This window comes from Mercenaria mercenaria, chromosome 7, assembly GCF_021730395.1.
Source record: "Mercenaria mercenaria strain notata chromosome 7, MADL_Memer_1, whole genome shotgun sequence".
NCBI lineage: Eukaryota > Metazoa > Mollusca > Bivalvia > Venerida > Veneridae > Mercenaria > Mercenaria mercenaria.
The window spans coordinates 77,031,962-77,140,120 of record NC_069367.1 but is presented as its reverse complement, the minus strand read 5'-3'; the positions used below and the strand labels follow the sequence as shown (position 1 = coordinate 77,140,120).

General features: G+C 35.7%; 2 protein-coding genes across 4 annotated transcripts; one reads left to right on the top strand and one right to left on the bottom strand.

The window, feature by feature from the left end:
* Positions 1-7,828: 7,828 nt before the first annotated feature.
* LOC123553871 (F-box/SPRY domain-containing protein 1-like) lies at positions 7,829-8,842 on the bottom strand. Its single transcript, XM_053549047.1, has one exon. It carries the CDS (start codon positions 8,840-8,842, stop codon positions 8,240-8,242), a length of 603 nt encoding a protein of 200 aa, XP_053405022.1. The 3' UTR covers positions 7,829-8,239.
* Positions 8,843-31,663: 22,821 nt separating this feature from the next.
* On the top strand, positions 31,664-107,585 carry LOC123555212 (mitochondrial intermediate peptidase-like). 3 transcript variants are annotated; one of them, XM_053548700.1, is made up of 20 exons: positions 31,664-31,786; positions 43,687-43,865; positions 44,525-44,698; positions 52,206-52,294; positions 52,697-52,844; positions 59,194-59,312; positions 60,626-60,689; positions 62,794-62,950; positions 63,212-63,260; positions 66,395-66,473; positions 69,266-69,318; positions 70,052-70,199; positions 73,246-73,323; positions 74,916-75,120; positions 93,393-93,463; positions 95,550-95,648; positions 98,011-98,154; positions 98,561-98,682; positions 102,693-102,766; positions 104,262-107,585. In XM_053548700.1, exons 2-20 carry the CDS (start codon positions 43,713-43,715, stop codon positions 104,345-104,347), a joined length of 2,112 nt encoding a protein of 703 aa, XP_053404675.1. In that variant the 5' UTR covers positions 31,664-31,786; positions 43,687-43,712; the 3' UTR covers positions 104,348-107,585. The 3 variants fall into 3 exon arrangements, with proteins under 3 accessions (XP_053404675.1, XP_053404676.1, XP_053404674.1); XM_053548701.1 differs by having other exon boundaries at positions 31,738-31,834; XM_053548699.1 differs by lacking the exon at positions 31,664-31,786 and adding an exon at positions 34,372-34,526.
* The last annotated feature ends 574 nt before the right edge of the window (positions 107,586-108,159 follow it).

Here is a 108,159-nt window from a genome sequence, read left to right as displayed (position 1 = left end):
GGGCAAATAATTATTGCAAAAAGCGGATGGAGTTATGTTGTTGCTGTACAGGGTCAGCCATAAAGGGAACAATGTTAAAATTTCAAGAAATAGCTTTGATATTTTAAAGAAAAAAAGTTCCCCTAAACATAAAATTTAAAAACCAAGAAATTGTTTTTTTCTAATAAAAAGGGGCCATAAATCTTGAAAAAAAGCGGGATGGAGTTATTTTTCTTGCTGTACAGGGTGCTTATGATGGGAAAAAGTGTTGAAATTTTTAAAAGCAATAGTTTTGATGTTTAGGATAAAGCTGACCAAACAAAAAATTTAACCCAAGAAAACTGATTTTCAAAGCCAAAAGGGGGCAAAATTCTTGCAAAAGCAAGTTTGATTTTTTTCTCATGCGGGTCTGCAGATGGTAAACAAGTTTTCCCAAAGTTTAAAAGAAATAGCTTTGATAGTTTAAGAAAAGTTGCCCCTAAACAAAAAACTTAACCAAGAAATCTGTATTTTTTAAGTAAAAAAGGGGCCAAAATCTGAAAAAAGTAAGATGGAGTTTTTTTCTTGCTATCAGGGTAGTTATGTTGGTAAAACAACTATTAAATTTTTTAAGAAAGCTTTGAAGTCAGGAAAAAAGCTGACCTAAACATAAAATTAACCAGGAAAACCCCGACCCCGAAAAACCGCTCAGTGTACAAAATCATATTTTTTTTCAAAAATCAGTGGCAAAAATCGGTAAATTTAGAAAAGGGATTTAAAGGCAGACTCTGAATTTCTCACCACTGAGTTCAACCCCCGTTTTTTTGTCAATGAAGCTATCTAGCGGCTTGTGCAAGAGGGACAGTTCGACCCAAGTCATCCACCATGCACAGAAAAAGGCATTATGGGTCTTCCTCCACCATTTAAAATTTGGAAACTCATCATAGCACCTGACCTTTACAATGACACTACAGATCAAGTTTGAGGAGACCACACAGGTTCAGAGAAAATTTTAAAGGTTTTTTTTTTTTTTTTTGCTTTTTCCCCCTTTTTGTTTATACCCCCCCCCCATTAAAACTTTTTAGAGGGGCCCTTAAATGAATTTTTAGACCAAGTTTTATAAAGTTTAAAGAATGGTTCATGCAAAGTTGCCCTAAAGAGTTTTTTTTTATATTTTATGATCAGTGGCCCTTCAAGAACCATTTAAAACAAATTAAAAGAGGACTTTGTCGGGGATACCACACCCTTGGGGTGTAATTCTGATCAGTAGTTTTAAAAAGGTTTATGTACTTGTGGACTAGGGGCTATCACCTAATACCAAATAGAAACTTGCCCCCCGGGGGCTGAAAAAGTCAAGAAAATGTGTATAAATTTAACCTTTACATTAAATTTTTAATTAAAATTGGAAAAAGACCAGCCCTAGTGTTGTAATTATCGGGCTAGCTAGACTTGTCCCCTGGTGATCAAAAATATGACTATGACCCCTTCAATATCTGAAAAAAGAATTAGTTTAATTGTATATTCCGGGCTAAAACCCAACAGGTCCGAGACCCCAAGGGCCCCCAAATTTTAAAGAGGGCACCCATTCTCAAGCTGGGTGTTCTCCCATATTTTTTCGTACGACAATTTAAACCAATTTTAATACCCGAGTTACACTAAAAGATTTCTAATTCTAAAGAATATTCGGAAAAACAAATTTGAAATGATGTGCTTTCATTTCATAAAAATGCTAAACCCTTAAATGCATTCATTGTTCTCTTGCTTCAAAAATTACAACATTGTATCAACTTTTTACAAAATAAAGATCAAAAGGTTGCTGAAAAAAACCCAAAACAAAAAAAGAAATAAATACTTTTAAGACCGCATTTGGTTGGTACTTTTTATCCTTTAAAAACTAGGGGCCCCCAATTTTTGGGAGGGACACCAAATTTCTACAGGTGGGGGGAGCCCTCTGGGACACAACGAAAAAAGTTAGTTTAAAACCCTATATTTAGTAAAATTTATTTAATACCATACCTAAAAATTCATAATTTTTTCTCAATGCAAAAGTTTGTCTCACAGTTAAAAATTTCCACTATTTTTTCCCCCAACCCAAAAAAAGATATTTTTAAAAAAATTTTTACATTACTTTGTACTTTAAATATTAAAAGAGTTTCAAAGGACAGAACACTTTAATTTGCCCAAAATGTCAACAATAAAAATTGAAAAAGATAAAAAATGAAAACACAACAGACTATAGACATAGTACAAAAAAAACAACTATTTTTCAGTCACAAAATTATGAAGAAAAGATTTCCCAAACACAACTGACATGTTTGAAAAGGGAAAAAACTTGGGGAAAAAGCGCGGGGCCGGGGGACTGGCACTGCATTTCTTTTATCACTCACTTTTGCAAAATTTTCATAAAATTCAAAGAATCAAAGCTTTAACACGAAATGTTCCGTTGATGCATTCAAAAACTGCATAAAAACAAAATTATTTGGTCCCCCTTGGGACTTTTGTCGTAAAACCTAAATGATAATTGTCAAAAGGACCTCCCATCAAATGTGATTTTAGCCAAAGCATTCTCTAGTTATTTGGCAAAAAATTCTATTTTTTGGGATAAATGTGATTTTGACCTTTGCCCTAAAAATCAATGGGGGGTCTTTTGGGGTCATGATAAACCCCCCATTAAGTTTCATGATCCATCCCCAAGTTTTCTAAAGTTAGTCGGGAAACTTTTAATTTCCTGGTTACGTGGCTTGCCCTTTGACCTCAAAATCAATAGGGTATCGCGGGTCTGATTAACCCCCGATAAGTTTCATGATTAGGCCAAAGAGTTCTAAGTTTTACCCGAAAAGGGTTAACTTTTCCCGGGCCACGTGACCTTGCCCTTTGACCTCAAAATCAATAGGGATTTGCCGGTCATGATTAAACCCCCTATCAATTTTCCGTGACCCTGGCCCAAGACTTTAAAATTATCAGGCGGTTTAACTTTTCCCGGGTCATGGATCTTGACCTATGCCCTAAAAATCAAAGGGATCATCGCGGTCTATAAAACCCCCCCTATAAATTTTGTGATTTATGTCCAAGATTTTTACCGTTATCATCTAAAAAATGGTTTAACTTTTTCTGGGTCCGGCCTTTGCCCACTACCTAAAAATCAATAGGGGTTTTGCTGGTCATGATCAACCCCCCTATGAATTTCGGATTCTAGCCCAAGATTTTACCGTTACATCTGAAATGTTTAAACTTTTTGGGTCACGTGCCCTTTGACAAAACCCCAAAAAATCAATGGGGTCATCTGCTGGTATGATCAACCCCCCTAAATTTCTGTTCTAGTCCAAGAGTTCTACTTTTTTCTTGGGAAAAAGGTTTAAGTTGGGTCACTGTGCCCTTGCCTTAGCCTCGCCTAAAAATCATTGGGGGTAATGCGGTCTGCCCAAAAACCCCCAATATGTTTGGATCCTGGGCCCCAAATTTTAATTTAACGTCAAAAACCTTTAAAAACGTTCCGGGCAGGCCTTAAACCCAAAATCAAAAGGGGTCATTGCAGTCTGCCCAAACCTCCTACCAATTTTCGTGATCCTGGGCTCAAGGGTTTTTTGGAGTTTCCCGGAAACGGTTTAAACTTTTTCCGGGTCACTGGACCTTTTGACCTTTGACCCTGTCCCTCAAAATTTAAATATGCAATGGTCCCAAAATTAAAAATTTCCAAGATTTTGTCACTACCCGTACAAACCGTTCCGAATAAGTGCCCAATTCCTCATGAATCAGAGGGGGGGACAAAATTTCAGACACAAATTTTTCAAACCCCAGAGAAATATAACCCCCCGAGGATCGATCAAGACCCCCGGATCCCGAAAATCCTTTTAGCTAAGCAGGAGGGTTTTAAACAAAAAGTTAAAAGGATTATGAATCATTTCATATCAAAGCCCCCAATATTTGGAACAGCACCGATAAAGTAAAAAGGTTGAAATTTTGTGCGTTCAAAGTACAACTTTTTTTACTAAAACTTTTTTTAAAGGGAAATGTTGCGTCCCTAACCCCGATGCCCAGCCTGGTTTGCTCGGTTTTCCGAAGGGGAGCAAGCCTCAGGGGATTTTCAGTGCTGTAATTGATTTTTTAATGAAAAATTATGATTTTTTATAGTTTTAAATGTTTTTTACTTAAAATTCAATACTAAATTTATTTTTTTAGTCGATTAAAATCAAAATATCTGTTTGTTTAAAAATCGGTTGAAATCTATTTTTGAAATGAAAAACATTAATTCCGAACGTCCATATGCTATTTTGTAAAAAGTGATGTTTTTTCTAACGGCCCCGAAACTTTAATTATTAAAACAAATTTAATATATATTTGAAGAATGGAAAACTTAAAAAACTTCATTCATTAATATTGAATAAATTTATTTCAAAAAAAGGTTAATTAGAATGCTTAACACTGTTTTTTTTTAAAATTTTTAAATCCGCTGCCCCTTTTGAAATTGTGTCATTTAAAACAGTTATTCATTAAAAAAAATTTGAAAAATAAAATTATAAAATTTATTAAAAATACTTCAAATGTTTTAATTTTTTAAAAACCCGTGGAAAGTTTTAAAAAGCAGGGTAGGCGCCGGGTTTCCGGGGGCCTAGGGCTTCCTTTTTTTTTAAAAGGGATTTACGTACAGCTAAGGGGGTACCTTCATTTGAACCCCGTCGCGCGTTCCCAAAAGCTGTTTTTTACTGTCCGCCGGAGGGTGTCATACAGATATTTCGGGGTTTTGGAATGGTCATTGCCCGGGGGCCGAAAGCGCGCGTTGCAATGGACGGGAGTGTTTGGGCCGGGTGGTCGGCCGCAGGAAACCTGGTGTTTTATTAATATTTTTTAAAGTATTTTCATTTTTAAATTAAAATATAAAAGCTTAAATTGTCTATGCTATATAATAATTATTTAGAAAGTATACCCGTCCCATCTTGAACAGTGGTTTTTTTAAAAGTAATGCAGTATCACATTTTTTGTATTTTCGTAAAATTAAATAGAGTTGCAATTCTTTGTTTGTTCCAAAAGTTTTTTTTATTTTCAGGGCCTCAAGCGTTAAATCTTTATCCTATTGTTTATTTCAAAAACGGTTGTTGAGTTAATTTTTTCTACGCATTTTTTCCAAAACGTTACAAATTATGTTTTACTAACACCGTTTTTACTCTTTTAAATTTTTTACTGTACCCAATACCTCTTTTGTTTGCTTGTTTGCGTTTTCAGATGTTTAGAAATTTTTGGTAGTTCTTTCCTGTTCTGTTGCTATAACAAAATAATTTTTTTTATTTGTTGTAAAAGTTTAATAAAATAATTATATTTATTTGTTGACAATTTTTGTTACAACCTTTTTAAAAAAAAATATTTAAAATTTTTAAAACTTTTTACTTGAGTCTTTGATTTATTATTTTTTATTTTTATTAATAATATTTAAACAAACTTTTTTGATATATGAGATTAGGTACAACTTTCGTTTTCGGAAAATTGATTTTTTTGTAAAATTTTAATTTCTTTTTCTGTAAACAATAGAAAAAAGTTGCATTTTTTTTCTAATTACGGTAAAGTAACGGGGGCGAATTTGGTGTTTGAGAAAAAGCAAATTAAATTTTTATTAAATACAAATGACATGTCTTTATTTTAACCCTCTTGCTCATTTATTAAAAATTTAACAGCATAAATGCCCTATGGGACCGGAAAAAGACTCCTTTAAAAAGGGGTTTAGTGTTGTTTTGTTTTTCTCTGGGCCTTTAGGTTTCTGGAGTATCTTGTTGTGTTTATTTTTTCTTGGTCTTTCGGGTGCCCCGAGTCGATCCCTTGTCTATAATACTGACGTGAATTGAAATTCCGTATATGGGGGTTTTGATGGGGTGGTAAGGTTTGGGGAAGAATCTCACATTTCATTACCCTCGAGTTTTTTTAGTTTTTCATGTTATGGTTCAGTGTACTTAAAGGTTTATTTTTGCTATGGTTTTTTTGCAAATGGGGTTGAATCTGCTTTTTGTGCTCTGGTTCCAAGAAAATTTTTTACCTATTATCTTTACAAATATACAAAACCGTCTTTAATAAATTTAAAAATGGGGATTACCCCTGTAAAAAAATTCAAACATCTGTAAAATACCATTTTATAAAAACAAAACACAAAAAACAACGATTTTTTAAAATTTATGATAATTATTTTACACTTCATTCAATTTCAAATACCTTTGTATGGTTGAAAAATAAAAATCAAAACTGAATGAGAAGTCTTTTGGATGTCGATAGGGACCCAAAAATTTCAAAAATTTTCAAAGACAGGTACAAAAATAGATTGAAAACGCATTAGGTAATATTTTAAATCAAAGTTGTAATCTTTGACGTAACTTATCTCTGACGTAATTGTATCCCATTATTTGTCTCGACGTTTATATACTCGAGTAAAATGTTTCTTCGACGTTATGTTTTTCGACCCATTTTTTTCCTGTCGGGGCGTTACTGTCGTGGGCACCAGTTGTATTCCGTCGTTTTTGTTTCCTGCTTGCTTGTTTGGCCTTGCCATATTTTCTCTAATTTTAAAGGTATAAAAATTAAAATTTTTTTCAGTGTTCCCTTTTTCTCAGTTTGTCATTTGGTCTCATCTCCCCGTTCGTCAAAGGCCCCAAAAATTGTGTACTAATAGCGTAATAAAAATGGCCCCAAAAATGGAAGGGACAGAACAATTCGGGAACACGTTAGGTAAGTGTATTAAAAGAAAAATGTTAAAAAAAACCCTTTTCAAAGTATTTCAGGGAAAACTAATAGACACAAAACTTGCATATCTTTGCCCAAAAGAAAAAAAACAACATTCAGAATGTTTGTCAATACTTGAAAACCAACTTTTCACCAAAAATAGCTTTTACATAATTCCTTAAAAAAAATTTCTAAATTTAGCAGCTGAAAACACAAAATATATTAAAAAATTATTAATTTGAACCTTAAAACTTTGGGGGCCTTTATTTAAAAAATTCAAAGAAACTATGTACATGTTTTTGTTTGATTCACTTGAAACCCGTGACTTTTAAAAAATACAGCAGGTTTTTGAACCAAAAAGAAGTTGTTACCAAAAAAAATTTGTTTCAAAACAGAACGTTCTTTATTTAAAATAACTTTTTGTCGTTAATGCAAATAAATTCATTTGAAAAAAAAAACTAGCAACTTACCTCATTTAATCTTTTAAATTTATGTAAAAACTAACAAAGATAAAAGTTAAGTGTAAACAATATAAATTTAGGTTTTTGTTGTATAAAAACACTAAGGAACGAAAAAAATATAAAAAGTACAAATGTAAAAACTTTTTTTTGACAAAAGGGTGTACGCAAAATAAATAAAAATCAGTAGTAAATACGAAAACAATAGCTCAAATCCGAAGTAAAATTTGTGAAAAAATAAAAACTGTCATAAAATTAGGGTTCTAAAGTTTTCTGAGATTCGCTTTTGAGATGTACATCTTTTTGGGGACCGTTGGATCGGGGATTTAAAATTTCTTACATGCATTGGTGTCTTGCTGTTCTAATATTAGTTAACAGTTGGGAAAAAAAGAAAACAAAATTTTATTCACTAGAAAAAAAAAAAAAATTTTAGGCTAGTAAATTTTTTTATTTTTCATTACGATTATGGGAGTTTTTATTTTAAAAAACGGCGTAAAGTTCAAAATTTGACGTGTTCGGCAATTATATAAAAAAAACTTTTGAAGTTATCAACGTGCACAATTTGATACAATTTGTGTAAAACATCTTTTACACAATTGTTTACAATTTGGATATAATTTATTGAAAAAGATATAATCGTCAATGGCAATAAACTAAAATCAAAACATTAAAAATATCGGACGTAGATAACAAGGCCTGATAAAGGTAGACGAGTAAACTGAATAAATGATATACATTGTATATTTATAATAAATATATTATAGATGATAAATTTAACAATTAAGTGCTTCAATAAACTGTTAAAACAATAATGTTAAAATAAAACGTTGATCGCGATGGTCCCTTGTGCGTGAACACTGCGAATCCTCGCGGCCGTCCATCGCGAACAGCTGTGTTCATGATCGCGAGGGCCGACGGGTGTCCGGCCATCGCAACTGAACACCCGAAACATTTTTTACCCTCAAGGGTCGAAGGGTTTTTGAAGGTGCCGCGCTAGCTGTACTGTAGGTATTAAAAATTTGTTAAAGGGAACTTATGTAAAATTGTATTTAAATTTATACTTCTTATTTAAATATTTTGGTAATGCTACACTACATTTCTTATTTAAATATTTTGGCTTCCATCTACTTATCACTCATTTCATGTTTCGGTACCTGATACTTAGGTGCATTGTTCAACAATGGGAAATTTCCTTGGGAATCTCCATTGTGAAGTAAGTGATTATCAACTAAATTCCATCCCCAGGATTGATCATCTGTTCCAAGCAATGCTGAATATCCATGAACCTGCATATTTGCAGTTTTTGTTGCAAGTCCTATAACAGCTATAGTTCCGAGGGGACCCTCCCACACAACTTCCCAACAGTGTCGACCTTGTTTAAAACCTAGTTTTCCTCTGCAACCGTCAGTGCTTTGAGCAACTGGGTTACGATGTAGTGTAAATCCATTTGGTTTTATGTAAATGTTTCGAGAGCAATCATTTGGATTCCACGCATGGTAAAATGCACGCAGTTTCGCTTTGTAAGTTGGACAATTTGTTAAAATATCAGATTTCAAGGCCTCCTCCGCTAATTTTCGTACACAATGAAGTCTCCACACGTCGTTGTTTTCATCGTTTAGAAACTTGTACCACGATTTACAGACTAAAGAGCAATTTCGAAGGTCATTTATGTCTAAATATGAAAATAAATTTTCTAACGCAGAACACGGAAGGCTTTCAGCGGCCATTTTGTGAATTCAACTTGTGGACTGGTTTATAAGAATTTTCGGTGGAGTCATACTATTTACCACTAAGGACCGCTAAAGACCGCTAAGGAGGCACGACCATTTAGGAGGCACTTATTTAGTAAGGATTATTATTATATACCTCAAACAATAAGAGGTTAATACACGGCTTGGTTGTGCCTTCTTGCCACAATATCACACCTAGTGTCATAATGCCCGAGAGCCATATTGAAACTAGGTGTACCATTATGGATTGTGGGATTGGTGGAGGAAAGACGTGAAAATTTGTGCTCTGAGAAAGATTGTGGTTTTAGCTTAAATTTTTATGTTTTTATAACTTTCATGTTTTAATTTGATTAACAAAACAATTTTAGAGGTGTGGTAAGACAATAATATTTGCGTATGAAGTGCAACGTACTGTAGAAAAGGCTTCAAAGCCTTGTCTTTGGGTCTGACTGAAACATGTGCGATGGACGCCATACTGGATTTTTTATTGAAAAACTTGTGAATTTATGTCTTATTTAGTTAGAATAGACATCAAGGCCTCACAGACGTGTTGCACTTGTATATCTATCTAATAAAGGGAAGTTATTAACATCCTCCACATATTATTTGACGAAAAATAGTGATTTTTGAAAGCATCCTTTGTCCGACTCTGAATGGAGCAATGAACTGTAGTGCATTAATTTCAGAAACATCTCCATCATTTACGATTGTGTCATCAGTTGACAGTGTATTTCAAGGCAATAGACTTTTTAGTGTGGTTTTCTAAGAACCATTTCCAACAAGTACCATTGTGTCATCAGCTGACAGTGTATTTTAAGGCAATAGACATTTTAGTGTTGTGTTCTGAGAACCATTTCCAACAAGTACCATTGTGCTATCAGCTGACAGTGTATATTAAGGCATTAGACTTCTTGGGGTGGTTATTTGTGAACCATTTTCTTCAGATATCATTGTGTAATCAGCTAACAGTGTATTTTAAGACATTAGACTCTTTGGGTGAGAGGCATCTCCATTATTTACCAGGCATTGTGTTATCAGCTGACAGAGTATTTTAAGGCACTAGACTTTTAATGGAACACTTTGGCTATGTTTTATATCAGAATTTGATTTAACTTTTATAAATTTTTATCAGATATAACTTTTAAAGGATGGAACAATCGATCAAACTTTTTTTTTTGTTTTAACCAGTACTTTATACGTGTAAGCTTTTATCTGTGTTTAGCTGGTATTTCGCTATATTGTTAATTTTAGTACCTCGCGCTACTGATATTTGTACTGCATATGGCCCTTCAGCCAGTGAGGTCTAATCGTACCCATTCCTCAAGGCAAATGAACTTCACTTCAGCAAAAGACTATAATCTTCACATAGATAAATCCTTAGCGAAAAAATTGGAAGCTGCTAAACGGTCTACAAAATTAGAAATTGGTTACACAAACGGTGGAATTATTGTGACTGCTGACGCGGCGACATTTGAAATAATAAAAGAAGCTGTATTATTTTATTATGACTTGCCTGAACAAAATTCGTCTATTAACAAATCTACAGATATATCGGGGAAAATGTAGTTCAATACACGATAAGATCTGCAGAAAACCTTACATTAAACTGGTACACAACTACATCCAGAATGCTAGTAAATGGGAAAAATATTGAAAATTTTCTTACGAAAGATTTGCCACAAATACAGAAAATTACGAATACAGCTCATGTAAATCGTGAACCTATAGATACGAAACTGTTAAACTCCTATTTCATTGAACAGATAGAAAACTTACATACTTCCCAGTCTAGAAAAAAGTTTGCGAGCGTTAAACTTGTCGAACCAGAGGATGAAGTCACATGTAGGGGTTCATACTGTACAACGGGAAACCACTGGATACATTACAATTGCGAGAGACTCTCTGCTCAGGAGATTAGAGATGCCGAGAAATCTAACCCGGAAAACCCCATACACCTGTAAAATCTGTGCACAAAAACAATCTAGTAATTTAATTCTATCAATATGTTACGGTTCAAAGTCAGGTCCTTCACCAGCAAAAGCAATTTTGATAGAGGAAATAAATTCAATAAACGAAACCTGTACTGATAACCTGTGTAATGTATGTGACAAGCAATTAGATTTAGAAAAAAACTCAATACCGTGTGAAATTTGTAACTAAGCTGTCATGTTAACTGTATGAACACTGCTAGGGATCAAAACACATGTTTGTCATGCAGTGCTACTCAAGACTAAGTTAAACAAAATAAGGCTGTGCCAAAGCAAGTATTTCATATTTCTGAGAGAAAACTACATGTAGAATCAGGATGCCAAACAGAACCGATACCTGAAAGCAGCAAAATTGCATTCTTTGAAACAAAAAGAAATAAGACTTAGAAAACTTGAAGAAGAACTGAAACATAAAGAGAAAGTTTATTCTGAGTTTCAGAGAGATAGAATAAAACTAGAAACTCACTGCAAGCAATTAGAAGCTCGAAATGTAGAACTTGAACAAACCTTAAAGACATTAACAAAAAGAATAGACTCTCTTGAAAATAATGTGCAAAATAGTGTTCTTCCTTCTGCAATTTTCACTGTTTGCCTTGTTCTCGGTGCTTCCGGGTGATCTACTTTTCAGATTTTATTCACAGCTAACACTTCTCCTTTACATGCAACCTTAATAGTTGACGAGGCGATGAGAAATAGCAAGGATGAAAACCTTCCTATAAACCTAGTATTTTTAGATGCGAAAAGTGCATTTGACGTCGTCGATCATTCCCATCTATTACGACGAGTTTACCACTCGGGGTGCAAGATAAACACTGGTCTTTGATCCATAGTATACATACAAACTCACAAAGTGCTGTTAAATGGTCAACACAACCGTCAGATCCTTTTGACGTACATCCCGAAGTTCGTCAAGGTGGGATCCTCTTCACAGATCTGTACAAGTTGTATATTAATCCTCTCATAGACAGAATCCAGGAAACTAACCTAGGATTAAAGATAGGTAACATCCCCTGTAACGCAAGTGCCTGTGCTGACGACGTCACTTTGAATGTTGCGGATAGTGTAGAAACCCAATTCTAGTTAGTATGGCAGAAGATTTCTCCAACCTGGAACGTTACACTTTACCACCAACGAAAACTGAACTACTTAGTGTTACCTCTACTGTAAAACATGTGGGCTCAGAGCAATCCACAGATACCTGCCTTATTTACAATAAAGAAAAATTAAATTCAACAGTCATTACACATCTGGGACTCAAACGCTCTACTAATTTAGTCAATACAGTAACAGAGACAGTTGAAAATAATATAAGAAAAGCCAGAAAAACTGTGTACTGTCTAATGGCCAGTGGATTCCATGGAGAGAATGGAGAGAATAGCGTGGATCCAACGACAGCCCTCCATTTTATGAAAACATATATATCACCGGTCCGTCTTTATGGCTTGGAATTGATAATACCCACAGGCAAATTACTAGATCAACTGGAATTATTTCACAAAAAAAAATTGTTGAAACAGATACTCTCGGTACCGCAAAACACAGCAGACGCAGCGATATCCTTAGTGGCTTTCTTCCGGTACAAGCTCAAATACACAAGAAAGTATTTACATTGGGTGAGGGGGGGGGGGAGGATCCTGAGGTTAGACAACCCTACTCCAAGTTTTAAATGGAAAAACAGACTACCAATGTGATTAACAAATACTGGCAGACTGAAATTTTAAATCTGTGTCAATACTATACATAATCTGAAAACCTAAATACAGATGTTTACCAAACTGGAAAGATTCACCCTCTATTGAATATACCAATAAAGTCAGTTAAAGACATTACGCGTTATCCAGAGAAATTAAAACTAGTCACCGGAACGTACATTCTCTAGTCCAACAGAGCAGCCTTTAATCAAAATGTGCTTAACCCGACATGTAAATTGTGTGAGTCTGATAAAGAAACGCTTGAACATTTTTACTAGAGGGCCTAGCACTGGCAAACAGAAGAAACCCGATAATCAGTGACTTTGATTATGAATTCTCAAATTTAAGTTATCCACAGTTAGTTAATTTTTCCTCAGTTGAAAAATTGAAGCTGATCTTAGATCCTACCCACATTCTGTCATGGAATAACAAGAAAATAACATGTGTTAAGTCCCTTGTAGAACTTGAATTCCATAGTAAAAGACTACTGCTTTCCTGCATTCTGATAGATATAGACTGCTTAATAGTACATGCAACATAAAGTGAAAAAAAAAAAACAAAGAAAAATATCAAACAGGGAATGCCACGCACCAAAAACGTAGCCTCCTCAAAACGAAACCCCCAGCACGCAGACGCGTGCACCACACACACACACACACACACACACACACACACAAAGTCAACACATAAGGACAAAACGAACAACACACACGTATACAAAGCCAACACATAAGACGAAACGAACATACAAAGGAACACAGTGGGGCACCGCCTTGGAACGGTCAGTGGCAAAAACACCACTGGGGAGCTTAAACCGGTTTATGGTGCACCTAACCTCACTCTTACCCCCACCATGTTCCAAAGACATGGGACAGTGTAAATAAAAGTAATCCCCTCCAGGTGAATCTCTTACACACGTAATGGAAACAAAAAGGCATGGCATGTAAAACACAAAAATGCTCGTGTATAAATATATAAAAAACAAACCTTAAGAACCAACAAGTTTAGTAAAAAAGTAAAATAGGGTTATGGAAGCTGCATAGTGCTTATTAGCTCATGACAGTGGACAAGTGTATGAAGTTTCAATCCATTCCCATTAGTGGGTACTGAGATACCAGCTTACATATAAGAATTTAACCCAAAAACTCCTAAGTTCAAAAAGGGGCATAATTTTGTAAAATGCAAAGTTGAGTTATTGACCCTTTGCACTGCATGTCATATCATGACAGTGAACTAGTGTGTGAAGTTTCAATCCTTTCCCATTAGTGGATACTGAGATACCAGCTTACATACAAAAACTTAACCAAAAATTTCTATGCTGAAAAAGGGGCATAATTTTGTAAAAAAGCAAAATAAAGTTATGGGACCTGCTTTGTGCATGTCAGATCATGACAGTGAACAAGTGTGTTAAGTTTCAATCCATTCCCATTAGTGAGTACTGAGCTACCAGCTTACATACAAAACTTAAACCAAAAAATTTAGTCGAAAAAGGGGCATAATTTTGTAAAAAAGCAAAATAGAGTTATGGAACCTGTGCAATGTAAGTCAGTTTATCACAGTAAATAAGTGTGTGAAGTTTCAATCCATTCCCACAAGTGGTTACTGAGATACCAGCTTACATACAAAACCTTAACCAAAAATTTTTAAGTCAAAAAAGGGGCATAATTTTGTAAAAAAGCAAATCAGAGTTATAGAACCTGTGCAATGTAAGTCAGTTTATCACAGTGAATAAGTGTGTGAAGTTTCAATCCTTTCCCACAAGTAGTTGCTGAGATACCAGCTTACATACAAAAACTTAACCAAATCGGGACGCGGACGCGGACGCCGACGCGGACGCCGACGCATGGGCGAGTCCAATAGCTCTACTATTCTATGAATAGTCCAGCTAAAAACGTATGTACTCAATGCCTTTTCAGAAGACAGAGCAACAAGAGAAACACCCTTAAGGGCCCGACGAAACAGGCCAGAAGACAAATATCAAAACAGTTCAGTCTTGGTAGGATTTAAAAACTGCTTATCATAGAGTCCTCCCCCTCTTCCGTCAGACGCAATCAAAGAGGGAAGCGTAGTGTCCAACTGTAAACGGGTTGAACACTAAACATGTGGTATGTCTGAAAACAGTTGGGTCGTAACCTCTTTTAATAAAACGTTTGATAATCTTTCCAAATACATTTGGAAAATTACCGTGACCCAAGATCTTACGAAGTTTGTAAACCACATCCCCATAAAAAACGGGTTTAGAAATACCTTCTCGCAGCCTGGGTGTCTAACGAGAAGTATATTTGTTCAGTGAGTTTGTTTATAGATTTGATTAGTCATTGCTGCGTAAATAGTGTACATATATTCGGTGGTGGATTATTCGATTCAATTCTACTGTGGTGTGGATTACAAACCGATGCAGAACTGCGGTTCTCCAATTCTAGAGGGAAGGATATACAATACAGAATACAGATATCATGTTATTTGACCCTATGTACCACCTTCAGTAGGGATTAATCGGGAGTTCTGGTATTTGGAAGATGATCATTGGAATGTATCAAGATCTCACCAACTTGATTTGGGTGGGATTAAACAGAATTGACATGCATACACTTGATAATTTGCAAAAGGGAAGGGCTTATTGTTATGTTCCGTTTACCTTCAGAGTAGAGGCATTAATGGGAATGTTCTTGAGTTTTGCGAATGTATTGATCAATTGCGCGACATCTGTATCAAGTATTCTCCGACAAACTTTGTATTTTTTGGGGGGGGGGGGGGGGGGGGGGGGGGTGCGATTTAAACAAATCTTGGAACACTGACACGAACACTAGACCTGAGGAATTAATTCAAGTACGTAAGAACATTTTGATGTTTCTTAATGTATCCGATCATCATCGTGTCAAAATGACCATTCTGAGTAAGATTGAATCGCGAAATCCCACGTCTGAAAAGCCAACAGAGTAAACTGGAACAAAGTGAATCTGCAGTTGTACAGTACAATGGTAAACGAACTCATGGACCGGCACTTGGGGCTACTCGATACAGACAACACAAACATTAATCTAGTTTTACATCAGTTCTGTGAAATTCTGAACGAGGCAGCATTGGCAGCTAGTAAACCAAAAAAGAACCTTAAATCAATAAAATCTGTAAAAAAGATAAGAATGATAGCAGACTCTGTTTGATTGAGTCTGTTCTTGAGAGGTAATGAAAAGTGCAACACCTCTCACGCCCCCTAGCACCGGCTTAAGCGGAACTCTATTAAACATATGTTGAATGGACTCCATGATTCCAAAGGACCAGAAAATATAAAATCTGTAAAAAAGATCCTTTGGAAGCAAAGAATGCAACCAAGAAGAATAATACAGACTCGGTTTGATTGAATATGTCCATGAGAGGTAATGAAATGTGCAACACCTCTCACGCCCCCTAGCACCGGCTTAAGCGGAACTCTATTAAACATATGTTGAATGGACTCCATGATTCCAAAGGACCAGAAAATATAACAACACTGAATCCAAGTACGGGGAGACTTTTTACAGCCGCCGCCACATGGCACTTAAAGATTGGTGTTGTGATAGTTGATAAAATCAAGTCCAAAGTTAAAATTATGGAATCAAGAAATTAAGGAGAACTTGGAAAAAAACAAAAGAAGCTTTTTTCTTGGAGAAGCGCGGGAAAACCGGGCATAGATAATGCATTGTATGGAAAAAGAAATCTTACTTAGAAGCTATTTCGCGCATCTTGTAGGCTGACAATAGCAAAACGTGATTTTGAATTAAAACGGAAAATTGTAGAAGTTTGACTTTACGACTCTTAAGTACTTTCATAAACTGGTCAAGTGCCAACAACAGAAAGGAAACACATTTATTTCTGATCTACAAGTCAATGGGAACTGCTTTGAGGGTGATTCCAACATTTTAGAGGTTTTAAAGCAACATTTTGAACACCTAGCCACCGAAAGTAGTATCGAGCTCTTTGGTGAATCATAACACAACCAAGTGAATTCTGAAATTAAACATATTCAAAATCTTGTGAAAAATAAAGGTGTGAAACCAGTGTCGCTCGATGAATTAAATACGGCAATGAAAAGTATAAATACGGGTAAATCACCAGACATACATAATATTTGAATCGTACATATCCTGAATTGTTCACCGAGTGTACTGAACTTCCTGTTGAAGATCATCAACTTAGTTTTTGCTGGTGGTGAGTTTCCAGACTACCTGAAGGTTGGAATTGTGTCTCCTATCTTCAAGAATAAGACTTCCGAATGTTGCTACAAACTATCGAAGCATTACGGTTCTTCCAGCGATCGGTAAAATTATCGAAGCTATTATTCGAGAAGGAATTGCTCCAATGATAGAACAGTCACAGAATAGTGTACAAAGGGGTTCACCCGCAAGACTTCCCCAATAAACTCTGCCTTGCTCATTGAAGAAATATATAGAGAATGTAAAGACTTAAATTCTTCATTGAATCTTATATTTCTCGATGCCAAGGCTGCATTTGATGTAGTGGATCACAAGCACATGCTTCGCAGACTTTATCACATTGATATAGATGACAGTCACTGGTCCTTAATCAGTAGTTTCCAGAAAGGAGCTCTGAGCTCAGTTAAGTAGCGTAAACAAAATTCAAATAAGTTCATTGTAAACCAAGGTGTAAGACAGGGAGGTATGCTTAGTACCGATCTATATAAAATATAAGTAAACCGTTTACTTGACGAACTTCAAGAAACGCGGATCGGAGCAAGAATCGGTAATGTTAAATGTGCCGCTAGTGCCTGTGCGGATGATATTTGTCTATGTGCTGTGAATGACCATGAAGCTCAAACCCTTCTAGACATGTCGGCTGACTTCGCCAATATGGAAAAATATCTCCTTCTGCCTTCAAAAAGTGTCCACATCAGAGTAAACAATAAACGTAAAAAGTATTGGTGGAAAATTTGAAATGAACAGTAAAACGATTCCGTTAGTGACCAGAACCCCTCATCTGGGTATAATTAGATCAGACATTATCAGTTCAAACCAAAAGGAAAATGTAGATGAAAATATTAAGAAAGCTAGGAGAGCAGCATATAGTTTATTTGGAAGTGGTATTAAGGGTCAATTAGGTCTCAATATACTTGCCATCGTGCATCTGTACAAATCATATGTTAGAACCGTTTTACTTAATGGGATGGAGCTTCTGCTACCAACACAGTCATTAGTTTCAAATCTTGAAGCAGTTCAGAGAAAATTCGTGAAAGAGTTTTCACAACCAACCGACAGCACAGCTAACACTGCGATATATACGATAACTGGTCTTTTACCTATAGAAGCTCAGATTCATACACGAGCACTAACTCCCTTGAATAATATGTTTCATCAAAAAGAAGATAGTATTGACAGAAAAATTCTGAAGAGGCAGTTGGAAACTAGATCAATAAAAAGTAATGGTTCAGTGATATACAGATAATCCTTGGTCTGCTGTGTGACATCGTTGAGGATAACCATTCTAAATTTAGGTGGAAAACTCGTGTGAATAGACTAGTACGCCAATTCTGGAGCGAAAGATCTCTACACTTTATGAAGTTTGAGGTGTTTAAACCAGGAACCTTGATGCCAGTGTTTTCATGTGAATTCTTTGCTCGTGAATCGGCACGTACGGCTAACTACCGGTACATACATGCTTCAAACTACTCGTAAAAACTTTAATCAGTACAATATAGACACTACTTGTCAACTTTGTGGTAATTTGCCAGAGACTGCAACACACTTTGTTTTGGAGTGTATATCATTAAATAGTGTGAGAAGCGGTTCTACCTAGTATTGAACTGCGGTGGTATGAACTGACTACCCACATATTTCAAGAACATCCGACGGAAGTACGAGCTCAGATCATCATTAACATGGTTGGCTCGAGGTGGAGAGTAGCAGACTTCTATTCAACCTCGAAAAGGCACGCCAGCCAATGCTCAGTGTTGTATCCCAGCAGAAGCCCTCCTGGCCAAAGAACAATTAACATTAGTCTGTTTTCTTCTAAGAAGTTTTCAGTAGACTATAATCCTAAGTATAAGGTTGTGTGCATATATACGTAAATAACAGTGTTTAGTATAAAAACTGCTTTGTTATTATTCGTGGTGAAGGGATCTACAGTATTCGCGATATTCTTGGTGTTTGGATTTACATTCGTGTTATTCTACGCCCATGTGATGGTTCTCCTAGGAAGGAGGGAAGATACAAGAAACATGGCTAGAGGGCATATAGTCCAACTCGTGATTCATTTCATTTCAGTCTGATACTGTGGACGGACCGTTAGGGGAGGTAACTAGAGTCACGGAATTACGGCTTTATTGTTACTAATATGTTTGTTTGTTTGTTTTGGGTTTAACGCCATTTTTCAACAGTATTTCAGTCATGTAACGGCGGGCAGTTAACCTAACCAGTGTTCCTGGATTCTGTACCAGTACAAACCTGTTCTCCGCAAGTAACTGTCAACTTCCCCACATGAATGATCAGAGGTGGAGGACTAATGATTTCAGACACAATGTCGTTTATCAAATAGTCACGGAGAACATAAGCCCTGCCCGAGGATCGAACTCGCGACCCCGCGATCCGTAGACCAACGCTCTTACCTACTGAGCTAAGCGGGCGGGCCTGTTACTAATATGGGTGCCTAATTATAATTTTCACTAAGGACCGCAAAGGAGTCACAAACAGGCCATTAAGAACATGTTCTGTTTTGAACATAAAACTCTGGACTATTAATAACTTTCTATATCTTAATACACCAACTTTTATCAAGCCTGATATAGTTACTTATGACTTGTTGGCTTGACTGATTAGGTCTCATGAACCAATATGCATTTATCACATAAAAACTCCAAAATGTACAGTGTCATTAACATGAAGATAAAGGCAATGAAAATTGATAATTTAACCATATATTTTAATATCAGATGTATCTACATAAAATCTGGAAAGTAGAGCTCTCGGAAGCACCGAGAACAAGGCAAACAGTGAAAATTGCAGACTCGGTTTGTTTGAGTGTGTTCATGAGCAGTAATGGAAAATGCAACACTGCCCACGCCCCCTAGCACCGGCTTAAGCAGTATTCAATCTTCAAATCTAAATGAGTTGAAATCAATGATCCCGAAGGACCAGAAAATATAACAACACTGAGATGAGATATATAAGTCAAATAGAAACAAAGAAAAATATCCAACAGGGAATGCCACGCACCAAAAACGTAGCCTCCTCAAAACGAAACCCCCAGCACGCAGACGCGTGCACCACACACACATGCACACACACACACCCAAAGCCAACACATAAGGACAAAACGAACAACACACACGTATACAAAGCCAACACATAAGACGAAACGATCAAACAAAGGAACACAGTGGGGCACCGCCTTGGAACGGTCAGTGGCAAAAACACCACTGGGGAGCTTAAACCGGTTTATGGTGCACCTAACCTCACTCTTACCCCCATCATGTTCCAAAGACATGGGACAGTGTAAATAAAAGTAATCCCCTCCAGGTGAATCTCTTACACACGTAATGGAAACAAAAAGGCATGGCATGTGAAACACAAAAATGCTCGTGTATACATATATAAAAAACAAACCTTAAGAACCAAAAACGTATGTACTCAATGCCTTTTCAGAAGACAGAGCAACAAGAGAAACACCCTTAAGGGCCCGACGAAACAGGTCAGAAGACAAATATCAAAACAGTTCAGTCCTGGTAGGATTTAAAAACTGCTAATCATAGAGTCCTCTACCTCTTCCGTCAGACGCAATCAAAGAGGGAAGCGTAGTGTCCAACTGTAAACGGGTTGAACACTAAACATGCGGTATGTCTCAAAACAATTGGGTCGTAACCTCTTTTAATAAAACGTTTGATAATCTTTCCAAATACATTTGGAAAATTACCGTGACCCAAGATCTTACGAAGTTTGTAAACCACATCCCCATAAAAACGGGTTTAGAAATACCTTCTCGCAGAAGTGTCTTTAAATTACTATTGAATTTTAAAACTAAATCAGAATTACGATAATAAAATTTAGCAAAATATTTACGCAATTTGTAATAACGGTAGCCTTGCTGAAGAAGTTTACCTGTAATATATTGATTACGTTCATTGAAATGCTTGACATGACTACACGCTCTGGCAAACCGAATTAATTGAGAAATATATACCCCATAAGATGTAGCCTGAGCTACATCCCCATCCAAATGGGGAAAATTTACAATACTAAAATTAAAATCATCCCTCTTGTCATAAATTTTGGTATGTATAAAATTGTCATAAATAGAGAGATGTAAATCTAAAAATGAAGCATCAGTATCAGAATTGTTAGTTTTAATTAACTGAAGCTCCCTAGGATAAATAGTAAACCATATTTTAAATAAAGCACAATGAAAATGAAATTAAATTAAGGGATACACTTCCTGGATATATTTCTACTCAAAACATACACTAAAGGTATTATTTCAGTAAGACTCAATGTTGTTTTTTCTGGTAATTTGAGATGATAGAGTACATTCATTTTACTATATTACAGTTCCGATTAAGCTGGTGTTAGGGGGCGTGAGGGGTGTTGCACATTTCATTACCTGTACATGTTTTACCCTATCCTAAGGTATAGTATAAGAACCATAGTCGTGAACGGGAGAAAATACCATGTATGTCTTTACCAACGACTTTCTGTAAGCTAGCTGGAAGGCTACCTCACATGAAGGATTCAACGCCCTGTCAATCGTCGTTTAACTACAACCATAAATTTGCAATGTTCCATTTTTGGCCTTTTAGGATGAAAGAAAACACTGCAAAAAGACAAAGTTGCATAACTAGTGAAGAATGCTTGACTCAAGGAAGTGCATCCACACAAGGCCACACAAATAGTTTCCTGGTAATATATCTATCTGTTAACGCATGCAGTCCTTCCTCCAGACAGTTAAACGACTTTAGAACATGTTACCATTCATCGCTACGACAGTGCTGACATTTTAGGCATACACCCAGTACTTTACTGAAAGATGAAGATGAAACTATATGCACATACACTTGCCGACTGTTAGAATAGAAAACGTGGACACTCGGTGAAAGTTTTTTTAAATGTATATACAAATGAACTTCTTTTTGAAATGTTCGTAGGGCTTATGTTTGCCAAATTGGCAAGGTTCTCTCTGGTGAAAGCAGATTGAAACTGATGGTTCTTGATTTCGACTATACTACGACCATTGCAATGGAGGAAATCAACATCGTTTAAAAAAGGCAAAATACTAAAAGATGTTTTTTTCTTGCTTTTGATGAAAATAACATTTGAAAACAATCCTTATATTTCCTTTCCTCAACAGTTTCATAAAATATCCCAGATTCTAGTGCCAGCCAGTGTTGTAGAGTATTTTCACAACCTTTACCCTACATTGCCCCATCCGTTTTCTAAAACTCTGAAAAGAAACACAGAGATTAAACAGAATTCGGTAACTTTTATTCCTTTTTTTCTCATATTTTTCTATCCAATATCTCATACAGCATGATGGTGTTTTTCAATTCAAAACATTCTCAGCTCTTTTACATACACTTTGCTTAGTATTTATATTCTAAATCCCTACTAAATCACTGTAGTTAACAAAGACATTTACGTAACACATAATAGGAGTTTTGCAGTATACAACAAAAAGGAGCAAGAACCACGCGATTTCTGGGAGTAAAGAATGAATGAAAATATATACTCAGCAACTGTTTAACTCTACACTTTATTTTGTTATGTTGAAATGTTCCAAGAAGTACACAATACTAAATGATCAGTTCAAATCTATCAATATTTTGAAAAAAAAAGTCCATTATGTAGAAAAACATATATGATGAGTAAAGTTATACGTCCGTTTTATTATGATACATGTAACAAGTAGTGTTATAAACATAATAAAAACATATGTTCCTTCAACTTTATCAGATACATGTTTGGTAAATTTATCATTACACAACAATTTAATATTTACAAAATGTTGATAGTGAACTTCCTTTGAAGAAGTCAGTGGTTGCAGAGATTAACCAGTAAGATAGCGGATGATAATGGCGTGATTGCCTAGTTAGGGGGTGAGATAATCTTCCATGGGGATTGCAACCACAAAAACTTCATTCACACCAGTGGCTGTTACTTGATACTGTAAAGTTAAATGTTAGCAGTGAATAAAAGAGAGGAATGTGATTGCATACAAGTGTCATTCTAAAACTCACTTCTTTATAAATCATGAAATTCACAATTCTAAAGTTACTAAACTCAAAGTGAACCTAATACATGTACAAAGATTTAATTCCCTATACTATAAATTAATCAATAAGCAACAACAGAACAAATACAAACCATTGGAAATACATTTTCTGACCACTGGTAAAACACACCTTCCCAACAAAGACTAAAATGGCTGACTGACCAGTATTTTCAAAAAGGTCACATGTCAATTGAAAATCACCAAACCGCGGTAAAACAGGTAACTCTTGACAGGTTAGAGATACAAGGTGGGCAAGGTTGACGGAGTTGTCACCCTTATAAGATCTAAGTTTTAATAGAAAACTGACCCTGTTACATACTTCCCTGGTCTGATAAATGACGTCTCGTCATTTGTCTTACAAGTCTCAGGACTGTCTATACCTAAGTCTACAAGTATATAACTACACTACTCTAGTTTCTAACTCATAGCTTGTATGAGAAATACTCTTCCAACTACTTTATGCAAAACATGCTTCTCTATTTGCTTTACTTGTAATTTCTACTCCCCTTATTTGAAATGCGACCTCGCATTTAGATATAACACAACATCGTTTTGTATTTAAAATTTCATAAAATACAGTTTTATTAAAATATCACACTTCATAATTCAATGTTTGTCATTTCACAACAGCTTGTATCAGTCGATGCGTGTCTACCTGATTTAATATTCCAGATCCCATAAGGACATTCATGGCTAGGATCTTTGAATCGTATGGTCTTGGTATCATAGAGTACATATGATAATCTTCAAGCTTCGCTGGTAGTTTCTTGTCTCTACCTGAGCGTCTGGGGGCTGGTTTAGGGGGTGGCTGTGGATCTGGTCTTACTTCAGTACTTTTCACTTGACGTGGCCACAGAGGTCTAAATTAAATTAAATTGGTTTCTGTTTAAATTTCATTGTGGATGTATTTTTTACTTTTCTGGTAGAAAAAGTGTGAAAGGAGGTTGTAGTTGGTGAAGTGAAACTCAAGTTTAGATTGAGTACGTAGTACTTCCAGGTCACAGTAGTGTGATTTTGGTGTGACTTTACAGTAAGCAAACATGACCCCTACTTTTCTCTTCATTTTATGTCAATTGTTTCATAACTTTTTAAACTGAGGTAAGGATTCTAAGGATTTTTCTATTTCGTTCTCTGAAATAGGTCTAGCTCTCTTTTCGGTAGCTCATTAAAAATGTCAGTTTTATATAGAATATATAGGGAATACTATTTAGGCGTGTGTGACCTAAACAGCTATTTACTGTGTTGTAACCTATATAGCGAATACTACTGAGTGGATGGATTAGCTCAGTGGTTTGCATGTTGGCTTTCCAATCCAGAGGTCCGGGGTTCGATCCTCGACAGATGCCTCGGGATTTTTCAGAAACGCTTTTCAGTGTTTCCCACTCAACTAGAGGTGTACTGATCAGAAGCCCAGGCAATCCTTGCATGTATCGGTGCTATACATCGGGTACGTTAAAGAACCAAGGGGTATATTCAAAAAGAGCTAGGGTCTGGTACCCGGATTCCCTTGTATCTGTATATATGTCTCTTCAACTAGTCTGCACCTAGTCTAGATACTAGTTCTAATCCTAGTCGGTACTCCCGAACTTAATATCAATTAAGATTATGACTGGAAGGCGCTTGTCAGAGAAATAAAGATAAAGATAGAGTACAAAGGTTAAAATATAAAAATAATAAGTTAAGAAATGACCGTCACCAGCCTCTGGGTAAAGATATTGAGGCTAGGACTAGACTGAATATGACCAAAAGGTAAAGGTAAAGGAAAATTTTATTTACCGTCGCTTTGTGAAGCAATGAACATAAGCTCTGTAGAGCTTTTTGAGCGACCCTATTTTAAGAACATTTAAAACCAATTGTTCCTTACCCCCAGCAATTTGCTGGTACCCATTCACAGCTAGGTAGACTGAGGCAATCGTGATAAAGTGCCTTGCCCAAGGGCACACCGCTATGGGAGTAGCCAGGAATCGAACCCGGGGCTTTTACCTCTGAAGGAAAGCGTCTTAGCCCGTATTGGCCCTCTATCAATGCGTCCACACAACCAGGGAGATTTGTTCCAGTAACGTATACTTTCAGGAAAGAAGGAGTTCAGGTGATACTGAGTTTGAGACTGGGGTATGAGGAAGTTCCAATTTTTATTGTGTATGAGGTGATCGTGGTCAACATATAAACAAGCTGGTGATGACTTTTATACAGGAATATGAGAGAGTTATTGACACTTCAGTGTTCTAGAGTGTTTCAGAGGTGGTTGTTTATCATTTGGGTTTCGCTGCTGGTGAAATCATAATTATTACAAATATGCCTGGCCGCAGCTCTCTGGACACTTTCAATCTTATAGGCAAGATGTTTCTGCCAGGGGTGCCAAACAACTGAGCAGTACTCAACTTGTGGTCTAATGTATGTAGTATAAACAGCTTCTTTGACCTTTTTGTTTGATGTTTCTTTTGATAAATCTGAGTGAATTGTTAGCGTTTTGCTGTGATGTTGTTTATGTGCTGGGTCCAGTTTAAATGCTTAGAAATGGTCACCCCTAGATATTTAGCAGAGTCAGTGGTTTTAAGTGTGGTGTTGTGCAGTGTGAAAGGGAAAATAATAGGCCTTTTCTTCCCGGTGATCCTTAGGACCTCACATTTATCAGGATTAAACTCCATAGCCCGGTCTCGTTCCCAGCTTTCAAGTTTATGTAGGTCAAGCATACTATGGTGTCGTCTGCAAATAGTCGGGCCTTACTTTTAATGAATTCAGGTAAAAAAAACAACAAAGACAAATATCAAACAGGGAATGGTACGCACCAAAAACACAACCTCCACAAAACGAAACACACAGCACGCAGACGTGCACACACACGCACGCACGCACGCACGCACGCACGAACACACACACACACACACACAAAGCCAACACACGAGGACAAAACGAACAAACAAAGGAACACATTGGGGCACCGCCTTGGAAGTCATATTATTAATAGGTAAAGGAAAATGCGAGGACCAATAACAGAACCCTGTGGAACACTCGATAGAACAGAAAGTACTTTATATATTGCATACTATATATAGTTCATACGTGCCTATACAACGGGCGGAAATTGCCTGTATTAAAAATTATGGGACCAAAATGGGGTACGCCTAAAGTGCACAATGGAGGAAACGTGCGCAATGGTGCGCAATGGAGGTAAAGTGCGCAATGGAACCACTTTTTTTAGTAACGATATAATATTTATCCTAAGAATATGTCATTGGAATAGTGATTAAATGATATAAAGGAAACACAAACTTCAGATATCTGTTATATTTTTACACATTTTTTTTTAGATTTCTGTTAAGTTTAAATCTATCTAAATTTTGTTGGAAACATATATACTTACACGTTAATTTAATACATTTGAAACTATATATATATAGAAGATATAAATCATGTTAGAAATATACAAACAAAAGCATATAAATTATGTTAAAAATATACAAAGACGTAAATATAAAATATAATACATTTGAAACTAATTACTACAACGCACAAAGTTATAAAACGGTTTATATCAAATTTCTCTAATAACATATTTAAAAGAAACAATGCGGTGAAAACATATTAACACATGTAGATTTTATTAGGTTTTTTATACATGTAGGTGTCAGTGTTAGAAAATATATACAAACACGCAGCTCTAAGTATTTTTCAAACGTGATAACAAATTATAGATAAGGTTTTCTGTATCAAATTCTTCTGAAACTCAAACGAGAGAATTGAAATAAAATATATATATTATGTTAAAAACAACTAAAAACTGAATTAAAATATATGAATTATGTTTTAAAAAAATAAATAAAAAAGTCTATTGCGCACTTTACCTTCGTTACGCACCATTGAGGTGTGATTTAATCAGTTTGCATATGTGTGATATTACTGATAATCCAATTATACACCTTAATCAGTCGGCAGCTTATTTTAGATAGGACAATAAAACGGTTATTAAAATTCGTTATGAGCATAATTATGATGTAGCTATCATTTCATTTCAATAGCATTTACCTAAAGTAAAAACAGTTTTCAAACGATAGCTGGGATTATCTTTCTAAACAATTACCCAATTTATTATTATCGCTCCTAAAAAATTGAGTCCATTGTGCACTTTATCTCCATTGCGTGTGCACTATATCTCCATTGCGCACCATTGACTTAGCACAAATATCTGCTGTTTGTGTCAGTCAGCAGTTTATTTTAGATAAGGCAATAAAAGGGTTTTCAAAATTCATTATGATCATAATCATGATGTAGCTATCATTTTATTGCAAAAACATTTACTGAGAATAAATAAAGTCAAACGATTTTAAACAATAGCTGGGGTTATCTTTCTAAATATTTATCCAGTTATCGCTCCTAAAATATTGAGTCAATTGTGCACTTTATCTCCATTGCGCGCCATTGACTTAGCACAAATATCTGCTGTCTGTGTGCCATTTTCATTCCTTAGCATTTTAACATCATCTCCAATAATTTTAGTTGACAAGTTTACCAAATAATGGTTTCTAAAAAATTAAATAATATGTCCATTGTGCGCCTTATCTTCATTACGTACCATTGAGGCGTGATTTAATCAGTTGGCATAGGTGTGATATTCTGATAAATCAATTAAATACCTTAATCAGTCGGTAGTTTATTTCAAATATGACAATTAAAGTTGGTTTTTTTTTTGTTATTTCCGTTTAAGGGAATTTTGATACTAAACTGCTTTTATGACTTTCAGCATGCTGTAATTATAAGTTACAAATTCACGTGTTTTAGGTCTTATACGGGGAGTAGACACTCCGTATAAATCAATACATTTCTCTGTATTATGTTGTCGTCCATACCTGTAAATATCGACCAGTCGTTAGCGATCGATATTTTGTTTTCGCCACTATCGATTAGCGTGTAATTAGCATATTACCTCATGTTCATCATGGAGCTATAACACTTTTTGTTCAAAGGGTTTACCAGGCACATGTTAAGTGGCGATAATTAGATGATCAGAGATTGATCTAAAGCGATTCTGAAGGAAAAACAGCATGTGACTGCATGTGGTGATAGGCTTAATTATTATGAATTAACTCGAGCTCACTTCCCTGAAGAAATATTTTACCACGTTACTTCAATTCTTTATCAAAGGACCGATTTGTGTTGGATTTGAATAAATAAAATGGAAAAAGACAGAAAACTGACACCTTTCTTAATCTTGTAGAGCCATAATTATGATTATTGTTTATAATGTCAGATTTTTACATACAGAAACAAACATTCTTCTTGAACGCAGAGAATGTTTCAAACGAAATTGTTGTTTAAACTCCAAAAATTAGTTTAATTAATTTAATCTTAAAACTGATATGTGAAAAATACAATGTATTTAAATTAAAATAACAATGAAATTTTAAAAAAAAAGCCGACAACGAAGTTACATTTAGGGCGCTTTTGTTTGTAACAAACTCAGTTCGGTTTCAAACCGGTTTGCCAAACTTTCGATTTGTTTTGTAAAACTGGTTTTGATCTTGAAATGGTTTGTGTCATTTGTTTTCAAAAACCGCTAACCGGTTTGTCAAACCGACCAAACTGCCCCCGGAGGCGGTTTGTTCGGTTTGTTGTATCTGAAATTTATTGCAGTTCGGGAAAAAAGACGGACCGTGTGGACCAAAATGGAAACGGGTAAAGAAAAAAATTAAGAATTGGTTCATTTCTGGTGAAAACCCGTGGTAATCTTTATGCTCAGCCGAATTCATTTGTCAATATTTCTAAAAACACTCTCTTTGATTGGCATACATCGTTTTCATCAGTTTCTCTAACCATCGAAATATTCCATTCATTTCGTTCCAAGATTATTCGACCTCCAACAGTCCAAAATCCAATTGCTGTTATAGAATAAAGTTTTGATTTATAGTAAATGTGTCTGTTTCTGAAGGATAACATACATATGCAATATTTTGTATTTTTAAAAATAAATGTCTCTGTTGCTAAGCAAGGGATCACTTCTTGTAGTGTAAAGAAACACACTTACTTTTGTAAGAATTCTAGGTTCAGGTCCTAGCAAGAAGCTCTATGCACATTGACATAACTTTATATGCACATAAACATCATTAGTATATAAATACATATGCAAAGCAGTTCTCTAGCCTGATTAAAAGATGCAGTTTTAAATTTTAAGAGCAAAATGAGGTTTTTTTTATTTTCATGCATACAACTATTCATATCAATGAGCATTTCATTTTCCAACTAAATTTTCATTTTTTTTATCCCTGACAAGATATTAATTGAAAATAAATTGACTGACAGCTCTAGGACCTGTTAACTTATGCAGAAAAATGACCGAAAAACACTGCAAAGTCATAAATACTTGTGGGGGGCTAATTTTCATGGATTTCATAGTTGTGTAATTAATTTCTAACAAGCTCATAAATACCATCGTTTTTATCTTAAAAAGTTGAATTCCATAAATTTGTGTCCCCATGAAATAGCCATTTCAATATAGACAAAGCAGTCTACAACAAAAATAAAATGACTATTAAGTCTGTAAAAAGAGCTGATCCTTGTTGTCAAATGTTGTACAATTTATTACAATGCTAACTTCGGAAACAAGCTTGCACAATGCATTGTCTCATTAGTGCCTTGATGATGGTGACTTTCCCCTTGTAACTCACAGGTTCTGTTGGTTGTTCTGACTGAGCTCCTAGCTTAGCCAGTTTGTCTGCCTCTTCATTGCCTGCAAGTCCACAATGGGATGGAATCCACTGAAGTGCTACTTTGCAGGTTACACTCATGCTCTGCATTCTCCTGGCTAGCTGCGGAGCTTTCTTGCTGATCAGAGCTTCCATGACAGACAGTGCATCTGTAAGAAAGACGACTGAGGAGCTTTCTTCTGCCGAGTCTTCAATCATTAAGACGGTCTTCATGAGTGCTTCAGTCTCTGCCATGTAATTGCTGCAGTTTTTCCTGTGGCTGCGTGTAGTGTAGAGAAATTTCAATTCACCGAAATACATATAATTATATACATAAGTATCAATTATGTTTAATAATGTATATCCATGGTTTCTGGTCACCCTTAATACAGAGTATTAAGTATTATCTGATCAAGTCAGGGGTGTCATTGGATGCCATCCAAATCATTGTTGCCAGATTTTGGATGTACAGTGTGTCATCAGAAAAAAATGTCAGAGATTAAATATGTCAACCATTTTTTGAAGAGTCTTAATTAATATTTATTTAAACAAGTTTTTGTGAGGTAAGATACACTCGCTGGCCTAAAATACAACTGGTTACTTAAATCAGTCCAGCACCAGAGTCAGAGTATATGTGCTTTGCTTGAACCTTGAGTAGTATAACATCATCTATTTTTGCACATTAACTACATCACAACTGTCAAACTTTGCTGAGTGTGTCTAAAACAAGGAAACAGCAATGATTTCAATTTAGGAGTTACCCTGTTACAAAACACTTAATCTCTAATTTTCATCAAATTGAAATAAAAAAAAGTCTGCTGGATAGTGGATACAGTTAAATGATTACATCTCAGTCTTTGTCTTTGTGGCCGGATGGTTAGGGTAGTTGATTTTAAATTATTTGTCCTTCACTGCTGTGTGTTCGAAACCTTGCTCAGGGTGTAGAATTCATTCATGTGTGGATTTTTAAGTAATCCAGCTGACTTAAAGGTCAGGGGCTTAACCTAGCTGCCCGCCCATGCCTTAAACAATGCATTGAAAGTTGATATATGACCTATAATTCTGTCAGTCTGACATTAAACTTAACAAAAACAAACATTTGTATTCACTCAGTTGGTCTAATGGCTTATGTTGTTGAGTGCAAAAGGCAGTGACTCAACTGTCTATGCCATAATTAGCCTTGCTATATACACATGTTAAATAGTGTCGGCACATGAGGGGTAGTAATAGTAGTGCATGTTATTTAATATGTTTGGCTCTTAGATACAAAATCTGTCATTTATCTCCATTTAGAATAGATTTAATCACCAGTTTTTCTAGATTCGTCATTTTGTTCATACAAACCGCCTGTTTGTTCAAGAACTCATTTAAACAGAAACCAGTTTAAGTTTATCATTATTTTTTATCCAAACCAAAACCTAAAACCCAAACCGGATTTTTGCAAACAAAAGCGCCCTTAGTATTCCGAACTTTTAGATCAAACTGCAGAAAATCATCTAGGTTTAACACGCATTTAAATGGTGAAGAACAAAGCAATATCATAAACAAATATTTTCAGGCAACAGTTTACAGTTTCGACTTGCTATTTTCATTAAAATATGTCCTAATTTTATTGTTCTAAATACTCTGAATCAACAAGGCAAATATCATGTAAAAACGACATCTTTCTCCCAGGGTAAGACAAGCCTAGATTTAGCTATTTTCACAGGGCGAAAAGTAACATTAATGTAGATATTTTCTATTTAAAAACAGATGCAGGCAATAATTTCATGGCAGAACTTTTGCTTTCAACAAAAAATTCAACAAATGCTTTCCCAGATTTTCACTGAAAGGACGAGTTAAACTGTAAGGCGTAAGTGTGTGTGTGTGCAGAATAACCTACGGCAAACGCTTCGATTGGACGACAGCATAAGATAAGATAAATGCCGCATTCCAGTCCCCGTATCAGTTGTTCCAGGTTTGTATATATCATGTTTCTAACATAATTTATATCATTTTTTATAAATACGTTTAAACTGAATAGAAATATAAAAAAAATACAATGTAAAAGTATCTGATGTTTGTGTTTCCTTTTTATCTATGATCATTTAATTGCCATTCCAATGACATTTTCTTTAAACAGATAATTTTCCTGAAAAAAAAATGGTTCCATTGCGCACTTGACTTTACCTCCATTGCGCACCATTGCGCACTTTAGGCGTACCGACCAAAATGGGATACAGTCTAAGATTCCACCAAATCCCGTTCTTAACGAGAAATGAAATCCAAAATGTCAGCCTCCATAGTCACAACTGACTGATATTTTGACAAGTATCTTTCCCCTTTTCCGAGGTTTGACATTAACTGTTTCCTTTCATATTTTAGAGCAAGTTTTACTAGGTTAATAATCTACATATTTTTCTATCATATCAATGATAAAAGAATTTGGTTGGAAACGACATTTGACCTTTGGCTTAGCCGAAGTTATAGCACTAGCAAATTGGGTCAATTCGTTTCATTTTTGCGGCGTACGGCGTTTCGCCGCGTGCAACCGGCTAGGAGTTCGTTTGGCTTCCCGGCACTGCCCAGGTCTATCCAGCATGTGCCTGTCTTGCGAGATAGGCAAAGTGGCAAATCATATATTTTCGCGATATTAAAATCGGGTAAACATTTGTAAATTGGAAGTGTGTAGCCGTCCAGTAACCGGACGCCTAGCCTGCGTTCTAGTCGTCCGGTTACCTCAGGGGATTTTCTAGTCTTCCGGTAATTGATTTCCTAATGAATAAGACATGATATTATATAGTTTTAATGTTATTTACTTGAGATATTCATACTTATCTATAAACAAAAGTTTGTGTAAATACATACAATAAACATTTACGATAAATCACTGCATTATTCAGCTGATAAAATGGAAGTTTGCCGGTCTCAATAATGGCGAAATCGATGTGACGTCACTTATTAAAATCAGTTCATCTTTAGGCTTTTATAGGATTGAAATTTTTAAATTTTAATAACTTTTTAACTGGATTTTCAAAATTAAAACAGTTTTGAAAAACTTTCAATTTTCATGTTTTAGTATTCAAATATTTTTTTAATGAATTAATGTTTAACCCTTTACTCCATAGATACTCCTTTTAACGCATCTATACATTACTCCATAGATACTCCTTTTAACGCATCTATGCATTACTCCATAGATACTCCTTTTATCGCATTCTACTACACTGATAGTTTAAATGCAAAATACCAATAAAATATATTGGCAATGAAGCCCACAAAAGCATATTTGTGAAGTTTAAACTGTTAATAAAAGATCAGTTTCAGAAAAACTTGTGGTTATAATTGTAATTTATTGATAATTATCACTTTTAATTCAGGTGGCATTTTCTGAAAATCACACTGACTTTATATATATTAGGACAGCTATTGATGGATGGAAAAGTACATAGGTGACCCAAAAACAAGTTATTATTTGCATTCTATCATTCAACTATGGCAAATTATGTAAAAGTGAGACATAAGATTGGTGTAATAAAAGGTGTGGTTACCATAACAACCATTAAAATCCATAGATCACTTGTCAACATTATGGAATTTATGCTAATTGACCTGGACCCCTTGGAAGTGTGTTTATTGTGCACAGCTGTCAAAACAAAGCAATTAGGATGTTGTTTGCATCATTATTTATGATGTGGATCAACAAATTTTATAGAAAGTGTCTTTGATCAGTGCTTCTTATCAAAACATTATGTAATTAATTAATTTTATGATCTATGAAGTTCTGTAAGTTTGGTAGGGGTGTAGATTTTAATGATTAATTAAATGGGTTTGCTAATTTTGAAAATCACTTAATATAGACCTTTCTAGTCTTTCATTTACCTTCAATTAATAAAATTGTGCATTTGTAACAGTAAAAATATTTCTTTTCTGTTGTATCACATGCATGAAACAGCTAAATTATAATAATATTCTAAGGTCTTAAGTTTGTAGCTTTCTATTGTGAAAAATATTGATCACAAAATTATGAAAAATATACCATCAGAAAGGAAATTTAATTCTAAAAATAAATTATGTTGAACACTAAATGGTTAAAACAAGTATTCATAGACTAATTTTGATCTGAGTAACACAGGTATAAATTTTGCATTTTTCTCCAATAACCTGTATGGAGATAGTGTACAGATAATGCTACTGAGTGTATTGGGTATCAATAATCAATACTATTGTATCTGTATGGAGTAAAGGGTTAAAATGACATCTAATTTCAAAAGCGGCAGCATGATGTTCAAAACTTTTAAGAAAAACAGTAGTTAAGCGTTCATGATTAATCCATTTTAATTTGAAATAATCATAGTCAAAATTAATTAATACATTACCTTTTTGTAAGCTTTCCATTCTTCAAAAAATATATATAAATTTTTGTTTTAAAAATTAAAGTTTAGACCATTAGAAAAAACATCACTTTACAAATTAGCATATGGACGTTTGGCGATCAATGTTTTATCATTTCTAAAAATAGAACAGATTTGTAAACAAACACGATCTCTTGCGTTTAATCGACTGAAAAATCAGAAAAGTATTGATATTTTAAGTAAATAACATTTAAAACTGTATAAAATCATTACTTATTCATTAAGATATCAATTACCGGACGACTAGAAAAATCCCCTGAGGATTTGCTAGCCGTCCGGTAACCGGACGACTAGAACGCAGGCTAGTTGTCCAGTTACCGAACGGCTAGACACTTCCTTGTAAATTTGGGTTAGTACCAGTAGATGTAGAAACATACTGCAAGAATTATTTGCTAACTTATTTGGAACATGCCACAAGAGAAAATCATAATAAATTTCCAATTTATTTTTTTTGTATTTGCAGCTCAAGTGGCCTGCGTATGCTGAAACGTTCGTTTATCAATAAACTGGCGAGATTTTTTTCTTGCCTCCCACGTGACTGGCGTGCCCCGGGTTGAGTGAAACAAATTGGCCCAATAACTGTAGGAAAGATAACCTTTCAGTGTTTCCCACCCAGCTAGAGGTGTACTGATCAGAAATGCTAGGCAATCCTTGCATGTATCGGTGCTATACATCGGGTACGTTATCCTAGGAAATATTGAGATAATTTTTTCATATGGGCAATTGGGTTAAAAAATAGTCAAAATAATTTGATGTTCAGGTAGTTTTATATTTGTGACGGGGCAATCTAAACGTCAAGACTTTGTAGGACCAAAATAATTCAGGATAAATCACAGTACACAGTCATGTAAAGTTATTGGTTTTTTCGCTTGCGCATATTGGGGTGTAGACACGGTAAACTGTAATCGTGTACAGTACATACATAGGTTTAAATCACCAGAACATTCGTAATTTCGGATATTATTTGATAATTTTTACATAAATCAATGAGGAATCGAATCCCCTTTTGATACATGTAACTTTTATTAGTCCAAATTTGACGCAATAAGATAATCTTTATTTAGCGTAGGTTATAACTAACATGCAAACATGTAAACATTAGCTAAATCAAGCTATTTTCCAATATAACATGATTATCCTATAACAATACAAACAAACAATCTAAAAGGATAAGAAAAGCTAAGATGCATAAAATTAATAATAAAAAGTTAGCATTAAAGCACATACAGGCTGGTTCATTATAAGAAAAAATACGAAAATAGCAAACTGCAAAAAATAACGAAAGTCATGATGACCCTGGATCGCTCACCTGAGTAATATGAGCTACATGTTTCAAATGTCAAACTGATGCTAAAATATTAGGAAGATAGATCAATAGGTCACATTCATGTTTTAAGTTTTAAGATTGATGTGCAAAACTGTACATGTCATCCAAATTTCAAGGCTGTATCTTAAAAAACAAAAGTAGGTCAAGGTCAGAGTCAGGTGACCTCTAATTACTTGGGGTCATCAGGTAATTATATTTAAACAGTGTAGGAAATATGATCAAATAATTTTCAAAGTATTTTTTCCTATATAACTCATATATCAAGTGACCCCGGGGCAGGGCCTCTTTTCACCCCAGTGGCATTATTTGAACAGTCTTGTAAGAGATCCACTAGGCAACGCTACATACCCATGTGATCCTACAATATAATGAGTTATTTTTCTTTATGGGCAATATCTCCACTCACGTCAAACACTGGAATGACCTGGAATAGATCTAGTGGAAGAAATTTCCAATGAAATTGTCATTGATGTCAATTTGGGTTTAAATGCTGATTTTTTTTCGAATATGAAATAAATTCAAATAAAACTTACACAATTAACGTTTACCGTGCCTACACGCAATTATGTGCAAGCGATAAAACCAATAACTTTACATTACTGTGTTTTAATCCTTCGAAGTTATAACGTTTAAATTGCCTGTCATATCGTAGGAGGACCTGTTTCAGTGACTGACCTGTTTCAGTGACCTTCTGAAAATCTGCTGCCATTACCAAGTGCAATATTTTAGGCAAATAATTATAGTAGGGTTGTTAACAGTAACATTTCAGCTTTCGATATGCTCAAAGAAAATGTTGTGCTGACAATGACAGTTTGGTGGCATTGTTATTTCCATGATAACCCCAATTATGAGACATTTTTCTTATTACTTTCTTATGCTCTCAAATTCTGATCTAGCTCTGGTTATAAGGAACATTTTGATTTATTTCTGTTTTGATGCAAATGTCATCTAGTTTTCTGTCTGATTTTTATGCAGATAGAACAGTCCAACAATTACTTTTAGGAAATACACAGCTTTGAAATCCATGATTCAGTGTATGAAATTTGGATTTGAATCCACTAGCCCGTTCGGGCTGCCAGACAGGAAATTTTCCAAGCCTGACACCAATTTCACTAGCCCAAACTTAAAACACCATAAAATATCTAATTTTTACACCATAAAACATTTTGATTTACCGACATATGTGCATGTTTAAAGGAATAAAAAAGACATATGTTTGCCATGTTTTCAAACAATTTTAACTCTGAATACTCCAGTCCAGTCCATATCATCATCTTTGGAGTCCTCATCATCAGACACGTCACTCCATGAGTCTGGGTCTTTGCAAAATCTAACCACATGCAAAGCGAAATTCAAGTCGCCCGATTTTTTAGGATCCGCACTCACTAATTACCGCTACTAGGGACTGTTGACAATTTGCAAGATGTCAGAATAAGTGCCTAATACACATACACACGCATGCCACTAGCACTATTTAAGCTCTGCCTACTTCAGGTTGTGAGATTTTCGCGAGAAGTGTAGAAGTGAATCAGATTAACCGTTACACAAGAGGTGATTGTATTCAGCCACTTAGCGACGCAGTTACGTCTTTGACACTTTGCGTCTGATTGTCAACATGTGCTAGTGCAAAAAACAACGTTTTATAGAGAAATTGTTGATTAACCATGCGATTAATTGGAATTGTAGACACAATTATTTGGTATCCATGGTAAAAGAACAACAGGGATATAAACTACCTATTTTTATTTAGGGGCCTAGACTGTCAAAAATAAATGTTTAATATTAGGTATATGGGCATTTTCTCCAACAATTTAGGGCCCCAGCCCAAAATCTAGGGGCCATGGGCTACTGGGCCCCTGCTAATTTATATCCCTGAAGAACGTAAATTATTAACTATGTATAATTGACTTTCACCGGTGAATTGATTTGAATATGTATTTTCTAGGTCAATAATTCAATAAGCGTTCCTAAGTCTGGATGATGCATGATGCATTCTTGAACAATATGCGTATATTAATTGAGATTGTATGAAATCACGATGTTACACAGGTTTAATTTAATGGCATGTTTTTTTAATCACGTCAGGAAAAAACGGTAGCCTGGTCGGGCTTGTATCTGTGGAAAATTGGTAGCCCAAGCTGAAATTTGGTAGCCACAGGCTATCGGACTACAGCTAATTCCGAACACTGATGATTGGCTTTATTATATCTACCAGAAATTAGAGCCAATCTGAAAAATGACAACCAACTTTCACTTCTGATACTGTTGACATGAGGTGGCCAGTGTTTCCATATTTTATCAAATGATATAAACAGCATCTTGTTGAATAATACAACACATTATGTTTGAATATTACCAACAAATGTGCTTGTTTGTTGTTCAGTTTGTGAAAGTTAACATTGACAAAATGCCAATTACTGGCTACCTTGACTAATTTAGAAATAAGGTAGGGGTCAGTGAAACAGGTCCCACAGAAAATCTGTAAGGAGATCAGGGTTGGTTGTGATAAACAGTACCAAATATTTTTGCTGAAAGATTTTCTATTCTATTTTACATCATATGAATTGGGGGAAGGCTACACTATAGTAATTCATAAATGAGACTACCGCAGTTCTTCTCCAAGAATTTATCTAATTCTGCAAGTGGTATTCTTAGGGTCACTGAAACTGGTACCTAGAGGATAAAACAAAACAATCTGAACGTCAAATTATTTTGATTAATGTACCTCAGGCCTGGCTGCCCAACAAACCGGATGCTCTTAAGTCTCTCAGCAGGTCTACCTCTGGCCTGAACTGTAGAACAAATCAGCTGCTCTCTACGCAGAACAAACCAGGTGCTCTCTCAGCAGTTTACTTTGGGCCTGGAGTGCAGGAGAAACCTGATACTCTGTTGGCAGGTCTACGCCAGGCCTGGACTGCAGAACAAATCAGATGCTCTCTCAGCAGGTCTACGTCAGGCCTGGACTGCAGAACAAATCAGATGATCTCTCAGCAGGTCTACGCCAGGCCTGGACTGCAGAACAAATCAGATGCTCTCTCAGCAGGTCTACGCCAGGCCTGGACTGCAGAACAAATCAGATGCTCTTTCAGCAGGTCTACGCCAGGCCTGGACTGCAGAACAAATCAGATGCTCTCTCAGCAGGTCTACGCCAGACCTGGACTGCAGAACAAATCAGATGCTCTCTCAGCAGGTCTGCCTCAGGCCTGGACTGCAGAACAAATCAGATGCTCTCTCAGCAGGTCTACGCCAGGCCTGGACTGCAGAACAAATCAGATGCTCTCTCAGCAGGTCTACGCCAGGCCTGGACTGTGGGTCAAACCAGATGTTTTCTCAGCAGGTCTATGCCAGGCCTGGACTGCAGAACAAATCAGATACTCTCTCAGCAGGTCTATGCCAGGCCTGGGCTGCAGAACAAATCAGATGCTCTCTCAGCAGGTCTACCCCAGGCTTGGACTGCAGAACAGATCAGATACTCTCTCAGCAGGTCTACGCCAGGCCTGGACTGCAGAACAAATCAGATGCTCTCTCAGCAGGTCTGCGCCAGGCCTGGACTGCAGAACAAATCAGATACTCTCTCAGCAGGTCTACGCCAGGCCTGGACTGCAGAACAAATCAGATACTCTATCAGCAGGTCTACGCCAGGCCTGGACTGCAGAACAAATCAGACGCTGTCTCAGCAGGTCTACCTCAGGCCTGGACTGCAGAACAAACTGGATGCTCTCTCAGCAGGTCTACCTCAGGCCTGGACTGCAGAACAAATCAGATGCTCTCTCAGCAGGTCTACACCAGGCCTGGACTACAGAACAAATCAGATGCTCTCTCAGCAGGTCTACCTCAGGCCTGGACTGCAGAACAAACTGGATGCTCTCTTAGCAGGTCTGGACTGTGGGTCAAACCAGATGCTTTCTCAGCAGGTCTACCTTGGGCTTGGACTGCAGATCAAATCAGATGCAAAACAAACTGGATGCTCTCTCAACAACTTTGACTTGGGCCTGCACTGTAGATTTTCTTGCTTTCCCTCTTATGCTCAATGCCCAAAACTCTTTGATGCCTTAAACGATTCTCAAATATCAGATTTACAGAGGTTGTGTATTTCATATAGGACTTAAAAGTTCAGTTATGGAGCAAATTGGAGCTTGATTTATCAAACATGCCATATTTCACTATGTTTACAGAAGTTTATCAGATTTTTACGGATATTACAATTACAGTGTTGTGTAGGTTGAAGGTTCAATGATTGCAACTGACTGTATCATTTCACTTTTCCCTCATTGATAATAATTGTAAAAACAACAAAAAACCCATTTGGACTAAGTTGAAATCCGAGTATTTTGCTTTTTAAACTATCCATTATATTCATGTTATTGTACCATTTCAATCGATAAAGTTACAATGAATACAAGGACAATACCAGGCCGTGACACTAACTTTTTTCAGTGGTGTCCCAGAGGGCCTCCTACTTGTATAATTTGGTGTCCCTCACCTATATATGGGATCCCTTCAGTTTGAAAGGATGAAAATGTACTCAACCAAAAATCATATTTATTTCTTTTCTTGTTTGGAATTAAATTCAACAACAGTATATATAGGTCATTGCTGAATTTAATTTGAAGCAAAAAGGCCATGACACTAACTTTTTTCAGTGGTGTCCTAGAGGGCCCCCAACTTGTAGAATTTGGTGTCCCTCACCAATATATGGGATCCCTCCAGTTTGAAAGGATGAAAATGTACTCAACCAAAAATCATATTTATTTCTTTTCTTGTTTCGAATTAAATTCAACAACAGTATATATAGGTTGTTGCTGAATTTAATTTGAAGCAAGAACAGATATAAATAAGATTTAAGATTTAGCAGGGTTTTTTTTAGTTGAAAGCAACATCGGTTTCATATGTTTTGGTTGAATATTCTGTTAGAATTAGGAAATCTTTGAATGTAACTTGGTCTTTAATGTGACTATTACATTGTCATTATTGAAAATAGGTATCCTGGGGGAACACTAGCTTTGAATAATGGGTGACTGTGTCCCTAGCTAGACTTTGGGGTCCTCAGTATCCCGGGACACTGTTAGTGTCGAGGCCTGGATACTGGGCCTGTTTTTTAGACATGATTACTATGTGTCTTGTTATGTTGACATTTCAAAGATAGAGTCAGAGCGCGCGCTTTGTGTTTGTGTCATAGTGTTGTCAGAGTGCACGCTTTGTGTGTGTGTCATAGTGTTGTCAGAGCCCGCGCTTTGTGTTCGTGTCATAGTGTTGTCAGAGTGCGCGCTTTGTGTGTGTGTGTCATAGTGTTGTCAGAGCGCGCACTTTGTGTGTGTGTCATAGTGTTGTCAGAGCGCGCGCTTTGTGTGTGTGTGTGTCATAGTGTTGGGCGGATCAATCATTTGACATAAAGATAAAGAAAAAAGCATACATTCAACTCTTTCAAGCGACAAGGGGAATATTGTAAAAAACTAGTGGATGGGGCGGGGTTGACCTGTCAGGATTACTCCAAAAATCCGCTTTTGTGACGTAAACATAAACTATCGATTTCAAAAAATGTGAAGGGGCAATTTGATCTACATACTGTAGTAAAGCTTTTCATTGACATGCATTTTCATTCATTTTGATGCTCTCAGTGGCCAAAGAAGGTCATGTCCTAAATAGATTAGTAGTTGCACCACATTTGACATGATTTTCCTTTATGTTATGGCAATGACAGTCTGATAACAGTCTAATCATTTTTATGCCCCCGAAGGGAGGCATATAGTTTTTGAACCGTCTGTCTGTCTGTTGGTCTGTCGGTCTGTCGGTCTGTCCGCAATTTTCGTGTCCGGTCCATATCTTTGTCATCGATGGATGGATTTTCAAATAACTTGGCATGAATGTGTACCACAGTAAGACGACGTGTCCTGCGCAAGACCCAGGTTCGTAGCTCAAAGGTCAAGGTCACACTTAGATGTTAAAGGATAGTGCATTGCTGGGCGCGTCCGGTCCATATCTTTGTCATCGATGGATGGATTTTCAAATAACTTGGCATGAATGTGTACCACAATAAGACCACGTGTCACACGCAAGACCCAGGTCCGTAGCTCAAAGGTCAAGGTCACACTTAGACGTTAAAGATCATTTTTCATGATAGTGCATTGATGGGCATGTCCGGTCCATATCTTTGTCATTCATGCATGGATTTTAAAATAACTATGCATGAATGTGTGACACAGTAAGACGATGTGTCGCGCGCAAGACCCAGCTCCGTAGGTCAAAGGTCCTAAACTCTAACATCGGCCATAACTATTCATTCAAAGTGCCATCGGGGGCATGTGTCATCCTACGGAGACAGCTCTTGTTCTGTCCAAAACTTCTTCTGCATTTTTTCTCCATGCATGCAGATGTTGTGGTAATGTTTGTTGAGAAGGTGTGTAATGAGGACACCATGCATGCCAATGTTGTGGTAATGTTTGTTGAGAAGGTGCTTAATGTTTGTGGAGAAGGTGTGTAATGATTGTTGAGAAGGTGTGTAATGTTTGTTGAGAAGGTGTGTAATGTTTGTTGAGATTGTCTGTTATGCTTGTTGAGAAGGTGTGTAATGTTTGTTGAGCAGGTGTGTAATGTTTGTGGAGAAGGTGTGTAATGTTTGTGGAGAAGGTGTGTAATGTTTGTTGAGCAGGTGTGTAATGTTTGTGGAGAAGGTATGTAATGTTTGTTGAGAAGGTGTGTAATGTTTGTGGAGAAGGTGTGTAATGTTTGTTGAGCAGGTGTGTAATGTTTGTTGAGCAGGTGTGTAATGTTTGTTGAGAAGTTGTGTAATGTTTGTTGTGTAATGTTTGTTGAGAAGGTGTGTAATGTTTGTGGAGAAAGTGTGTAATGTTTGTTGAGAAGGTGTGTAATGTTTGTTGAGAAGTTGTGTAATGTTTGTTGTGTAATGTTTGTTGAGAAGGTGTGTAATGTTTGTGGAGAAAGTGTGTAATGTTTGTTGAGAAGGTGTGTAATGTTTGTTGAGAAGGTGTGTAATGTTTGTTGAGAAGGTGTGTAAGGTTTGTTGAGCAGGTGTGTAATGTTTGTTGAGAAGGTGTGTAATGTTTGTTGAGCAGGTGTGTAATGTTTGTTGAGAAGGTGTGTAATGTTTGTGGAGAAGGTGTGTAATGTTTGTTGAGCAGGTGTGTAATGTTTGTGGAGAAGGTATGTAATGTTTGTTGAGCAGGTGTGTAATGTTTGTGGAGAAGGTGTGTAATGTTTGTTGAGCAGGTGTGTAATGTTTGTGGAGAAGGTATGTAATGTTTGTTGAGAAGGTGTGTAATGTTTGTTAAGATTGTCTGTTATGCTTGTTGAGAAGGTGTGTAATGTTTGTTGAGCAGGTGTGTAATGTTTGTGGAGAAGGTGTGTAATGTTTGTGGAGAAGGTGTGTAATGTTTGTTGAGCAGGTGTGTAATGTTTGTGGAGAAGGTATGTAATGTTTGTTGAGAAGGTGTGTAATGTTTGTGGAGAAGGTGTGTAATGTTTGTTGAGCAGGTGTGTAATGTTTGTTGAGCAGGTGTGTAATGTTTGTTGAGAAGGTGTGTAATGTTTGTTGAGCAGGTGTGTAATGTTTGTTGAGAAGTTGTGTAATGTTTGTTGTGTAATGTTTGTTGAGAAGGTGTGTAATGTTTGTGGAGAAAGTGTGTAATGTTTGTTGAGAAGGTGTGTAATGTTTGTTGAGAAGTTGTGTAATGTTTGTTGTGTAATGTTTGTTGAGAAGGTGTGTAATGTTTGTGGAGAAAGTGTGTAATGTTTGTTGAGAAGGTGTGTAATGTTTGTTGAGAAGGTGTGTAATGTTTGTTGAGAAGGTGTGTAAGGTTTGTTGAGCAGGTGTGTAATGTTTGTGGAGAAGGTGTGTAATGTTTGTTGAGAAGGTGTGTAATGTTTGTTGAGAAAGTGTGTAATATTTGTTGAGCAGGTGTGTAATGTTTGTTGAGCAGGTGTGTAATGTTTGTTGTGTAATGTTTGTGGAGAAGGTGTGTAATGTTTGTTGAGCAGGTGTGTAATTTTTGTTGAGCAGGTGTGTAATGTTTGTTGAGCAGGTGTGTAATGATTGTTGAGAAGGTGTGTAATGTTTGTTGAGCAGGTGTGTAATGTTTGTTGAGAAGGTGTGTAATGTCTGTGGAGAAGGTATGTAATGTTTGTTGAGCAGGTGTGTAATGTTTGTGGAGAAGGTGTGTAATGTTTGTGGAGAAGGTGTGTAATGTTTGTTGAGAAGGTGTGTAATTTTTGTTGAGCAGGTGTGTAATGTTTGTTGAGAAGGTGTGTAATGTTTGTTGAGCAGGTGTGTAATGTTTGTGGAGAAGGTATGTAATGTTTGTTGAGCAGGTGTGTAATGTTTGTGGAGAAGGTGTGTAATGTTTGTGGAGAAGGTGTGTAATGTTTGTTGAGCAGGTGTGTAATGTTTGTGGAGAAGGTATGTAATGTTTGTGGAGAAGGTGTGTAATGTTTGTGGAGAAGGTGTGTAATGAGGATCTACAGATCTCTGTTAAACTTTACAACTTTCTTTTCAGATAACTCTTCACCAACGTGAGCAAAGATGAAGCTCCAGATATCAAGATTGTTATTGAAACGGGTACTGTATCTACATGTGCGTCGATGTTTAAACAACACAGTGTCGCCATTGACAGCTGACTTTAATTCCAAACCCAGCAAGAAATTCAATTTAATCGGATTTAGAGAGGCAAATGTTGTAAGTATAATTATGTTATATCATTAAGGCTGATCTTCATGTTTGTATCATTTGTTTCGTGAAATCGATCATGTTATGTGAACGCCTGTGGTGGGCCAGCAGGCAGCGTCCTCTAATTTGTCTGCTCTCTTGCTTGGGCAGTTCTTATCCAGTGTTCACCAAACTTTGTCACAAATGTTTATGGGCAAAATATATTTGCCAGGTTCGATAACCAGATTGATTGTCCAAGAGGCTTTGGAGTTTAGGTTCTTGAGTTACTAAGAATTGCCAAAATTGACAGCATCCTTGCTGTCACTTGAGTAGTCCTCATCCAGTGTTCATGAAACTTGATCACACTGTTTATGATCATAATATCTAGTTCAAGATAAATAACCAGCCAGATTGTAAATGAGTCTGTTGAGTTATGGCCTTTGAATTACTAAAAATTGCGAAAACTCAGTGGCCGCTCTTTAACTTGAGCATATCCAGTCTTCGCCAGTTACTAAGCCAACCATCAGTTTCTCATTGATTTTGGCTCCTGTCCCCTATTGACTTCTTGCCTATTACTACCATGCTTTCGGGAAGACATGCGCTTTTCTACAAAAGTATCTTCTAGTTTTAAATGGTGTAAGGCATACAGAGTTGACAGAAATTCAAATGTCCATGTTTTTTTCTTGAAGGGACTTTTCAAGATTCCAGAATTGACAGGTCCAGAGGGATTTCAGATTCTAGAAGAAAAATGTAAACAGGAAGTGGCAAGCCTTGTGAATGAAGCTTGTGACCCCCACAGAAAGAGAAAAATGGTCACAATCTTTGATGAAATGTCTGACAGTATTTGTAGGGTTGCAGACATGGTAAGGTCTTAGTCATTTTATTGGTAATAAATATTATATCAGTATTTATGTTTAACCTTGTTAAGTGCTCCTGATGAGTACTCCCTGGATTTCATACCAGTCTGAGTCATGGAAAGTGGTAGTGGAGTTTGCTGTCAAATTCTGCTCTCACCAGTACAGGAGTCTTGGAAAGTGGTGGTGTTTGCTGTCAAACTCTACTCACGCCAGTACAGGAGCCTTGGAGGGTGATTATGGAGACTATTGTCAAATTTGGACCTCAATCACCAGTTCTTAAAGTAGTTCTGCACGTTTGGATCAATTTTTTTTCTACAATATAGAATTTGATTAAACCCTGTTTTTTTCAAAACTTGAAAATATACTTAGAACATTCAGCAAATAAAATAAATAGGGTCTTGTGCGTGATTATTTGCTAGACTGATTTGAAAAATTTTGACCTCACATAAGTTTTCGTAATGGGACTGTATGGGAATATCACAATGTTCATAACATTTTCGTAAATAGATATTTTTCAACATTTTCTTAAATAGATATTTTTCTGCAATGTAGAACTTCTCATGGCCTTAAATAGAAATATGGCCTATATTATGGTAAAATAAAATGTCACAGGTCCTTGTGCTTATTTTTGAGATATTTGCCCATGATTAAAAGTGATTTGCACATTTCAAGCTGGTTTTAAGATATTTATTTGAATTATTTAACATTTCAGATGTTTTAATTTCATATTTTAACTTTAAAAAGATACATGTAGATATGTTGCCATTGTAATTAATTTACTCACAGAATGCCATTAATTATGTCTCCTACACCACTGTGTGGTGGGAGACATTTTGATTTACTCCTGTGTGTCCATCCATCTGTCACAAATCTTTTTTTTTTTTTTTTTTTTCCAGCCACCTAAAGGTGACCCATTTATTCTCCCCGTGAATAGGTGAAGTAGGGGTCGGGGAATCATTCCCTACTGCACCTTACAATTATATATATACATATAATACAGTTATATATGCTCATTATGCAAATAATATATAATATATTTTAATCATTGATCATATATTCTAATCATTGGTCGTTGTATGGTTCACGGATTTGAAAGTTTGAAAGATAATTCCATATCATATGCATGGAGAGAATTAAAATTCCATTAATTGTAGTAATGTAGTTTGGCGGCTGAAGTAATGAAGAATAGAAGCCCAAAAAAAAAGAAAGAGAAGAAGCAATCTGTGTCTGTGTGGTCACCTGTTTGCTCTGATGAATAATAGTAAAATTTTGTAATGTCTTATGATAATTGTCATGGTCTGGTTATGTTTGAGGCAAGTTATCCTGTATATACCCACATGCCTGCAAGATTGGCTTCAAATATTTCTCAAAGGTGTCTAGTCTATTAGTTTTTTTGGCAATATGTTCATATGCAGTACAAGAACATCTTATCCTATTTTTAAATGCTTTAATAGACAGAGGTATGCCTAATCTTTTTGAAGAGAAGATATAATGTTTTGTTTCTAGAATTAGGATTAAAGTTCCAATAATATTATATCATTTACCAATATTAAATATATATAATTCTTCCGAAAGGTTCAACTGGATATCTTTAGAGTGGAGCATTGATTTTATTTGTTCAAGGAATTTTTTAGTTTCTGGGCCACTCCAAAGCATATGAATAATTGTCTCATCTACTGTTAGGTTGCATGATGTACATAATGGACTATCAATAATTTTGATCTTATATAAATATGATTTAGTGGATAAAATTCTGTGGTTTATTCTATACTGAAACCATTGTAATAATGAGCTTACTGGGAGATTAAAGTGGGAATGATAGATCTCTTTCCAAGTTTCATTTTCTATATTGTAAGTGTTGTCCCATTTACCTTTAGATGTTGGTACATAATTATTTTTATTAAGAATATTGTAAAAATCACTACATCCTTTTGTGCTTTTAAAAAATAAATTTATTATGGGTGGTCTTATAGGATATGTTAGTTTTGTAACTCCAGTTATCTTCGGAATTTTTGATTTATATGAAGTTAATGATGCTTTAAATCCGATGTATTGTAAAAAGTTTAACTTTATGTTAAGTTTTTCTTCTAATTCTTCTAATTCTTTTAGTGTGTATATGACTCCATTTTGATTTATAATGTCATTTACATAAAATAAACCATTTTTTATACCAAAATTGGGAATTAATTTGGTTTCCACCAGTTTTAATATTTTTGTTATATAATAAAGGACTTGATAGAAAGTCAAAGTCTCCTTGAGGCACATATGCTTGTAATAATTTTGAGTAAGACCTGAGTACGTCCCTCCAGAAATTATTGGAAAGTGTGTCTATAGTTGCTTCACAATAACTTTGGCCAAAAATAAGTAATTTATTAAAATTAAACATATTATCCACAAGGAGTTTCCATTTGCTATTTTCTTTAAGTAATCTTCTAAGCATCTGTCACAAGTCTTATCCACACCTTTTAAGTCGAACATTTCTTATCCGATCTTCACCAAACTTGAACAAAATGTGTTTGCCAATAAGTCCTCGGCCAATTTCAATAACAAGCCAAATCGGTCCAGGCACTTTGGAATTATGGCCCTTGAATTACTGAAAGTGGCTCTGTATACAGATGCCAGTATCCACACTCTAAGTCATTGGTGCATGGTTGACTCGGATACTTAACTATTCAGATGATTAGGCAGTTGTGGGAGACATGCGCTTTTCTAAAAAGCAGCTCTAGTTTGTAAAATGATTTTCATTTCTATATGCCAAATCCAGGCTTTATTCTACATTATCCGGGTAAATGACGTTACGCTTCACTTCTGGTTTATGAAACATGCAGAACTACCTTTAGCTTTGGAAAGTGATTGTAGAGATTGCTATAAATTTTGCACCAGGTCTTTAAACTGCAGCCTCTTTTTCTAGTCTGACATGGTACCACTGTGCCTTCGTATGAAAATGATAATTATATTTAGAAGAAATTAAGTTAACTTCGTGATATGTTTTGGGTGTCTGCTCAATAACTTGAGATCCTGTAGTACTCATTGAGCAGTAATTTGTAAGTATTTCTTTGTGAGAGCAGAATAAGTGAGTTGTACTTTATGAAGGTTACTCATTGAGCAGAATTCATTCAGTAGTAAACATTTCTCTGATCAGTGTTGAGTGAGTTGTACTGTGATCAATACTCATTTGTTAGTAGTCTTCAGTGTGTGTCATTTACCTTAACCCTGCTAAATTTATAAAATGGACTGGTCCATCTTTCAATTTGGGCAGCAACTCTTATTCAAAGGGGTGTTCATCAAAAAACTACTGACGGAATAGGGAACAGTGCAGACCATGATCAGCTTACACAGATGTGCAGGCTGTTCTTGGTCTGCACTGGTAATAAACTTAAAAGGCAAAATCACCTGCCGCCAGCAGGCTAAAGGTTAGAACATTCCATGTTGCAGGTTTTGATGAAAATTCACAAAATAAGGAAACATGTTTAGAAAGCAAATATTGTTTATGAGTCGAGTCAGCAGAAGATGGAAGTGTATCATATTTTCTGGTTTAGCCTCAATCATCCATTATTATGTGGTCAAGTGGACATGTGTTCAGCTGATTGTCATTTATCTCAGATTATCTACCACCCTAAATGTTGTCATTTATCTCAGATTATCTACCACCTGAAATGTTGTCATTTATCTCAGATTATCTACCACCCTAAATGTTGTCATTTATCTCAGATTATCTACCACCTGAAATGTTGTCATTTATCTCAGATTATCTACCACCCTAAATGTTGTCATTTATCTCAGATTATCTACCACCCTAAATGTTGTCATTTATCTCAGATTATCTACCACCCTAAATGTTGTCATTTATCTCAGATTATCTACCACCTGAAATGTTGTCATTTATCTCAGATTATCTACCACCTGAAATGTTGTCATTTATCTAAGATTATCTACCACCCTAAATGTTTTCATTTATCTCAGGTTATCTACCACCCTAAATGTTGTCATTTATCTCAGACTATCTACCACCCTAAATGTTGTCATTTATCTCAGGTTATCTACCACCCTAAATGTTGTCATTTATCTCAGATTATCTACCACCTGAAATGTTGTCATTTATCTAAGATTATCTACCACCCTAAATGTTGTCATTTATCTCAGGTTATCTACCACCCCAAATGTTGTCATTTATCTCAGACTATCTACCACCCTAAATGTTGTCATTTATCTCAGACTATCTACCACCCTAAATGTTGTCATTTATCTCAGATTATCTACAACCCTAAATGTTGTCATTTATCTCAGATTATCTACCACCTGAAATGTTGTCATTTATCTCAGATTATCTACCACCCCAAATGTTGTCATTTATCTCAGATTATCTACCACCCCAAATGTTGTCATTTATCTCAGGTTATCTACCACCCCAAATGTTGTCATTTATCTCAGATTATCTACCACCCGAAATGTTGTCATTTTCTCAGATTATCTACAACTCTAAATGTTGTCATTTATCTCAGATTATCTACCACCTGAAATGTTGTCATTTATCTCAGATTATCTACCACCCTAAATGTTGTCATTTATCTCAGACTATCTACCACCCTAAATGTTGTCATTTATCCTAAATGTTGTCATTTATCTCAGGTTATCTACCACCCTAAATGTTGTCATTTATCTCAGGTTATCTACCACCCTAAATGTTGTCATTTATCTCAGACTATCTACCACCCCAAATGTTGTCATTTATCTCAGACTATCTACCACCCCAAATGTTGTCATTTATCTCAGACTATCTACCACCCCAAATGTTATCATTTATCTCAGATTATCTACCACCCTAAATGTTGTCATTTATCTCAGATTATCTACCACCCCAAATGTTGTCATTTATCTCAGGTTATCTACCACCCCAAATGTTGTCATTTATCTCAGATTATCTACCACCCCAAATGTTGTCATTTATCTCAGACTGTCTACCACCCCAAATGTTGTCATTTATCTCAGACTATCTACCACCCCAAATGTTGTCATTTATCTCAGACTATCTACCACCCCAAATGTTGTCATTTATCTCAGACTATCTACCACCCTAAATGTTGTCATTTATCTCAGACTATCTACCACCTGAAATGTTGTCATTTATCTCAGATTATCTACCACCTGAAATGTTGTCATTTATTTCAGGTTATCTACCACCCTAAATGTTGTCATTTATCTCAGACTATCTACCACCCCAAATGTTGTCATTTATCTCAGATTATCTACCACCTGAAATGTTGTCATTTATCTCAGATTATTACCACCTGAAATGTTGTCATTTATCTCAGATTATCTACCACCCTAAATGTTGTCATTTATCTCAGACTATCTACCACCCCAAATGTTGTCATTTATCTCAGATTATCTACCACCTGAAATGTTGTCATTTATCTCAGATTATCTACCACCCTAAATGTTGTCATTTATCTCAGATTATCTACCACCTGAAATGTTGTCATTTTCTCAGATTATCTACCACCCTAAATGTTGTCATTTATCTCAGATTATCTACCACCCTAAATGTTGTCATTTATCTCAGATTATCTACCACCCTAAATGTTGTCATTTATCTCAGATTATTACCACCCTAAATGTTGTCATTTATCTCAGACTATCTACCACCTGAAATGTTGTCATTTTCTCAGATTATCTACCACCCTAAATGTTGTCATTTATCTCAGACTATCTACCACCCCAAATGTTGTCATTTATCTCAGACTATCTACCACCTGAAATGTTGTCATTTATCTCAGACTATCTACCACCCCAAATGTTGTCATTTATCTCAGACTATCTACCACCTGAAATGTTGTCATTTATCTCAGATTATCTACCACCTGAAATGTTGTCATTTTCTCAGATTATCTACCACCCTAAATGTTGTCATTTATCTCAGATTATTACCACCCTAAATGTTGTCATTTATCTCAGATTATCTACCACCCTAAATGTTGTCATTTATCTCAGATTATCTACCACCTGAAATGTTGTCATTTTCTCAGATTATCTACCACCCTAAATGTTGTAATTTATCTCAGATTATTACCACCCTAAATGTTGTCATTTATCTCAGATTATCTACCACCCTAAATGTTGTCATTTATCTCAGATTATCTACCACCTGAAATGTTGTCATTTATCTCAGATTATTACCACCCTAAATGTTGTCATTTATCTCAGATTATCTACCACCCTAAATGTTGTCATTTATCTCAGATTATCTACCACCCTAAATGTTGTCATTTATCTCAGATTAACTACCACCTGAAATGTTGTCATTTATCTCAGATTATCTACCACCTGAAATGTTGTCATTTATCTCAGGTTATCTACCACCCTAAATGTTGTCATTTATCTCAGATTATCTACCACCTGAAATGTTGTCATTTATCTCAGATTATTACCACCTGAAATGTTGTCATTTATCTCAGATTATCTACCACCCTAAATGTTGTCATTTATCTCAGACTATCTACCACCCCAAATGTTGTCATTTATCTCAGATTATCTACCACCCTAAATGTTGTCATTTATCTCAGATTATCTACCACCTGAAATGTTGTCATTTTCTCAGATTATCTACCACCCTAAATGTTGTCATTTGTCTCAGATTATCTACCACCCTAAATGTTGTCATTTATCTCAGATTATCTACCACCCTAAATGTTGTCATTTATCTCAGATTATCTACCACCTGAAATGTTGTCATTTTCTCAGATTATCTACCACCCTAAATGTTGTCATTTATCTCAGATTATCTACCACCCCAAATGTTGTCATTTATCTCAGATTATTACCACCCTAAATGTTGTCATTTATCTCAGACTATCTACCACCTGAAATGTTGTCATTTTCTCAGATTATCTACCACCCTAAATGTTGTCATTTATCTCAGACTATCTACCACCCCAAATGTTGTCATTTATCTCAGACTATCTACCACCTGAAATGTTGTCATTTATCTCAGACTATCTACCACCCCAAATGTTGTCATTTATCTCAGACTATCTACCACCTGAAATGTTGTCATTTATCTCAGATTATCTACCACCTGAAATGTTGTCATTTTCTCAGATTATCAACCACCCTAAATGTTGTCATTTATCTCAGATTATCTACCACCCTAAATGTTGTCATTTATCTCAGATTATCTACCACCCCAAATGTTGTCATTTATCTCAGATTATCTACCACCCTAAATGTTGTCATTTATCTCAGATTATCTACCACCTGAAATGTTGTCATTTATCTCAGATTATCTACCACCCCAAATGTTGTCATTTATCTCAGATTATCTACCACCCTAAATGTTGTCATTTATCTCAGATTATCTACCACCTGAAATGTTGTCATTTATCTCAGATTATTACCACCCTAAATGTTTACAATTAGAATTATTAGCTGTTCCTCTTTTGCTATCAGGACAAATAATTAATGGGGAAAAAATTTACAATTACATTATACACTGTCAAGTTTATATTGGTTACAGATGGAATTTTTGAGGATATCTCATCCAGATGCTGAATATAGAGATGCAGCAGAAAAGACGTGCCTAACAATGTCAAAACTTGTCGAGAAGTAAGTATTTTTCCATCATACTGTAAATCAGTGATAACATGGTAAAGAGTGCCTACTTATACAGACTACATGACCCTTAAGATAATTCTGCATGTTTGATAAACCACAATTAATGGCGTAACTTTATTTAACCAGAAAATTTCTGATTTAAACATTTACGGTGTATCTTGATCTTTAAATACAGAGCATCTGCAAATTGACTGCCCTAATGAAATAATGTGAGAAGGGGCACCTAGAGCCTTCCTCCAAAATCAAAAGCTGTAAAAGTCGCCATATATGTACATGTGAACCTAAACCTAATAAAAACAAGAAAGAAAGTTGTTGGTTGATACATTGTTACATAATGTTCAATCAAAGAAGTCTTTCTTGGTCCTACTGTAATTGCCATGCAATATTTTTCAGACTGAATACAAATCTAGCCATCTATAAAGCCTTAAAGTCTGTAGTGCAAAATGGGGATGTTCAAGAATTGACTGACGTGGATAAACGAGTGGCCAATTTATTCTTGTTTGATTTTGAACAGAGTGGAATACACTTGGATGAAAGTGTGGTAAATTTCATATTTCAGATTATTTTGTTTCCAGCATTCTTACTTTATAATGGTCTCAGAACAGTTTAGCAATTTTATTATATGCATATTCAGTAAAAAATACAGATGATATTTCACATATGAACTGATAGAAATGACAATACCGTGTGGTTATGGTAGCAGAATCACTTGCCCCTCACTGATGTAGGATTGAATTGTTTTTTATAATGTAAAATTCTTTCATGTGAGGAAGCCATCCAGCTGGCTTACAGAAGGTTGTTTGTTCTACCCAGGTGCCCACCCATAATAAAATAATTCCCGGAGGGGCACCTGAGTTCTTCCTCTGCCATCAAGAAGTTGAAAGTCACCATATAACATAATAATTATCAGCATGATATTTAACTAAACAAAACAACATAAATACAATAGTTTACTAATGTTCTACCAGGCAGATTTATTCTAAATATTGCAGACTTGGGAAAATATCTGATTTTACTGTAGATATTATATCATACCAAATTTATAAAGCACCCTATTCATGATAAACAAGTTCAAAGGTGCTTTATATACAAATGGTATTCACACATTCTACAATTTACATTGTTTTAGAAGTAATAACTTGGTGTAAAAGTACCAACATTGGTGTTTTATTATATACTGCAGTGTTGTGTTATTCTCTCCAGATGTTTGAACAAATAGATACAAATATATGTCTAGTATTTATATGAAAATGCAGTCAGCAACACCCATTATCTCATTAATACACATGTGATGACAGTGGTGTGAGGGATTAGCCCGTTTCAGCATCATTTAATTAGCGCCACGGTTAACATAGACTTAGAGCATTATGTCTATAATGAAACTTTATAGGGGAGAAAATGGTGAATAAATTTTTGAAATTGGCCCACATTAAAGGCGTATGCTAGAATTCCCTGTATATGAGATGGGCGAAAATTTTCCCAATAACAGAATTTCTTTAAACTTTGCATATTGCAGGACAATCATCTAAGAAACAAAAATATGCAATAAAAATCATAGGTCACGGTATCGAAAAAGAGTTATCTGCCCTTGAAAACGCCATTTTTGGGGGAAATGCGGTTTTCAAGCGTCCGTCCGTACGTCACACTTCATTTCCGAGCAATAACTGGAGAACCATTTGACCTAGAACCTTCAAACTTCATAGGGTTGTAGGGCTGCTGGAGTAGACGACCCCTATTGTTTTTGGGGTCACTCCGTCAAAGGTCAAGGTCACAGGGGCCTGAACATTGAAAACCATTTCCGATCAATAACTAGAGAACCACTTGACCCAGAATGTTGAAACTTCATAGGATGATTGGTCATGCAGAGTAGATGACCCCTATTGATTTTGGGGTCACTCCGTCAAAGGTCAAGGTCACAGGGGCCTGAACATTGAAAACCATTTCCGATCAATAACTAGAGAACCACTTGACCCAGAATGTTGAAACTTCATAGGATGATTGGTCATGAAGAGTAGATGACCCCTATTGATTTTGGGGTCACTCCGTCAAAGGTCAAGGTCACAGGGGCCTGAACATTGAAAACCATTTCCGATCAATAACTAGAGAACCACTTGACCCAGAATGTTGAAACTTCATAGGATGATTGGTCATGAAGAGTAGATGACCCCTATTGATTTTGGGGGTCACTCCGTCAAAGGTCAAGGTCACAGGGGCCTGAACATTGAAAACCATTTCCGATCAATAACTAGAGAACCACTTGACCCAGAATGTTGAAACTTCATAGGATGATTGGTCATAAAGAGTAATTGACCCCTATTGATTTTGGGGTCACTCCATCAAAGGTCAAGGTCACAGGGGCCTGAACATGGAAAACCATTTCCGATAAATAACTAGAGAACCACTTGACCCAGAATGTTGAAACTTCATAGGATGATTGTACATGCAAAGTAGATGACCCCTATTGATTTTGGGGTCACTCCATTAAAGGTCAAGGTCACAGGGGCCTGAACATGGAAAACCATTTCCGATAAATAACTAGAGAACCACTTGACCCAGAATGTTGAAACTTCATAGGATGATTGTACATGCTAAGTAGATGACCCCTAACGATTATGGGGTCACTCTGTGAAAGGTCAATGCCACAGGGGCCCGAACATTGAAAACCATTTCCGGTCAGTAACTTGAGAACCACTTGACCCAGAATGATGAAACTTCGTAGAATGATTGGTCATGCAGAGTAGATGACCCCTAAAGATTTTAGGGTCACTCTGTTAAAGGTCAAGGCCACAGGGGCCTGAACATGGAAAACCATTTCCAATCAATAACTTGAGAACCTCTCGACCCAGAATGTTGAAACTTCATAGGATGATTGTTCATGCAGAGTAAATGACCCCTATTGTTTTTGGGGTCACTCCGTTAAAGGTCAAGGTCACAGGGGCCTGAACATTGATAACCAGTTCTGATCAATAACTTGAGAACCACTTGACCCAGAATATTGAAACTTCATAGGATGATTGAACATGCAGAGTAGATGACCCCTATTGATTTTGGGGTCAGGCTGTTAAAGGTCAAGGTCACAGTGGCCTGTTCATGTAAAATCATTTTTTGAAAATAACTTGAGAACCACTTGACCTACAATGTTGAAACTTAATAGGATGATTGGACATGCAGAGTAGATGATCCCTATTTATTTTGAGGTCACTTGATCAAAGGTCAAGGTCACAGGAGCCTGAACAGTGACTGGAGAACCACTAGGCCAAGAGTGTTGAAATTTAGCGGGATGACTGGACATGCCAAGTAGGTGATCCCTATTGCAGCCAACCATCAGTGTTTCTTTGATTTTTGCTCCTGACCCCTATTGACTTCTTGCCTATAGGACTTTGCATTGGGGGAGACATGCGCTTTTTTACAAAAGCATTTTCTAGTTTACACAATGATGAATTTTTTTTTCAGCACATTCTTTTAGAAAATGAGGTAAAGCATGACAGTTTATTTTGTTCCAGTTAATAAAAGTAGAGAAATTATTTTTCAGACAGGTAAAAAAAAACTAAAACCAAGTATACCCGCAATGTTATTTTACATTGGAATCAAAATAGTTTTGAAACACTGAAATGGTCTTAACTTATTCATTTTTTAACCCGATTTGAAAGTTTTATCACTTCCTTAAATGATTTAAAAGGGATTATCAACTGAACCTGTGAACAGTTTGCTTTTTTTAGCTCACCTGTCACAAAGTGACAAGGTGAGCTTTTGTGATCGCGCGGCGTCCGTCGTCCGTCGTCCGTCCGTGCGTCCGTGCGTCCGTAAACTTTTGCTTGTGACCACTCTAGAGGTCACATTTTTCATGGGATCTTTATGAAAGTTGGTCAGAATGTTCACCTTGATGATATCTAGGTCAAGTTCGAAACTGGGTCACGTGCCATCAAAAACTAGGTCAGTAGGTCTAAAAATAGAAAAACCTTGTGACCTCTCTAGAGGCCATATATTTCACAAGATCTCCATGAAAATTGGTCAGAATGTTCACCTTGATGATATCTAGGTCAAGTTCGAAACTGGGTCACGTGGGGTCAAAAACTAGGTCAGTAGGTCTAAAAATAGAAAAACCTTGTGACCTCTCTAGAGGCCATATTTTTCATGAGATCTTCATGAATATTGTTTAGAATGTTCACCTTGATGATATCTAGGTCAAGTTCGAAACTGGGTCAGGTGGGGTCAAAAACTAGGTCATTAGGTCTAAAAATAGAAAAACCTTTTGACCTCTCTAGAGGCCATATTTCTCAATGGATCTTAATGAAAATTGGTCAGAATGTTCACCTTGATGATATCTAGGTCAAGTTCGAAACTGGGTCACGTGGGGGTAAAAACTAGGTCAGTAGATCTAAAAATAGAAAAACCTTGTGACCTCTCTAGAGGCCATATTTTTCATGAGATCTTCATGAATGTTGGTCAGAATGTTCACCTTAATGATATCTAGGTCAAGTTCAATACTGGGTCATGTTGGATCAAAAACTAGGTCAGTAGGTCTAAAAATAGAAAAACCTTGTGACCTCTCTAGAGGCCATATTTCTCAATGGATCTTCATGAAAATTGGTCAGAATGTTCACCTTGATGATATCTAGGTCAAGTTCGAAACTGGGTCACATGCGGTCAAAAACTAGGTCAGTAGGTCTAAAAATAGAAAAACCTTGTGACCTCTCTAGAGGCCATATTTTTCAATGGATCTTCAGGAAAATTGGTCAGAATGTTTACCTTGATGATATCTAGATCAAGTTCGAAACTGGGTCACGTGGGGTTAAAAACTAGGTCAGTAGATCTAAAAATAGAAAAACCTTGTGACCTCTCTAGAGGCCATATTTTTCATGAGATCTTTATGAATATTGGTCAGAATGTTCACCTTGATGATATCTAGGTCAGGTTCGAAACTGGGTCACGTGGGGTCAAAAACTAGGTCAGTAGGTCTAAAAATAGAAAAACCTTGTGACCTCTCTAGAGGCCATATTTCTCAATGGATCTTCATGAAAACTGGTGAGAATATTCAGCTTGATGATATCTAGGTCAGGTTCGTAACTGGGTCATGTGCGGTCAAAAACTAGGTCAGTAGGTCGAAAAATAGAAAAACCTTGTGACTTCTCTAGAGGCCATATTTTTCATGAGATCTTCTTGAAAATTGGTGAGAATGTTCATCTTGATGATATCTAGGTCAAGTTTAAAAGTGGGTCACGTGCCTTCAAAAACTAGGTCATTAGGTCAAATAATAGAAAAAGCTTGTGACCTCTCTAGAGGCCATATTTTTCAATGGATCTTCATGAAAATTGGTCAGAATTTTTTATCTTGATGATATCTAGGTCACATGTGCTCAAAAACTAGGTCACTATGTCAAATAATAGAAATAACGACGTCATACTCAGTTCAACACTGGGTCTTGTGGGGATAGGTGAGCGATTCAGGACCATCATGGTCCTCTTGTCTTATCAACTGAACCTGTGAACAGTTTGCTTTTTCCTTATCAACTGAGCCTGTGAACAGTTTGCTTTTTCCTTATCAACTGAACCTGTGAACAGTTTGCTTTTTCCTTATCAACTGAGCCTGTGAACAGTTTGCTTTTTCCTTATCAACTGAACCTGTGAACAGTTTGCTTTTTCCTTATCAACTGAACCTGTGAACAGTTTGCTTTTTCCTTATCAACTGAGCCTGTGAACAGTTTGCTTTTTCCTTAAATCTTTTATTCATGGTTCATCAATGGCGTTTTTAATCAGTACATGCATAGATGGATTGTTCTTAGCCCACTTTAACCAAAGGTTCAGGGTGAGCTGTTGTGAATGTGCTGTGTACGTCGTCTGTTGTACCTCATCTGGCATTTGCATTTACCTTTAAATTATTTATTCTTATGAACACTTGATGGATCATCACCAAACTTGGTCTGCAGCATCCTTGTTGGGTCCTCTATCAATTTTTTTCCCAAAGATTTAGCTTGACTTATTTCTGGGTGCCACCAGAGCTAAAAATAGAAAAACCTTTAGATGACTTCATCTCATAACTGCTTGATAGATCTTCACCTAACCTGGTCTGTTGTATCCTTGTAATGTCCTCTTCCCAGTTTGTTTTTCAAAAGGTTCTGCTTGACTGATTTTAGAGGTGGCCAAAGCTTTAAGCAATTATTTCTTATGAACCATTTGATGAATCATCACCAAATTTGGTCTGTAGCATCCTTGTAAGGTCATCTCTCACATTTGTTCAAATGGTTTTGTTTGACAATTTTTTTGGGGGCTGTTTTAGCTTGAAATAGAAAAACCTTTAAAGAAACTTCACATGAATCTCTTGGTGGATCATCACCAAACCTGGCATGTAATATCCTTTTAAGGTTCTAATTTATTCAGATGGTTCTGCTTGATTGATAAGGGGCTCTAGGAGCTAAAAAAAGAAAGAAAAAACATCTAAATGACTTCTTCTCATGAACCTCTAGATGGATCATCATCAAACTTGGTCTGTAGCATCCTAGTAAGGTCCTTTTACAGATAACTTCACTGATTTTAAGGGCTGTCAGAGCTAAAAATAAAGAAATGTTTAAGCAACTTCTCATGAACTGTTCGATTGATACTCACCAAACTTGGTCTGTAACATCCTTGTTTTAACCTTTCTGACATTTGTTCAAATGGTTGTGCTTGACCTTTTAGGGGCTGTCACAGTAAAAAGTAGAGACCCCTTTAAATAACTTTGAATGAACTACTGAATTTATGTTCATCAGACTTGATCGGAAGCAAGGTGTTAAGGTCAAGGTCCTCCTCGGATGATTAGGCCCATTAGGGCCTGTTATTCCATTTATTGTTCCAAGAACTTACACTATTATTTACAGATTTATATATGTGTATTGTTCGTTTGTATGATTTTAGCGTGAACGATTTGTGAAAATCAACAATGCCATACTGAGAATATGCAATAACTTCATGCATGCTACCCAGCAGCCTACACCTAGGATGGACTTCCAAATTGATCCAGAACTTATGAAAGGGTAAACCAAGTTTTAAACTTACTCTACATTGAAAGTGACAGAAAGCTAGTCAAACGTTTTGCATCCATGTTTGTTTAACTGAGCAGTGAGATATGTTATGTCTCTCCAAGAGACTGTAGTCATATTGTCCTGTCAGTCTCCCTAACGTTGTGTATGCTGTTAGTCTTTCAAGCCTAGGAAGGATTTTCCAGACATGAGATGACATACAGAAAGAGACTTTGCGTCATGTTGGTCTAAGTCATGGTCGCACAGTAATATCAAAGGTCAGGAGAGGGATTATTTTTTGTCTGTTCTGTATCTGCCTATCCCTAGGGTTCTCAAATAACTTGCCAGAAATGTTAACCATAATGGAACAACATGCAGAATGTTATTTTTGTTCATGTTGGTTCAAGGTCAGTGTTGCGACTAAAGATCAAAGATCAGATAGGGATTATTTTTTTGTCAGTAATGTATCTTTTCAAATGTGACCATAATGAGACATTTATATAGAAATACATCTTTCATTCATGTTGATTCAAGGTCAGGGTTGCCTGAGTTCAGATAGGGATTATTTTGTGTCTTAGCTGTATGTTTAAAATGTGTAGAAAGTAACTTTTGTAATTCATGTCAGGACAGAGTAATATGGTGAGATGAAAGGGTTATCAGGAATTACTTTGTGTCCTCTCTCTTTTTACTTTAACACAGTGAAATTTTGTTTAAGCATTCTAGATTGTCCATCTTTCAACTCATCTTATTGTGCTATGGTCAGAAATTATGTACCAGTTTATCATTCCATTAGGATGAAGCCTTTGAGGAGACATGTTCATTTTTTGAAAGCAAGCTTAAGTTTGTTCTTGCACTTTCTGAACACTGTTATGAAACTGGGGCGTTCCTGGCTGAGAAGTTGAGATTACAGACTACAGATCACTTGACTCTCACAATGTTTGCCTGACCTATAGTGTTCTTTCAGAGAAAGTTATCCAACAGGCTTGAAGAAGGGCATTAGTTCTATCCAGGTCCCTGCTTGTGACATTTCAGATGTGTATCTTTGTTCGTCCTCTGTTTTTAAAGCTGGAAAGTCATCATATGACCTTAATTGTGTTGTTGTGACTTAAAACATCAGAACTAACTAGCAAACTGTGAACACTGGTGTTTGATTTATATTTAACAAAATTGAACTCTTATGCTCTAATAAGTTTTTAGCCTTTGAGTTAAAATGAACTACATAACATTATTTTATCATAATAGATTACAAAAACATTTTAGGAGGTTTGAATATTGCTTCCTTATTCACCAGAAACATGTATGTACCTTGTATGTTTGATATATTTCAGAGTGTCGGTGGAAGGTGGCGCAACATTCATTAACAGTTTACAGTCAGAGCATTTTTCAGAAGCAGTAAGATATTTTAACACTGATTGCTTGAGGTAACTAGTGGATGAGCAGACTGCTCCAGGTACCCAGGGTTTCAAACAATCCAAACGTAGAATAGGAAAATTGCTGGAAGCAACATGAATGGCTTGAGTCAGCCCAGTGTGCTTGGGTTAGCACAGGACTGGTGTTCTAGTAAGCTCTGGTAGTGGAGTCAGCCTTGGTCCTTGGGGAGTCAGCCCTAGTGGTCTAGTCAGCTCTGGTGGTCTAGTCAGCCCTGGTGCTCGGATAAGCACTGGTGCTGTAGTCACCCCTGATGTTGTGGTCAGCCCAGGTGCTCTCGGATAAGCACTGGTGCTGTAGTCAGCCCTGGTATTGTGGTCAGCCCAGGTGCTCTTGGATAAGCACTGGTGCTGTAGTCAGCCCTGGTGTTGTGGTCCGCTCTGGTGCTGTAGTCAGCCGTGGTGCTTTAGTCAGCCCTGGTGAAACCAGTTTCAGTTTCGCAAAACCGAAAATCACCCTCAAACAATAAGCATCATACAATGTATTATCAGTATCTTTATTTTTACATGAGTAGTCCCCGATTTGCATGTCTTGATATTTTTACAAAGTTGAATGATAAAATTCAGCAAAATATGACATGACAGCTAACAAACAATAAAGTCTGTAAGTTAATAATGAATTGGAAGTCAGCTATCGGAAGAACCTACATAAGGTCATCGGAGTAGAAAGGAGTACTTTCATACTACCGGCCGATTAATCGCTTTGATTCGATTTCATGTAAGGGATTATCTGGTATCATCCCAGTCCTAAATTTCAATACCAAAGTGCTATTATACTGGGTAAATACCAAAAATTTGACATGGCTTTATTTCACTTCTACACCATTAAACATGTGATAAAATGTTGTCAAAGTTTATTATGAACTTAGGTCAAACTATGTACCAGGTTTCTTATGCCCCCTTGGAAGAAGGAGGGATATATTGTTTTGCAGATGTTGGTGTTGGTATGTCGGTCGGTTTGTAGACCAATCGGTTTCCGGATGATAACTCAAGAACACTTTCGCAGCTAGGGCCTAAGTTCATGAAAATTGATAGTGAGGTTGGTCATGACAAGCAAATGACCCCTATTGATTTTGAGCTCAGTAGGTCAAAGGTCAAGGCCACAGTGACCTGGAACAGTTAAATGGTTTCCAGATGATAACACAAGAAAGCTTTGGTCTAGGATCATGAAAATTGATAGAGAGGTTGTTCATGACCAGCAGATGATCCCTATTGGTTTTGAGGTCAGTAGGTCAAAGGTCAAGGTCACAATGACAAGGAACATCGAAACAGTTTCCGGACGATAACTTGAGAACGCTTTGGCCTAGGATCACGAAACTTAATAGGGAAGTTGATCATGACAGTAGATGACCCCTAATGATTTTGAGGTCAGTAGGTCAAAGGTCAAGGTCACAATGACCTGAAAGTTTCTGTTCCTTGTGCAGTTATGGAATGCATCAAGGGGGTCATTTCGTGTTCTACAAGCTCTTGTTGGAGTAAGATCTAGGTCAGGTGAGTAGTTCAGGGCCTTATAGCTACTTTGGACATAATTTTTTATATACCTAATAAAGGCAGTATTTCTGATAGAAAAGAAGTATATGTAGTAGTAATTAGACATATTGTTTTTGCCTTCGCCTTCAGTCTGTCCATCCGCATTAAGCTTATCTGGCTTTGACAGGTCAAACTGCTGGCTGGATTTCGACGAAACTTCACAGGAGTGATCAGTACCAACCCCAGTTTTGCATATCCCTTCTTCGCTGCACAAAATGGCCACCAGAGCTAAAAATACAACTGATTGTAAATACATGAAGAATTTCCTCATTTCTATATCTTTTTTTGCCATCACCTCCATGTATTAAATCTGTTAAAACCAACTGCAACTTACGTTTTGACTTTCGCCCTGCATACCAACAAACATGCCCCTCTTCCATCCTTAGAATACATAGGGGGGAGACATTTGTTTTTATGACAGAAACACCTTCTAGTTTTCCATTGGCAATAAAAATTAATTATATTGAAACCATGTCTGACAGACAAAAAGTAACTAAAAAAAGGTTGAACTGCCTGATATATGTTTTTGTTTGTTACAGATACGAGAGGTAGCATACAGAATATACCTTCACCCTAATTCATACACAGAGGATTTGTTGACTGATATGTTACAGGGGCGCAAGTTGATAGCCAAATTGACCGGGTTTGAAACATTTGCAGAGAGGGCTCTGAAGGGTACTTTGGTAGAATCTCCAGGTATTAGTTAATATTTATACAATTAAAGACTCCGAAATTTCATGATTTCATAGATTGACCCAGTCCTGAAATCTGTAAAAATTAGTCCCCACAAGTAAAAAATGATTTTGTGTTAAAGTAAGACTTTTGAGTTTATAGTTTAGATATTTAGATTCACAAAAGAAATACTACAGAAAGTTATCAAACTGCAGAAGATATATTTGACACTCTTTCTAAAGGTATGAAATGTTAAGACTGTTTCATTTTCTTCTTTTTTTTCAGAAAATGCTTGGAAATTTTTAGAAACAATAGCAGAAAATTTCAGAGAGGGGTAAGTATAAAAGACTGTGTCCTTGTGAATTGTTGCTGAAATGTAAGAGAAAGAAGCAGTATAGGTAAACTGTAAAACATACTGTTGTTTTCAGGTTTTATGTTACAATGTCAGTGATATTGCAGAAGAATCAAATTCCCATACTTTGGCACAAGTACTGGCCATAACTCCAGGAGGCAGTCAGCAAGTGCAGTTAGAGTAAGATGTAAGATTTTCACTGTAATCAGTACAAAACAAATAAGTTTGGAGTAAATGACAGCTTTCTGGCTTTAGTGGGAAAAATGAACTTGACAGCTTTCAGGCTTTAATGGTGAAAATGAACAAGTATAGACTGAAAGAAGGTTTCCAGCTTTAATGCTGAAAATAAATCATATTTAGACTAGAAGGCAGTTAAACTAATAGTGAAAAAATTGCCCCTCTGAATATTACAGTCAAACTCACTTTATACGAACTCATCTGGACCTGGGAAATACGTTTGTATCAAGCGAAATTCGTAAAAATGAATGTGTGACTCGCCAGATAATTTTTTGGGGCAAGTTGGGCAGTATCATCGGTGAACAGATTCCAATATGTGGAAATAGTTAATAGTTTTAAACTGATTAAGTTAATTTATTCAGATAACATTGAAATTACACAACAAAGTCATACTTAAAACACGTAAAACTGTTCTATTATGAAGCTTGTACTATATAATCATTTTTAGAGGGATAAAAGCTTGTATATTTCGTAAGAAAATAGAACATCAGTAATATGTTTAAAATTATTTACACCTCTTTAAATCTTGACCTGTCAATTAATTAAATTGTTTTATATTGACATGCTTCACAAAGGACCGAATATTTGTTTTTGAATAAGTGTGAACTACTCCATAATTGTCCAATTACCACGCAGCACAAAGTTGACAATACCATATTTTCCCCAAGTCTTGGGACATCCTTAAAGTTGGGACACCCTCAAAATTTGCTAAAATAATTAATTTTTTTGTATCTAACATTTGGGACAGAAAACAAAATGGACATTTTTCTGTTCCTAAAAGTTTGGACAGTCAGTCAAATTATTGATTATAACTTCATTTTTTTTTTTTTATTTTAACAAGTCCATTTAAACAGTAATATAATTAAATTTTCTCTCGATTTTTCTCACTTTTTTGTTGGTGAAACAATTGCTTCACTAACTGTAAAATGATATCGACCTATCAGTTGAATATATGTCACACTCGTAAATTTGTAACATTCATAATTTCTCAAACAATTGTACAAACAAATATTAATTTTAGTTTCGATCTATGGTCATTGCGTAATCTTTTAATCTGCCCCTAGGATTAAACTGCATTGACAATTCGCATTGAAAGAGCACAATACACATGTCAAAATATTAGACAAACAAAAATTTCTAACCTGATAATCTATATAGGTTAAACATCCTGTTAATCCAATGGCTCAAACTAGCGAAAGAAATTTGTAAACTCCTAATATTTTGAATTCTTACATCACACAGAGATATAACCACTTCTACCTGTCTATCAAAATCTTTAAACTTCAAAGGAAACATACAGACAGGGTTACACTTTGATCTTTGACATGAATGGATCGCTGATCTTTTGATCTCTCTGCAGATTGTGTGACATTACGCACAGTATAAAAAAAATAGGTTGACTTGGTAGTTTTACAAGCACTAATATGACTCCTGGGAATTTATGTAACAACAGCATGTGTGTCATTTTGTGTTATTTTGCTGTTTTTATTGCTTTTCAAATTACTCAGGGTAAAATTGATGTTCCTAAAACTTGGGACATTTTTTCTATAAATTTTTTTTTTGAAATTAAGTCTTGGGACAGTAAAAGAAATAATTATTTTTTTGTGTCCCAAGACTTGGCTAAGAAAATACGGTATTATCGTTTTCAATACATTTTACTTACTTCGAATAAATATCAGCACTGTACAGTTTCAAACTATTTAAATAGTCAAGCGTAACAAGGGCGAAATGGCCGCTGAGTTTTAAAATTAATTCGTATCAAAAGATGGAAAATTATAACATTTAAGCTAATTGGGACTTCCAAAATGTGTTCGTATCTACCGATAATTGGTATGAAGTGAGTTTGCTATTACTGAAATAATTTTACAAAGGAAATAGAAGGACTCAGCCGGGGAATCTGGATTTTGGTCGTTTTATCTGAAAATTTTATCAGGCGAGTTCGTATTAAGTGGACTCGACTGTATTGTATTTGTTGGAATTTAGGTCATACTAGCACATAAGTCATATTGCATTTCCCAACCTTCTAACATTAGAGAAAGACTGCCAGACAGTATTTCAGACAAGAGTCAGGTATCTATGTGAAACCACCAACCTAACCACCAACCTTCAACAAGCTATCTTGATAGCTTACTCACATAATAACAAGGGCAGGACTCGAGCATACAGAGGTGAGGTGTTATTCAAAGTCAGCAACCATAACCTCTTGGCCTAGAAGCATTATAGAAGGCACGTATGTGCACTTGGATAGACCCACAAGCCTTTCTCAAGCCAGATTGAATTGCTGCCTCATTTGAAAAGAATTCATCACGTTGGTTTAGGGTAATAAAACTAAGCCTAGAGATTAGTTTCAAAACTCCAGCATTTGATTGGCTGTTTCTGAGCATATTTTTCTGATCCATGTCGGGAAGTCAGTAGTTACTGGAGAACAGGTTACAGAATCTTATGGACAGCTTTTGACAAAATTGTAATGGTTCAAGATACCTTCAAAATGTAGATGTCCCAACTATAGCCCATGAAAATCTGTGTATATAACATATATCTGGATCTTGACAAGATAAAGCTTAGATTCAGGAAAAACCCAGTTACAGGTTTAATGGAACAATCTATAGGATCTAGCATGTCTCTGTTAAATGTAATCTAGGGGCCAGTGTTGAATGATAATGGTCGCTGTCTACTGGTTGCTGTGGGTTCAAAAATCTTACTTTGGATTTAGAATCATCATCTGAGGAAGCCATCCAGACTGAAATAATGTGCCAAGGGGCACCTTGGTGCTTCCTTCAACATCCAAAGCTACAAAGTCACTATATGACATAATATTGCACAGATAGCCCAACAACGAAAAACGTTCATATTATTCTTCTTTCTCTCTTTTTTTCTAGGGCTAAACAAGAATATGAAATAATGCACAGATTTAAGCAGGAGAAGAAGGAAAGTGATAGCTTCTATGTTAGAAATGATGTAAGTATTTACTTCTTACAGTTGTTATACAAGGAAATAACAGATTGCTTGTCTTCCGACCTGTTAGCCAGTCAGATATCAGAAGTGTTCTGTGACTGTCTCATATTTCCAGTAGGTTGCTTTCTACTATTTCACAGTCGTTATTTAACTTCTGAGTGGTGTTTACTACCAGATTACACACTTGTTACTAACAGGGAGTGACACACCTGAATATTACAATCTAATCTATACTCGTTGCTACTGGTCTAAACAACATATGAAATGTTTAATATTAGATTTGTATTGAGAAACATGCATGAGTTATGCAGAGATATTGTTCCACTGAAACACAGTATTACTCCAGGAAAGAATAAGTGCATTGTTTTTGTGCAAAGCTGATAATCTTTTTATTAATAGACAAATGGTACATACGATGTGATGGCATGTTTGTCTGTTCATTCTTCATATTTTGTGTTTGGACGATAACTTAAAAAAACAGTCATGGTATTATTTCAAACATAACAAATAGGTAGTTTTAATATGATGTGCTGGATTGGTTGATAATTATGTACTGAATACTTATTTGATGATTGTTATTATAACATTATGTCAAATTCTAAGGTCATGGTTTAACACAGCTTGGAAATGTGTATGTCCTTGTTGTCATGCTGGTTCTCCTTTGACCTAAAACTTTGGGCACATATTGCCCCGCTTTTGTGAACTCTTGTTAGATATTCATTTACACATAAATTATATATTTTTAGCTCCACTGTTCGGAGAAAAGGGGTGCTATTCTACTCGCCCCGGCACCAGCGTCAGCGTGTCTCTTTCTTGGTTAAACTTTTTCGGCAACCTTTATTTTTCTTTGTTACTATTACTTATATCTTACTGTAACTTCACATTAATTTTGTTCAGCATGCAAACAAAGTATGTGCTTGGGCTGGACCCATTACACCCAAGGTCAAAGTCACCAAGGTGGTATACTTTGGTTATTTTTAAGGTTAAGTTTTTTGGCAACCTTTGTTCTTCTGTCATATCTTTGTTACTATTGCTTATATCTTAATGTAACTTCACATAAACATTGTCCAGCATACAAACAAAGTATGTGCAGGGGCTGGGCCCATTATACCCAAGGTCAAGGTCACAAAGTTGTTATACGTGGAATTATTTTCATGTTAAATTTTTTTGAAAGCCTTGTTTATAGACATATCTTTGGTACTTTAAAAGATAATGACTTGAAATTCAAAATGTTTCTTTATAATCGTCATCTGCATGTGTGGTTACAATCCCCATAACTCTAATTGTATTTTTGACAGATCTATGCCCCTTTCATACGTTAAGTTTTTTGGCCATCTTCGCTTTCTGGATATAACTTTAGTACAATATAAGATAATGACTTGAGACTTAAAATTTTATCTTTATCATTATCATCTGCATGGGTGATAACAATCCCCATAACTCTGATTTGTATTTTTGACCAAATTTTGCCCCTTTCATACTTAATTTTTTTTTTAATTGAGACATAAATCCATTTTACTGTCAAATCGCAGAATAATGGAGCACACTGTCTAAAAGCAAAGATACCATTGTCAATGTAATGAACTTTTTATACCACCACTAAACATGTTTGAGTGTGTGGGGGGAGCCAGTTTTGTTGCGTCACATCCCGTTGATCACGTCACGTCCCGAAATCTATATCTCGGTTATTACTATATGGATTTGATTCAAACTTAAAATAGATGTTCCACCTTATCACCCACATCATGTGACACAAGGTGCATAACTCTGACACCAATATTTCATGAATTATGCCCCCTTTTACTTAGAATTTAAGGTTGATTTTGATGCATTTTCACTATATCTCAGTTATTGCTATCTAGATTTGATTCAAACTTAAAATAGATGTTCCACCTTATCACCCACATCATATGACACAAGGTGCATAACTGATGCCAATATTTCATGAATTATGCCCCCTTTTACTTAGAATTTAAGGTTAATTTTGATGCATTTTCACTATATCGCAGTTATTACGAAATGCATTTGTTTCAAACTTGAAGTAGTTGTTCCACATCATCACTCACATCATATGACACAAGGTGCGTAACTCTTGCACCAATATTTCATGAATTATGCCCACTTTTTGCTTAGAATTATACTTACCGGTATATAGTGTTTTGATACACTTTATCTGTACCTCTCTTATTATTTGACATTTTTTAACACAGACTCAAGCTATTGTGCAATATTCATCCACCACTGGAGTCATTAAACACTCCAGTGATAGTTCTTGACAGATTTAAATGTTTTTGGTATACAGGTGTAACATCATAAAATACAGATAAAGTTCAACTTTGGCTACGACCACCAATTATGTATGTAGTTATGGCCCCTTTCAAACTTAAAATTTGTCAAACTCATGGTTGCCGGACAATAACTCACAAAAGGCTTGACAGATTGAGATAAATTTTGGTACACATGTATAACACTATAAAATACAGGTCAAGTTCAGTTTAAATTGCACCTTCTTGTGGCCATGTCTTTCTTACGGTTGCCATTCTTCTGCGACAAGACCGTATTGTGGGAGTATTCGTCACTCCTGTGACATTTCTAGTTAATGTGAGAAAACACATTAAATAAATTCACACACCTGATAAGAAATTAACATGTCATTTTAGAAATATAGTGACGTTGAAAGCTCCATTAAAGAATTTACTAAAAATGAGTTTGTTATAATGATATTTTCTGATGTTATCAATATATAGAAGAGCATGTAATATTGCTGTTCATCGGTATAATACAATTGCTTTCAGGATATAATGCCATGGGATCCACCGTACTTTACAAGCACATGCAGAAGAAAACTGTAAGTATAAGGATGCTCACATTGTTTTACATGTAAAAGTTATCTGTCATCTGCTTTGTTACATTTGACACAGGGCCCACGCTGTCATACGCCACTTGAGCCAATTGGCTAATTTGCGATAAAAGTGACTCATAAAATCGCAAGCAGTGAAATGGAAATTTCTACGTAATATTTATTTGTTTATTCTGAATCGTGACCTTTCTAGAATTTTGACTGGTTGAATATCACCATTTGATAATGGAAACTACAAAAATTTTCGACGAGGGACCTCCCGCACTCTCTCCGCAACCGACAGTGTAAAAGTGGCTCAAACTTTTTTCAGACCAGTGTGGGCCCTGTGATAGTCAGAGAATCCATTACAAGTTCAAGGACATATTACGTATAGATATATATCTGTTGATATTTTCCCATATTATTCCTAAGTCTGCTTGCTACTTCAGCTCAATTTTTAAAAATGCAGTCTAGCTCAGTTGTTATAAAGCTCAATCTAGTGATCAGTCTCGAATGCTGCCATGCTATTGGTCAGTTTAAAAACTGCTCGAAAACAGCCAAATGCATTAGTATTTAGACTGGTTTTCAAACTCCAAATTTAACTTATTTTTGTTTGAGGGATAAACTTTATTTATTTTCATACCAGAGTCACACAGTGAATATTAGAAAAACAACTCTCACAAATATTACCCAATTTGCAGTACATTTTACACACTGGAATAAGTGGATTTGTTCATTACAGTTATGATGAAGAAAATATATCAAACTATTTCTCGTTGGGTGTGTGCATGGAAGGACTCAACATGTTGTTTCAAAGTTTGTTTGATGTGACACTTGAGAACTTGCAACCAGAGGCAGGGGAGGTCTGGCATTATGATGTCTATAAACTGGTAAGTTTTGTTGGAACTTGTCAGCAAAATATATATGTTGACCTGTCTTTGTATTGAACTGTGAAAAATACACCTTTTTAGCTCCAGTGCTTTAAACTCAGTGTGTAATCTTAGGGTCTTTTCCAGAAAAGCACAAGAGAACCAGTCCAAAATCTTTGGTCACCAGGATAAACCAATGTTTAGCTCACCTGAGCACTAAGTGTTCATTGTGAGTTATTATAATCACTCACCACCCGTCATCAGTCATCCATCCATCTGTTAACCCGTACATCCTATACAACATCTCTTCAAAAACCATTAGGAAGATGTTCAACTTGATGAAACTTGTCCTGGATGTTTATTAGGTGGTCCTCTACCAAAGTTTTTAAAGAAATTCCATTTCATGCAGAGTTCTGGTTTCAATGTCAACCAAAAGGAAAAAGTTCATTTTTTTCTTATCTAGAATCGCAAGGCTGAGAGTTTAGCTATGAAGTGTGTGGCATTGTTCAATGGTCCTCTACCAGATTTGTTCAAATCAGGCTCCTGGGTTCAGAATTGGCCTCATCCAGCAGTTCATTTGTTTAACATAGGTTTAAATAAGGAAAAATTTAAAAATCTTCTTGTCTGAAATGTCAGGGCTAAAGCTTAGATATTTAACATGTAGTATTGTGTAGTATTCCTCTACCAAATTGTTCACTTTATGCCTTATAAATCTTCTTTTTTAAACAAAATTATTTACTAAAACTTCAAGCTCTTGAAGTTAAATATTTGTAGCATCAGCTAATGGTCTTGTACTAGGTTTGTTGAAATCATGCCCCCGGGGGTCAAAGTTGGTCCAACTTTAGCGACGTGGTTAGAGTGTCCGCCTTCAGATCACGAGGTCTGGGGTTCAATCCCCGGTAGAGTCTGTGGTATTTTACTACAATGGCGACAAGGATGGGTGACGGATTCATGCATTTGGATGAGACTAGAAACTGATAGGAGGTTCAGTTGATGCCTCGGGCTAGAAACTGATAGGAGGTTCAGTTGATGCCTTTGGCTAGAAACTGATAGGAGGATCAGTTGATGCCTCAGGCTAGAAATTGATAGGAGGTTCAGTTGATGCCTGGTCCTTCAATGTTAGAGAGGAGAGGAATGTAGTGGTTGTAGGTATATAAGGCCACTTCCAAAAGCCTTGCTGTTGGGTTAATCCTTTAGCGACGTGTTTAGAGTGTCCGCCTTCAGATCACGAGGTCCGGGGTTTGATCCCCGGTAGAGTCTGTGGTATTTTACTACAATGAAATATAGGAAAAACTTTGAAAATCTTCTTTTCTAAAACCTTCAGCCCTTGAGCTTAAACATTTGGTATATAGCATCATCTGGTGGTCCTCTATCAAGGTTGTTGAATCAAGCCCCTGAAGTCAAAATTTGCCCACCCACGGTGTTAACTTGTTTCACATAGACTTACATAGGAAAATTAAAAAGAAATATTCTTGTCTAAAGCCTCAAAGGATAGAGCTTAGATATTTGGCATAAAGCATCTTGAAGAGGTCATCTGCCAAGAAATCATGTACCCCTTTGAGTAGGTGAGTAATATAGGGCCATCATGACCCTCTTGTTTTCTGAGACAAATTTGTTTGATTAAGACAATACCTCTGAGGTTCATTGATTCATACTGAGAAGTTATCAGTTACTTCTGAAAAAAGTACTTGTACAGAATCGAGAAACGATGTTTAGCATACTATCATGCTGAAAACTGAAATATAATAGTGTAGGGGAAGAGTTAGGCTTAGTGTTAAATATCTTGTATAATGTTTATAATATAAAGTATTAAGTTTATAGAATAGGGTAATAAATGTTCTAATTTATAATATGACAAGAAAAACAAAGTACTCAAGGAAAGCTATAATTTTAATCACCCTGTGTCTGACGGTGTCTGTCATATGTCATCTGTTGTCTACAATTGTACTGTTAACACTCTAATTTTGGCCCAGTTTTATCAAACTTGGTCATAATCTGTATGAATTCTAGGTTAAAACTGAGTTATCTGGGATAAAAAAGATAGGTCATTAGTTAGTATTACAGAAAATAAACTGATATATCATGCCAAATGCCATTTCTTTTACATGATCTCCATGAAACTTGGTCAGAAAATATTAATGAGGTCACAAGGTCAAATACAGGTAATATAAAGGGTTTGTTTATGCCCTTAGAGGCCTTATTTTCTACCTGATCATTATGAAACCGGATTGGAATGTTTGTATTTGTAAAATTTAGGTCAAGTTTGAAACTAGGATATCTTGAGAAAGAACTATGCTACTAAGTCAAACTATAGAAAACCTTGTTCAGACTATATAGGCATAATTTTCTACATTATATCTTATATCATAAAATTTAATCAGAATATTTGCCTTAATGAATTGAGACCAGTTTTGGAACTGTCATCTGGAGTCGAAACTGGTTCAGATGAGCCATACTGTTGTTTTGAAACTCCTTATTGCAATATTTATTATGAAACAAAATATCTAACTAGGAATGTTACTGTAGAAGATAATTGTATATAATTTAGATGTATAAAAAATGAATCAAAATGCCTTGGTAGTTTCAAACCATAGATCATTTATGAGTAATTAAACTTTCAGTTAAACTATAGGATACTTATAGAACATGTTTAATGCAACTAATACAGATTTTTTTTCCCTGTATCTGTTTGTGTTCACATTTTTAACCTAAACAACAAGAAGTTATAGTGGTGGTGCAGTGGGACCTCACATAAGGGAGATTAGGATTCAGGCCCTAGCTAGGTCATACTGAATGCTGTATAAATACGATACTTGCAGCTTCCTCACATAGCACTCAGCATTATGTGGGTAGTTCTAGGGTGGTCAGCCTGGAGTCTAGGCGGAGTATCATGTTATAAATCTACACTGTCATATTCTAGTGAGGCAGCACATTAAGCTGGGCATGTGCTCACTGTTACAACTAAACTACATTGTGATTTGTCAGAAAAAATTGTCAGAAAAACACTATTTATATCAAATGGGAAAATATAAACATCAAGCTAACATTGAGATATATGTACTTGTAGGCGGTGGAGCATAGAACAGAAGGTACTCTGGGATATATTTACTGTGATTTTTTCGACAGAAGTGATAAACCCAATCAGGTATTAGCTCATTGTTTTAAGAAGTAGTTAATACTGCTACGAATTTCTTGATCTTAATCGAGGTATTTAAGTGCTGCTGCAGAAATGAAGTACATGTTTTTAATGAGACTTATAAAGAAGAAGCACCTCGCAAACTTTTATGTTCATGAAGTTAAATGATTTGATGGTAGACAAAATGCTGGGTTTGCACAGACCTAGGAAATCTTTGAAATTAAACACCATTTGAATATCTACATGCTGATACTGATTGATGAACTGTCAACATGTTCTTTGATATCTTATGTTTTTGAAGTGACATCAAAATTATATTCCTTGAAAATAGAATTATGGTATATATTAGGGATGGGAATGAATATTCGAATATTCGGAAATTGTTCGAATATGAAAATCAAATTTGAATATTCGTAAACTGATATATAGTTTTTTTCAAAATAAGTATAACCATTGATTTTGTGCAATATAAGCATGCTTATTCTGCAGAATAAAACTGTTTTTTCTGTCATGTTTGTTTATCACGTATCAAAAGATGTCCAAAATAACAAGAAAATTGCAATGCATAATTGGCAGGGACATCCGTTACCGATTTACAGTTTGCAATAGGCATAAATGTGATGCATGTCAAAAATCGTCCAATTGACAAGAAAATTGCAATGCATAATTGGCAAGGGTCAACGTTACGGATTAACAGTTTGCAACAGGTGTAAATGTGATGCCTTTTTATCTTTTGTTCATTTTTATTGCCGCCTGTTTCATCTAACAAATTTAATAAAAAAAATTTCGAAAACAGTACCAAACTTTTAGATATTGGTGATCTTTTTACAATATTTTGTACGACATTTCAGACCGTCCGCAGAATCGGTTTTCATCCACAGCGCCCGGGCAACTCATTTATTGAAATCGGCCGTATTTGAAATAAATTTCGAAGTAGTTTATAATGAAATCAAGAAATAACATATAATCGATGCATAAGATCATGTTGAAGGAGGTGCAAGTCTGCCTTTGTTAAGTTTATTGGCTTTTTAGACGCTGATTGAAAAAATTCAAAATGGTGGCGATCATACAAAAGCGCGACACATGCTTAAATTGGACGACCTGCTACTTTTAGATAAATTTGCGAACTTGCGACTGTATGAATTATAATCGATTTGAAAGTCTTTTATCATTTTGAAGCTAAAACACTGGATTAGTTAAATATGTTCATGACTATACTGACAGAATCGTGAAATAAAATGATAGGATGGCGGGCTTAACTAGGTTGGAACAAACATTTTTAGGCCTTATTACGTACAATGATTCTCGTTTTAAACAGCGAAATTTGTGTATATGCCAATCACTTAATAAGAATTTAATGCTGTCATTAAAAATGCTGAATATATTCGAATATTGCAAACCGAATATTCGAATATTGATTTCAGTATTCGTTCCCATCCCTATATTGTGCTTGAAAAAACGCTTGAAAAAATACAATGTACCTGAATTTTATCAAGGAAGTTTTCTTTGAAGCATGTTACTGTGCCAAAATGTATGTTTTTTTAAAACAGTTTATATATAGATAATTCGGCCCTATCCTAGAATCTATTTGCACTTTGCAGGATTGCCATTTCACTATACATGGTGGTAGAATGAAGGAAGATGGAGAATACCAGTTACCAATTGTTGTACTACATCTGAACTTCACGTTCCCAGGAACATTCACCCCCACCCTGCTCACCCCAGCCCAGCTTGAGAACTTGTTCCACGAGTTTGGACATGCGATGCATTCTATGTTAGGACGGACCCAATATCAACATGTCACAGGTGCTTTAATGTTGAATACATTAAAAGTTCATAATGCCTTTGTTAATAATGTGGCTGCCACATTTTTTGTTGCGGACGTAAAATGTATTAATTTCTAGTAGTTAGATCCTGTTTCCTGTTATTGTTTTCTCTAATATTTGTCAAAGGTTTAAATATAGATTAACATAGAAGAAAGTTTTAATGAAGCCATTGTTTTTTCATTAGGGGCCTCCGTGGCCGTGTGGTTAAGGTCGCTGACTTCAAATCACATGCCCCTCATCGATGTGGGTTCGAGCCTCACTCGGGGCATTGAATTCTTCATGTGAGGAAGCCATCCAGCTGGCTTACGGAAGGTCGGTGGTTCTACGCATGTGCCTCATGATGAAATAATGCATGGGGGGACACCTGGGGTCTTCCTTCACCATTAAAGCTGGAAAGTCGCCATATGACCTATCATGTGTCGATGCAACGTTAAATCCAACTAAAAAACAAAAAAAAATTGTTTTTTCATTAGCTCCCTTTATTGGATCGATTGTCTCACAATCGATCCAAAGTTAACAATGCAGAAATTTCCTTACTGCAAACCGAACAAAATAGTGCGGAAAGTAGTTCCATGCCATAGATTATGTCAACCATCAAAATATAATTATTCTGGCACGATTGTATTTTCAGCTGTTGAACGTCCAAAACAAGAAATTCTGAACGTATTTTCCAAGTTTTATTACATACATTTCTGTTGTGTATTTCTGACTGCAGTGACATAGTAATGCGCGAAAACTAGGTCACCGACAAACCTACGATGCCAGCTTTGTTTACAGCACAGACTGATCCTTTAACGTTGTTTAAAGATTACAGATAACTTAAAAGAGTCTTTTCTGTTGCGAGTTTGATCGATAAGATTTTATTGAACTGAAAAAAAAACAAAACAAAAAACAGTCAGAGATAGCAAGGAAAACAGCTGTGGTACGATTCGGCTTTAAAAAGTTACCTCCCTTAGTTTCATTTACGTCCTTTGCATACATGTTAGAAACACATTTTTCCACGAACAAAAAGAGGTTAATATCTCATTCCAACTTTTCAAACCGTCAGGCAAATCATAACTTTATTGTACAACAGACATGCTGATTTAATCTGTAAATGCTGTAGACTCTGCTGTAGTTTGTTAATTTCTGTTTATGCAGGATGAAGGCGTAATTTAGCCCCAGTCAGTTTGTCCCCAATTTTAATGAAATTGGTTAGAGAATAGACATGCGCATAGCGTGGCATACTCGGTTACTCAGCTGAGTGTCATTTAAGATAAAAAAAAAAATAAAAATAAAAAGGCTAAAAACTCCATAGAAGCAATTAAACTGACCAGGAGTAGATTTTGTTATAAGTTTTTGTGAGGGCAGACTGCTATTGCATGCTCTTTTATCAAAATTTCTATCAAAATTTCTAAATTTTGTTTTTCCTTGCTCCACTTGCACTTGTTATTGTAAATACTTATTTAAATCTAAATATATTTAAAATTATAAATACACACATGATTTCAGATGCATATATACTATAGCTGCTATTGACCATATTAAGAACAATTTGCTTAATGGCAGTTGTCCATCACTAGTAAAATTTAGAAGGATAAACAACTGTGTCTGTAACAAGTATGAATTCCCAAGTATTTTAACATGGCTCGATTTGATTTCCAGTTAAACAAATAAGGAAATGTTGTGATTTATTGTCTAATTTACCATGGTTTAGATGATTCAGTATTTAACCACTCGGGCCAATGCCTTCGTGGTTCAATTCCTACCCATCTGAACTCTGAACCGTGGTAAATTAGAAGGTAAAACACACGAAGACCTTGATTATTTGTTAATTATTTCCTATTTCGCTACGCTCAAACAAAATTATCTATCCCATAATCAAAGAGAATCAACGGGAGCAAAAAGAACAAATTCATAAATTAACACTAAATTTTAGGCTTTGTTATCCGCATTGCTATAGTATAACAATCAACATCAGTCATATATAATTCATTAATTTCTACCTTATAAATATACTTTCTGGCTCATTATGCTAAGACCTGGCACCTACTCATCCCTACTTCACCCAGTCGTGGGAAGGGAGAGTATAGAGAAACAAAGTTTCAACACCAGTCACCTTCTTTTTATGCCCTGACACCCATTTCCCAAAATTTATCGTCCGTCGTCTGTGCGTCAGTGCGTCTGCGTGCGTCAACAGTTTCTTGTCTGCACGATAGTGGTTTCATTTCTGATTTTATTTAAACCAAACTTGCACACAACTTGTATCACCGTAAGATCTCAGTTCCTTTCTTGAATCGGCCAGATCCCATTATGGGTTCCAGAGTTATGGCCTCTGAAAGGGTCAAAATTAGCTATTTTGACCTTGTCTGCACAATAGCAGCTTTATTTATGATTTGATTTTTACCAAACTTGCACACAACTTGTATCACCATAAGATCTTGGTTCCTTTCTTGAACCGGCCAGATTCCATGATGGGTTCCAGAGTTATGGCCCCTGAAAGGGCCAGAATTAGCTATTTTGACCTTGTCTGCACAATAGCAGCTTCATTTATGATTTTATTTTAACCAAACTTGCACACAACTTGTATAACCATAAGTTCTCGGTTCCTTTTTTGAACTGGCCAGATTCCATTATGGGTTCCAGAGTGATGGCCCCTGAAAGGGCCAGAATTAGCTATTTTCTGCTTCATTTATGATTTGAATTTAATCAAACTTGTACAAAACTTGTGTCACCATAAGAGCTTGGTTCCTTTCTTGGACTGGCCAGATCCCATAATGGTTTTTCAGAGTTATGGCCCCTGAAAGGGCCAGAATTAGCTATTTTGACCTTGTCTGTACAATAGCAGCTTCATTTATGATTTGATTTTAACCAAACTTGCACACAACTTGTATCACCACGAGATATTGGTTCCTTTTTTGAACAGGCCAGATCCTGTCATGGGTTCTGTAGTTTTGGCCCCTGATAGGGGAGGGTGGGGGGGGGCTTGTTTTCCCTATATGGCTATATAGAAAACTTTGAAAATCTTCTCAAAAGCTACTGGTCCGTTTTCAAAATAATTTTACACAAATGTGCCTTGGATGACCTTCTACCAAATTCCTTGAGATAATTTTCATTCTACGAAAAACATGGCGGCCCGAAGGAGACACTCATTATCCCTATATGGCCATATAGAAAACTTTAAAATAAAATCTTCTTGTATGAAACTTCTGGCCTGATTTGAGAATAATTTTATTCAAAGTTACTTTAAGAAAATTTCAACTCTATTTTCTCATAATTCTTTTGATTGATCTTCATTATGATCTTCTGACCTTGAAGACTTGTCCTTAAGTGCAGTGATAACAGGTGAGCAATATAGGGCCATCATGGCCCTTTTGTTTAAATATTGCAGTTAAAGAATAATGTTGTAAGCATTATATTGATTTTTAGACCAAGGTTATTTTAGCCACCTGTTGCATGTTTACAATGTTTACAAGTTGCATGTTGCATTTTAATATAACAATCGTCCTTGCCATAAACATTGATTTTCAAAAAAATTATCTCTACATCCTTGGAAATCAAGTAAATAATGATACAGCGACAAAAGTCTTGTGAAAGATGTTTAGGCTGAAATATAAAATCCAAGTTCACGAAATGATAATAAAGGAAATGTGCACTTGAAGAAAGGAAATAAGAATCTGTTGAAATAGCTTCATCATTTTTTTCTGTTTTGAAATTGTGCATAAGTCAAAGTTTGTCCTCAGCAGCCTAATCACGTCCTAGGCAGTTTAGAGTATTTATTGCAAGGTGATTTGCATATATTCTGTTGTAACAGGTATGCACACATGTGTACTTTATTTAAGAATTGAATGCTATTTTCTGGGACTTCTTGCAAATTCATGAATCACGCTAGCTATTCTTTTGATTGATTGGCAAGAAGCCTTCCAGTGTGGTTCATGCCCATATAAACGCACAAAAATACCTTTCAATTTTACGACAGCTTGCTACAAAAATAACTGATTTGCTTTCCAGGAGTAGCAGAAAATCAAAATAAATGTCAAGATACCGATCTTTTAGTCACAGTAAAAAAGACCCGCCCACGTTGAACTATAATTCAACTATAATTCGCCTTCCGATAAAAATACAGTTCCTGGTTTTTATTAGCTCACCTGTCACATAGTGACAAGGTGAGCTTTTGTGATCACCCTTCGTCCGTCGTCAGTCCGTGCGTCCGTCCTTCAACAATTTCTTGTCTGCACGATAGTGGTTTCATTTATGATTTTATTTTAACCAAACTTGCACACAACTTGTATCACCATAAGATTTCGGTTCCTTTCTTGAACTGGCCAGATCCCATTATGGGTTCCAGAGTTATGGCCCCTGAAAGGGCCAAAATTAGCTATTTTGAGCTTGTCTGCAAAATAGCAGCTTTACTTATGATTTGATTTTTACGAAACTGGCACACAACTTGTATCACCATAAGATCTTGGTTCATTTCTTGAACTGGCCAGATTCCATTATAGGTTCCAGAGTTATAGCCCCTGAAAGGGCCAGAATTAGCTATTTTGACCTTGTCTGCACAATAGCAGCTTCATTTATGATTTTATTTCAACCAGACTTGCACACAGCTTGTATCACTATAAGATCTTGGTTCCTTTCTTGAACTGGCCAGATTTCATTATGTGTTCCAGAGTTGTGGCCCCTGAAAGGGCCAGATTTAGCTATTTTAACCTTGTCTGCACAATAGCAGCTTCATTTATGATTTGAATTTAATTAAACTTGCACAAAACTTGTGTTGCCATAAGATCTCAGTTCCTTTTTTGAACCGGCAAGATCCCTTAATGGGTTCCAGAGTTATGGCCCCTGAAAGGGCCAAAATTAGCTATTTTGACCTTGTCTGCACAATAGCAGCTTCATTTATGATTTGATTTTAACCAAACTTGCACACAACTTGTATCACTACAAGATCTTGGTTCCTTTCTTGAACTGGCCAGATTCCCTCATGGGTTCCAGAGTTATGGCCCCTTAAGGTCCAAAATTGGCTATTATGGCTTTTGCAGCCATATAGAGACTTCATTTATGGTTTTATTTGATACAAACTTCCAAAATATCTTCAACAACAATAAATCTTGGATTCCATGACAAATCAGATCCAATCATAGGTTCCAGAGTTATTTTATATCTGATTACCTCCCCTGATTGTAATCAAAATGGATTTATATCAGTAAATACTTATAGGACTTATTTGAAATTTCATTATTGTCATTAGTTGGACTGAGCCAATCAGGGTAGATAACTATGGACTGATTTTATATCAAATTACTTCCCTTTATTTCAAATTAAAATGGGTATATCTCTGTAACTAATGAAGATACTGATCTGAATTTTCATTTATGTCAACATATTTATTTGGCAGATCCTTCTTTTGTTCACTTACAATAATTTTCTTTTTAATTACTTCCCTTTTATGTTACTATAAATAGCTTATTTTTAGTAACTTTTTTATTATTGACCGTAGGGAAAAACCGAGACCACTTTTCTGTGATACAACATGGATGGTACCTCCAATTTTTAGGTGTATTTTGACATATCTGTACCTTTTAAGAATTTTTTTTTCTTTTTGGTTAAATTTCTTCCCTTTGTTGTTCCTGTCCTTTGGAAAGGACGGTCATTGATATTATTACTGCAATGTTTAATGCTTTTGTCTTTCCATAGTAAAATGTATAGTGAATGCAAATTTTGTATACAACAGATAACTTTTGTTTGGAAAAAGAGCTCATGAATAACAAATTTCATCCTGAATAAATAAACAGCCTAGTAAATACCAGCCCAACCCCTCTCACCGACCCCAATTTGTATCGTTCATCAACTTATATAGACCTTTCTTTACATTCCGAGCCATTTGTGAATATCTTGTTTAAATCTGAGGAAGCATAGTTTTGATGAGAGAAGTCAACAGAAGCCACCCTGCTTTCTCTAGGTTTGCTCTAAAGTTTCCACAGGGGAGGCTCCCCAGACCCAGCCAGAGTAGGAGATTCGATCCTCTCCCCCACACTCTTCCCTTGAGTAACATCTAAACTGATCATGCTACGCCCCTGATAGAGATCCGTTACTTAATATACAATAAGTAACATGTATTATGTACTGTAAAGCAAGTGTATAAAGTAATTGCTGGTAAAATTGATTAGTTGTTATCAAGATTTTTGTAAATGTATTATTTATAATTCTGATAATTACAACAAGTCAGTGAGCACACTTCATGTAGGGGCGGCAAATTCAATTGTCTGTATTGCCCAGGTTGTCCCAAAGCTTGTACAGACAAGTGAAAATTAACCAGAATTTACTATATAACTATCATACGGACAAGTAAAAAATATCAAATGACAAAAACGGACAAGAAAGTCAAAATCAGATTTCATCGCCCCTGCCATGCCTTATTTACTAAAGCTAAGAGCTATATAAAAGAATAGATCGGCAACTTGAAAGGCATATAGAACAAATCTTGCCAACATCCCGTGACTACTGAATGAGATCTCATTGTAAGCGTCTGTTGATCACTATTAATAAGTGGGCAAACGCTTTGAAATTAGATTAATTTCGGATGTTTGTTTACAATGATAATGGTGTTTTGTGATCGCCCATCGTCCGTCCGTCTGTCATTCGTCCACAATTTCTTGTCTGCACGATAGTGGTTTCATTTATGATTTTATTTTAACCAAACTTGCACACAACTTGTATCACCATAAGATCTTGGTTCCTTTCTTGAACTGGCAAGATCCCCTTATGGGTTCCAGAGTTATGGCCCCTGAAAGGGCCAAAATTAGCTATTTTGACCTTGTCTGCACATTAGCAGCTTTATTTATGATTTTATTTTAACCAAACTTGCAAAAAACTTGTGTCACCATAAGATCTCGGTTCCTTTCTTGAACCGGCCAGATCCCATAATGGGTTTCAGAGTTATGGCCCTTGAAAGGGCCAAAAGTAGCTATTTTGACCTTGTCTGCACAATAGCAGCTTCATTTATGATTTGATTTTAACCAAATTTGCACACAAATTGTATCACCACAAGATCTTGATTCCTTTTTTAAATTGGCCAGATTCCGTTATGGGTTCCAGAGTTATGGCCCCTGATAGGGCCAGAATTAGCTATTTTGACTTTGTCTGCACAATAGCAGGTTTATTTATGATTTGGTTTTAAAGAGAATTCCTATAGTTTTTTCTTTCATAGAATTTTTTTAAATTCACATTTATGATAGGAAAATTTGTGCTGAAAACAATGAACAAATAAAAACAATAGGTCACCAGGCTTGTTTTTGTGAAAAATTGTTTTGAACACACCCACTGTTGCTGAAACTGCTAGCGATTTTTCAACATTTTCATAATTTTCTGCTTTTTTTATAAATACCAACCAAAATATACATCAAGACGGCACAATAAAGTTTTTTCTTTTTACAGATTTTATCATATACTTATTTGATATCATAGTCATATTTGTAATACTCTATCCTTACAATAATGGGTACAAATGAAAAAAAAGTATTGTTTCATATTTACTTTTGTGAACTTTTTTCAGTGAAAAATATCCATAGTGAAGAATATTTTTTTAAATTTTGAAAAAATTCTTTCATAGAATTTTTTCCTATTTTTCTTGTGTATAGATAATTGTATTGTGAGCATAAAAATGGCTAAAAATATATGGGTCACCAGGCTAAATTTTATGTTAAGACCGCTAGAATACAACACCTGTTCGGACGGAAAATGGCGCGAACCTGGCCAAATTGATTACATGTATGTCTGCTAGAAGTTAAAAAAAAGTTTTAAAATTCTTAATTCTTTCTATAATTGAATACTAAATAATCTGAAAGGTGATATTGTCTTATCAGTACTAAGTCAATTATCTTACATTATATGAACAACACTGTTTTTGTACCAAAATGCGATTTGAAAACACAACCACAAAAATAGCAAGATACCTGTCAGGCATGATACTTGTCAATACAACATAAACCAGTATCAACATTTGATTACTGATAAAACTTATCAAAAATGTTATTTCATTCGAGATTCCTCATATTTAAGACTGTCTGTAACATGTTTCAACAAATGTTGACTTCAGTTCAGTTTTCCATAGAAAATGTCGGCTGCGCAGAAAGATGCGCATAAAAAACTATCGGAATTCCCTTTAAGCAAACTTGCACACAACTTGTATCACCATAAGATCTCGATTCCTTTTTATACGCCCTAAGAGACATATTATGTTATCGCCTCCATGTCCGTCTGTCTGTCTGTCTGTCTGTCTGTTGGTTAGGAATTTCACTTCCACTCTGTGACTCTTGAACCCCTTGAAGGATTTCAAAGAAACCTGACACAAATGTTCACCTCATCAAAAGGATATGCAGAGCCGTGTTTCAGCTGGCTCACTTCAAGGTCAAGGTCATACTTAGGGGTAAAAGGTCATATGACTTTTGTTTTGTGTGTATATTGCTCTGCATTTGCCTTGCATTGCAGTGCTCTTGTTTTTATTTGGCAGATTTTTCTTTATTTTTGTTTTAATTACTTCCCTTTTATGTTACTATAAATAACTTATTTAGTAACATTTTTATTATTGGCCGTAGGGAAAAACTGAGACCACTTTCCTGTGGTGCCACATGGATGGTACCTCCAGTTTATAGGTGTATTTTGACATATCTGTACCTTTAAGAAAATTTCAACTATATTTTCTCATGATTCTTTTGATTGATCTTGATTATGATTTTTTGACCTTCTTGTCCTTAAGTGCAATGATGACAGGTGAGCGATATAGGGCCATTATGGCCCTCTTGTTTTATTTTATTTATTTTTTTTTTTTTTTAATTTCAGCCCACAGGGGGCCCATTTATTATCCCCGTCCATGATGTGATGGGGTCGGGGACCCATCCCGCATCACATCTTACAGACATAATATAAACATAGATATAAGTTAAACAAATATTAGAGCATAGTATATACTTAGTGTAGTAACAATGTTATCAAACTATTCAATACCTAGTTCACAATGATTTATAAATCAGTTTAACTACAATACCTAGTTCACATGTTAATCAATATATTTAATGCCTTGTTCAAAAGGATTAATCTTACAAAATAGTTATAAAAATTTTCAATCCTAGAAACAGGGGGTTTTTTAATAGAGAGAGAGGTATTATCAAGCAGCTTATTTATCTTTCCTAAAACAGACCAAAATGTATGTCATTATGTAATTTTAAGCCAGTCTTATTATTTCTCTTAGTTTGTAAGCCTCTCATTAGAGAACAAGAGGTCCCAAACAGAGAAAGAAAAGGAAAAAAGGGCCTCTGCCAAGAAAAAAGAAAGAAAAAAGTACAAAAAGGCCTAAGTGCGAACCAAACTGTCTTACTTCCTTATTCAGTGTCTACAGGGTTCCAAGAAAGAAAAAAGGTTTAAAAGTGGGTATCCCAAGCAACTATATAGTCATTGCATGTAGAATCGAGGATTTTATGAAACAGTTTAAAAATAAGAGACTAAGTGGAAGTCGGAACCCTGTTTATACTTATACACATATATATAGTATATTGTATTATATTGATGATTTTCCAAGAAAAGACACTCTGCCTGTGGACTGTCCAGCGGGTTACTTATACACACAAAAGACAAAACAAAAGACAAAAAACTCAACTAAGTGTCAGCAAGAGAAAAATCCAAAACTATTTGCCTATAACAGTTGCTCAAAGATATCATTTTCCTTTTATTATCATGTAAATCAACCTTTAACTTCTTTAAACTGAATTATAAAGGATTGCCATCGGTGCAGAGCCAGGCCGTTCTGCGCCTCAGTGCAGCCTGATCAGGATCTGCACCTCGGGCTGCTAAAATTGCATTTTTATTGTGATGGTCCTTAGATTTTGCCATGAACTGCTCTAAAAATCAAGGATGGACCAACCTAATCTAACTTCAGCATGGTAATTGGAGGTTAAACAAAATCAATGTTTAACAGTTGCTGTAAGATAAATTTTACTTATAATACAGTACGTTTATTCTACTAAATTTTTATATTTTTCCCAGTCTGTTTGAAATTTTGTCAAGTTAAGTACTTGAGAGGCCGTATATTTTTCGGTCTGGTAAAACAAAACTATTTGTCTTTTGAACACTTCTAATAATGGTATTTGACCCTTAACTCTATTGTAGTATAAAAACTGCTTGGCTGAAAGAAGGAGCATATTCATTATTCTGTCATATTTATCACTGCCAAATAATATATCTGAGGCACTCAATTCTACTATGTTTGTATTACAACTACTATTTATATATGTCAATAATTGTGACCAGAATTGTTTGATTACATCACATTTCCAAAAAAGATGAATTAAAGTTTCTTACGACAATTTAGTAATTTAGTAGAATTTATTTGTCCTGCTTTAAAATATATTTACATAAATGGAACAGATTTTACCAAAAGACTTTTACATCAAGATTTAAACCCTTTTTGGAAAGATGTGATACATAGTTATCACATTCTCTTGTGTAAGGTAATCCCTACCACTGGAAAAGCATACGCCTTAATAAATTTATGGAACAATCCAGATATAAAGGTTGGAGGCTCTAGTGTTTTTTATAAAAGATGGCAGACAGCTGGTGTTATTTTTATAGGTGATCTACTTAATGCACAAGATGAGTTTTACACATATAGAGAATTTTGCAATACTTTTAATGCTAGAACAAACTTTCTTGAGTATAATGGCCTTATCGCATCAATTAGACATTTTTTGGAAAGTAAGGGTGTTCATAATATACGAAAAACTTGCAATCCAGTCATGCCTACCTGTCTGTCAATTATTACAAAAGACAGTAAAGGATGTAAAAATATTTACAAATATTTTAGATCAAAAGAGGAGTTTCCAAAATCACTGCAAAAATGGAAAGCTGATTTTTATAACAATATAGGTATTGTGCTTGATGAAATAAAATATGACAGAGTTTTCAGGATTACCAAAGACTCTAAACTCCACTGGCTGCAGTATAGAATTAATCATAGGATATTAGCTACAAACCATCTATTGAAAAAATGAACATTTCTCAGGATGAGACATGTAGCTTCTGTAAAAATGAGCCCTCTTGTTTTATTGTTATTAGTATTTTCTACATGGGGAAGGAATGAACTTATGACTGGAAGTCTGGCAAATCAACAGTTGTTATTTGAAAAATGGACTTGATTCTGTTTATTAGGGCCAGGCATACCGTCTGTTTTATACTTCAGGTAAGCGTATGTTGATTTGATCACAATTGATCAAGTTGGCAAACGCTTTGAAATAAGATAACGCACTAACATGCGATGATGCGGATGTATCTCCAGTTGCCATTCTTTGTATTTTATAGTTCTTTGACTGAAGGAAACGTTAATTATTTTCATCAATCAGTTCCGAGACAACTATGAATTTAAGAAAAGTTTCTGATTATGTAGTACAAATTGCTATTAGTAAATATATATTTTATCATTGGAAGTGTCTGATCATCTGGTAGCTGGATGCCTACTACTAGCCTAAGTTCTAGGCGTTCAGTAGTCAGACTAATTTGACATTGTCCTCAGAAATATTGAGATATTTTTTCATATGGGCAATATCCCCACTCACGTCAAACACTCGAAAGACCAAAATAGTTGAAGCGATTTCCAATGAAACTTTCATCGCTGCTGACGCTTCCCATGCTATAGTTTTAAATGCTAGTTATTGCACGGAATTGGCAATAAATTCAAATGCAACTTAAATGTATCAAAAGGGTATTCAATTCTTGATTGATTTATGTAAAAAGCATCAAATAATATCCAAAATTACAAATGTTCTGGTGATTTAAACCTATGTATGTACTGTACACGATTAACATCTACTGTTACTTCACAAGTGAATTAGGCCTAAAAAAAATTCTTCGTTTCCGGTAACATGCTAAAAAAAATAGGGTAGGTAATTTGGAAATTTTTTTATTATTTTTTTTTTTTTTTATCAGGTAGACTTTTCGGAAATTATGTTCAAAAAATGAAAACAAATAAGGGGTTAATGCCATAAGAGCATCAGTAAGTTGATTATCAACATCACTGGCCATATTTAAAGCTTAAAAAGTGCAGTTTTGCATCTTTTTGTTAAAAAGTTAAAAAAAATATTCTCAGAGGCCATAAAAAACATTAATTTAGGGCCGGGTGAAAAATTTAGGGTAGGTCAGGATACCAGAAACAAATAAAAAAAAATTTACGCCTTAGTGATAAAACCAATAACTTTACATGACTGTGTATTTTGCTTTATATCTTCCATTATTTTGGTCTTTTAAAGTTTTGATGTTAAGATTGCCTGTCACAAATATAAAACAGTATGAATGTCAAATTATTTTGACCCGCCCTCTGGTGACCGGACAGCTAGCAAATTCTCAGGTGATTTTCTAGCTGTCATGTTATTGATTTCTTAATGAATAAGTAATGATTTTATATAGTTTTAACTGTTATTTTCTTAAGATATCAGTACTTATCTGTAAACAAGATATTGTAAGAAACCAACCACCATGTTATGTTTTTCTGACGGCATAAACTTTCATCCATAAAACACAAATTTAGAAATATCTTTTTGATGAATTGAAAGCTTATAAACCAAGCAATTCATTCATCAGTTTTTACTTTACACATGTATTTTGAATAAAATGGATTATTTATAAACGCTTAACTATTGGTTTTCTAAAATTTTGAACATCACATTGCCGCTATTGGTGTTACATGTATTATTTTAAAAAAATTTGAACACTAAAATGTGAAAATTGCAAATATTTCAAAACTGTTTTACCTTTGAAAATCCATTGAAAAAATTGTTAAAATTTAAAAATCTGAAAGAAATGTATACATGTAATGTCTCATATTCAGTATTCAGACATAATATCACAGTAAGAGAAAAAAAAACAAAGATGAATTGTCATTGGTATGAAAATATTAAAATTAGCAGTGACTAGGGGGCCAAAAACCGAACTTCTAGACAACACATACAGGACAATATGAATACTGAGAGACATATATTTTATCTTTAAAATTAGGGCTGGGAAGATTTCAAAATATTGAAACCGATTAATTATTTGTATGAAATCAAACCGATTTGTTTAATCGGCCACCATATTTAGAATGCTGTTCTCTTTCCTGACGGCTGTGTCAAGGTACATCCAGCAGCTGGTTACTTTAGGAACTTCCGGACTTTATCCTTTGCAAGCAGTGTGATAATTAATAAGTCATATTTTGGTGTATTTTATTTTGAATATATCATGACAAGCAAATTATTGACTATTGACTATGTTCACTGTGTTTTAGCAGAAATATATTGTTGGTCTATTTGCTTGTCAAAGAAATGTATAAAGATAAAGTACTATTCTTGATTTTTAGCTCACCTGTCACAAAGTGACAAGGTGAGCTTTTGTGATCGCGCGGTGTCCGTCGTCCGTCGTCCGTCCGTGCGTACGTGCGTCCGTGCGTCCGTAAACTTTTGCTTGTGACCACTCTAGAGGTCACATTTTTCATGGGATCTTTATGAAAGTTGGTCAGAATGTTCATCTTGATGATATCTAGGTCAAGTTCGAAGCTGGGTCACGTGCCATCAAAAACTAGGTCAGTAGGTCTAAAAATAGAAAAACCTTGTGACCTCTCTAGAGGCCATATATTTCAAAAGATCTTCATGAAAATTGGTCAGAATATTCACCTTGATGATATCTAGGTCAAGTTCGAAACTGGGTCACGTGGGGTCAAAAACTAGGTCAGTAGGTCTAAAAATGGAAAAACCTTGTGACCTCTCTAGAGGCCATATTTTTCATGAGATCTTCATGAATATTGGTCAGTATGTTTATCTTGATGATATCTAGGTCAAGTTCGAAACTGGGTCACGTAGGGTCAAAAACTAGGTCATTAGGTCTAAAAATAGAAAAACCATGTGACCTCTCTAGAGTCCATATTTCTCAATGGATCTTCATGAAAATTGGTCAGAATGTTCATCTTGATGATATCTAGGTGAAATTCAAAACTGGGTCACGTGGGGTTAAAAACTAGGTCAGTAGATCTAAAAATAGAAAAACCTTGTTACCTCTCTAGAGGCCATATTTTTCATGAGATCTTCATGAATATTGGTCAGAATGTTCACCGTGATGATATCTAGGTCAAGTTCGAAACTGGGTCATGTGGGTTCAAAAACTAGGTCAGTAGATCTAAAAATAGAAAAACCTTGTGACCACTCTAGAGGCCATATTTCTCAATGGATTTTCATGAAAATTGGTCAGAATGTTCACCTTGATGATATCTAGGGCAAGTTCGAAACTGGGTCAGGTGCGGTCAAAAACTAGGTCAGTAGGTCTAAAAATAGGAAAACCTTGTGACCTCTCTAGAGGCGATATTTTTCAATGGATCTTCATGAAAATTGGTCAGAATGTTTACCTTGAAGATATCTAGGTCAAGTTCGAAACTGGGTCATGTGGGTTTAAAAACTAGGTCAGTAGATCTAAAATTAGAAAAACCTTTTGACCTCTCTAGAGGCCATATTTTTCAATGGATCTTCATGAATATTGGTCAGAATGTTCATCTTGATGATATCTAAGTCAAATTCGAAACTGGGTCACGTGGGGTCAAAAACTAGGTCAGTAGGTCTAAAAATAGAAAAAAACTTGTGACCTCTCTAGAGGCCATATTTCTCAATGGATCTTCATGAAAATTGGTGAGAATGTTCAGCTTGATGATATCTAGGTCAGGTTCGTAACTGGGTCATGTGCGGTCAAAAACTTGGTCAGTAAGTCGAAAAATAGAAAACCTTGTGACCTCTCTAGAGGCCATATTTTTCACGAGATCTTCATGAAAATTGGTGAGAATGTTCACCTTGATGATATCTAGGTCAAGTTTAAAAGTGGGTCACGTGCCTTCAAAAACTAGGTCATTAGGTCAAATAATAGAAAAACCTTGTGACCTCTCTAGAGGCCATATTTTTCAATGGATCTTCATGAAAATTGGTCAGAATTTTTTATCTTGATGATATCTAGGTCACATGTGCTCAAAAACTAGGTCACTATGTCAAATAATAGAAATAACGACGTCATACTCAGTTGAACACTGGGTCATTTGGGGATAGGTGAGCGATTCAGGACCATCATGGTCCTCTTGTTATTGTTTTAGAGCGATTAGCGGTTTTACAAAATTGAAACCGGTTTCACCTAGTAATCAAATCGGATCCAATTAACCAAGGAATCGTCCCATTCCTATATAAAATCGGGCGATGATTTCAAAAGTTTGCTACTTTTTTTTTTGTCCGTTTATGTGGAAAGTTACAGGAAACATAATAGTGAAAATACAATGGCAAATTTGGCAAATATTAAAGGAATTGTCTAGCTGTCCGGTAACTTGATGCCTAGCCAGGGGATTTTGTAGCCGTCCAGTAAAAGATTTCTTGAGCCACGCCATGAGAAAACCAACATAGTTCAATTGCAACCACCACTTATCCAGACCAGCCTGTGAATATCCGCCCTGAGTTTGGTCAGGATTCATGCTGGTCAGAAAGCCACTGTGTTGGTTTTCTCATGACGCAGCTCTCTTAATGAATAAACTTACAGATACCTGTTATTTACTAAAGATATTGATACTTATGTGCAAACAAAATTTTGATTTGAAACAAGATTTTACAAAAGCATTGGTTCCTGAGTTAACTTTAACTGAACATGTGTAAATTCCAGATCAAGCAAAAATATAAAAGAAACAATAAGCTTCTGATCAACAGAAATGAGTTGCCTGCGATGAGCTCGACTAGCTGGACTTAGTCATTATTTTAGGGAGTAGGTGTTTGTGTGTGCATCTGTCCGTCTGTCCAATTTTGTCCAGATCATAACTTTTACATGCATCTTGTTTATATTTAGCGTGAATGTTTATCCAAGTGAGAAGATTTGACATGCATAAACCCCATGTTCCTATCTCAAAGGTCAAGGTCACAGTTGGGGGTCAGATTTCAAATTGAAGTTCTTCTTCATGCATGGTTGGATTTTGAAATAACTTGGAATGAATGTTCACCTTAAATTTGATTTTGCAGGTGGTACTGCAGTTAAGTGCTTTTGCTTTATATTCCTGAGCCAAAAACAGACAGAGTGTCCAGTTTGTATGTTCTTACAACTCAATTTTTGCGAATTTTACCAGTGACTGAAGTATTTCTAGTTTTACAAGAGAACTATAGGTTTAAAAAATGCTGCCTAACAGACTTGAAAGTATTTATGAAGAATTCTCATCCTATTTCAAAATAATTACATAGGTAGTTTCTTAAACTTGCATTTGGTTGAAGAATTTAATTTTGGATTAATCTCATGATTTTCAATTTCTTGAAATAAAATAGATGGAGGAAAATACATGCAGGCATAACTATACATTCTAATGTGTATACATTTGTTTTGAATTCTTCTGATATTGTATTTCAAGTTTCAACATTTTGCTAAATCCTCTCCATATTTCAATGTAAGAATGCTTCTTACACCATGTAGGAAGACGTCTAGGTTCAAGTCCCAGTGGAGAGTATTTTACTACTGGGTATAAAAAAATGTAGACTGGATAAAAACATACCTGCTCTGCATAAAAAGTGACTAAAAAGGAAATGTAAAAATTATAGTGTAACACCCACCCATAATATACCACAGTCAAAAGCTTTACAATATACATAGCTTTAATATGTTTGTAATTATATTCAGCAATAATATTGTTTACAGACAATAAATAAATAAATAAATATTGAATTGATTTCACAAAAGGTACGTTTAACTTAATATTACCTGTTGTGCAAGCTTTGAATTTTCAGTTCAGTTTTGTTAAAATCTACTTCTCGGTTACCATTCAAGATACTGCTGTGATAGGTCATAAGATGGTGAAATATGATTACTTAATGCAAAAGGCAAGCCGTCCGTTCCTACATCAGAAGTTAAGTTCACAAATATGGTTTAATGTCAAACTTTGTGTGCATTAAACTTTGTACACTAGAAAAGGTTCCCCTGATATTTACACGTAATGTGTACAATTTGTGTTATTCAGAGACAATTGATCCTCCTGTACTTTCAGTGCTTTGATAGATCTAACTGTAAGAGTTCATGTGCAGTATTAAAAGTATTACTTTCCTAACCATGTAATTATACATAATATCTGTTTGAACAGCTGCTTTAATATCTGCTTTTTTAACATAAAATTTAAAGCATGTATCATTACTTTTATTAAATGTTTATACATGTATATAATAATAGCCATCTGTTACAATAATCCAATTAATTTAATCAAGTTTGTCCTTAAACTTTGTAAATCTTAAAGTTTAATACACTAGATTTAGGTTGGAACATGCAGATAAATACTGTAAAATTTACTTTTACACCACAGAAAAAGTCTTTAACTGTACATGCAGTCTTTCAAGGACAGCAAGAGGTAGATCTGTTCACAACAAAGTCAGCAGTATCAATATATATTAATGTATTTAATAATGACACATAGTGCACTATATGAGTAAGGATGAAGTCCTACTTGTACATGAATTTGTACAAATTTCAAATTGCTGCATGTCTGATAATTCAGGAGTCATTTCGACAGATAAAAATAACCTTGGCTTTACAGAAAAATGGATACTAAGCATATTTCATTACTATAGAATAAAATTGTAAGTTTTAGTTAAACAGCAGTTTACCTAAGTAGAGTTAAGAATCTAATAGTAAAGAAGTATTAAAGCTACTTGCGCACAGTTTAGGTGAAATTTTTCAACATGTTCATTTCCATCAAGTCTGGCATAGAATGCCTTTATGACACTGAAAAATGATGAAGTTGGTGAAAATAAAAGTTAGATATTGGTAAATAATGCAAGAAGAATGCAAATTTTCTGCATTATTCTAATAGCGGTGAAACGGTTTATTACCTTCTGCACAATATTGTTATTTATTTATAAGAGTATATTATTTTTGAGAGAAATTATTTTTCCCGTAAAATGTGTGGGTTAGTCCCTTTAAGACAGAAGAAGATATTGACTAAAATACCATATGAGCCGTGCCATGAGAAAACCAACATAGTGGCTTTGTGACCAGCATGGATCTAGACCAGCCTGCGCATCCGCGCAGTCTGGTCAGGATCCATGCTGTTCACTAACAGTTTCTTTAATTGCAATAGACTTTGAAAGCGAACAGCATGGATCCTGACCAGACTGCGCGGATGCGCAGGCTGGTCTGGATCCATGCTGGTCGCAAAGCCATTATGTTGGTTTTCTCATGGCACGGCTCATATCATTATTCTATTTCCAGGAACTAGATGTCCTATAGATTTTGCTGAGGTACCTTCAGTATTAATGGAGTACTTCGTCTCAGATCCAAGGGTGAGTCTGCACTGTCTTAACTTATTTTGTAATTATCATAGTCACACAAAAAGCTTAGGTCACATGACATCTTATTTTCTTCAGTTTAATCTTGCTTTACTCAACAACTGATGCCAGGGTAAAGTAACTGTATTTGTGATAGAAAGCTGGAATGTTTTTCTTGTTTTTGACAACTAAGTTCAAACCAACAGTAATAGGAAGAACTATATACTTGCAACCTTATCCATTTTAAACACTGTAACATAACTGCCTTAGACAGTTTCTGTATAGATTAATTTTGCTTTTCCAGACAAATTGGACATATGGTTTATTATGCCCCCCTTCAAAGAAGGAGGGGTATATTGTTTTGCAGATGTCGGTCGGTCGGTATGTAGACCAATCCATTTCTGGATGATAACTCAAGAACGCTTGGGCCTAGGATCATTAAAGTTGATAGAATGGTTGGTCATTACCAGCAGATGACCCCTATTGATTTTGAGATCAGTAGGTCAAAGGTCAAGGTCACAGTGACCCAGAACAGTTAAACAGTTTCCGGATGATAACTCAAGAACTCTTGGGCCTAGGATCATGAAAGTTGATAGGGTGGTTGTTCATAACCAGCAGATGACCCCTATTGATTTTGAGGCTATAGCAGTCTCGACTGTGAAGCAGTATTTATAAGTATTTCCAAATGCATTTTGGTGTAATTGTGTATAAACATAATTTAAATGTGTTTGAATCAATTTTGTTTTTATGTTAACTTTGAATTTTGAAGGCTGAAAGGCTTTGCAACCCTTGCCTCAATTTATTCAGTTATAAGCATGTTTGTAGGTCAAAGGTCAAGGTCACAGTGAACCAGAACAGTTAAACAGTTTCCAGATGATAACTCAAGAACTCTTGGGCCTAGGATCATGAAAGTGGATAGGGAGGTTTTTCATGACCAGCAAATGACCCCTATTGATTTTGAGGTCAGTAGTCAAAGGTCAAGGTCACAGTGACCAGGAACAGTTTAACGGTTTCAGGATGATAACTCAAGAACGCTTGGGCCTAGGATCACGAAAGTTGATAGGGAGGTTGTTCATGACCAGCATATGACACCTATTGATTTTGAGATCAGTAGGCCAAAGGTCAAGGACACAGTGACCTGGAACAGTAAAACCTTTTCCAGATGATAACTTGAGAATGCTTGGGCCTAGGATCACAAAACTTAATAGGGAGGTTGATCATGACCAGCAGATGACCGATATTGATTTAATGATCAGTAGGTCAAAGGTCAAGGTCACAGTGACCAGGAACAGTGTAACGGTTTCTGGATGATAACTCAAGAACGCTTGGGCTTAGGATCACAAAAGTTGATAGGGAGGTTGGTCATGACCAGCAGGTGACCCCTATTGATTTTGATATCAGTAGATCAAAGTTCAAGGTCACAGTGACCGAGAACAGTTAAAATGTGTCCGGACGATAACTTGAGAGTGCTTGGGCCTAGGACCACGAAAATTATTAGGGAGGTTTTTCATGACCAGCAGATGACCCATATTGATTTTGAGATCAGTAGGTCAAAGGTCAAGGTCACTTTGACCAAGAACAGTAGAACTTTTGCACACAGTGACCAAATAATTTCTGTTCCTTGTGCATTTACTGAATGCATCAAGGGGGGCATTTCATGTTCTACGAGCTCTTTTTTGAAATTGTACATGTTAATACTTATAGATAGAATTTAACCGCATTATGTACATCAGAATTGTATCTGGACTGCAAGTTATAAAATAAGTTAGAAACCAGTGCCAGTGGCCTATCTTTTTCTGAAACACCAAAGTATCACAGCTAACCTTCAAAAATGGTATTACTCATATGAGAAAACCAATGTTAGGTTACTTCATTACTATTTGCTAATTTTAAGATTGTGCAAAGAAACAGTTAGTCACAAGCTGGAAACTTAGCTAAGCTTGCTTTATACACTTGGATCTTAGTTGCAAACCCAACTTACCGTAGTTTGAACCAACAACTCCAAAACTTAAAGGCAGAAAGTTACTTGTAGATATATTCACTATTGTAGTCTCAGACAAATTGAAAAATTTAACCTTTACATTTTTCCCTACATTTTCAGGTGCTTACATCGTTTGCCAAACATTACAAGACTGGAGCTCCTCTGCAAGGTGTAACATTACAGAATTTTTGTAAGAGCAAGAGGCTGTTCCTTTATTCAGTAAGTCAAATATATACAGTAGACGATATGTCCTTGCTTCAATGTGTAGAGAATATTTCTTAGTTTCAGTGTATAGAATAGCCAAGTGGTGTAGTGCTAACATGCTTGACTGACAATCCAGAAATCTGGGATTCGAATCCTGATTCAAGAAATTTCTGAGATACTGAATATCTCCTACTTAACTAAGAGAAAAGTACTGGTTCTTCCGAGGAAAGATGGCTTGACATTTATTGGTGCTGTACATTAAGTATTTCTTAAGTTGTCACTGAACTAATTTGAAACTGACACCGTACAAACTTCAGCTTCTGTTACAGTTGTGAATATCAGTACTCCAACCTGATATTAAATTTGGTTTTCCTAGAGGCTCAAGTGACAAATTTCCAAACAAAAGCTTTGAGGATGATTCACAGTTATTTTGAAGAAGACAAAATTGCAACTGATATAATTTATTGGTTCTCTAATCTTTATTCTTTCTAACAATACATATGAATGGTGTCTCGACTGCCAAAAGCGTTAGTGAAAACTACAGAAGCCAACTCCCTTTAACTAAACTTATTTCTTACATGCTGCTTGATAATTTATTATTATTAATGTCCCCAGATACAAAGTATACGGATGCTCTTTTGGAGTGAGGCTTGTCCTTCCTTTGGCTCATCAGTCTGTCCATCATGTCCACTTCATGGAAAAGATTTTCATAAAACTTGCATCAGCTGTTAATCTCATCAAGACATCATGAAGATCACATGGTCTATGGTCACACTTAGCGGTTAAAGTTCAGATAGCTTAAATTTATGTCCACTCAATATCTTCTTAACTCCGTTAGTAGCTCAAATAGATATTGTATGAAAATAACACAAAATTGACAGATCAATATATAACATGGAATTAAAAAGTAACTTGTGCTGTTGTGGTTCAGCAGTCTTCATCGTAACTGGGTTGCCCGAAGCCCGGGACAAGTAAATCCTGTTTCTGGCAAGCCAAAGTTTCCAGGCAGTGGCCCGAATGGACAGGTGCATTTTCCCAAAATTTAAAACCCTTAATTTTCAAAATAATTACAAAAAGAATTTCACAAATACGAAATGAACATCCTAAATACTGGCTTCCGTATATTTACATATGAATTGGTGACGTCACAGCATTTTGCATTCTCTGCATTTTTATTTGCCTAAATGCTTATTAAATACTACTGCTTGCAAGCATTTTCTTGTATTCTGCGTCTTTGCAAAATGATTAATCTAAAATACTTCGAGTGCTCAACCCAACAATTTTATCAAATTCATATAAATATGAAAAATAATTGTAAAATTTAGTTGAAAACTTGGTAGGCATTTATGTTTTGGAATATAACAAAACCCAGCTAGATTTATTTTGTCAAGTCTGGTCCATTAGACTAAGTGTAGTTTGAAAAACAACACTTAAGGCCCTGGCTAAACAGAGTAAAAAATTTCTATTTCTAGTCTAAGAGAAGGGTAATGCAAACTTTAGTTGTTTGTTTTCTTTAAAAATGCACCATATAAACAAACTGATTTCGGGCAAGTTAAAAGGTTTCTGGGCAAGTGGTTTTCTTAAGTTACTTGCTTAAATACTGAAAAAACAAGAGCTGTCAGAGGACAGCAACGCTCGACTATTCAACAGCCTTGTCAATTGAATGAATACAAAAGTCGAAAAAGGGGCATAATTTTGTACAATGGGTTATGGAACCTGCATAGTGTTTTATATCAGTTGTTGAAGCCATTTTGAAGGGTTACACTTGTCAAGTGATGTTGAGATTAATGCGATTGTTGAACTTTTTATGCAGTCATATTGATCTGTTTACAATACACAGATCGTGAAGTATAATCCATAATAAGACTTTGGTTTTAAATTATTAATTCATACTGATTTGCATCATCGAAAATGGGGGTCATTTGGGAATATGATATGATGAAATAATATGTATGAAGAAAAACTGCTGTTAGGTAGAAGCCCATTGGTCATTCATTAGGAATATGTTAGGTAGAAGAAAAAAGGTACACTGTATAACCTATCTTAGTGACCCCTCCCAAGAGTGAACACCTTCCAAGAGTGAACACCTTGCTACAATGACATATATCTTCTTTTCCATTGGATAGAATGTTTCTCAAATTAACCTCCTTAGAGCAATATCTTCTATACAACAAATGCATTTAATGCTTAGTATTCATTCCAGAGAGGTTGTACTGTATATATCAAATGAAAAGAAAAATAACGTTAAAAATGTTGATTTATGAATGTCTTGGTGAAATTTGTGTTCCTGTTTTTAAATTTTTGTGATTGTTCATGACCAACTGGAGGAATATTTGCCTGTAAACTGTAAATTATCATATTGTTCCTATACTAACAGGAGTTACAGCTACAGGTGTTCTATGCCCTGGTAGATCAGGCATACCATGGTTCATATACTAATCAGTTCAACCAAAAAACAACCACAGATATTCTACGTGAGATACAGAATAAATACTATGGCATACCATATGTGGAAAATACAGTGAGTTAACATGCTTCATGATTAAATAAAGAGAGGAATAGATGAAAAATTATCTGTAACAGTTGTAAAAACATCCTAGGCTGACTGTGGTTTCATACCATCTGAAAATTGCAATTATCACTTCTTACATTCTTGCTGAAGAAATGTTCGAGTAGCTGAAGTCAATGAAACTTCAATGTGTATTTAATTTTTCCTAAAAAGAACAGCTAAAATATATTTATTGATAGATTTCTTTTCTTAAAGACTGAAATTGTTTTTTCTATCTTATTTTCGATGCACCTCTAATTGATTCCACAAATTGAACAGGCACACAGAATAAATTACAAGTATTATAAAAAAATAATTATCATGATATGACATACAGAAAAACATGTAGAATATAGTATTATGTATATCTTTGTTACAGGCGTGGCAGTTAAGATTTGGTCACCTTGTTGGTTATGGTGGAAAGTACTACTCCTACCTCATGTCTAGAGCTGTAGCTTCTAGAATCTGGAGACAGTTCTTCAAGGCTAATCCTTTCAACAGGTAAGACAGTGTTTCAAGGCTGATCCTTTCAACAGGTATGACAGTGTTTCAAGGCTAATCCTTTCAGCTGGAATGACAGTGTTTCAAGGCTGACTTTCAACAGGTAAGACAGTGTTTCAAGGCTGATCCTTTCAGCAGGTATGACAATGTTTCAAGGCTGATCCTTTCAACAGGTATGACAGTGTTTCAATGCTAAACCTTTCAGCTGGAATGACAGTGTTTCAAGGCTGATCCTTTCAACAGGTAAGACAGTGTTTCAAGGCTGATCCTTTCAACAGGTATGACAATGTTTCAAGGCTGATCCTTTCAACAGGTATGACAGTGTTTCAAGACTAATCCTTTCATCTGGTATGACAGTGTTTCAAGGCTGACTTTCAACAGGTAAGACAGTGTTTCAAGGCTGATCCTTTCAACAGGTAAAACAGTGTTTCAAGGCTGATCCTTTCAACAGGTATGACAGTGTTTCAAGACTGACTTTCAACTGGTAAGACAGTGTTTTAAGGCTGATCCTTTTCAACAGGTAAGACAGTGTTTCAAGGCTGATCCTTTCAACAGGTAAAACAGTGTTTCAAGGCTGATCCTTTCAACAGGTAAGACAGTGTTTCAAGGCGGATCCTTTCAACAGGTAAGACAGTGTTTCAAGGCTGATCCTTTCAACAGGTATGACAGTGTTTCAAGGCTAATCCTTTCCAACAGGTAAAACAGTGTTTCAAGGCTGATCCTTTCAACTGGTAAAACAGTGTTTCAAGGCTGATCCTTTCAACAGGTAAGACAGTGTTTCAAGGCAAATCCTTTCAACAAGTAAGACAGTGTTTCAAGGCTGATCCTTTCAACAGGTAAAACAGTGTTTCAAGGCTGATCCTTTCAACTGGTAAAACAGTGTTTCAAGACTGATCCTTTCAACAGGTATGACAGTGTTTCAAGGCAAATCCTTTCAACAAGTAAGACAGTGTTTCAAGGCTGATCCTTTCAACAGGTATGACAGTGTTTCAAGTCTGACTTTCAACAGGTATGACAGTGTTTCAAGGCTGATCCTTTCAACAGGTAAGACAGTGTTTCAATGCTGATTCTTTCAACAGGTAAGACGGTGTTTCAGGGCTGATCCTTTCAACAGTAAGGCAGTGTTTCAAGGCTGATATTTTCAACAGATAAGACAGAGTTTCAGGGCTGATCTATAACAGGTAAGATGGTGTTTCAAGGCTGATTCTTTCAACTGGTAAGACAGTGTTCCAAGCCTGACTTTAAACTGGTAAGACAATGTTCCAAGGCTGACCTTCAGCTGGTAAGACAGTGTTTCAAGGCTGACTTTCAGCTGGTAAGACAATGTTTCAAGGCTGACTTTCAGCTGGTAAGACAATGTTTCAAGGCTGACTTTCAACTGGTAAGACAGTGTTTCAAGACTGACTTTCAAGTGGTAAGACAGTGTTTCGAGGCTGACTTCCAACTGGTAAGAAAGTGTTTCAAGGCTAATCCTTCCACAGGTATGACAGTGTTTCAAGGCTAACTTTCAACTGGTAAGACAGTGTTTCAAGGCTAACTTTCAACTGGTAAGAAAGTGTTTCAAGGCTAATCCTTCCACAGGTATGACAGTGTTTCAGGGCTAACTTTCAACAGGTTAGATAGTGTTTTAAGGCTGACTTTCAACTGGTAAGACAGTGTTTCAGGGCTGACTTTCCACTGGTAAGACAATGTTTGAAGGCTGACTTTCAGCTGGTTAGACAGTGTTTCGGGGCTGACTTTCAGCTGGTAAGAAAGTGTTTCAAGGCTGACTTTCAGCTGGTAAGACAGTGTCAAGGCTGACTTTCAACTGGCAAGACAGTGTTTCAAGGCTGACTTTAAGCTGGTAAGACAGTGTTTCAAGGCTGACTTTCAGCTGGTAAGACAGTGTTTCAGGGCTGACTTTCACTTGGTAAGACAATGTTTCAAGGCTGACTTCCAACTGGTAAGAAGACAGTGTTTCAAGACTGACTTTCAGCTGGTAAGAAAGTGTATATGGCTGATACTTTAAACTTGTAAGATGCTGTTTCACAGCTGATCCTTTCAAAATGTAAGATGTTTTTTTTATTGATTTAGGAAAGTTATCTTGTAGTCAAGCTAGGTTAAGTGTAGGAGAGATGTCTTAAGCCTTCCACCCTACTCACAAGTGAACAGAGTAGTACTTCATACTTCAGAATATTATTAGTTCAGCTTGATATAGAAAGAAATGTTTCAGTCTTTATCATCAATCATGCTTGTGTGTCCCCTCCATAAAATGAGAAATGTTAGGGTTCATATGGATTGATTTCGCTTTCTACAACTGCCTTGCTCTTCTGTTGTCGAGAGACATCATAAAGTGACCAAATAACTATATATTCCATATTATGTTAGTCTGTATCCATGTTTGATTTCAATAAAATGGCTGCTGCATCACTTACATAGTGGGATTTGGTTGAATCATTTTATGCACAAAGTCATGATAAAGTTTACTAATGTCTTAGAAATCTAACACACTAGGGTTCAAACTTAATGCATTCCTAGATTTCCTTATGTATTATATTTCATATCCTGTCAGCAACATACTTGTGTGTTTCTGTCACAGTCTTGAAAATCTGGGGTGTCAGACTACACCTCATCAATGAATTTTGATCACTATAATGACAAAAATAGTTGAACTGTAGGTAATTTGAAATAACCTATTATTGACAGAGTGCTATTTGATAGGCACTGATATCAAGTGGATATAATTATTGTTCAAACAGGCTGATATAAGATGGCCCGGTAGTCTAGTGGTAACATGGCTTGACTATCAATCCAGAGTTTCAGGGTTTGAATTTCGGTCCAGGCACTGGAAATTTCTGAGATGCTCTAGAGTGGGTCCCACCTAACTAAGAGTTCAATACTGGTTCTTTCAAGGAAAGACGGCTTCAGGTGTGTCAGTGCTATACACCGGGCACATTAAAGAACCAGACTGTCTATTCACAAAGAGCTATGCTAAGTTAGCCAGACAGACCTATATCTATGGATTTCTCTCTCTCTTTGTTATGGGGGCTTTGTCTTACTCTGTCCCGCAGGTCAGATCCCTCTGTACCAGTAGATGATGAATTTCGCGACCTGGCTAGCTGCCTTTGCACTGTGTAAAAGCACCATCATGAAAAGGCACTATATAAATCTGGAATTATAACAATAATAAAAGTAATATTGAGACTTTACATGTTTTTGATGTAATATATGCAATTTAAACTTGGCTTGTTGACAGCATACAGTGATCTATATACTAGTACAGTAGAGATCAGTGGCTGTTAGTTGTATGGATGTTTATATCTGTAAACTGTGATGGCTCTATACCTGTAACATATATCATTGTAGAATTATGGCTTTACATGTAATCTACAGCCTGAGGCATAAATGTTAATGTTTGTTTAATTAACCTTTAGCCTGCTGCTGGCAAGTGATTCTGCCTTTGCGACCAGTGCAGACCAAGATCAGCCTGCACATCCGTGCAGTCTGATCATGGTCTGCGCTGTTCGCTATTCAGTCAGTAAATTTTCAGTGAACACCCCTTCGAATAATAAATGGTACTGCCCAAATTGAATGATGGAACAATCCATTATAGAAATTTAGCAGGGTAAGGGTTAAACACACTGCAAAACACAAAAGTTAATACACATAGTTTGTTCTATTCATCTGAAGATTAAACTATACTATAGTAGTTACAGAAAATACAGAACATATCTGACTGATAAATGTGGCCTTTTCCATTTGATTCTGTTGAGGACGGTTTGTATAATGACGAGATTGTCTTGATTTCATTATACTTACGGTAATATTTAAGCGAGAATTAATGTTCATGAGATAAGGGACCTTGCAAATACAGTGAAAATTAAACTCGTGCAGATATTTCTGATTTTACAGTAGATTATTGCATAATAGGTTAGTTGGGTCAAGGTCAGTGTAACTAAAAAAAACAACAGAAAATTTGTTTCCACTAAGTGTTCATTTAGTAAATGTGATTTTATTTTATTTTTCAATAGAGAAAATGGTGAGAGATACAGACGTGAATTATTAGCCCATGGTGGAGAAAGACATCCTAGTGAACTTATTGAAGGTTAGTTTATTTGGTCCTTCAATGTCATCATCTCCAGAGTGGTGGAACCAGTACTCGGTATATCTTTATGCTGAATGACCCTTTACAACAAAACTGAACTTACACAGAACTTTCTTTTACACAGCACAGTATGGCTTGAAAATTAAAAAAAATAATTGTTTGGGAACCAATGTTTGGCATAATGAAAATATGTGATTGATTGTCAGTCACAATCTGTTTTACATATAAGAGATACAATAAAGTTTTATTTTATGCTAACTAATGAAATACTGTATTTTATCAGTTAAATATTTTTATATCTCATCACTCTCACTGTGAAAATATTAAATCTATATTTTCACACTCTGAGAGATATAGCTCAGCCCCCTCATACATTGTGTATGAATTTTAAATTATTTGCTTAAAACAGGATGAAAATTGAAGTCTTTATAGTAAATTTTCTCGATTCAAATTATTTTACTTAATGAGAATTTCATAATGTTATGCAGCAAAAAATAAAATAAAATGGAACTTTGTTGTGTGCGTCTTTCTAACGTCATAACACGTCTGACATCATGCCTGTTTATGCGCGTCTGTTTCCCACGCTGAGATTAAAAATTGTTGCAAAATGCACATCTCAACGTAATTGAGCATAAAATAAAAAGAAAATTTGTTTGTTTTTCGTGAATATTGAATATATCTCACCTCGAAGTGAGAAAATGTTCACATTTTCACTCGCGCTGCACGTGAAAATATTTGAAATTTTCTCACTTCTCATTGAGATATATTCCATATTCACTCAAAACAAACAAATATCCTCTATATATTTAATGTAAAACTGCAATTAAGTTAATGGTATTGCTTTTGGTGTCATATTTTTTTTATATAATGCACAATCTGTCAGATAAACTCAATTTTTCAGTAAAGCCTTGAGGTTATTTTATTTATCATTCATTAAATAATTGTTGACTGATTTTAAAAGTGATGATAGAGAAATATGCCAATTGACAAGATTTACTTTGTGTACTGGAATACCCCAAGCATTAGTTCCACCACTCTAGAAGCTTTTTTCTCAAAACATACTTTGAAGGAAAGGAAAAGGTCTATAGAAGCATATTATATTACGCCTCAAAAGGACATATTTCTTGTTTCAGTGCATGATTTTGTTACTAGCAAATATAGATGAATTTCAGTAACAATTCAATGTTATTAGCCCAGATAAAATTAACAGAGCTAATGTACTGTTTAGCACAAGTAAATGCATAACATCACAAATGATGGCACATGCCGTTGTCAGTATGGAAAATACTGACATTTACGGCATTCGTTATAATATCTGTAGTATTTAAAAAGAAATGAAACTGAAGTACATTTTTATATTTAAAAGATGCCACAGACATTTTGTCATATGAATCCACTTTTGATGGGACTTTGCTTAATTTTGTTACCAAAAAAGGGATATTTGTATAGAAAATAGTACAGTAATTTTAACTGATGTTTTTTTTCTGTATTTAAGCACTTCTTGGAGAGAAGCCAACAATTGAGATGCTTACAGACTCCTTGATAGAAGATCTCAAACAGCGGTCCCTTTTTCCAATGTGAGAACTTCTACACGTCCGTTTGCCAGTGTACATGTCCGTTTGCCAGTGAAGATGTTTAACAATACAAAGAAACACAGTTTTGTAGTGCAAGTGTTCTGTTGTACAACAGGATGGTATCCTGACCAGAATGAATTTGTGACATGATCAGCAGCAGGTGGCACATTGTTGATTATAACCCAATTTGTTGTTAGCGTGACAACAGCTGACAAGTGGACATTTTGAGAAAGTTAGCATCTGGCTACTTTAAACAACTAATTTCTCTTAGAAAGTGCAGTTTGATTGATACTTTGGTTCCAGGTATAGATAGAGACATGCTGTGTTTTCTAGAATTTTGGACCAAAAAAAACCAAAACACAACACATTGATGAGCATTGAACTCCAAGACAGATCATACTTTTGAATTGCAGCTGAGAGCTAACATGATTTGTAAAGCCAGTTTTGAGTTATCTTCAGCATATTACCTTATAGTGACTATAATAAATTCATGATCAACAAAGTGCGTGGTCATCTTGAAATTTTGTTAGTTTTTGAAAATAAGTTATTCCACATACTTTGAAATAAGAATGAATTCATATAGAATAGATGTCAGCAATGGGTGACAATTATGTAATGTGATTTTATCTTGCCTAATTGTATTATATGACAGTTTAACCTTGTTTGTTATCATGTATATTTACAGCTAGGTTGACTTGCAAATTTATACAAATGTACATTTTTTGGTCAAAAGTTCGACAGAAGTGACTGTTATAGATTAAAGCTGTCCATTTTTATGCATACACTTAGTATACATTTTATCTTAATGATCATTACTTGAGATCTTTGTCATTATGAAGAAAGATTAGGTATGTCAATGTGTTTGACAGTAGAAAGTTGAAGACACTTCTACATAGACATAAAACAGTTGTGTCACATTAGGTATAAAATAGAATGTGTTTGAGAGGCTGAAATATAAATACTTATGCTGGTGCTGCTCATATAGTCAATATACCAAATAATACACACCTGCTAAAAATTAGATAAATTGCGTGTCACACATTTAAGACTTTTCGAGTAGATTTTGAATGTGTCAGGAATGTGAATAACACAAAATATTTTTGACCTTTGATATCTCAAGTCCTTGTTGAAATAAACAATAAAATCCTACACATATGCAGACACAAAACAGAAGTTTACCTCTTTTCAAAGGCCAGTATTGGCAAGCTGTTCGTGTAGAAATTTTGGAGGGAAAAGTTGTTATCTATGTACCTCATTTAAAAGTGAACAGAGCTTGGTAGTAATTTTGACAAGACTGGATCCATTTGTACTATGTTACAGAATAGATTCTGTAACACTTACCAGATTTTTAGCTCACCAGAGCACAAAGTGCTAAAGGTGAGCTATTGTGACTGGTCATTGTCAGGTGTGCGTCGTCTGTCAACATTTGCCATGTGAAAACTCTAGAGGCCACAGTTGTGACCCAATATTTATGAACTTGGTCAGAATGTTTGTCTTGGTGATCTCTAGGTCAGATTCCAAACTGGGTCATGTGGGGTCAAAAAGGTCACCAGGTCAAATCAAAGAAAAAGCTTGTGAACACTCTAGAGGCGACAGTTGTGACCCAATCTTTATGAAACTTGGTCAGAATGTTTGTCCTGATAATGTCTAGGACAGTTTGGAATCTGGGTCATGTGGGGTCAAAAACTAGGTTGGTAGGCCAGACCAAAGGAAAAGCTTGTGAACACTCTAGAGGCCACAGTTGTGACTCAATCTTTCTGAATCTTGGTCAGAATGTTTGTCTTGATGACCTCTAAGTCAAGTGCGAAACTGGGTCATGTGGGGTCAGAAACTAGGTCACTAGGTCGGATCAAAGGAAAATCTTATTAACACTCTAGAGACCACAGTTTAAGTTTGAAACTCATGAGAATTAGTCAGAAAGTTTTCCTTGATGATGTCTAGGTCAGGTTCGAATCTGGGTCATGTGGGGTCAAAAACTAGGTCACCAGGTCAAATCAAAGGAAAAGCTTGTGAACACTCTAGAGGCGACAGCTGTGACCCGATCTTTATGAAACTGTGTCAGAATGTTGTCCTGATGATGTCTTGGAAAGTTGGTATCTGGGTCATGCGGGGTCAAAAACAAGGTCAGTAGGCCAGATCAAAGGAAAAGCTTGTGAACACACTAGAGGCCATAATTGTGATCCAATATTTATGAAATTTGGTCAGGATATTTGTCTTGATCTCTAGGTCAAGTTCGAAACTGGGTCATGTGGGGTCAAAAAATAGGTCAGTAAGCCAGATCAAAGGAAAAGCTTGTGGACACTCTAGAGGCCACAGTTGTGACTCAGTCTTTATGAAACTTGGTCAGAATGTTTGTCTTGATGATGTCTGGGTCAGGTTCGAATCTGGGTCATGTGGGGTCAAAAACTAGGTCGGTAGGCTAGATCAAAGGAAAAGCTTTTGAACATTCTAGAGGCCACAGTTGTGACCCAATATTTATGAAATTTGGTCAGAATGTTTGTCTTGGTAATCTCTAGATTAAATTTGAATCTGGGTCATGTGGGCTCAATAAATAGGTCAGTAGGCCAGATCAAAGGAAAAGCTTGTGAACACTCTAGGGCCACAGTTGTGACCTTATCTTTATGAAACTTGTTCAGAATGTTTGTCTTTATGATCGCTAGGTCAAGTTTGAAACTGGGTCATGTAGTATCAAAAACTAGGCCAGTAGGCCAGATCAACTCTGGTGAGCGATATAGGGCCATCATGGCCCTCTTATTTGATTTTTTGTTATAACAAAAACAACAACAGCAATCATTTTACTGCACAAGATATTTGAAACATTATAAGATAGAAATAGTGTATTGTGGTTCTTGTTTAACAGGAAAATAAATGCTGACATTCAAGGCAGATTATATAGTATTGGGACTTCATTGTCTGCAGTTCTACATTTATTTATATGGAGACAAAGTTAATGCTCTTAAATACTGTAAAATTATTTGTCACTTACAATGAAAAAACCAAAACGCTGTTTTTGTATTTTTCTTCAAATTTCCAAATTCTTAGTCCAGTTTGGATAATCAAGGTAGATGTAAAACTTTATACATTTGTAAAGCAAGCTCATATGAACTTTATTATTTCATATAAATAGTATTAATTTATACAGTTACAATTTTTTGACTCTATGATGTTGGTTATATTGCTATTTTTATCTGTTTTGTTAGTGATTGTGTACATATATACAAAGTCAGTAAAACAGTTTGAATAACTACACTGTTTGTGCTTATTTATTACCACAAGAACTGAAAGAGATAAAGTGTTTTGTTTATTCCAGCAAGGGGAGGCATAAATTGATTGCACTGTCTATTCAGTATGTTTGATTTGTTTTTCCATCTAATTCGAAAGACAAGACACCATGTCATTCTTATTTAGGTCTTAAGATAACAAATTGGTTGTGAAACTGCACCATATGCTGCCTTGCATGATATTTTCTTAGTTTCTAAATGAAGGATGTATAAGTATGGAATCAGTTTATTGCATATGACTGAAATTTCATGGTTTTGGTCTAAATGGATATTTTGTAGATATTAATTTGTGAATTTCAACTTTCAAACATAAAATGAATTTGAAATTTACTTCTTTGATAGTACTAAATTTCATGGATTAACTTCTCCACAAAACCCAGGAGAACTAGTCCACTCATGAATATTAATGCACGTTATGGCACCAGCAGTCCTCCGTCTATTAGCAATTTAGTTTATGCTGTATAAGTTAATAGTTTGACCTACAATTCTTAAACTTGGCTAGCATATTGCCCGTAGGCAGAGAATGGCCCATGTTGCT

Coding starts and splice junctions, on each gene's coding strand:
- LOC123553871 (XM_053549047.1), bottom strand. CDS start 8,842: ATGGCCGCTGAAAGCCTTCCGTGTTCTGCGTTAGAAAATTTATTTTCA.
- LOC123555212 (XM_053548700.1), top strand. CDS start 43,713: ATGAAGCTCCAGATATCAAGATTGTTATTGAAACGGGTACTGTATCTA. Junction 66,474..69,265: donor GCTTCTATGTTAGAAATGAT/GTAAGTATTTAC, acceptor AATTGCTTTCAG/GATATAATGCCATGGGATCC. Junction 93,464..95,549: donor ACTTCGTCTCAGATCCAAGG/GTGAGTCTGCAC, acceptor CTACATTTTCAG/GTGCTTACATCGTTTGCCAA.